General features: G+C 39.6%; 11 protein-coding genes and 1 long non-coding RNA gene across 14 annotated transcripts; 6 read left to right on the forward strand and 6 right to left on the reverse strand.

Moving 5' to 3' along the window:
* The first annotated feature begins 17,885 nt into the window (after positions 1-17,885).
* On the forward strand, positions 17,886-22,000 carry cdk5r2b (cyclin dependent kinase 5, regulatory subunit 2b (p39)). The gene has a single exon (XM_058082554.1). The coding sequence runs from the start codon at positions 18,120-18,122 to the stop codon at positions 18,990-18,992; it is 873 nt and encodes a 290-aa protein (XP_057938537.1). The 5' UTR covers positions 17,886-18,119; the 3' UTR covers positions 18,993-22,000.
* Positions 22,001-25,864: 3,864 nt separating this feature from the next.
* fev (FEV transcription factor, ETS family member) lies at positions 25,865-29,640 on the reverse strand. Of its 2 annotated transcripts, XM_058082556.1 has the most exons (4): positions 29,554-29,604; positions 29,293-29,364; positions 28,733-28,804; positions 25,865-27,616 (listed from the first exon to the last, which is right to left on the reverse strand). In XM_058082556.1, the coding sequence occupies exons 2-4, from the start codon at positions 29,339-29,341 to the stop codon at positions 27,075-27,077; spliced, it is 663 nt and encodes a 220-aa protein (XP_057938539.1). In that variant the 5' UTR covers positions 29,342-29,364; positions 29,554-29,604; the 3' UTR covers positions 25,865-27,074. The 2 variants fall into 2 exon arrangements, with proteins under 2 accessions (XP_057938539.1, XP_057938538.1); XM_058082555.1 differs by having other exon boundaries at positions 29,293-29,640.
* Positions 29,641-34,553: 4,913 nt separating this feature from the next.
* Positions 34,554-38,300, reverse strand: cryba2b (crystallin, beta A2b). The gene is made up of 5 exons (XM_058082558.1): positions 38,163-38,300; positions 37,457-37,642; positions 36,016-36,157; positions 35,791-35,933; positions 34,554-34,893 (listed from the first exon to the last, which is right to left on the reverse strand). The coding sequence occupies exons 2-5, from the start codon at positions 37,612-37,614 to the stop codon at positions 34,746-34,748; spliced, it is 591 nt and encodes a 196-aa protein (XP_057938541.1). The 5' UTR covers positions 37,615-37,642; positions 38,163-38,300; the 3' UTR covers positions 34,554-34,745.
* A 5,191-nt stretch (positions 38,301-43,491) lies between these two features.
* On the forward strand, positions 43,492-52,868 carry LOC131135987 (uncharacterized). Its single transcript, XR_009131679.1, has 3 exons — positions 43,492-43,678; positions 51,744-51,828; positions 52,567-52,868. It is a non-coding gene; the product is annotated as an uncharacterized LOC131135987 (long non-coding RNA).
* A 1,269-nt stretch (positions 52,869-54,137) lies between these two features.
* umps (uridine monophosphate synthetase) lies at positions 54,138-61,452 on the reverse strand. Its single transcript, XM_058082133.1, has 10 exons — positions 61,221-61,452; positions 60,625-60,778; positions 60,304-60,428; positions 59,707-59,894; positions 59,522-59,619; positions 59,176-59,336; positions 58,968-59,085; positions 58,575-58,750; positions 58,281-58,395; positions 54,138-55,481 (listed from the first exon to the last, which is right to left on the reverse strand). Exons 1-10 carry the CDS (start codon positions 61,368-61,370, stop codon positions 55,303-55,305), a joined length of 1,464 nt encoding a protein of 487 aa, XP_057938116.1. The 5' UTR covers positions 61,371-61,452; the 3' UTR covers positions 54,138-55,302.
* A 1,848-nt stretch (positions 61,453-63,300) lies between these two features.
* LOC131136086 (fibronectin-like) lies at positions 63,301-96,151 on the reverse strand. Of its 2 annotated transcripts, none has more exons than XM_058082588.1 (49): positions 95,527-96,151; positions 94,710-94,835; positions 94,483-94,614; positions 94,172-94,303; positions 93,903-94,040; positions 92,862-93,020; positions 92,181-92,378; positions 91,911-92,093; positions 91,644-91,820; positions 88,178-88,333; positions 87,737-87,865; positions 87,000-87,143; positions 83,989-84,110; positions 83,734-83,902; positions 82,934-83,119; positions 82,671-82,799; positions 82,456-82,545; positions 82,182-82,376; positions 80,960-81,238; positions 80,302-80,565; positions 80,138-80,232; positions 79,301-79,469; positions 79,126-79,212; positions 78,811-79,002; positions 77,421-77,693; positions 76,678-76,792; positions 76,482-76,555; positions 76,304-76,393; positions 75,924-76,190; positions 75,732-75,848; positions 75,486-75,650; positions 75,210-75,365; positions 74,988-75,101; positions 74,613-74,882; positions 72,985-73,196; positions 72,713-72,800; positions 72,366-72,551; positions 72,055-72,144; positions 71,734-71,925; positions 71,565-71,654; positions 71,161-71,266; positions 70,817-71,036; positions 70,530-70,700; positions 70,310-70,448; positions 70,015-70,182; positions 69,219-69,344; positions 67,530-67,636; positions 67,014-67,133; positions 63,301-64,227 (listed from the first exon to the last, which is right to left on the reverse strand). In XM_058082588.1, exons 1-49 carry the CDS (start codon positions 95,654-95,656, stop codon positions 64,159-64,161), a joined length of 7,506 nt encoding a protein of 2,501 aa, XP_057938571.1. In that variant the 5' UTR covers positions 95,657-96,151; the 3' UTR covers positions 63,301-64,158. The 2 variants fall into 2 exon arrangements, with proteins under 2 accessions (XP_057938571.1, XP_057938570.1); XM_058082587.1 differs by having other exon boundaries at positions 94,483-94,617; positions 95,527-96,150.
* Positions 96,152-123,947: 27,796 nt separating this feature from the next.
* LOC131135963 (trace amine-associated receptor 13c-like) lies at positions 123,948-125,091 on the forward strand. The gene is made up of 2 exons (XM_058082399.1): positions 123,948-124,123; positions 124,275-125,091. Exons 1-2 carry the CDS (start codon positions 123,948-123,950, stop codon positions 125,089-125,091), a joined length of 993 nt encoding a protein of 330 aa, XP_057938382.1.
* A 2,756-nt stretch (positions 125,092-127,847) lies between these two features.
* LOC131135992 (trace amine-associated receptor 13c-like) lies at positions 127,848-129,008 on the forward strand. The gene is made up of 2 exons (XM_058082434.1): positions 127,848-128,020; positions 128,192-129,008. The coding sequence occupies exons 1-2, from the start codon at positions 127,848-127,850 to the stop codon at positions 129,006-129,008; spliced, it is 990 nt and encodes a 329-aa protein (XP_057938417.1).
* A 2,198-nt stretch (positions 129,009-131,206) lies between these two features.
* Positions 131,207-132,381, forward strand: LOC131135937 (trace amine-associated receptor 13c-like). The gene is made up of 2 exons (XM_058082360.1): positions 131,207-131,379; positions 131,571-132,381. The coding sequence occupies exons 1-2, from the start codon at positions 131,207-131,209 to the stop codon at positions 132,379-132,381; spliced, it is 984 nt and encodes a 327-aa protein (XP_057938343.1).
* Positions 132,382-134,522: 2,141 nt separating this feature from the next.
* On the reverse strand, positions 134,523-135,668 carry LOC131135998 (trace amine-associated receptor 13c-like). Its single transcript, XM_058082443.1, has 2 exons — positions 135,490-135,668; positions 134,523-135,339 (listed from the first exon to the last, which is right to left on the reverse strand). The coding sequence occupies exons 1-2, from the start codon at positions 135,666-135,668 to the stop codon at positions 134,523-134,525; spliced, it is 996 nt and encodes a 331-aa protein (XP_057938426.1).
* A 2,302-nt stretch (positions 135,669-137,970) lies between these two features.
* On the reverse strand, positions 137,971-139,059 carry LOC131135630 (trace amine-associated receptor 13c-like). The gene is made up of 2 exons (XM_058081752.1): positions 138,887-139,059; positions 137,971-138,787 (listed from the first exon to the last, which is right to left on the reverse strand). Exons 1-2 carry the CDS (start codon positions 139,057-139,059, stop codon positions 137,971-137,973), a joined length of 990 nt encoding a protein of 329 aa, XP_057937735.1.
* Positions 139,060-142,172: 3,113 nt separating this feature from the next.
* LOC131135631 (trace amine-associated receptor 13c-like) lies at positions 142,173-143,289 on the forward strand. Its single transcript, XM_058081753.1, has 2 exons — positions 142,173-142,345; positions 142,473-143,289. The coding sequence occupies exons 1-2, from the start codon at positions 142,173-142,175 to the stop codon at positions 143,287-143,289; spliced, it is 990 nt and encodes a 329-aa protein (XP_057937736.1).
* Positions 143,290-144,179: the final 890 nt, after the last annotated feature.

Raw genomic sequence — 144,179 nt, forward strand, 5'->3', positions numbered from 1 at the left:
ATATATAATACTTAATTATGGGCTAGTTAGTGCAGATTTTCAAGACAAAAACAAATTAGGAGTGAAGTTTAGCAGCAGCAACATCTTAAAAAAATAACAAGTCAATTGTAATTCTTTACCACCACATTTTTCATTTATTAGGAAGTCGGATTTCTTATTTATAAATTGAATATTTTTACAGTTAGAACATAGAAAACCTGTTCACGATTTTCTGAATATGGTTTTTAACATTAGACCCCTATAGTCACCTTTACACTCATATTACCAAATATATTCATTCATCCATTCATTCATTTTCTATCGCTTTTCCTCACGAGGGTCGCGGGGGTGCTGGAGCCTATCCCAGCTGTCTTGGGGTGAGAGGCGGGGTACACCCTGGACTGGTCGCCAGCCAATCACAGGGCACATATAGACAAACAACCATTCACACTCACATTCATACCTATGGACAATCTGGAGTCACCAATTAACCAATTTAATCAATTTTGTTTTTGGAATGTGGGAGGAAACCGGAGTACCTGGAAAAAACGCACACATGCACGGGGAGAACATGCAAACTCCACACAGAGATGGTCGAGGGTGGAATTGAACTCTGGTCTCCTAGCTGTGAGGTGTGCGCGCTAACCACTTAAACATTGTGCAGCCCATATATATTATAAGATTAAATAATTCTTCTAAGATTACATATGCAAATTCATACATAAATAAGACTCATACTCCTATATGTTGCTATAAATGTGTTCCACGGGAGAGGAGAGTCAGTGGTGGACAGGAAATGAGTTTTATCTTGCTGTGTGTTATGGCCACAACAGTATGGATTATTATTCCTTTTGCCTATTGTGGTTGCCTATAGCGTGGTGATTGTGTGTCTCACAGAAGATTACAGTAATATTACTAGAATTCATACATAATATATTTTTGAGAAAAACTGCGATAGAGTGAAGCCGTAAAATTAGAAGCTCAAAGTGGTGAGGGACAACCTCATTTTATAACTATTTTGTTGTTTTTGACACTGCATGCAAAGTCATCAGAGGTTCATTATGTATAGGTCACTGCTCCGCCTATGAAATTGATATCATTTGCTAGTTTGTTTGCCTCTTTTCTGCCATGTTTATATTTGTGGTAGGGCTTCTGGAATAACTACTCTGACAACTAAATAGCCTAATCTCTCTAATGAAAAGTGTCCTCCACATATTTTCAGCACCTGCTGAAGAGATGGGAGGTCACGGTGGGTGCAGCAAAGCCACTTTCCAGTAATAGAGCCTTTTGGTTACTTTGATTTGTTTTCCTTGGATGACTCCTCACCCCTGAGTGAGCACTCTGGCAGTGCACATGGGAGCAAGCAGGGCTTAATGTCACGTGTTCCAGCTTTAACAGAAAAAAGCACAGTGAGGAATATAGAGACATTTGGGAATACTGCCCTCTGTCGCAGGAAAAGTTCATTTTTGGCATATGGTTCACATTAGCTTGAATAGAGTCCGCTTGATTTGAAACAAACATTGATCTGAAGAGCTGTAAGCTAATTGAACCTGTTGGGCTACTTCTTAGTAGAGCAAGCCCACATTGTCTGTCATGCCCTTGTGGAAAAAAAATATATTGCAGTATATTGGCAAATATAATGCAATGTATTCGGAAATATATTTCCATATATGGGATCTTATGTTTATATTTTCCGATATATTGCAATATATGCATAGATCATCTATGTATATATATTGATACATATAAAAAATATCTTGCGATCAAGACCAAAAAAGGACTATATTTTTACATATATAAAATTGCATATAATTTGGGATATATAAACTCATATATTATATATTTGGATTTAATATATTTCAATATATTGAAAGCGGCAATCATTTGTATATTCTGCAATATATTGCCATATATTACATGAATATATAATATATTGTATAATATATGTACAAAAATATATTATTCCATGTATTTATAATATATAATGTATTGGAAAATAGAATGGAAAAATAATATATTATAATATAATACAATATATTTAAAATAATATATTGATAAATATATATTTTTTTCCATAAGGGTGTTTCAATAGCATATTTTTGCCAGATGCTTATTATAAACGTTATACCACTTGGCTTCATTGTAACCTGAAATGAACTGTTTAATTTGATCAATATAATAGACAGTGCCCTAAAATTGTTATTTAACGTCTTAGGTAATACCATGTTTCGCACATAAAGGACTAAAGGAGTCTCCTTTACATTGACCATCTAAATAACCTTTTTTTAAAATGTTTTCAGTATGTGTGTGAATTTGTTTACATTGTTACACAGAGGAAGAAGCGCATATGGAGGATGAAGAAGATTGTGGTTGGGGAACTCAAAATGTACTTGCCAGCTGGACCCCAGCTGCAGAAATGTGTAGCTCCCCCTAATCTCATGGGTCAGGGAAAATAAAGCACCCAGAAGCTAGACTGAAGTTGAAAGAGCCAATTTGCAATGCATGCAGTTACAAGTATTATTAGTAGTTTTTCCAACTACAGTGGAACCCTGCACATTTGCATTTCAGCATTCAACACAAATTCCCAGAATTTTGGTTACTTTTTATTTATTTATTTTTTTTATATAGGTTGATTTTTATGTAATCTCCAAACTTAGCCCTTGCTGTGGGCAAAGGCTGTGGCCGGGTCATTGTTTTGCTTTTGCCTTTACTCACCAACTTGAGGCATCAATTAAAACCAATGACAAAAAGCAAATGGAAAAGACCAAAACAAGAAAAGCGATGACAAAATGGAAAAGGAATATGACTACATTTGTACATTTTTTAAATTGAGTCTCTTTATAATTTCTATATACACTTCCTTTTAATTTCCGCTTTAAGCACGGTATCAAAACCAAGCATACCATTCATATCGATATAGACTGGATTTGATAAGGTTTCATATTTCAAGATGGCGCCGCCCAAGTGCAAGCTAGTTACGGCAGCTCAGTATCTTCTGTGGTATTTTTAGTGTTTAAATGGGACCTATTATGACCTTTTTCGACCTTTTGAATTGACCTTTTGTTGTGGTCTCCTATAGAGCAGCTACACACAATAACCCACACAGTAAACTTTTTAGATTTTGCAGAATCTGTACCTATTCCACATGTATTTCCTTTGATTCCTTTGGCATCGTTTAAGAATATATATATTAAGAATATAACATTCTAACTACAGAAATGTTGGAAAAGCATAATAAGTCCCTTAAATAGTGCTTCATTTATTACTTTATTTTTGTTTTTGCCATAAGCAAGTGTACAGCTAAGGATGTTCATCATTTGTACCTTATTGCTTGCTCCATTGTTTACACTCGGGAAAGCTTTGAGCACCCCTTCTCTACTCTGAGGTCCCCACGGAGATATAGAGGAGGAGAGGCTGCATAGTGGGAGTGAACAGAAAAAAAGACGGTATAAAGTTTGCTGCATAAAGACAGTATCAACCATGTTTACCATCTACCATCATGGGGAACGTGAGGTGGATGTGCTAACTTCATCAACAGGATGCCTAATCTTTTCAAGAGAAGGCTCGAGAGGGCAACAATAGCACAACTTTTCTGGTGAATTTAATCTTCATGTGTAATATCTTTCTGTGTACTAAAAATTATATGTCACAACGTGGAAACATGCAGCTTAGGGTCATGCCAATGGTTTAATTTTATTTGAACACACATCAAGTTACAAAGAAATACATCACATAATTAAGTACACAGTTCCACATGATCGACACATGACCAAAAGGAGTAGGAGGAAGCAAAACATATTTAATCTTACCCCCATCTGTTTCACATCTACTGCAGTACATTAATTCCTTCCTGTATTCCGTATGTTATTTCTGAGTTCATCAAGAAGTGATAAGAATATGTAACATATGGTGAGATAATTGGTACAATTTTTTCACAATCATAATAGATTATGATGATACACAGCAATCAATATAGTGATAAAAATTATAAATAGAGATAAACATAACATAAGTTCAACTCTTCTTCCCTGTATTTTGCAAACATCTATTGGTTGTAAGTCACTCATCTTAGTACATTGTTCAAGTTCCTCACTTAACCTGTTCCATAGTTTGATTCCACATACTGGAATACTCTTGGTTTTTAGCATTCTGTGGACAAAACTGTTTTTGTCTTTAAATTTAGTGGTGTGGCCTAAATACCAGGGTATTCGTAAATATTCTACTCATAATATTAATACTTTATTTACATAATATTTTGACTTTATTCAGATAATATTTTTCCCAACCAAATTTTCCAAAAATTACAACTTTATTTTGTTTTGTTTGTTTCTCATAATATTGTAGCTTTAAAATACATGTTTTTAATATTTCAAATCTATTCTACTTATGTTATTTTTTTTCATAACCTTCCTTGTTTATTCTTGTGATATTATTACTTTTTTCATGTTAGAATACAACTTGTTTTCTATAAATATTTACACTTTTTATTGTTATTTTTCTTTTCTTTCTTTTCTTCTTATAAAGAATGTTTTTGTAATGTTATGACTTTATTTCCATATTTTCATTGTTTTGTATTGTAGCGCTTTCCCCAAACTAATTTTGCAAAAAATTATAACTTAATATATATTTAATGTATACTTAAAATAACTTCATACTACTAAAAGGATTTTTGATATTTGATATATTTTGTCATAATATCACAACTTACTTTTATTGTGGAAATACCTGAACAGCAAAAGTTTTGTTATCTGCATGAAGTTGTCATTAAGACTGAGATTTCAAATGTGTATGCAACTCAAAATGTGATAAGCTAAAAAAGATCAGCTTCATTTAAAATATTTACAAAAAATGATACATCTGCTTTCCTGGCATGACTAGAGACCAAAACACAAAACATCTGTTGTGCATATATGGGGATCCTACTCAGAAGAGCAGGCGGTTACAATGAAACGGTCATCATCACTTCTCTCGCTCTGCCTCTTCTCTGTAAACCTTGATATAATACTTAAAATACAGTGGGTTTTCTTCATTAATCCGTTCCATAGGGTCTGACAAAAAACGAAGCAACTTTTTCCATAGGAAATAATGTAAGTCCAATTAATCCGTTCCACTCACCCAGAAATGTGAACATAAAACATTTTATTGCCTGGCCCGGATCACTTTCTGTAACGTGGCTCTTGAATTCAATCGTGTTTCTCGCATTCTTTTTCAAAGTTCTCGTGCTTGGACTATCTTTGCTGTGGTAATAAAAAATAACAGACCACTCAGAAATACGCAGTGCACTTGAACACCTCATTAGCACAGGGCACACAGTGCTTAATACAAGAAAAAAAGGCAACAGAACCAGCTGCTCATCGTGCCGTGTGTGTTCAATGAACACATAAACCACACATACACAACAAAGATGATTAAAGGATTCCCTGGTCGAAATATAGTGTCCCAACTCAAAAAAGAACCACTATCCATTCTTCACAGACAGTCAGTCGCCAACGCTTGGATGCTTTGTTTGGGTACTGTTTGGCCATGCTATAAGTCAGGCAGTGTACACAAGTAGACAACATTTTGTCCCACAAAAAACAAAGTTCAACTATATATTGTACAGTTGTCCATAATATCGTTAATTGATTATCTATTGGTCGATATAAGGTGTTTTTTCAGAAATTATGATTGCTGTTTCATGGTAGACTGTGGTCTATTATTAGTCAAAACATACTGAAATACAAGTGATATGCAGTATTCCGGCCACTTTGCATGATGTTAGATTACATCAACATAACACTGCATGTGGACTGACATTCTGTGCCTGAGGTGGACCAACCGTGGCTGAGTGAGAAAAAATGGTTCTCCTCTCATTCCGTGTGGAAGTGGTAAGTTTTTTGTTTCACACTTTTTCTTCTCCGCTCCATTTGAAATCCTTGTTAGGTCCCTAGCTTGTTAGCTCACGACTGGCCGCTTTGAGTACATGCAGCATCAGAGTTGTGCACTGTGGTGCAAACAATGAATAATAGGAGTGCAATAGTGACTATAGGGGTGTTTATCTGATCTAATAAAGTGTAAAAAAAATATATATGAAAATATTAAATTTATGTATTTATTTAAAACATTTATTTCATTCAAAAAATATTACAACAAACACAAACACTTTTCAATTCAGGATGAAAGGGAGCAGAAAGAAGACAAGGTTTATAGTCTTGCATTCTTCGGTTTCTTGTTTCATAAAATGACTCCTTTTACAACCTTTCGGAATAAATGCAAAATACTGAAATCTACTAATTTGTGAAATTTCAACAATTTAAACTGGAAAAATAATGGCTATTGGATCTCTATATTGTTTTCTACTGATTATTCTTATGGCTCCTTTTTGCAAAATAAAAATTGACTGAGTGTAACTAGACAACTTTTCTAACAGGAAATGTGGCTACTGACAGTGTTTGGTCCTTTGAAAATTGTGTACTTTTTGAATGGCCATCTCACCCCAAAGCCAGGATAAGAGTGCTCTCTTGTGGTCATAAAAGTTAATGCCAAAACAAAATATTGCAATAGAAGACGAAATGTTTGTCCATTCTGGTCAAATAAAATGTATAATTTTGTGGTATTTTGTTCAGTCTTAGTAAGCTCAAAAATTCTGAGTAAACACAATACTAATACTCCGTTTTGGACAGTACTATTTTTTAAAGGAGATTAATTATATAAATAATTATTTATTACATTTCTTGTTGTAGACAGCAAGATGGTGCATGTGTTCAGCCTGTCTGCCTCATGGGCCAGATGGTACTGGTTTCAAATCGCGGCTTGAACCTCTCTGTGTGAAGCTTGCATCTTCACCCCATGCTACCGTATACTCAGGGTACGCTGGTTCCCTGCAGTTTCAAAACAACAGCAGATTTCAACCCTGTTGAACATTTGCAGACTATGCTTCAAAGCTGCAAAACGTCTGGTCGAGGTGAAACTTACACAACCAAAATATTCAGTATATATTTGAGCCTGCCGACTCCAAATGGTGCATAGGTATGAATGTGAGTATGAATGGTTGTCTGTCTATATGTGCCCTGTGATTGGCTGGCGACCAGTCCAGGGTGTACCCCACCTCTTGCCCGAAGACAGCTGAGATAGGCTCCAGCACCCCCTGCGACCCTCTTGAAGATAAGTGGTAGAAAATGAATGAATGAAAGAATGACTTTGAGACTGCATGTATACATTTGTGTAATTAGCCTTGAATGCATATTTTGGGGGTGTTGAAGAAATGTACAGTAATCCCTCATTTATTGCAATTAATTGGTTTCAGACCCAACTGTGATCAGTGAATTTCTGTGAAGTACGAGTTATTAGATATTAGATTTGTACATCTAATATACTTTCTAAATACAGTTTTTAACATTATTAGAGTCCTCCAGAGATTTACTAACACCACTATAATCAACTTTAAGCTTGCATTACAAATATAGTCGACATAAAGTTCTCTGGTGCTGAGCACCCCCTATTTGAATGCTTATCACCACCTGTTCTAATTATACTGTAGCAATCCAATCCAATCCAATCCAATCCACTTTATTTATATAGCACATTTTATAAACAGAGTTTCCAAAGTGCTGCACAGACGAGTAAAAATAAAAAGTAATAATCCAAAACTAAAAGAGCATTTAAGAAATAAAATAATAAAATAGATATTAAAATATTAAAAACAAGAAACAAAGCAATAAAAGTATAAAAAATAGAACCAATTACAATAAAAACAAAGAACTAAAAGACACAGGACCATACGACTCACTCTGAGTTAAAAGCCAGAGAATAAAAGTGGGTTTTAAGACGAGATGAGCCCAACAGGACAGGACAGGACGGAAGGCTGTTACTACATTAGAGGGAGGACCTTCATCCACCCAGAACGCCATATTTATAAATGTGTGTGTGTGTGTGTGTGTGTGTGTGTAAGATAAAGAGATCACTCACTGCCTTCGACCACCTGACTGTCTTTGACTGAATTGGTTTTCAGTCCTCCCATTGTTACTACTGCCTTTTTCTCTTTGTGAAATTAAATTGAATTAAAAGCAGCAGGTGGGCCTGCTTAGCACCACATCCTGTTTTTATGCTGTTACCTAAGCAAGGTCACTGTGTTCTTTAAAGGGGACATGTCATGCTCATTTTGTGGCCCTCTGTGTTGAGTTGTAGACTCCTATAGAGCAGCTACACTTGATAACCAGCAAAGAAAGCTTTCTAGTTCTTCCAGAATCTGCACCTATTCCGCTGTATTTATTTGGATTTCGTGCTTCCTGTGAAAATTATCTGTTTTAATGTATTCTACCCACTATTCTTATACAGTGCTTAGGAGGACTTACCTGTGAACCCAACTTCATAGGAGTCGATAATAGATGGTGATGTATCTTTTTCAAATGTCCACTTTTAACATACAGCCACATGTATCTGAAATACAAAAATATGTACAACAACAATAAAGCCTCATTTTCATGAGAATCTCTACTCACTGTGACAGGTTTTCACCGCTGCGCCATGTTGGGATTCATTGGAACACCAATATAAATTAATCTTCAAGATGAAACACTCTTAATGCACAAAGTAATCATTCAAACTTACTTATTTGCTGATATGATGCACATAGAACTTGACGCCATGTCGCCTTCCTGCTCTGTTCAGGCATACTCGTATGAGTATTAGGAGCTAAATGATTTTTTCATTTTTATTCATGTACCCCCTCTGACAATTGATGTACACTTGGGAACCTCGAGCTGTAGGGCACATTAATTTGGCAAACTCAAATTATCACTATTATTACCATGTAATGAGATCCAATACATACACATATAGCTGACAAACCTATGTTTGGCTTTAATACTGTTAGCCTATTTGTGAATGGTGCTCATGCCTACATCTTGAATGAAATTAATGAAATGGTGTTGACGGGACATAAACGTGAACCCAAATATCGCATTTGGTCTTCATTGTGAATAATGTTTACTATGAAGACAGCTGACAGAGCTACTCCATATGCACCATATTCACTTCTTTCAGTGATGCATAAAAGGTCCTAGTCTTAGTTGTAAGAACCCTGCTCTATCATCAGCATCATGCAGCTGCAGTGTGTGTGTGTGTGTGTGTGTGTGTTTAAATGACCCCACCTGCATCTGCTGATTGTATTTTGTCTACACCTGCCACTCTAATTCCCCCCTCCCAAGCTTTGACAGACACATGATAAGACAGGACATATGATCCTTTTACTGATGTTTGATCTGACACACACATAAAGAGACAGATTCCACTCTTATTACTTTGTAGATGCTCACAATAGACACAATTTCAAGGTCAATAGAAAGTTGAGCTAATTTTTGTGACAAATTAGTAGCACATTAACCTGCTGTTACCAAAACTGTCAATACAATATGTATGCAATTTAACATGGTGAATATTACACCTGCAGTTCTTGCTGTCAAGAGCTTGGCTTGTTGACTGTGGACAAAGACCTATTGAAACATACATAATTACATTGGATTTCAAAATAATAAAATAAGTTTCAACAATATTTAAACAATGATTGCCATCTGAGAAGATCAAATACATTTTTTATGGTGCCTAATTGTTTCTCCGGTATGTTAGTGTATATGTCAATGAATAAACAAGAGGCATTTACTTAAATGTATTTAAAAGGCACTTAATGAAAGATGTATTGAACCCACATTAATTGACATTAAATCAGCTATCAGTTAATATAGATACTAATTAGTACAGTTACATGTTATGGTTTCAAAAATATCAAATTGCATCCTTTGCATGAGTGCTCTGATTTTGGAAACATTTTTTGTTTTTTTTCGGCTGCACGGTAGGGAAGTGGTTAGCATACAGGCCACACAGGAGATCAGGAGATTGAAAAAACCTGGGTTTGAATCTCCACTTGGGGAACCCTGTGTGGAGTTTGCATGTATCCACCTGCGTGCCCGTTTTCCTCCAAAACCATGCATGTAACGTGATGCATGTTAAGCCACATCTTGTCCAAAGACACCTGGGATAGGCTCCAGCGACCCTATTGAGGATAAGCGGCATACAAAATGGATGGATTGCAGTATGCAGTGCTACAGTGCTACAATAGCACTAAAACACCACTAAGAGGCAGACTTGCTGCAGGAATTGGCAAACAGCTGCCTCTACACCTCCAGGATGTCATACATGTGCACACTGCAGCTAAAATCATCTTTTCAATTTGCATTTCAGCCCAGTCAGCAATAAATGTGGATAATAGAACCATTAAAATGCAGAGAAGAAAGGCTTGCCAGTATGAGCTGAAATAACTGCTCATGGAAGTCAGCTCTGTAGACTTCAGTATGTATGTTGTGCACACTCCAGTGTTGTGTTTATTTTTTTCAAAGTCCTCAAATGCTATACTTGTTTGACCCCCATCTGCTTGAGTCCTTGACAATTGCAACTGAAAGTGACGTCATGTGCCACCCAGCAATGTCATGACAATATTGTGGTTACAGTAGAGGTAGGCCATACTGTTGTTGATTTGATGTAATGGATGCCAACTGGGTGCAGTTGTGCAGATGTATGTAGATACCTCACTCCCTAACAAAAGAGCGATGCTAGAAATTGAGTTGACAGTGTCTTAGCTCAATGGCGAGTGGCCTCGACTCTCATTCTGCAGATCGTAGTTCAAGTCCGAATACCCACCCGCATATTAGTTTAGTGTGCCCCAAGCTTTCAAATAATGCTCTTTAATTTCCAAGTGAACCATTAACAAACACATGTGAATGACATAGGACAAAATATTCAGCTTTCCATTCAACATATTTTACTTGTGGTGTTTGAATCATGGATAATGAAAGCGGTACACCTTGATGCTTCATTGAGAATATGTATTTGCTCCATCACATCCGTCTCCCATCCATCTTTTGTTGATTGGGATTAAAGAGTATCCTCTGATCCCAGTCTGGTGTCTGATGTGTGAATACATACTGGATGTGCTTAATCAAACACTGTTGTGTGAAACAACACATTGAACAGTAAACTCACTATTGTTTCTTCAGCATCACAACTGAGTTAATACGATGACTGTGGACAATAAACAACCATAAAGGATTCCCTATTTTAGTACACTTTAGTACACAATATTCTACGTACTAATGAGGCCTTTGGACTTATCCTGATCCAATATGCTTTTCTGTTTGGTACGTTGTTCTTCAGCCAGTGCAGTTCAGAATCATACATCTGATAGAAAGAATACAACAGGTTTGTATCATTGTAGTTTTTGGTCATTAGGAGGCAGTTCTCTAAAATTACTAAATATTTCTGGTAGAAAAGCTACATAAATTGTTTTAAGTTACCAAATACAGGAGATGTATAATGTTAAGCAGCAAGAATCCATCCATTGTGTAGAAATCTGTGATGTTGAACTGAAATAGTCCCTATAGTATAATAGTTGTCTAATCCAGTGTAAAACATACATAATCGAAGTGTAATGGTCACAATAGGGGTGTTATTTAATGTCTACAATGCTCTAATAATATTTAAAAAAACATATTTAGAAAGTCATGAACATGTTTTCTGTCACAATGTGGGAGTTAGCCTTTGTGACAGCTTGTTTAGTTTCATTCTATGCCTTAGTTCCTGTTTCCATGCCCTTATTTTGTAGCCACTTCCTTTGTTGTTCCTTTCTGTTGGTTCCCACCGTTACTTGTTTCACGCACCTGCCTCTAATTTTCTGTTCCCTATTTAATTCAGGTGTGGGCTTCTGTCATTGTTGTTGTTTGTTTGTTTGGTTTGGCCAGTTGCCGTTTTCCTCATCATTAAAGAAAGACTTATCTGCATTTGTGTCCTGCTCTCTGCATCCTGGGGTCGCCACGCAACGCCGACATGCCGCACCATGACATTTTTCTATGTTGTAACTACAAAGTATTCATTTTAATAACATTTAATCTTATATTGCTGAATTATAACCACTAAAAACTGCTAAAAAGGAGGGACGACTGTATTGCAATATCAAAAATGTAACAATATAAACAACACAACATAACAACACGCAAGTATCAGTCACATACTAATATTAGTCTTGGTATTGACAATCTCAATATTGGGATCGCCCACCACTATTTTCCAGAGTCATAGTTTTACTTTTCAAGATGCTAATGAGGTCACCAACTGATGTCACCAACGATGTGGTAATGATGTCACCAGTTACCTTAAACAAGTTGAGCTCTGAAAGAAAGGACCTAAAACTTTAAAGTGTTTGCTTTAAAGAGTCAATAAAATTAAGGGATTTGGCTTCAGTGTTGAAACGGCGGGTATTTGCACAAATATCCAACTGAGACCATTTCCTTAAAGATCAGAACCAAATAAGGTTGCTTCAATGTCCAACCTGTGGGAAGCAATACTCAAACCGACAGAGTTCATTTCAAATGTCAAGGAAAAAGTCAAGAATCTTGCAACAATGTCCAAAGTGAAGCAGACTGCATTCTTTTCTAACTCCAAGCAGTTTACTTCCAATGTGAAGGAAAAGGTGAAGAGAGTAACTCTATTTTCCAAACTGCATGAATACATACCAGTATCCAAATGGAGTGAGACAATTTCCGCTTCTCACGTACAACTGTGGAGCACACGTCAACCTCCAAAGAACCGAAGAATCAAACCTTAAACTCAACAGGCACTTGGAATCGTAGCCGAAATTCAGGGAGCTTCCATCAAAGTTGACTACCGAGGGTTTAAGTTGTCGGAGACTGCTTCTGTGGCCAAATAAACTTTCAACATTTGAACATAAGGAGATTGCTTCAATGGACAAACCAACGGGGCTTCCATCGTCATTTGCTTCAAAACTGTTGGAAGTTTCTAATATCATATTGTACAAGTGCTTGCTTTATTGCTATTCCCTGAGTTATTATGACCTTGTTTAGAAAAGAGTCCTATTCGTCACCTGATCATGTACTGACCTCACCTTTTGAGGATCAAAAATGCTGACTCCTGCTTATGAAATTAAATCCATCCATCCATTTTCTTTACCTGCCTATGCCGAACTTTTTCCACCGAGGGCCACATCCTAAAAAGTCAAAGAATGCAAAAGCCAACATGATATTTTAACCAATATTTATTGGTTTTGTTTGTTATTTATTTGTGTTGGTTTAAATATAAACCAACACATGCAGATATGCTAGACCTGCACCTCAGCTTTATGTTGTCCCTCGGTTATAGCGATGAACGGTTCCAGACCTGACCGTGATAAATTATGTGATATAGGATTCAATGTTAATAAATTGAATATTTTCATAGATACAGCAAATAATTTGTTTTACATTATTAGAGCCCTGTAGACATGAAACAACATGCCTACAGTGGTCTCTACACTCCCATTATTCATTGTTGACAACACATTGAACAAGTCTTAACCTGCCTAGAATCGAGATGGCTGGCTAACAAGCTAGTGAGGTGGCAAGTTTACCAGTTAGTCTCCAAATAATTTCCTCTAAACTTGAGATGCCAAAAACGTACCATTTCCACTCTGACTATAATAATGTAGGACATGCCATGGCTGACTATATGACTTTATGACATGCAGTGTTAAGGTAATGTTTTCTGTCATTACTGTTGTTTAGTGACCAGAATACTAAATATCACTTGTATTTCAATATGTTTTTACTAATAACAGACCATTGTCTACCATGAAACAGCAGTCATTAATGAACTAATTAATTTTCTGAAAAAACAAATATTCTTCTCTTAATATTATGACTTTATTCCCATAATATTTTGACTTCATTCCCATGCTATTATTACCTTCCCCCAACAAAATTTTCCAAAAATGTACAAATTAATTTTGTTTTGTTTGTCAAAGTTTTTCAACTTTTTTCTTTGTAGGGGGACCTATTATGCTAATTTTTTGACCCTTTGTATCAAGCTTTGGTCTCCTAGCAGCTACACGCAGTAACCCACACAGAAAACTTTTTTGCAGAATCTGCACCTATTCCAGCTGTATTTCCTTTCATTTGTGCTTCCTGCCAAAATGGTCATTTTTTATTTATTCCACCCATGGCCCACCTCCGGACACGCTCACTCCACTGTGATTGGTCACACGCCCAAAGTGTTTCCTAACTATGAACCATATAAGGAAGTCTGTCCCCTGTGACATCACAAAGAGGCAGTTTTACCACACCTTTTGAAATTGAGCATTTTGAGCCATCCCAAATTTCTTTCAAGGCTCACTTCTAAATGTGCAAACCTCATTATCTGAAACTTTAGCATTGTTTAACACGAGAATACAACATTCTAACTACTTCAGAAAAGTGGAAAAAGCATAATAGGTCCCCTTTAATATTCTGGTAAAAGTATGACTATTTCTTGTTAGATTACAAATATTTCTTCTGAATATTTTGACTTTATTCTTGTAAAATTACTGAAAATCTTTGCAAATTATATTTGGGCCAATCAAAAGACAGCCATAGACCCCAGGTCGCAGCACTCGCTTATGGCAAGGCAACATGAATTACAAGATGGTATGTTCAGTATAAAATGAAAACTAAAGTAACATTTGCTCCAGTAATGGATAGTTGGTTGACTACTGACCAGCCAAGCCTGTAATTAACATCTCAGATGTTTCACTCTCATTCACTCTCTTGTGTATTTTTAGAACCAAATAAATAATAGGTCATAAGAGTGGTAACAATGTTGGAAAATTGTGCATACCAAAGAGAATGGCAAAATATGTTATTCATAGGGTTTTGTAAGATTTCAAAATCCCATTTTTGGCATCATGGGAAAAATGTCAAAAGCGGATGTGATGGAAATCCTAGCCAAGTAGAATGGTCATTATTCAAAGCTAATTAGATCATCACTATTTAATTCATGTGAATGCCAAAGGCCAGTCGACTTTCCACACTTTCAAAGTCATTTAATTCAATTTCTATTTATAGTGAAATGGAATGGAAACCTCAAGTCTCTTGCTACGTAATGATGGAGGGAGTTGCCAGTTCTGGTCATGGTAATTGGATTGGCCATGGAATTCCGAGTGACATGCAAAGGATTAAATATAGCCTACTACACAGAATCTTACCTGGAGGAATCCACACAACCATGTCCATTCATGGACTATATGACCCTATAAGATATAAATATAAAAAATATATACTCTAACCAGAATATGTCATGAAGATTAAAAATTGGTGACTTAAGTAAATATCAGGAAGGCCCAAGATAGCAACGTAACATTGAAGCTATGTTGATTGTTCATCAAACTGATGAAACTCGGCATGTTGACAATAGTCACATTGAAACAACATTGATACATAAATGAGGGCAAAAATGATTGATGGATTTAGAGTTGAGCAGGAGACCATCTTGTGTTACACCCCAAAATGAAGGTGGGAAATTTAGCAGCAGCCATTGCTGTTGCATACTACAGACCAGAATACACCCTGTCAACTGCTGTTTCAAGAAGAAGGAGAAAATGAAGGGAAGATAGTGCAAACGGATACCTTTGGCTTTGTACATCTTTGCCTATATAGAACATTAATAAGGCACAAGTGTGTTTTTAAGTGATGGGCTAAACAATGTTTGTACAACTGAATTTAAGACATTTGTCTGAAATTATTAGTAACAGGCTATTAGCTCGAACATTGATGCCATATGTGCCTACCTATTTGAACAAGCGGCCATTGATAATGTTACAAGCTGTACCTTTTATATGTAGTAGGTTCCGTTTAAAAAACAAATTAGGGGGCTAAAACTGAAAACCCGATTTTGTAATTTTAGACTGAATGAAACTTCTAATGTGCTACTTGTGAATATTCTCATTCATCCAGGTTTTGTATTCTCAGGGCATTGAATTAATTGCAACTGGACTGTTTCGTTGTTTTAGAAGATGTTTGCTTCTCGCCCAATCAGGCTTCATCAGTTCATGCTCAAATACTAGGTGGGATACACACTAGTGAAATGAAATAATCTAATCTGAGACCTTGGTGCAAGATCCAAACTATACAATATCGTCCAAAGGAGGATGCATGTCCAGACAGCAATGATTTGACTTTTTCGTGGTGTCAAATGACAATCATTAGGATACAATGGAGTGGGGCCTCTGCCCGCCAACGATGGTCATTTGGGTAGTATCACCTTAGTTATCATCTCTTCACATGTAATGATGGTCATGGGCCCACCAAAAACTAAAGTGACTGTGTCTTGTTTATTTGTTATAGAGGCAAAATGATTGAATCTTTAAAGGGAGGGATGAAAGGACAGTATTGTATGTGGGGAAAAAGGTGGGAAAAAGTCATGGCTTCTGAGCATTAACATAGATTGCTTCCCACACTCATCTTTCAAACCATCTCTCTTCTTTGTCCAGAATGTGTAGTACACAGTCTTTTGTGAACAAAAATGTACACATTGTGTACATTTTTGTTCACAAAAGACTGCTCTTTGTATTTGACCTGAAGAGGCTGCTTGTTCTCCCCAAATTACAAATTAATTTGCCTAAAGGTGATTAATTTCATAACAAAAGCCCAACAAAACCAAGACAGACAAACAAGAAAGTTTCAGCAGTTCTGCATCTCAATTGCTCACTTGGCAGCAAAAAACTGAATCAACGACAATTCAATTCAATTCAGATTCCTGTAGTGGTGGTAAGACCTCTGCAGTCCAGACAATATTTTGTACACAATTGAATATTCATTTCCCAATCATTATGTGTTGTACGGTCTTTCTGTCTAAATTAATCCTAAAATAAAAAGTCAAAAAAGTTGTCCAGGACTGTGAAAAAACCTGCTGCATGTCATGGGACTGATCTGGTCAGCAGATTTGGATGTCTCCACCACTTTTATGTATTTTATTCAAATTGTCTAATGTAACAGCATAGGTTCAACCTTTGACAATACCATATTTAAGGTCAACCAGGATCGGAAAGGTTCCTGTATACATCTTCGGACCAATTTTAAGGTACATTTGCAGTTTAATGCAATTTCATTACAAGGAAGTTGAAAAGGAAATTTACATTATATCCCCAAATTGTTGTCAAGATAGAGAAAAGTACTTCACACGCACAAAAATTGCCCCTTATATTGCGCTATATGATATACTGCAGCGGCCATATTGATTGTGTCATTTGAGAAGAACAGCCTGTACAGTGACTACCATTCTATGTATCCATCCACCTATTCTCTATGCCGTTTATCTTCACTAGTGTCGTGGGTATGCTGGAGCCTATCCCTATCCCTGGACTGGTCGCCAGCCAATCACAGGGCACATATACACAAACAACCATTCACACTCACATTCATACCAATGGACAATTTGGAGTCGCCAATTAACCTAGCATGTTTTTGGAATGTGGGAGGAACATGCAAACTCCACACAGAGATGGCCGAGGGTGGAATTGAACACTGGTCTCCTAGCTGTGAGGTCTGCGCGCTAACCACTAGACCGCCGTGCCGCCCTGTATTGAACAATCATAGTCATTTTGTGTGTTGTGTGCAACATCCATTAGATCCAGTCCAAGAGATGGATTGTATTGTAATTTTGCAGTGATGTAGAATTGAACTGAAGAACTTCAAGAATCAACATTTTAATTGTTTGCGGCTCCCATTTGACTGTTTTTGGGGGTTAATTAATCTTATACTATATATGCTTATACGGTATTGAAATATTTTTTTGTCATTCATTTACTTTTTCACAAAGTAAAAAGAGGCATTTATTCTGCCCTTTATATGCAGTTATGAGGGAAATTGATACCTACAGTAAATAGCCCAGGATAGCCAGAGATCCAAAGATAAAAGTGTCTGTGAAAGCAGGATGGGGTAAAGATAGAAGAGGAGTTAAAAGGGATATGTAGGCTATCAATGGCACATACTGTCACTCCATAGGGCGATTGGATCAGTGAGCGGCTCTCTAATTGGCTGCCCGGGACGTCAACCAGAAGCTGCATGACCATGTTGGAGAGGGACTAAATCGTTGTGTGCGCAAGCATCAGTGTGTCTTTGTCGAGGTGCTAAAGTACAAGTGTTGTTTTGGAATAGAGCTACAAGGAACCGGGGTCCAAATCCACAAGTGAACGAGCGTGTTGATGGATTTGATCACTTTATCGTGACAGCTTCCAGGCATCTCTCCGCGCTTTCTTTTTGCAGCAGCAGAAGCATCACACCTCCGCGGCTCTCACCTCCGCAGACATGGGCACCGTCCTCTCAATATCCCCCGCCACTAAAAAGGCGGTGGACGCCGACATCGCGGGTGACAACGCCATAAACGACAAAAGCCTCAAACGGCCTTCCATGTTCGTGTCTCTTTCTTGGAAGAAGCTGGTGGCCAGCTCGGCGAAGAAGAGCGTCAAGAAGGTGACCCCGAACCCGCTGCCGAGCCGTGAGCTGCCGCCCAGTCAGGTGGCTCAGCTCAACAGCGAAAACACCCGAAAAACGCTTCAAACCGAGGAACGGAAACAACGAGCCCCAATCCCGGTTCCGGTACCCACCGTTCCAACGAACAAAGACACCCAAAACACAAACGCGTCCTCGGTGCAGAAGCAAGAGAGCAGCCCGCCTCTGGTGTCCCCCAGGCGGATAGTGATCCAGGCGTCCACCGGGGAGCTGCTCCGGTGTTTGGGAGACTTCGTGTGCCGCAGGTGTTACAAACTGAAGGAGTTAAACAGCGGGAATGTGATCCTATGGTTTCGGAACATTGATCGGACTCTTTTGCTGCAAGGCTGGCAGGACCAAGGCTTCATCACGCCGGCCAACGTGGTGTTCGTGTACCTGTTGTGCGAGGCCACCATCGAGGACGACGTCGACAACCCCGCCGAGCTGCAAGGAACCTTCCAGACCTGCTTGTACCTGGCCTACTCCTACATGGGCAACGAGATCTCCTACCCCCTCAAGCCCTTCATGATCGAGTCCAACCAGGATGTGTTCTGGGAGACCGCCCTGAGCATCATCAACAGGCTGAGTGGCAAAATGCTGCAGTTGAATGCAGACCCGCACTTTTTCACCGAGGTCTTCCAAGACCTTAAAAGCCAGCGGAATAGCAGCGAGGGTAGCCTGGACCGCTGACATTGACGCTAAACCACACATGGTTGACATGTCTGTCATGTGATCAGCAAAAAAAATCACTTAATGGCGGCTTTGAATGTAAAGGCCATTCATTCCGAAGGCAGAATATATCCGATGCTATCACACAGCGTTGTGTTTAGAATACAGGAGATTTGACTACTAATGCATGTCATTAATGGTGTATTGTCCTTTTTTGTGTGTTCCAGCTCTATTAATTCACGATTAGCCCAGCTACTGTATGGCTCAGAGTGCATGTGGACCAGAATAGTAGAATTATTTATGGAGCTGTCCAAGGTGCTGACCTGTGTCGTGTTGTAGCCACAACAGCAATTCATAGGTCCACCCCAACACACTCCTAGAACACTAGAACACAAGCCCACTCCTACTAAGTAGATCTAAACTCGATTGCCCGGTGTACTTACAAAATTATTTTCAGGTTGCTGTCCACTCATGCCCGATATTCATTAGAGGACAATACACCCGCTTTCGATATTACAATATAATCTTCAAACTATAAAATGGTTGAAAACAATGACAGTGATGCATGGCTATTCCCATAGAGACATTTTGAAAGATGCTAGGGAAAAAAAATACCCAGGGGTGTCCAACATGTGGCCTGGGGGATTATTTTTAAGATTCAAGAGGAAAGCAAAAATGGGAGCAAAACGCTGAACTTGTACAAAGTACTATATAACAAAGCTCAGATGCAGTACATATAGTATAAATATTAAATTGGTCCTTATATCCTTTGATTTTGCAGTATGTGTCCCTCAGTGGAAAACGTTTGGACACCACTGATGTAATCCAAACTAAATGGGTGGTGATGACAGGGTTATCACCAATGTCAAGGTCTGTTGTTTATATTGCGCTTCGATATACTGCAGCAGCCATATTGACTGTGTTGTTTGAGAGGAATGTTGGTTTTTTTTAAGGAATATGCTTGGACAATCTCATACGTGCCAACTGTACAATTGTCATTGCCTCATGAAGTGTGGTTTACATTTGGACTTGATTTGATATTACTTGGGCCAAGCATAACAAAAACACTAAAGAATGCTATGTTATGGGACAACGGAAGGTCACTTGACCTTCAAATACGTGTTCTATGACAAAATATGTAAATAGTGAATGTCAGGCTTGAGAATTGGTCATTGAACAAATCACTTGAACATGTGTTTCCGTTATGGAGCTTATACACACTAGCTGGGCATCAGTATTATCATGTCATCATCACTTGTATGATGTTGTGCTGTGAAGCCATTTCTTGGAGTAGAATGTAATGCTGCTATTTTGCACACCTGAACAAACCTTGGACGTTTTGCACAGTGTGACATGATTCATGTTCATGTACAGATGATTCCTTCCAGACGCTGGATTATTTGCCATGACGTTTGCAGCTATTGAGGATGATCATCTATAAATTCCATCTTTTGTACAGCTCATATTTCCTATGTGGCATGACTGGAAAGTGTTATTTAATATGTATAGTTGACTTATTGATGATTAATGATACACACTCTGGTATTGCACCACAATTCAGTTCATTCTTGCTTAATGTTTATACAGTAAATGGTCAGTGCAATTATTGTTTATGGTGACCAGGGTGAAATAAATCATATGAAATATATATTCTATGTTATACTTGTCTTTTACTCATGCAAACCACTAATAGTTGTACTCTTTGAGGTTTTGAAAATGTCTTATAATAATGAATTGACTTTATTATTACAATATGCCAGTAAAATCAAGCAGTACTTTCATACCCAAGAACCTGATTATGAATACAAATATCGTTACATAATGGTACATAGTTTCATTATTGAAATAATTATTGGTGAAATGTGAGGAATAAAAACTATATTAAATCAATCAATAATAGTATGTAAATGCATGTAAAAAAGAAGATTCACCTCAGAAACCAAACCATAATCAAATCAAACCTTGGTTTTCGTACCCCTCAGTCTTCATGTGATTTGCCTTGGTTTCCACACACTCTCTTGGTTTTCGTACAGTATTGCATGTAACTAACTGTACTGTATCGTTCCATGAAATCGAAAAAATCATGAAATCGAGAGGCACACCTGCCCTGCGTCATGCGTGCACCATGCCGCACCAACGGGATGTGGCCAGCTCACTTTGAAATTTTTGCGAGCTTTGCAGTCCAGTGCAGCTTGTCACAGCCCAGTCTACCAAATTACCAAATTGGCTGCGCACAGTGGTGTGCTGGATGAAATTACCACTGCGTGCGGTGCGCCACGCTGCGCCACCTTGCACTGCGCCACAAAATTAGCGCCCATTGTGTGCTAAATAACCCACCATGGGGCGAGTGACAGCAACTTCATAACAAAGGTGAGATATGCTATTGTTTGTGATCTCACCAGGATGTAGTGGGAAGACTGCATTAACAATAAGTTTCATCCATTTGTCATTTACAATTATTCATGATTGTTTTGTTTTCTGCATGTAGAGTTATAATTATTCTATGCAACAAATATTTTTTGTTCACACATAGTGACGCAAAGCGAGGTTCCACTGTTAAGTTTCATGAAGATAGCTAGAATAAATGAAGCGTATGAGCCACAATGTATATTAATAACATATCTGCTATAATTTACTTGCATATTGTCTTCAAATATAATCAACAAGCTATGCCTGGAGATGGTCGCAATTATGATTCACTGTGAGAGTGGAGCAAAACTGATTGAGGTTTTCTCCTTTTTTGTGTGTGTGTGTGAATGAGGAGGAATGAGCCATGTGGGCTGGAGGGTTCCTTCATTTGATTGGTTCGATTCTGCTGCAGTCTCAAAACTGTCACTGACTCGCTCTCTGTCTTTTCTCTCTCTTTTCACAGGGCTCTGGTATCTATTTACAGAGCAAAATGAAAAAAGGGACATATGAAGAAATAGCAAGAGAAAATAGAACAGGGAGACGACAAGAGCAAAAAACAGGGAAAACATAAGCAAGTTTTCCATTCAAGGTCATTTCAGTTACTGTATGTTCTGTCATTGAGACGAGTGTAATTGAAGCCACTTTACATAATAATGCTGCATTGACTTAGCTGTTTTTAAGTAATTTGTGTGCTTTAATGGGTGTCAGAGTACATGTAAAGATGTTCTCCTTTTTAGGAGACTGTACACTTCTGAAATCTTGGCTTACTTCATGGCAGATTCCTGCAGCAGGGTTATGTAAGAGCTCAGCCAAGCAGCCTTTGCTTCACTATTAGCATTCAACCCTGGTCTCCTGTCTGCCAGCCTGCTTGCTGCATTCTTCTATGCTGCGTCTCTATAGTAACAGATAGCCAAGTGAATGAGAGGAGGACAAAGTGTAATGCCGAGTGAGCTGGGAGCAGGTTGGTCCGCTGCACATGTGCACATTAGCACAATGTTTCTGAATGCAGCTCGCTACCTCCCCCCCAACACCTCCAAAAAAGGCAGCAAAGCCAACATATATGGGATGTATATATACATATTATTCAGCAAAACAGACCAACATAAGTCAAGGTTGCTATTATCCTCTGGTCAAGTAACAGCAATGCTTTAAGAAAGGCGCGTACTAATGCATTCAATAAATAGTGTCTTCTGTAATTATAGTATTTAAATGTCCCATTACGTGTCTCACTGTCCTTTCTTGTAAGGCTCAATGTCCATCAGCTTAAGAGGAGTGGAAAAAAGACCAAATGTGAACAAACTAAGAGGACACCTCATTGGGATTAGTTCTATTTTGCTGTCCTCTTGCTCCGCAGCCTGTCAGCTAATCTCTTTAACTAGATTACTGGAGTGTTGAGCTGTTGGTTGTGAAGAGTAAGGTCAAGTCAGTGTTAGGCAACAATAAATTTTAACATTTGAATTAATTGTGCTCATCTAATGCTACATTCTGCATATATTATGTAACTTCTTTAAATTTAGATATAGCTGTTACGCAACAGGCACTAAATTTTCATTAATCACACGCCTACAACGTGTCCATTGTTGCCGTTTTCTAATTTGCAGATGAATCATTTCGCACTGCATCCCTTTTCATTCATGTTGCCTTATGTAACAGCTTAAATCCAGTCCTGGATTTTGTTAAGCGGAGGGGTATGTGCTGTCCTCTAGCTCCCATATTCATCACATTTGGGACACTTGTTACATTTGCTCTCATATTACACCAAAGTGTGTCCTTCATAGCCAAGAGCCTGACCCAGATGTGCAAACATACTCTGTGCTTGCTCACATTTGTTTCTTTTAAACTCTCTGGACTGCGTTCCTCCCATTCACAAGTCTATTTCAGTGGCATGTATGTGTGGTGTTCTAATTAGTTCGCGCTCTCTCCAGATGGGAGGAGAATGACTCACCGACTGACTGCAGTGTTGACACAAAGCCACACAAAGCCCACAGACTGTCTTAGCCTGTGTCCTACTATAGTGCACACAGACAGACCTAGTTTTCCTTTCACATCATATGAAAGTCATTACCAAGAGGACCGTCTTATCATAAAAATATGGTGTTTCTTACATCAGGATGATTTTTGATTTCAAAGTACAATCCACAATGTTCCGTTCATTGTTCCATTGAAAGAAAAAGCACCCCGAGTCATGGTGGCACTCCCTCCACTGTGCCACATTTCAGTGTCCTATGTTTGGTGCTCACGCTGATGCTGTCTGAAAGTTATTGGACAGCATTCAGAACCAGTAACAACCTTTATTTGGACGGTCCTGAGTCTTGGTGGACAGCCAAACGGATCCTCCATCTCGGGGCCGGTCACATTTTTTGAGTCTACCGCTTAACTTTTTGGTTCCATAACCCTCAGGGTCTTTGAAGAAGTCTCAAACGCGTCCAAAGTTGCTGCAATTGACAACAAGGAAAATGTACGATACAACCCACAAACAAAGAACAATGCACTTTGGAAGGGTTACATTGATCAACATTTGACATTTGAAATCACTGTCACATTGCAAGGGCCTGCTCAACAAGAAATACTGAATTAGGAAACCATGTATCTCCATTCACTGACATTCACAAAACAATAGGGAAGACAACAGGATAGGAAGACTTGGAGGAGGAAATATTTTGTTATCTTTTGCGATCCAGACCACAAACAGATTATTTCTTCATTTATGGACCTATGGATCAGTGGGGCTAACTATTATGTGCCGTGTAGGTCTTGACCCAAGATGCAGAGTCGTGAGGCTGAAATAGTCTCTTATGAGAGTCACAAAAAGTAAAACAAAGCCAACAAAGGAGCAGAACAGTGCAGAACAGCAGGGGCAAATGTGGGACATAACACTAATAGATTTGGAGCATTGATGCGGTATTATAGATGCAGTTAGAGTAACAGTTGCACAACTAGTGACATACGTAGGTAGTGAACGAGTAGTGAACGAGTTAACAGAAAGAGAGTGCCTGTGAGTCCCGGTTCAATAAAACAACTTGTGAGTTTTGAACGGCTCATGACTGCAATGAACGGTGATCTTGGAGTGTCATCACTAAATTGGGTCAGAGACAAATAGAGACTGGAAGAGTTCCAGAAAGGCGTATTGTATAGCTTTCAGTGATTTTTATTTTTTAATTGCCTGCCTGTCATGAATTTTTGTTGTTCAGCTACTTGCCAGAGAACAGGAAGTAGTACTGAAATGTTTTTTTAAAAAATTTAAATTAAGTTCACCTGAGAAGATTATAGTCCATTTCATATGTTTCACTTATATATCGCTTTTGCACCTCCAATTGTTTGCACATTTACCTACTGACGATGCAGCATCAGGAGCAACTAGGGGTTCAGTATCTTGCTCGAGGACACTTTAACATGATCATAGGAGGATGAAGGATCAAACTTGCGACCACTCCACCACCTGATCCATGCCATCCCTTTATTCTGACAGAAAAATATCCCTAACTATTTGAGATTATAGTATATATTTTGAAGGTACTATTATACTGTTAATCATTGTACATTGTATAAATTGACTCAGAAAACATTTTAATTAACCAATGTTAATTAAAATTGGTACAATTGCAATGTCTTTAATGTGGATTAACATCATGCCGAGATGTAGCATGCTATTTTTATTTCAAGTAATCTGGCTGAGCACAACATAGGTTGTTGTTATATGCAATATTACATGACAACTAGAGTAAGTCCAAGTGTGTTTAGGTACTGTACTTGTCTATCAGTTTTCACCAGTATCAGTAATGAATACGCCTCTTCAGTGCAGTAGAGTGAGAACTTAGAGTACAAAAACTGTGCATCCGTTTATTGATATAAATAGATGCTATTCTCGGTTATGATGATTCAGTGTTTTTTCCTCAGAAATCAGAGTGATGTGTTATTCCACAGGAACGTGTTTTGTTTGTTCCACCTCCTCCTCCTTAAGGTGTCTTCTCTGTCTTGCAAACTCGCACAGTTCTTCCTGTGGCTTGCGACGATAACACCCACCAAGTGTTATGCAAGACGAAGAGTGCTGATGGGGAGAGTTGCTTAGCAGCAACAAAAGGTGCAGTAGATTAGTGGCAGAGCAGAATTGCCGATTGCAGTGTTGTGGAAGTGACCCCATCCACATTGTTAAGAAATGTATGTGTGTAGGTGTGTGAATTATAATAAGAATGAGCTTTTAACTAAACCTTGTGAAATTTTTCTACTTTAGCAATTAGCTTTACTTTAGTTTAATATGAATACAATCAACCCCACCACTTTGTGGTTCATATTTTGCGGCGTCACGTCAATGGCGAAATTAACCAAAATAAGAAATTGAAATACCTTGATGTAGTATTCCACACTAGTCATGAGGTGTCAGTCATGTTTCTGTAATGTTTGGTGGGAGACACCATCACCAGGCTTGATCACAACAGGCATGGGTGGGTGTATGTTAATGATGGATAATACAATGAAAGTGCACATTTCAGAGTGGCCTTTTATTGTGGCCAACCAAGCATCCTTGTAATCATCATTTTTTCATAGGAAAATCTTTCAGTGCAGTTCGTGAAAAATGGGAGCAAAAAAAAGATGTTGCATTCATATTTTTTGTTAATTCTAGTATAGAAGGATAATAGGATGATGATCATAAAAAGCACATATTAAACAACAAAATAGCATCCTGGTTGTAAATCAAGTGTAAAAAGTAAAATGAAACAGAATAAAAGTGAATGTGAATCACTCGTCGGTTCACCTTAAATCTCTGTGGACAAGCTTTGAGGTTAATCTGTTATTTACAAATAAGTCTACACTGTATGTGTCCTGTTAACTTGTCCGTGTTACGTAAGAGGTGTTCCTCCTCGTGCGTGGTTACAGCGCCCTTAAGTGGTTTAAAGTAGTCATTGCACCTCTATTAAATTGATGTCAATGTGAGCGGTCATTTCCAGACATTTTTCGACACAGTTTTCTTTTAATTGTGTTGTTCTTTTAATCCATTCAATAAATCTAAATCACAAAAAAAACACCTGAGCTTCTCTCAAATTTAGCATAATCACCTACCGGGTACAATATTAAATCATATATGTTCACTAGTCACAACATTAGGTACACCTGAACCTGCGGATATCAGACATTTCGGGTATCATCTTATTTCCAACTCTATGTGAGTAATGCGCTCACATTGGTCACCCCAATTAAAAATGTCTGGTTCCGCCATTGTACCGGCTCAATCTAATACGATCCAATTGGAGAAATTCCGCTTTGACTTCAGTTTTCCATTCATGTTACATTTAATGAAATGCATTGTATGACAGTGTCACTTTAATTATGTAACTCAAGGACTGGCTTTCATTAGAATTTATAAGTGTGCCTAATGCCGTGGCCAATATAAGGCCTTTATTAAGGCAGAATGACCACAAGAGGGCGCCATCACTCCACTAAAAAACAAATATGAAAACCTAACAGATGCCGGTATGAAATACAAATGTTATTGCCCTTTTAGATTTTATGGTATATCTTTAAACAAACGACTCAAATTAAAATAGGGCGTTTATCATAAATACCTAATGACTGTGTCTAATTATGCATATGCTTTGGACTAGTGTGATGCCACTTTTAAAAATAAAATGCTTATTTTTACCTGCGATACTTTAACATCTCCCCACCTTGACGCTGTATGGTGCTTATGGATGAGAGTCAGTTGTAATGATTATTGATGTTGCTCAAAGTGTTGATGTTGTTGACGCAGCTAATGTGGCTCGGAGACACGGTGCCGAAAGGCCCGGCAGCCTGGAGGTTGTGGCTGTGGTACAGAGCTGCCGACGGCGACCCGGGCCAGTAGGAGAACCCCGATGGCCCGACCCCGGGAGCGACCAGGTTCAGTTTGGAAATCCCGGAGAAAGGAAGAGGGGAGAAGTTCCCCTGGAACTTGTAGATGGTCTGCTCTGTGCTGGACGGCTGGCACACTTGAGCCAAGCCGTGGAAATCGAACTTGTAGGCGTATCGTTTCCCGTGGACCTTCGTCATGATGTTCTTGTCGTAATAGTAACGCAAAGCTCGGCTCAGTTTGTCGTAGTTCATGTTGGGTTTGCTCTTGCGTTCCCCCCACCGCCGGGCCACCTCGTCCGGGTCGATGAGCTTGAATTCCCCGTTGGTTCCCTCCCAGGCGATGCACGACATGTTGCTGCTGTCCGACAGCAGCTCCAGCAGGAACTGCCACAACTGGATCTGGCCGCTGCCTACAACACACACACACACACACGATTAATATGGCAGAATAATGGGAAACAATTGCTGGATTTGGTCTTGCTCCTGATCCAATTTTAATTCTGTACTTAATATCTGTTTAAATACACCATTTTACAGTACATGTAATAATAAATAGCTTTTCACTCATTATTAATATACTATATATTATTCTATTAGGCCTATTACTAATATTACTATTGTTGTCACGTGTATTTTTTCCAAAAGCAAAACATAACCTAAACCTGTTTTTGTAACCCTTTTGAAATTGTTCTGAGCATAAACTCACCATATGATCATATAAGACACACCTTTCATTGTTTTAGTCATTTTTGATTCAAACTGTTCTTGTGTTATTCACACTTTTTAATAACTTTATTTTCCTTCATCACTACGCAAAGACACATTACGTCGGCTTGATTTTTCTTTTAATTATTTACAGCAATACCCTTTCCTTCTTTCCCCTTATTTCTTTTTAATGATATATTGCTACACAATCTATATTCTTTGTTTACCCGTGACAGCAGGTCAACACAAACTTCAATGACAAAATATAAACACAGGAATTATTGTAAACATTCATTACTGCCAACAAGTTCAACACATATGCTGTAAAGACATGCAAAAGGGCATATAGGATTTAATTAAGCTCTGCTTCTTCCAACTCCTTTTCGGTTCCTCGGCATGACATGTTTAGCATGTTCAAAACAAATAAAGCATACTACTATAAATACACCTTAAAGCCTGTATTTTATTTGAAATGATAATACTGTATAATAATCGATGACTGTACAGACAATAATCTTTTCTATTTTTATTATTAGTATTATTAGTATTCAATTGCTAAATTCACCCAAAATATATAATTATTGTAATTTAAAATGTTCCTTATTAATTTATTTGCCATAGGACAAAACCGGTTTAAAACATTTATGGTGGTGCGTTTTGGGGAGGTAAATAACACTCCACATTAAACCACAGAATTAAAACGCACCAAACAAGCGTTATTTCATACTGTTTAAACAATTAGACGTGTGGTATAAATATAAAATATGACGTATTCACAAATACGTATGTATTATTATACATATTATACATTATTTTCTTACCTTTCTGCGCCCCGGTGTTTAATGGACCCCAAGATGTCCCTTTGTTGTCTTTCAACAGATTTTCTGTTGGATCTGGAATGTTTCAAAAAAAAAAGATGCTAATTCCATGAAAACAATCATCAGTCATATGAATAAGTCGTACGATCAAATTGAGCAATATGTTAATTTTAGAAAAGGGAAGCGGCGAAATAAATAAAAATACAAATTGAAAATTGCCTTAGTATTAAATTTGCTGTATGTTAAAAAGAAATATCGGTTTTATAATGTCAATAACAAATGGGATTAAAGTCCAAATGTTGTTGATCGGCTGCAGGAGCGTTCAGGCGTCTGGTCCGGGCGGGTCCGGCTTCGGGGATCCAGGAAACGCGTCCAGGAAAAAGGATTTCCGATTTCCGACAAAGAGCAGACGGGCTTCCAGACTGAAAAGAACAGAACAACCACCGACCTGGAAACGGAACACCAGCCTCACAACAGAATGTGTTGTTGTTGTTGTTGATGTTTTTTTTTTTAAAGAGCCCAACTTGTTTGTAATATATTTTTTCTAGGCCAAAAAGACCAACCTGAGAGATACATGTTGAACATCAGCTTCCCACCGCAGTCCCTTCTCATTGTGTTCACTTCTTCACAAAAGGCTTGGATTTCATTTGGTTGGTGGAGGAGGAAAAGATTTTTATTAAACTTTATCTCATAACTGGGATCTGGAATAAATGCGAGTGGACAGATTGAAGTTTCCAGGCAACTGTCACTGGCCCCCATCTCTGAGACAATATTCAGACAGCAATTTCCTCTGCTGCATTGCTTTAATTAAAAGAGCAATTTACCTCTGTCAGCCCGCCTGCTGCCCACAATAAAAAGCGGCCGATAGAAATTGGGCCTTTATCAATCCACCATCACAGTTTAATAAAGTTGCCGCGTTAAGATCTGAGTTTCTATGGTGAATTGAAGTGTTTGACATGGAAACCAGTTCACATCTTCCTCGCTTTTCCGCCTCTTTAGCTCTCTGCAAACACCTCACACACAGTGCAGGTTGGCAAAGAGCATTTACCTTCAAAAACACGCTTCAGTGGAGCCGAGAAAACAAGAACATTACAGCCCTTCACCTTCTGCTATGTGGCTTTTATAAGTCAAATGTGAGTTTAAAATGTCCACTATCAACGATGCAACACATCGGCATTAAAAAGAGACTCCAGGACAAATAAGTCATCTGACAACACTTTTTAAATTCATGTTTTTAATTATTATCTTGAGTTGGGGTACATCAGAAAGAGCACATAAATACGTTAGAATTCATCATTCAATCCAATTCAATAAAAATATGTTGACAATAATATTAATGTAAAAAAATCATGCAGGCCTACTCACAAGGTAAATGTGAATCCTGAAGATATATCAGTGAAGCACATAACATCATGGTTGACTGGATATTTTTTAGCAAAACATAGAAGTCTGTTTCCAAAGAAATATTTGCAATATTGAAATTAACAAATGTTTTGCTGTTGTTTTGAATGTGTATGTAATGAAAACAAATGTTTTCAAATGTCATTAAAAATACAAAAAAAAGAACAACTATAGTGTAGACCGTGGTCTTCAATAGGTGACCCGCGGGCCACATCCGGATTTTGAAAAACGCTTGTTCATGCAGTACTTCCTGTTCCTACTCTACAGGGGGCAACAGTGAGGCATGCATTACGATGAAGCAGCATGCAGGAGAAGAAAGCGGCTTGCATTTACACAAAATAAAATACAGTATATATTTTATGCAAAACTCGGGGAAGTCCATGTATTTGCTTTGTTGCAGAGTAAATGCTGTTTTTAAAGAAATATAACCTGCGGAGGCACTTTCAATCACAACTTTGAAGTCCTTCCGCCCATCACCCTGATTGACGGGTGGGATGGTTAGCAGTTTAGTAGTACACCGGTATAGTATTTGTACAATAGTATATATTTAAAAAAAAAAAAACATCTGGTGTCCTTTTTGGGGGCTTCACACCAACCGAGTGGTTAGCGTGCAGGCCACACAGCTAGGAGACCCGAGTTTGACTCCACCCTCGGCCATCTCTGAGTTTGCATGTTCTTCCCTGTGGGTTTCCTCCCACATTCCAAAAACATGCTAGGTTAATTGGTGACTCCAAATTGTCCATAGGTATGAATGTGAGTGTGAATGGTTGTTTGTCTATATGTGCCCTGTGATTGGCTGGCGACCAGTCCAGGGTGTACCCCACCTCTCGCCCAAAGACAATTGGGATAGGCTCCAGCACTCCCCGCAACCCTCGTGAGGATAAGCCGTAAAAAATGAATGAGTGATGTCCTTTTTGTTATATTTTTTCCGGTATTACATACACTGCAGCAAGCCAGTAAAGTGTTTTTTCATTGATTCTTCACAGTAATTCCGTAATTCTGGGACAAATTAATAATCGAGGACTCAGGCTTTATACCTGAAGCTAAACAATGTTTGAAGTACAAAACAATTACAGAAACTGGAAATCATGATATGACAAACACCATTTTAAGAACAAAAAGAGAGCATAAAGGAAATGTTCAGCCTAGTGAATGTTTTAGTAGTACTGACCTGAGCCAACATATCCATGCTTGTGGTTTTTCTTGTTTTTGCCGCCATGTAGTTTAAATAGCTAGTGAATGTTCTGGTAATATAGTGACTAAGCAAACACATCCATCTTGCATGAATACTATATTAACATGCATTTTGGTTTTTCTAGTTTTCATGTAATATTATTGCCTGATTGGCCTGCAGCGTGTATGATGAATTTGAAATGGGGCATTCATGGAGGTTGAAGGGCGTCTAGCGTCCCAGACTTGCTTTAGCTGCCTGTGTACAAATACAAGTCGCAGGCAACTTAAAACAAGCCTCGAAAGCTGGACTGTATCCACTTGTGATGAGGTCCCATACGAGTCAACATGAAGAAAGTAATCCACTGTTGCATAGAGGGCACACACAATGCATAATTGCACTCCTCTAGATGGAGGCATGTTAGTTCTTGCAATGCTATTCATATTAGTGTCGCATCCCTTCCAAATTGCAAACTTACCTTTCACTCTCTACACTTGTGGGTCCAATTTGCACCTGACTGCAACTCACCAGCGTCCCTCTTCACTGAGCCACAGTGGATCTGCTTTACACCGACTGTAGAGGAATGTATATTTGAGAAAGGTGTGTGCACACAGTTACACATTTATTAAAATATCCTGTTTTTTTGGGTGTGGGACTGTGAGTTGGTGCAGGCCTGTGGGTGTGTAACACGGACTCCCATGTCCTGGACAGCAGGAGGTGTGTGTGTGTGTCTGTGTCTGTTTGTGTGCATGTGGAGGCAAACACACTCCAGGATCCAAGCGTATGACTGTAAAATAAATATGATTGTGTCAGATTAGCATAACCAAACACATGTTGAACAGTTCCACTTTCTAATATTAAGTGAGGTGGTGCTGAAATGATCGGTTGAAGAATTACATGAAGCAACACAGGCCACAGCAAAAGATCCATGTATGAATTTTGGCTGATATTAGAGAAGAAACAAGTTCTTTATTTTAGTAGTTTGCTGTGGTGTAGAACTGTACTGAACATTCAGTGTTGTTGTTTTTTTTTTTTTACTTACATGAAAGAAGCTCTCACGCACCTACAGTGGTTTCTTATTTTTTTGCATGCTTGCTTTGACAAAATGTATTGTTTGAATTATAGCATTGTAATTCAAATTAAAGGTAATACACTAATATAGACATGGCAGTGTGCAAGGCATTATTGAAACTGTGGTAAAAACTGTGGTAATTCTGCAGTCGATCAAAGTTACTTCAGATTTGTTCGATCGAAACATGAAGATGTTTGCACATTGTCTGTACTCTTAATCACTGAGCGGTTCTTTTTATGCATGGCTTTGGCATAGCACCAACTTCACAACACACTTCATACGTAGGAGAGATATGTTGATAATTTACATTTAATGAATAGGGGTCTGCATTATAATTGAAAGGCAGGAAGTGATTTTTTGTGTCATGCATCTATTTAGTAATTAAATACAAGTAGTCTAAAAAGATAGAGTAACTGCTGCACAGGTGCAATGTGGGTCTGAAAGCTCCATAGCAAAAGAACCAAGAAAGCAGAGCTTAGAATCAAAGGACAGCTAGACAAATAGACAAATATAGTCGATGAAGAACAAGCAGCTGGCATTGTTCAACTGCAAGCTGGAACCATTAATGCTGACCCCCCCCCCCCACTGAAAAGCCACCATTTGGCAGACAGTACAAATTGCCTGTGAGAACATACTATATGTATGTCACAAACGACAATTCTGCAACCTTACTGAGTGAAAGATTACATACTAAAGGAAATGCTGCATAATTATGATGAACCATCATTATTATTATTCATTCATTCATTTTCTACCGCTTATCCTCACAAGGGTCGTGGGCATGCTGGAGCCTATCCCAGCTGTCTATGTGTGAGAGGCGGGGTACACCCTGGACTAGTCGCCAGCCAATCACATATAGATATATAGACAAACAACCATTCACACTCACATTCATACCAATGGACAATTTGGAATCACCAATTAACCTAGCATGTTTTTGGAATGTGGGAGGAAACCGGAGTACCCGGAGAAAACCCACGCATGCACGGGGAGAACATGCAAACTCCACACAGAGATGGCCAAGGGTGGAATTGAACTCAGATTTTTTCTAGATGTGTGTCACGCGCGCTAACCACATGACCTTCGTGCAACCGCCATTATTTATTAGTCTTGTTATTATATATTATAATAACAGCGGTATATTTATTGTGAAAGCAGTTTGTCAATTTGTGGGACATTTCAAAAAGACCCTGCATTGTTTTGTGACATAGTTAAATAAAAAAAACTTTGCTTGATCTGTGATATTCTTTATTGTACTTTTTCTCATCTCCTGTCGTTCTTGTGGACCCAATCTCGTTAATTGTCTGGTCTTGTGAGTAGGGCGTCTAATGACACCCCTAACACCAACGTTTGTTTTGTAGAGGACTGTATCGAAGGCTGTGTCCACACGAACATGGATAGTTTCAACAACGCATCTATCTCTCCAGTGTTAAAAGAAAACTTTGTAAAACATATTTTTGTGTAGGCTGTCTTGCACATGTAAAACGTAATACAGCAAAGGCAATTTCAGAAGAATCAATTAAATCATTACCAATAACAATAACATGGTGATTCACGGGAGAAGATAGTGTAAACTGTGAAGTAGAGTTACTTTTCAGTAGTTTATTTCACATTGTCTGCAAAATGTATTGAATACAAAGCTCTGAAAATGCAACATATGTACTTTATTAAAATGTAGCAATGTTGATTATCACAATCATGCTGTGAAGTTCATTTTTCAGTTCAACTCAAATGTACATCGGAACCGTTTTCATCGGGTTGCTGAAATAATTCTGTTTGTCCTCGTTGAATTGCTTCCATGACAGTAGTTACGACATGTAGCATCAAACAAGCATACATTACTTCAGCTTTCAATGTAGCAGCTTTGTCAAACACAGTCATGATGGCCATGCCCATGCAAAAGTTCTTTTGAGAAAATTATTCTGGGCTGCCATTTGGTGCTTATGCACAAATGACAGTCAGGGGGTCTTTCCCCAGCCTGAATTCAGATAGGGAAATAACTTCAACATGTACACACCAAGCCAGGGGGCTATTAGTAAGACCACAGCAGCTAGTCACCTCTCCCTTGCCGAAACTACGTAGAGTAGATCAAGTAGTACATATAAGTCATTCACAATATTCAAACTGAGTGATATCAACTTGTTTAAACTTGAAATGTAAAAAGAAAATGCAGTCTGCTATAGTTTTGAAGAAAAGCCTTTATTTCCTATTTCCATAAACAGGCTTGAGCATGGTAAAAGAAGTATACTCAGATATCCATACGTGTAGAGCCACAGTGCGATAGAAAGACTGAGTCCATCTACTGTTTTGTGTCAATGGTCAGTCCAGGTTGGAGATGAGGAAAGGAGTCAGTTTTTCAGGTTGAGTCAGGCTTAGTGCTGGATCCTACGAATGGACTGCACCTGGTTGGTGTGAGCCTGGGTGCTGTACTCGTTGTAGTTTCTGTACTCGCCTTGGTGTCTGTCTCTCTCAAGGATGTACTGATAGCCTCTGTAACCGGGGAACTGGTAGGCAACCCAACTGTGTTGGATAGGGAACCAGAGAAAAGTCCCATTAAAAAAAACTTATATTATTATAAACGTTACATTACAAATAATCAAAATCTGTAGATTACTGTTGCAAGACAACCCGGAAGTAAAAACAGCTAGACTGTGCAAGCCTACCTAAGCAGTTGATGCCCCACCATTGTTTTTATATTAAAATGCAGTGAAGTGCGGTTCATGGCTGACTTTCACTGACTCTTAAAGGTTTTTTTTTGTTTGTTTTTTGCTTGCCCTCGCTCAGGATAATGACTGCAGTGCCTCTGCATAGGACATTTCTCTGTATTTTAATGTCCAATTATGTCACACTTAAATTAAATACAAGTCATGATGAATAATAAATGATTACGCAATATTATATTATTGGTGACATGCTGACAGAAACCGGCACACCCCATGATCCAACTCAGTGCATTAGGCTGGGCTTGCACACTAGGTTGACATGTGACGCTCGCGGCAGGCTTGTCTTAAGTTTCAGCTCTGTATAAATTTTGCATTTTTTACTTAAGAAAATGGCGGCATCATACAAAAAACACATTCATAATACATTTCAATAAGGCTTTGCCACACTTGCCTCCCTTAACTGCACATCACTATTGAAGTGTTACTGACGGTCAAATACATGTGGCCAATTTCTGATTTAAAGTAGAATTTAGTATTTGGTTAAATTTTATGTTTTAGTTGTAAATGACACAAGGAAGTTTCCTATGCCTGCCTATGGATGAATTGCATAAAATAGGAAGAGCTCCCACAAGGAAACCATGATTTGTATTAAGGTACGGTAAGTCAAAATGGCAACCAAATTTAAATCAGTAAAGAAGAACAAAGGAGAAAGAGACGTCGCAGTCATGAAGACAGAATATATTGGACAACTTACGCTCCGGAGTTGACTTTAATAGAAGGCACCTCCTTGGTGCACCAGCCCATGGCCTGTAGGGAGGGGTAGTCATCACACATCTCAAACTTACGGCCCTGGAAGTCCTCACACTCATACAGAGTCACCTTGCTGTCACTGTGGTTCTGTGGGGCAGAGACAAAGAGGTAACATAATGTATGACATAATACCTATTTTATTTACTTGTCGAAGTCCACATAAACTTACAGCACACTTGATGGGTCTGAAGGACAGAATGTGCTCGGTCCTGTAGCTGCTGTTTCCACTCCAGGCCTCATAGCGTGGGTAGTCTCCCTTCTCCAGAATAAACTGCTGCCCCTGGAATTCTGGGTACTCATAACCCACCCAGCTAGAATAACAAAATATGTATATCACTTATATTGTGTAAGAGTAACAAATCTTTGCATTTACGTCAACAATACAACACAGCCATATGCTCACAGAATACGTTCTAATGAACATGCAGCTGCTTTTGTGAAAGGAAGCACAAAGCAAACATTGAATAGTGCGGCTGCTGCTGCAGCTGAACCTAGTAGGGCTTGTTATCTGATCACCAGTCAGTCAGCCATTATGGCTCGGAGCCATCAGATGCACCCTGCCAGCTCATATCACAATAAGGTCACACTGGGACGAGTGCATAATAATATGTTTGGCTGTAATAATGTATGTAAAAATTGGTGTTAATTTTTTTATTACATATGTATATAAAATATTTCATGAGCGGCACTACAACTGTGAATATGAAATTACTTTCAAAACGACTGCTAATTAGGCTCCAGCACACCACTGCGACACTAATGAGGATAAGCGGCATAGAAAAAAGGTGGATGAATGGCTGGCGGCTAATTTACAGCCATAGTCCCTGAACAGGCCACAGATAAAAAACATACTAATGAGGTTAAGGTTCATTTGGTCAATATAAAAAGTATCAAAACTGATTTGTTTGGCATTAATGTAGAAATATACTGCACAGCACAACAACATGCAATAAAACACACACATTATGTGCTAAATGACAATAATGATGTAGTTGTGACGGGAAATCTATTTAATTTTAGTCAAGTTTTGAAAGTAATGTATTTGGTTCCACACAGTCAAACCTGGGTTTTCATAAAAAAAAGTTGCCGCAGTTTTTTTTTACACTGTTTTTGTACAAACTAGTCTGTACACCCTGTACTGTATCGTTTCGCAAATTGAAGTGCCCAAACAAAGCCCCCTATTCTCTGCTGATTCACTGTCCATGTATTTTTTATTGAGTGCGACTGCTAAATAACCTGCCATGAGGCCAAAAAATGTTGCTCATGCTAACAACTTGACAATGAGAAAGACTATTGAATTTTAATCTCACCAGGAAGTCAGCATCAACAATAAGTTCCATCCATTCATCATTCATGATTATTATTCTATATAGAATGGGTTTTTTTTAGTATTTGTGTCTGTCTGGTGCACAGTAATTGGATTTGCATGATTTCTGATGGGAAATATTGCCTTGTTTTTTGGACGTTTTCCATTTTCTGCAAAGTTTTTGGAACGAACGAATGAGAAGGCGAAACATGAGGTGCATATGAAAAAAGAATCAAAAAGATGAAGGTAAACCTTATCTAAATCAAAGAGAAGATTATTAGAATCGGCGGTGGGGTCTACTTACGGTCCATTCTCAACCTTAATGGAGCGAATCTTGTTGAAGCCCCTCTCCATGATGTTCTGACACTCCAGCATAAACTCACAGCGTTTTCCCTGGAAGTTCTCCTCCTCCCATACAGTGATCTTGAACTGACCCATCTGATCCATCTGTTGAGTGTTCATGGCTGCTGCTGCCCTTCAAGGTTACTCTCTGGTGAAAGGGTCACAGAGTATTTAATGGCTGAATTAGCTCAATTATTAAGAAACAACTTGTCAAACGCAATTAAAACATTTTGTAAAGAGGAAAATTTAAGTGGTAATTCTGTGAAAAATAGATTTTGTAAATATTTTGTATTCATATTTGTCACTTGTGGGCAAATAGCATTTGTATCCGCTTGCTAATGATGATGCAAATCCAGCTGCAAAAAAGACTAGTTTTGCATTATAATTCTGTATTACCAAATTTAACAACTATTTACCCATTTTCTATTATAATGAACTGACTAACTACCATCTCGCTGATTCTTAGCATAGTTGGGCAACAGTGAGTCAACATCTTCTTTGCACGCAGTGTCAAAAATGTGGATAAGATCACAGAAGTTATCCAAACAAATGATTTGCTTTTTGTCTAGAAAATATACAAAGATTTTTACAGCATGTCAAGCACGTCCTCACATCTCACATCTCATGATCCTGTAACTTAGCTTAGTCTGATATGTTGATATACTCACAGACGGTACTGATGTGGGACAGATCCAGTAAAATCAATGACGGAGTAGAGACCGTCGCTTGTGTTTTTATAAGGCTGGGCCCCCTGGACCCGGGCCACTTCATTTACCCATCAGCCTTGCACACTCAGCAGCTAAGCGGGCCAACTGAAAGGGCAGCATTAGCCTGGTCCTTTGTGGAGGCTTCGGGGCATCATTGTCCTTGGAGCTGCAAACGGACTTAGTCATCACTATGGCAGCCATGGCCAGTATCAACCTGACCCAGGACTATACAACACTAACGCACTGACACAACAGTTTGATTGGTGTGAAAAGATAATAGACACATTCTGGGAGCTGATCCCTTCTGTCTCTCTGCCACACACACACACACACACACACACATTTGCAGACACAAAGTGGATGCAGCCTACACCAGTGGTTCCCAAACTTTTTTTGAAATTGTATTTTCAGAAAAGAAACTTCTTACAGAAAAGTGTATTCTCCTTAATGGTCCCTTCTTGAATGTACGCACATACCAGAATACATGCCAGGCCGGGTACCTATATCTGTTGATTCATCATTCATCTATCTGTAGTGTGTAAAATTGTCAAAATTCACAATTTGCTGTTCACACGGCACAACACTGATTGTTAGGCTTTCAGACACCAATGTAGTCACAGTGTTTTTAATTTTTATTCACGATCCCGTGATGTGACCCCCTCAAAAACTACATTATTTATATATTTATTTCTTCAATTACACATCAGCATGAATGTTAGGTATATGGTAGGATCGGGTACATTAAATTGAAGGCTTGTATACAAGAAATTATGTTTTAACAAACATACAGTGGTACTAATTTGTAATATATTTACTATAATGTTTCCACATTGCAGTGGTGTATGACTGCTGACATCTCACCTTCACCCACAGATATTATTTGAAAGAAAGAAAACTAAATTATTTGAATGTCGTATTATATACTTGCTAACCCTATTATTGAAATATTGAGGATTGTATTGACAGAATAAAACTTTTATACAACTTTATTTGACACAATTACTTTAAAATTATGCTATTACAATAATGTAGGACCAACCAAATGATAGTAGACCTATATTATTTTGTGCTCTCATAAAAAGGAATGGAAATACACACACACACACACACATCTCTGTGGTTGATTTTTTAAAAACGCTCTAATAATATATTATAAAATGTTCTCAGGTTTTGCAAGTTCAACATCCTGTTCAGTGGGTCATGGAAGAAGCCATGCAGCTTTTCTCCCTTCACCAGTGTGACATCTAGTGGAAAGATTAGGTATTGCATCGGAAGGACGGAGGAAGTAAAAGTCAACGTTAATCTTATTGTTACAGTCGGATCATTAAATTGCAAACTGCGTGTGCATGTGTGTGTGTGTGTGTGTGTGTGAGAGAGAGAGAGAGAGAGAGAGAGAGAGAGAGAGGGAGGGAGAGACAGCTTCCTAAGCCATTGATTCTTCTTAGACATGTGTGTGCCTGCATGTGTGTGTTCCTGCTGCCCACAGAGCAGGTGAGGGGCAGGTGATGCTTATGTAGACACAGATGTCACATGCTGGTGTTCTAAAGGTGTTCTATAGGTTCCCTGTGTGTGTAGTGGGGTACGCATACCCCTAAGGGTATTGCCATAGATTGCCATAGTGGGTAAAGGAATAAAAATTAAAAATGTGAACAGGTAAATAGTACAGTGCAGAAGAAAGGTGACGGCACAAAGTTGTCCATTGTTCTGTCTGCGTTAGATGAACAATGAATTGAATGCATTGAAAGTGTTTCATCTTGATTTTTCAAGATCATTTATATTGTGTGCTAAATAAGACCTGCATTTCTTACACGTGCTGTGATGACTAATTGATGTGTATTTTTTTATTTTACATCTATTCTAACTTTTGTATAGTTATAAAATGTATATTTTAACAGTTCTCCCAAGATGCATATACACCACAAGAATAAGTTAAATGTTTTTAATACAAAAGAAAGAATCATGAGTCAATCAAAACTGCAATAATTAGATACTTCAAAGGTCAGCTTCCGGTATAATGTCTGATTTGTTGACACTATATATACGTGCATTTTATCAATCGTGATTCAATGTTAGAGGAGACAGATCCATCCTGTAAATGCACACACTCATTTTCCTGTAAAATGTCTTGTGGTATGTATTTGCATGTAAAAAGCTGTCATAGTCCCATTCTGCACTGCATGCTATGAAACACATCTTTCTCTTTAACACTTCTCAGACAGTCTGATGACATACTGTATATTATGTTTGCTTTTATCTGAATAATAAATTGTGACTTAAAGTGTTTTTTTTAATGATGAAGTCAAATGTTTTGTTCTTTAAATAATAATAAACATGTGTACTTTCCGCCATCTAAACATGCACAGCTTGTCAGATTGAGTTGAATTAAACACATTTAAGGCAGTCGGGGAGTTTGCTGTGTTCACTGACCCCACTGATAATTCAACTCACACATTAGCAACATAAAATGTTAAGTTAAAAACAGAACGATGGAATTAAAGAATGTACAGTGAAGAAAATAAGTATTTGAACACCCTGCTATTTTGCTATTTCTCCCACTTAGAAATCATGGAGGGGTCTGAAATTTTCATCGTAGGTGCATGTCCACTGTGAGAGAGATAAACTAAAAAGAAAAATCCAGAAATCACAATGCATGATTTTTTAACAATTTATTTGTGTGATACAGCTGCAAATAAGTATTTGAACACCTGAGAAAATGAATGTTAATATTTGGTACAGTAGCCTTTGTTTGCTATTACAGAGGTCAAACGTTTCCTGTAGTTTTTCACCAGGTTTGCACACACTGCAGGAGGGATCTTGGCCCACTCCTCCACACAGATCTTCTCTAGATCAGTCAGGTTTCTGGGCTGTCGCTGAGAAACACGGAGTTTGAGCTCCCTCCAAAGATTTTCGATTGGGTTCAGGTCTGGAGACTGGCTGGGCCATGCTAGAACCTTGATATGCTTCTTACGGAGCCACTCCTTGGTTTTCCTGGCTGTGTGCTTCGGGTCGTTGTCGTGTTGGAAGACCCAGCCACGACCCATCTTCAATGCTCTGACAGAGGGAAGGAGGTTGTTCCCCAAAATCTCACAATACACGGCCCCAGTCATCCTCTCTTTAATGCAGTGCACTCGTCCTGTCCCATGTGCAGAAAAACACCCCCAAAGCATGATGCTACCACCCCCATGCTTCACAGTAGGGATGGTGTTCTTCGGATTGTACTCTTCATTCTTCTTCCTCCAAACACGCTTATTGGAATTATGACCAAAAAGTTCTATTTTGGTCTCATCTGACCATAAAACTTTCTCCCATGACTCCTCTGTATCATCCAAATGGTCATATGCAAACTTAAGACGGGCCTTGACATGTGCTGGTTTAAGCAGGGGAACCTTTCGTGCCATGCATGATTTCACATCATGACGTCTTAGTGTATTACCTACAGTAACCTTGGAAACGGTGGTCCCAGCTCTTTTCAGGTCATTGACCAAGTCCTGTCGTGTAGTTCTGGGCTGATTCCTCACCTTTCTTAGAATCATTGAGACCCCACGAGGTGATATCTTGCATGGGGCTCCACTCCGATTGAGATTGACCGTCATGTTTAGCTTCTTCCATTTTCTAATGATAGCTCCAACAGTGGACCTTTTTTCACCAAGCTGCTTGGTAATTGCTCCGTAGCCCTTTCCAGCCTTGTGGAGGTGTACAATTTTGTCTCTGGTGTCTTTGGACAGCTCTTTGGTCTTCGCCATGTTACAAGTTAAAGTCTTACTGATTGTATGGGGTGGACAGGCGTCTTTATGCAGCTAACGACCTCAAACAGGTGCATCTGATTCAGGATGATACATGGAGTGCAGGTGGACTTCTAATGGGCAGACTAACAGGTCTTTCAGGGTCAGAATTCTAGATGATACACAGGTGTTCAAATACTTATTTGCAGCTGTATCACACAAATAAATTGTTAAAAAATCATGCATTGTGATTTCTGGATTTTTCTTTTTAGTTTATCTCTCTCACAGTGGACATGCACCTACGATGAAAATTTCAGACCCCTCCATGATTTCTAAGTGGGAGAAATAGCAAAATAGCAGGGTGTTCAAATACTTATTTTCTTCACTGTATATTACTTGATATTCAGGCAAAAAATTGTTTTTGTAATTGTGTTGCCTACGTACTAATGCTGCAGAGTGGGCTCTTGTTACCAAATCACTATGAACAGAGCTATTTGAATAGTCAGTGAATACACCTGCACACATATACGACAGTGTTTGCATAAACACACACACACACACTCACACACACGTGACTTTGCGTCTGCACTGCATTGAAAGCCCTTCTTCAGGTGGGACATCGCCATGGATACTAATCCAGGTAAGGATGATGTGAGTAGGACATCTGCTCCTACTGCCTCCATTATTTCCTCTGATACCAAAGCATGGAGTCCCAGCAAAGCAGCTGGAAACACAAAGAAATGAGAGAAACGTTAACATGCTTTTTGTGCTATAGGGCAGCCCTATTCAACAGGCCAACTACAGCCCACAGATGACATCACACGGCCTGCAAATCTATTCGGTTTATACTTACAAACTAATTTACATAAATATTTGGGAAAAGATCACAGCATTTGCAGCAGTCCTTAAATCATCAGCAGAAACACTTCTCTTACAATATAGACAATTTCTTTCAATGAAGCTGGGGAAAATTACTGTATGTTCATGCTAAAGGACAATCACGGTTTTAGCAATTTTGATCACAAAAGAAACTTCTCCAAAAAAGTCTTTGTCGCTAGCTCTACCCAAAGCGGCGCCCAAAGTGAGATTTTATGTGCTGCCCACCTCCACTTCCTGTGCATGCATGGGTTTACTCCGGTTTCCTCCCACATTCTAAAAACATGTGTGAATGGTTGTTTGATTGGCTGGTGCACCAGTCCAGAGCGCACCCCGAAGACTGCTGGGATAGGCTCCAGCATGTCCACGACCCTCATGAGGATAAGTGGTATAGAAAATGGATGGATGCTTTACATTTGTGTCAATGTGAGCTTTTCCATTTTAGGACTTTATAGTAGGGGTGCCCACATCCAACATTAATATCAGACTGATATCAGTAAAAAAAAACATTGATATTGATATCAGACGACATTCAAGGCTGCAATGTTGATATCATATCGGAAGTGACAAAAAATTATGTAAAATCTAGTTTTAATTAGGGCTGTCAAAGTTTCCCTTAACTTTACACGATTAACGCGCGCTTCTCCTTTTTGACCCTTGGCCTACATCGTAGTTTGATTGAAGCACGGTAACTCTGTAGCCACAAGCTGGAACAGAAATTGAGAAAGAAAAGAGTATTTATATTGGTAAAGTTAGCTTCAAAGCCCTGGCAAGTGGGTCTTGTAGCAAGACCACCAAAGTTACTTGGATCTACTGTCGCTGGGTTTGACTTGACTTGATCACGGATTACATCGCCTGCCAGTGACTGGAGCAGTGCAGGTATTGTTTTTATTATCATATACGGTGGTACCTTGGCTTAAGAGTACCCCAAATAACCAGTGTTTTTCACATTTGTACATCTCTCTGCTGATTTTTGCATGAACTGCCAGCTAAAATTGGAGTTGCAGTTGCTATTGACAGGCTGTCAATGTGATGACCGTTGCTGAAGTCCAGTGTTATGCTAGCATTAGCGATTTAGCATCAAATTACCACAATTATGCACATTAGCACTCAAAGTCATCAAATCTTACCTTTATGCATCGCTACATAGTCTCAGTATTTGGGAGCAAATATGAGGTGAAAGAAAAAGTGGGAAAAATACATCCGCATACATCCCTCTGTGCATCCGGGAACGGTGCATTGGTGCGTTCAATGACCGTCAAAAACTACGACAAATTGCAGCTCACATTAAACATTCAAAAACTGGGGGATTTCTAAGTAATAGTTACAGTATTGTAATAAAATATTTTTTACTGTAACACTGAACCTCAGTGCATGAATGGAAGCTAACAGAGTTAACTTAGTTTAGCATGCCAGTGTTGTTGCACGCGCGACTCGAGCTGGATGAGCATCTTCACCGCTTTAAAGGGGACCTATTATGCTTTTCCACTTTTCTGACCTATAAATGTAGCTAGAATATACTATTCTCATGTTGAACGATGCCAAAGTTTCAGATAAAGAGGTTTGTGCATTTGGAAGTGAGCCCTAACAGACGTTTGGGATGGCTCAAAACGCTCGGTTTGAAATAGTGTGGTAAAACTGCTCCTTTGTGACGTCACAGAGGGGCGGATATCCTCATATATAAACTCTCAGTCCTCCCTCAAGCTCTGCTTCCCCTGCCCTCCTCCAAGCATTGCTCCACTGTTTACTTGCCAGCAATGCCTCAAAAGGGAAATACACATTTGTATACAATTTGTTTACAATTCCACTATGCAGCTGGACTAGCCGACAAACTTGCTGAAGCCCTTCGCATTTCCAACCTTACTTGGTTGTGTGGAGGAGTCAGAAGGGCAAGTAATAAGTAACAATTTATCAGTGTCCGAACTGTGTTTATTTTGTGTAAATTATGGAGAAAATGCGCTTTTCTCTGTAGCATTATAGCATAGAGCAGGGGTGTGAAACTCGATTGCACAGGGGGTCAAAACTCAAAGCCTACTTGAGGTTGCGGGCCGAACTAGACTTTACATGGACATTTTTTGAGTGGGGGAAATGTAAATTTTTCGTGTCCATTCATTCCTACTTGAAATTTCTACTTTCTACAATTTGTGCCATCTGTGGCTATAGAATTATGGTTGTTTTGGAAAACAGGGATGTGGAAAAGTCATACACGTGGCCGAGCAGAACGGAGGGCGTGCAGCATGGCGTGTAGCTTGAGGGGCAATCTGGCGAAGACAAAGTCTGACTGCCACGCTAATAAAGCCCTGACGCTAATTGTCAGTAGGTGTGCGCAGGTAGCCCGCGTATTGCCAGTCAAAGATGTACTGCAAGGAAAGGACAGAAGGCGGCAGCAAGGCAACAACACAGATCATTTTCAATGTCTTGTGCCTTTTTAAGGTGTTATTTTGTAGAGACAGGATGTAATAATTTAACATTTGTTTTGAATCTGGCCCCCTCTTTAAGAATGGTTGTGAAGTTAATTCTATATACAATATTGTTTCCTTTTTGTCTGATCAGGTACATGAGGCGGGCCAACTCAATGCTATTTTCCAAATAGTTTCCCGGCCAGATGAAATTGCAATGCAGGCCGGATTTGGGCCGCCGGGCCTGAGTTTGACACATGTGGCATAGAGAAAGCGGGGTTGCTAATAGCTCTACCCAAGTTTTTTACAATGCCTGATGATGACGTGCAAGTTATGAGTGAAGACGGGAAGCACATTTATTCTTGTACCCAACTGCAGGTACAGACATTCTCAACACACAGAGGACAACCTAGCAGCCTTCAAAATAAAAGCACTCTTTGCCGTCTATCTTTGTAAATAATGGTGTCATCAAACATATAAAATGTCATCAAACATATGCAGTTGGAATTGCATGGGTGACAACATCTTCCAATGACAAGCACAGGCATTACAGTTTGTTGACAATTTAGTAGCAATGTGTGCAGAGGCTGACATCCCGTAAGAAAAGTTAGCCAGTTTGTTACCAATAAATAAATGTGCTTTATTTGAGATTTCATTATATGGCTTGAAGTGATAGTTCAGATTTTTTTACATGAATTTATATGACACCCTCATAAGCAGTGAAGTCTGTCAACAGCAACTCACTCCCCACTTTATGTCCTGAGCTGAGTTCTGGTCGGATTTTGGTACTACTACTCACTACTTTTGATGCTAAAACTATCCCTTTAAGGTTTATATCTTTTTATACAAGACTCTGAATTAAGATTTTACTCTCCATATATAGATAACTTAATTGGCTGGCCCTTTTGCTTTATGAAAATGTGGGTGGGGCGGTGTGTGAAATATTTCTGACCTGATGTTAGACTAATAATTGCACTGAATAGTGTTGACAGGTATACACACATAGGTTGCACATGACGCTATCTGCACACACAGAACACACACACACAATGACATGGTGGCATTCACATTGGTTACTAAATGTCAAAAGCATCCTGAACATTCTGTTTTCAACCCTTCATGGAACATTCATTCATTCATTATTTTTCAACTGCTTTTCCTGACGAGGAACGAGGGGGTGCTGGAGCCTATCCCAGCTGTCTTCGGGCAAGAGGCGGGGTACACCCTGGATTGGTCACCAGCCAATCATAGGGCACATATAGACAAACAACCATTCACACTCACATTCATACCTATGGACAATTTGGAGCCACCAATTAACCTAGCATGTTTTTGGAATGTGGGAGGAAACCCACACATGCATGGGGAGAACATGCAAACTCCACACGGAGATGGCTGAGGGTGGAATTGAACCACTCTTCCACCGTGCAGCCCCTTCATGAAACAAATAATCATATTTGATATGTTTAGCATGGTATTTCATGGTAAATCGGTGGGAATTTATGAAATGAATCGTCCCGATCTCCTGTGTGGCCAACATGCCACACAATCATGAACAGTTTCATGAGCAGTGACACAACTCTGAACTCTGAACTCTGAAGACATAAAAGACTTGTGCTTGTGTGTGTTGCTATAAATGTGTTCCCTAGGAGAACTGAGTGGCGGGATGGACAGGAAGTGATGTTTGGGGTTCAGTTTTGAGTTTTAGCTTTGCCTGTGTTACAGATATAACAGTAATTTATTAGGGATTAGTTTTCTGAAGTATTTTTACTGAGGATTATTGTGCCCATTGTGAAATAATTCAAAACTGAAATAAAGGCCTATTGTTCCGGCAATCTGGCACTGTGTCCAACCAAACAAATTACATTAACATTATGTTACTGTAATGTTTGATGACCAGTGTAAAATACTAATTATAATCACATCTGATTGTGTTTTCTGAATTACTTATAGTTGTATTTTGGTTCATTTAGCCATTTTAATGCTTGAAATGTTTAATTTGAGCAAAATATATGTATTATTTGCTTAAAACTACATTTTTCTGGACTAATGATTGACCAAATTTAACCTTGAGCTTGATCTATTAATATATATTTTTTTTAAATTATGGTGAATCCGTGAAAGTCGAACTGTGATGTAGCAAGGGACTACTGTATTTCAATGGTTCCAGTCAAAAGGCATTAGTTTAAAGTATATTCTCTAAATTTACCACAGTTCAGTTAAATTAAAGCTGCACTCCTCACAACAGCTGCTTCTTATGAAACAAATAGGTCCAAGCTAGCCAACCCTGAGAGGGAACAAGCCTCGGGCATTTGCATGACTCTTGATTATCAGTAACTGTCAGAGGAAACAACACGCACACAGTAGTATATTGCCTCTGGGACCTACTCAGCCAACCATTTAGAGATAGTAGAACACGGCAGTTTGACAGGCCCCACAAATGCAATCATGTTCCTGGTGTACGTATACAGACAGTCGTCTTAATGGTGTAGAGACAAAGAGAACTCAAGCACGGCCCTACAGAAAAAAATGTGCGGGCTCCTCTGAATGCAGGTCAAGGCAATTGGGTTGATTGAATGTATGAATAATTACTCTACATTTGGATGGACCTCAGATAAGGGCATAGGGTTTTATATCATTACCATGCATTGAATAGAAAGTGAATAGAAAGAAGTGTTTTAGCAAAGCCTCAATGCAGTAGAACATCTAAAGTTGAATACCACTGAGGTTGAACAAATTTAGGGCAATTTCAAAGTGCTTTATTTTTGAGAAACTACACATAAGTTCAAACTTTTGTCATGAATATTGACAATATAGCGATTCCAGTATATTGTGTCAAGCAAGAAGTCCCTGTTCCAAAGTTAATACCTTCAAGTTGAAATAAAATTTGCAACTTTCCACATGGAAAAGCCAAATGCCTTCTGGACAAACGTTTAATGGCTAGACAAGACAAAGATTGAGCATTTTGGCCAGAATGACAATAAGAATATTTGGAGGAGTCAAGGTGCACTGGGGCTCTTTGGCTGCACAAAATGGATGAAATCATGAAGAGGGTGGAATACAGTAATCCTTCACCACTTTGCGCTTCAAATTTTGCGGCTTTATTCTCTCACAGTTTTTCCTGTATTCCTGTAACTATATTAATTACTAAATCGTGTCCTGTTTTGTGGTTGTATACGGCCTATTATTCATCAAACTATATTCATAATGGCCTTTACGCATCACTTATACAGATATATGACCCTTCCGTACATATACAACATACCACACAATTTGACAGAAGTGTAGACAGGACAGGATGATGATAAAAGGGGAGAGCATTGGAAGAACAAGAGAAGAGGGGAGGAGAAAAAAATATGCTCCTAAGGGGGAGTACAGATATGGAAAAAAAGCTTTGGTAACATAGGCACAAATAAACACACTTTACAACATAATAACTCAAAGACCTGCATCAGGGGAGGGAAAAAGAGAGGTTGAGGTGTTCTAGGGCAGGCCAGCAGCCGGGCACAGCAATTGCAGCCATATTTTCGTTTGTGCCATGGAACCCTCCTGTCTGTACTGGGGCGATGAAGCGGTGAAGTCATGGGATGAGGAAGGGAGTGTGTGCAGCATATGTGCATATGCCTGAGTTTCCTTAGATGCGCACAACCTTTGTGTCTCAGTCTTCAGGATGTCATTGTGAGAATTGATCATCATGAGGTATCATCAAGTGCCCTTCCCAACCAGCAACATACCTCTTATTATGGTTCTAAATATATACAGTGGTATGAAAAATTTGGAGCACCCCTGGTAATTTTCAGGATTTTCCTTTATAAATCACTGGTTGTTTGGATCAGCAATTTCAGTTAAATATATCATATAGTAGCAGACAAACACACTGATATACAAGAAGTCAAATTAAGTTTACAGAAAGTCTGCAATAATGATTTAAACAAAAGTAGGTAGGTGCATACATTTGGGCACCCTTGTTGTTTTATTGATTTGAATACTTTAACACTAATTATTGGAGCACAAAATCAGTTTGGTAAGCTCATTGATCCTTGGCCTGCATACACAAGTGAAGACAGTCATGAGAAAGGGTATTTGAGGTGGCCAATTGTAAGTTGTTCACCTCTTTGCATCTTCTCTGAACAGTAGCAACATGGTAGCCTAAAAAAAACTGTCAAATGACCTGAAAGCAAAGATGGTTCAACATCATGGTCAAGGGGAAGGATACAAAAATCTAGCTCAGAGATTTCAGCTGTCACTTTCTATTGTGAGGAACATAGTGAAGAAAAAGAAGACCACAGGCACAGTTCTAGTTAAGGCCCAGAGTGACAGGCCAACAGTCAAAGTCAAGCCATAGACCAACTCCAAAGACCTACAACATGATCTTGGTGCAGATTATGTCACTGTGCATCGTTCAGCTATTCAATGCACTTTGCACAAGGGGATGCTGTACGGAAAAGTCATGCGGAAGCAGCCTTTATTGCACACATGCCACAAAAAGAGTCGCTTAAGGTATGCTCAATCAAAAATCAGACAAGCCGGCTTCATGTTATGCATGGCAGATGAAGAACATAGCATTCCAAGACAAACATTTGGATATTGTGGGTATTGCTACCCACAGTAACATTTGGTGGTGGTTCCAGCATGCTGTGGGGCTGTGTGGTCAGTGCAGGTACTGGAAATCTTGTTAAAGTTTGGATCACATGGATTCCAGTCAATATCAGCAGATTCCTGCCAACAATTCTTCCAACAACACAATGGTCCGAAACACTGCTAAAATTACAAACGACAACATTCTGGAATGGCCATCTTATTCCCCAGATTGGAGATTTATTGAAAATGTGTGGTGGGATTTAAAGCGGGCTGTCCATCCTTGGATTTACTGCACTTTGTCCATAGTTAACTTGCAATTAATCACATTTTGCAGATAGAAATAAGTTTTTATCTATAATAAGTGGGGGAAATCTCTTTGTGGTAAACAATTTAATGTGCAACTACAATGACAATTACATCAAATTTTATGTAAAAGAATATCAATTTGGGATCCATGGGCCATTTTTTAAAACAATACAATCAGCAAGCATATTCTTGTATTACTATTTTTCTTTATTATTAGCATATTAGCTCTTAAATTTGCCCACAAACATTCAGCATATGCAATATGTGAGCAAGTGAGGCACTGACACATACACATGTTTTTGTTTATTTCTGTCAGTTCAAAAATTTAAATCTGTTATTTATGATACTGGTTTTTCATTCTAAATGTTTGTAAGTAAAAAGCCTATTTAGGAACATTCAGAAAGGATTATTATTAAGGATTTCCAACAGTGCACTTTTCCGTCATGAAATGCACGAATTAAATTACTTAAAACACTTGGCAATAGTCATAAAACATTTAATAAAAATTGCAAACTCAATGTAATTTCATTAACACACATTAAAATACATAGAATACATAGAAATACATCGAAATGGATAATTATATTACAGTAAATATGATTGTATTACAATACTGTAACTATTACTTCGAAATCTTGCAGTTTTTGAATGTTTAATGTGAGCTGCGATTTGTCCTACTCTTTTGATGGTCATTGAACACACCGATGCACCATTCTCCGATGCACAGAGAGATGTATGGATGTATTTGAATGTATTTTCCCCTTTTTTCTTTCACCTCATATTTGCTCCCAAGTGCTGATACCATGTGGGAATGCATGAAAGTAAGTTTTGATGACTTTGAGTGTGCACTGGTCCCCAGACCAGTATACCAGCACGAAAACACAAACTATGCACAAAACTTATGCTGATCTCTGATGTTTTTTTTTGTCACAAATTTTCGTTTTTGAAATACCAAAACAACACTTTTCTGGTTCAGGAGGTGGACAAAACCCACCACAAATTCAGGACTTAGTAGATGCTTACTAAAGTGCAAAATCTCAATGTGATATGCCATCCATTTTCTATGCTGCTTATTCTCACGAGGGTCGTTGATAGGCTGGAGTCTATCCCAGCTGTCTTTGGGTGAGACGCAAAGTACACCCCGGACTGGTCACCAGCCAATCGCAGGGCAATTTGATATCCAAAATGTGAAAATGTTAACACACAACTAGCACCTTGCAAAATAGGTACCATGTACAGTTAAATCCAGTCCAAAGCGGAACAAAATGTCAGTGCTCCATGGTAACAGTTAGCATGCTAATAGCTAATATATGTACGTAAAGTTCTGACTGTCACTTTTTTGTCTGCTATTGCTGAGCAAGCAGGCCCATAATAACTCATAAGTCAAGTGTAATATCAAATATCTCCAGTAGCAATTGCTACATTCTCGAAACCTTCACCTGACGTTTTTATTTCAAATCCCCTGTTGTGATGTTTCGAGGCAAAATTCTCAATGCGTAAAACAAATGTATTTGACGATATTTGGTGACTAATGATGAATATCTCGGTTAAAACACTTAAAACACCTATTTGACTTACTTTTATAATGATGATTGTGTAGTTGCTATATGCCCAACCTGTACAGAATGAGGATCACTGATCACTGCTTATCCCTTCAGTTGACAGGGAGAAGGGAGTGGCCAAGACTGGAAAGGGTGTAGCAGCAGCAGGACCAGTTAGGACTGTCGGTTGAAAATATCCAAGGTAACCCGACGAGGTATCCAGGATACTGAGATGTGTGAGCTTTTCCTTCCTCGCAGTTTAAACAAATATTGACTTGCAGAGGCAAATAATGACATGGGAGACGGGCTTTCTAATGATGCCTCACTTTAGGTGACTATACCTACAGAAGTTGTCTTTTTGTTGACAAAATTATTTTCACAAAATGTTTTGGAGAGGAAAGTGATGTACAATGAACGCATCATTGCAGGCGGTTTTTGTGATGTATGAGAAATATACAAAGCAACACTCAAATTGTCTCTTACCAGAAGTGCGGGCATGTGTTAAACTTGTTATAAGATACTATACAATGTTTATTTAAAAATAATTAGGTATTATTTAAAATGTGGGAGGTTGTCCTTTACACACATTTCTGTATGCATCATTTTTATATTCAAAAGTTATGCTTTAAAGTAAAATGCTTGTCAGTTTGTGTGATAACAACCTTTGAGTTTCAGTTTTAAATGTGATGCATTCACTGCACTGTGTGCCGAGACAGCTATATGAAGGTATATAAATGGGGTTAAAGGTATGAATGCATCTACTGTGCAAAAGAACGAAATAGAAAACAGCAAAAGTACATGTTTCCATGCTAATAATGGCTGCATACTGCATCTCTCAAAATGACAGATGGCCCTGGCAGGTGTGTGTGTGTGAGTGGTTAATGTTTAGTTAACGATTAACATAACCTGCCATTAAGTCCATCTTTCTGCTTGCCTGCAGCCTGAGGTGATGGCGTAACAAGCGGATGGCGATGAAAAGGCCACCAGTGGAAAATGCAGGCTGCCACTGTGACTGGCTTGGAAAATGATTATCCAAAAAGCATAAAAGGGGTTACAGAGATTAGCATCCCTGCTGTTGTAAATGTCAACTTTTGACAAGTATATATAAAGGTATATATAGCAAGGCTAAAAGGGATAAAATAGGGAAGCAACTTATTTAACAGTTGCTATCAGTAACTATCTATAAAGGGAAACCATATGGTGGGTTTAAAATGTAAATGTCTTCATGAAAGTCATAACTTTCTATCAAATATAATATTTGTGCCACATTTTTGAAAGCCACACAAGTGTTCCCCACACTTTTTGTTAAAAAAAATTCAATAAAATACATGTCTAGTTTTGTCATTCTTTATTTTGATTATATCGATTTACAAGTCAGGTCTTTCCAGCTGTATGCAAACAAGGCACCTCTCATGCAAGACATTTAAAACATATTCCAATTCTGACAGGATGCATTTGAGTTTGACTTGTTCTCATCCTCATTCCACACCTCCTAGATGAAAAAAAATGTTTATTCGGGTTTTTTTTAATTGAAAAAATAATAATTTAACGTCATTAGACTCCTCCGCACACACTGAAAAGACTGATCTCCAGTTGTCAATCCGTACCTGCGTAACGCGAGCCGAACGAACAAAACGTCATCTTCAGGTATTGTACGTGAGGCTCAACGTGAAGCAAATACGGAACAAAAAAAGTCACGCGTGGGAGTCCAACCTTGCCAATGTATTGTGCCCCTTCACAGCTGGTGTCCCCTAACTCACAGGGCGGACCTTTTGGGAGCAAATTTAGGCACGTTAGATGAGAAAACGTTGATAAATACAAAACACCTGCAAAGAGTTACTGAGCGTACCTTTAAGAAGAAGTCAGGCCCATGATGGTCGATGAGCCCGGTCTTGTTTCTTTGGCTTTTGGCAGACTTTTTGCGCGCACTCAACACTTGTTGATGACAGGTATAGGCTTTTATACTTCTACATGCTGTCGCTCTCTCTCTCTCTCCCTCTCCTTTTCTCCTCCCCTCATGGATGAAAAGCAGAGAAGCTCCTCGGGGCGCACACAGACACCTGTCGTACGGTGCGTTGCTCTGATCCAATATTGACATAAAAGGGGGAAGGTGAAGACACACACACACAAGTTGTCCTCCATCACAAGCGCTCTCACTTTCCCATGTGCCTGGTAGTCTGTCTTGATCGTTAACTCCAATTGGATTGAAACAGTTACTGAGACTAATATCGAATCACTCATGCCACAAATGTTTTTCAAAAAACACTTTTTTTAATTTTTAAAGTCAGTAAAGCAGTTTTTTTTCGTTTAGACTTATGACAAATTATATTCCTTGTTCCAAGTACTGTCCACATATTTTTAAATTAGACAATCATGTCTATATTTGAAACATTTATCCACAAAGAACTTTAACACAGCTCAGGTTGTCAGTCAGAAGTATTCCTATAACCCACTATGCATCAATTGTGTTTTCCCTTAAAAAAATGAGACGCATGAATAATAAGACAAGAACAGGTTTTATTATTTTTATTTTATTTTGGCAATGCAAAGAGTCGGCCAGATGAGACAGTATCTGCATTTCCTCTTTTATAATTCACAGTAATCATGATGATAATTGGCTCAAAACATACATCACTGAATATATGCAGCTGACATTATTTAAAGTTGTAAAAAGACATGAAAGTGTGCGTATACAAAAAGTGTTCCCTCATAAGGCAGTCAAGTCGGTGCGTATACTGTTTGGAACTGGAACCTGCAAAGCAGACTGGCTGTGCTGGAGGATGCTTTGTGTTTGACTTACTACTTTAAGATGAAGTAATAACTATAGTTACTACTAGTAACCATATACTAATATTCATATATATTACTAATAACTACTAATTACTTCATCAATGAAAACTACTCAAATCAACTCAAAATATGACTGAGGTTATCACTAATGACTACAAGGTGATTTTAAAGTAACTTTGGAGGTCCATTGTTCAAGTACAAAGATGGTGGAAGACCACTAAAGGACGACATGCTCAAGTTGACACTAAGACGATCAAGAATTGTAATGCAAAACTCATTGCTACAGGATCTGTGGCTGATGCAGTATCAGTATGACCATTGTGGATCATTTTTGTAGGGCTTTCAAATTTCAAAAAAAATAATCGATCTGACAAGAATACAAGAACCTATAATTCCCAAAGATTTGGAACATACACAAAAAATGAGAACAATATTACAACATATGAATAAATGTCAAAATCGAGTTACTTTTCAATCACCGTGTAGCACACAAACTAATACAATACTAATTACTAATGAGTTAGTAAGTAGTGTAGTTATTACTTCATCTATAAATACTTCTCTATTGACTCAAAAAAATGACTGCATCAAAGATCCAAAAGATCTTTTTTTTGCATGGCAAGTCTGCTTCTCACAATTCTATAAAGTTAAATGGTGACGTGAAAGGGAGTGGAAAAAATGTAAAGTACAAAGAAATACTGCAAAGGCAGTGAAATATCCCACAAGTCCGAGAGAAGTAGAGAACTGGAGCGAGCAGCGATTTTCTTCAACAGTCCAGTGTGCAACCACCAGCTATGTTGAACTGCTGCCCATCAGAAGTGGACAATATGGTCAGTCTTCCCCCAAACCTAATTATTATTGTGTTATGAAGGCTATTGCTGCACTCTTATTGAGAACTCTGATCCATCCTCCTTGTGTAGGCCTCCCAGCCCAACTTCCTGTAGGCCTCAGCAGCTTCTAGCCTATCAGGGGCCTCAAGGATACCTCTGCCAACAATGATGACATCAGAGCCCTTGTTGTAGATAACTTCCTCTGGAGTGTTGTACTGCTGTCCAAGAGCATCTCCTGTGGGAGAAAAAGGGGGAGGAGATGAGAGCAGGATCAGCCATTTTGTTTTAGACTACAGCACCCTCTTGTGTTTAACAGGAATCACAACATCCAACCTGAATACAAACATTTTTTTGCAGATCAGTTCTACGTGACTTATTCCTTTACTAATTTTCAGTCGTTACAGTAAACTCTGATGAAGTTTTAAAAAATAAAATAAATAATTGGCTCTGTCAGTAAGTAAAGTAAGAATGGAACATTTACTGTCTCAACTGCATGTAGAAGGACGTTTATTTGGTCTATGCACAAGTTCTGTTCTGATGACAGTGTAAATTTTAAGTTGGCGCATATATCTAAATTAAACACCGAAATGACTCACACTGCCCACGTGAAGGACATAAAATACAGTAATAAAAAGATTAAATAAAAAATTAAACGAGTAATAAAAAAAAGAGAGTATTCCTTTTAAGGGGCGTTGCAAGGGAGGTAGAGACAAGACATTGTCAGGAGGAAGTCTCAATAATGACACCACGAGGCTGCTTAGTTATCACTGTTCATTTCATAGAAGCAGATGCTTCCACATGTTAAAAGATACTATTTGATGCTGTAAATGTAAACACTACACGACTGCACTATTTGTCAACAAAGCAAAACATCAAATAACCCTGATACGTCTGCAAGTATTCACATTCATTCAGGTCAGTGGCTTAGACCAAGAATTCGGCCAATCATGATCGCCATTGATCTACTGTCAGCATTTACAATGTTGAATTTCACATTCCTTTTCTTTGACAAATCCAAAGATTGTGCTTCTAGCAGGGGTTAGCTTGCACGATTGTGTGTGTGCGTGACTCGGGCTCGATTAGTATATTTTCACTACGTTGTATTTCACCGCTTTAATGTAAGGAATGTTTTTTAGTGCCTGGTGACAACCTGGAAGTTCTGAGTGGAAGAAAATACGAGAACCACGTTTATTTTTATTTTTTACTTAACTCGTTGGACTGGACCTTCCTAATTTTATGGTATGTGTTGTAACCACAAAATTTGGTAAAACAAGGAATGCCTGTAGTGTGTAACAGTACATATTGACAAACAATATTGACAGTACATACAGTGCATCCGGAAAGTATTCACAGCGCTTCACTTTTTCTACATTTTGTCATGTTACAGCCTCATTCCAAACTGTATTAAATTAATCTCTTACCTCAAAATTCTACACAAAATACTCCATTAAGACAATGTGAAAAAAGGTTTTTTTTGACATGTTTTGAATTTATTAAAAATAGAAAACAAAAAAATCACATTTACATAAGTATTCACAGCCTTTGCTTAATACTTGGTTGATCCACCTTTGGCAGCAATTACAGCCTCAAGTCTTTTTGAATATGATCCCACAAGTTTAGCACACCTATCTTTAGGCAGTTTTGCCCATTCTTCTTTGCAATAAGTCTCAAGCGCCATCAGGTTGGATGGGAGACGTCTGTGCACAGCCATTTTCAGATCTCTCCAGAGATGTTCGATCGGATTCAAGTCTGGACTCTGGCTGGGCCACTCCAGGACATTCACGGAGTGGTTCTGAAGCCAATCTTTTTGAGATCTTGGCTGTGTGCTTCGGGTCGTTGACCTCAGGCTGAGGTGAAGGTTCATTTTTCAGCAGGACAAGAGCGCTCTGGAGCAGGTTTTCATCCAGGATATCTCTATATATTGCTGCATTCATTTTTCCTTCTATCCTGACTAGTCTGCCAGTTCCTGCTGCTGAAAAACATCCCCACAGCATGATGCTGCTGAAAAACATCCCCACAGCATGATGCTGCCACCACCATGCTTCACTGTAGGGATGGTATTGGCCTGGTGATGAGCAGTGCCTGGTTTCCTCCAAACATGGCGCCTGGCATTCACACCAAAGAGTTCAATCTTTGTCTCATCAGACCAGAGAATTTTGTTTCTCATGGTCTGAGAGTCATTCAGGTGCTTTTTGGCAAATTCCAGACGGGCTGCCATGTTCCTTTTACTAAGGAGTGGCTTTCGTCTGGCCACTCTACCATGCAGGCCTGATTGATGGATTGCTGCAGAGATGGTTGTCCTTCTGGAAGGCTCTCCTCTCTCCACAGAGGAACGCTGGAGCTCTGACAGAGTGACCATCGGGGCCTTGGTCACCTCCCTGACTAAGGCCCTTCTTCCCCGATCGCTCAGTTTAGAAGGCCGGCCAGCTCTAGGAAGAGTCCTGGTGGTTCCAAACGTCTTCCATTTACGAATAATGGAGGCCACTGTGCTCATTGGGACCTTCAAAGCAGCAGATTTTTTTCTGTATCCTTCCCCAGATTTGTGCCTCAAGACAATCCTGTCTCGCAGGTCTACAGACAGTTCTTTTGACTTCATGCTTGGTGTTTGTGCTCTGACATGCACAGTCAACTGTGGGACCTTATATAGACAGGTGTGTGCCTTTCCAAATCATGTCCAATCAACTGAATTTACTGTAGGTGGACTCCAATTAAGCTGTAGAAAGATCTCAAGGATGATCAGTGGAAAAAAGATGCACCTGAGCTCAATTTTGAGCTTCATGGCAAAGGCTGTGAATACTTATGTAAATGTGATTTCTTAGTTTTCTATTTTTAATAAATTCAAAAAAAGTAAAAAAAAAAAAAAAAACTTTTTCACATTGTCATAATGGAGTATTTTGTGTCGAATTTTGAGGTAAGAGATTAAATTAATACAATTTGGAATGAGGCTGTAACATGACAAAATGTGGAAAAAGTGAAGCGCTGTGAATACTTTCCGGATGCACTGTATTTGGGCAAACAAAGTAAATTCAGTCACCTCCAGCTTTCATTTGCACCCCAGGGGTCATGTGGATGAACTCTGGCCTCTTTGTGATCTTCGAACCACAGATAAAGCCCATGACAAAGTCTGAATTCTCCTCAGCCATTTTTACCTGTAAAGACATACATTAAATTAGAGATTCAGTGAAGTAAGACTGGAGTAATGTGGTCAATGGTTGGCACATAACAGGCAAAGTGTTTAGATTTCCTCCTCTGTCCACTGACATGGAAAGACGCCGTCCCTTTGTAGTTGGTGGCTACTGCTAACTATGAACTAAGTTGAAATGCTTACCACAGCCTTTGTGTACTCTTCATTCACCAGTGAGCCCTGTGAGCTCATCTGTGCAATCAGCAGACAGCCTCGGCCGAGAGGCCTGCCTACAGAAGCCAGGCCGCTCACCACGCCAGGTCCTGGCACTGCATGGGCATTCACTATGTGAGACCATGAGGAGATCTGGTACACACCACCTAGAGAACGAACAGAAAGAGGACATCAAAAGTCTACACAGCTGTGTTAACTGTTAGAGGTAAAATCAGGGTGTGCAGTGTTCTTTTTTTTTTCTCCCCGTATCGCCAGAGTGTCCATAACTTTTAAATATAAAACAATCATAAAGGTAATTTGTGTTGTTATGCATGCAACATAAACCAAAGCCTTTTATTTGACCATCAAGTTTTAACTTCTCACCTTCATATTGATGCTTGACTGTATTGCCGATATCAGCAAACTTGCGATCTTCGAAAATGAGGAAGTTATGCTTCTCGGCAACAGCCTGGAGTTTCTGGCTGAAGGCCACAGTGAAGTCCTGATAGCAGGAAGCAGAAGTTCATAATTGGTTGATTCATTTTTTTTTAAACAAAATCCTCCACGATTGGTGGACAAGTTTGGCTACTACCTTTAGAATGTCTACATGGGTCTTCAGTAGGCAAATCTTCGGACCCAGAGTATCTGCCATGTGGAGCAGCTCCTCGCTGCTTGAAACATCAGCAGACAGGCAAAGGTTGGACTGCTTGTCTACCATGATTGTCAATAGCTTTGACCCTAAACGCTGAACATCTACAGACAAGACAAAAACATTTCACTGATGCAGTTCAAAATATGACCCAGGCCCCCCTCAATTCACCCCATGTACCAATGTTCTGCCAGATACATCTGCAGCATGTCAAATGCATGCAGACACAAGAAAACTAATGGTGGCCTAAGAATTTTGCACGATGCTGTAGGCATACTATATGTCATACTTGGAAGTTTGGCTCTGGCTTCATAGCTCAGATGCAGGTTTTGTTCCACATGTTGCTTCTTTGAACCAGGGACATCAATCCCATTCTGCTCCTCAGATCTGAAAAAAGCCATATTGAAAATTGTCAAAGCATTTTAAAGCGACTGATATGGATGGTGAAAAAGTTTTTGTAGTTTCATACAACACCTAAAAGTGTTATTGTCCAAGATGAACTTGCGCACGTTCTGGGCTTTTTCTGTGTCAATACGTTGGGAGGCCTGCAGCACATTGAGCAGCTTGAACATGGAGATGATAGGATGGAGCCTGATCCCCTTTGACGCCAACATGTCCACAGCACCTTGCTCTCTGTCCATCAGCACAATGGCATCTGTCACCTTTCGCACAGGAACATCTTATTATGTTACATAATCTTGAGGGATACGTAACAGTAAAGCCAGCATCTATCTAACAGGCACTGTACATATGGCAAGATGGCACCCTACAATTAGCGCCAGCACAAGAAAGTATGAAAGGGGATTCTGTTTGGAGCAAATACAAATAAAAATTGTAGAGCCCCATTCATCTTGCATCTTTTTTGAGGAACTACAAAGTACCTTGCTTACTTAAATACAAGCAGCATGTGTCCGTCTTCATCACGACTTGTGTTGTGTTTTAACTATAATATTTTGTCTTACACCAGGAGTTAACTAATTCCTAACTGCAGAAACTGCTGCTTAACACAATGGGGTCAGACATCAATTTACTTTCGGTATAAATTATGGTACTGATGTTGTCCTACTGCACCTTCAGTCCTTCTTTGTACAGCACTTCAGCCGTTTCTAGGATGCTGCTGCCACTGGTCACAGTGTCTTCAATGATAAGACATGTATCTCCTGCTTTAAATGAGCCCTCCACGAGACGCTTGGTTCCTAATACAATTAGAAAGGAGACTTGGCGGTAATGTTAGAATATCTTAGTCAATGTACTTTATTTGTTAGTCCACATACGGTATAATACCAGTCAACCACAACATTAAGCACACTTGCACACAAAATACAATACATGAGCTATATAATTGAACAATCATATTATATGTCAAGCGTGTCTATGCTTCTAGTCTCCTACCATAGTCCTTGGCCTCTTTGCGCCTGATTAGCATGGGCAGTTCATGTGTGGAGCAGATAATAGTGGCCATTGGCAAGGCTGTGTATGGAACACCACACACTGTGTCAAACTCAAGTCTTTCATCTTGAGCTCTTTGGTACATGAGTTTTGCCACCTGCAAATATAATAAATAAGGTAAGATGGCTGTAACATTGTACTCAATGACTTACATAGTTCTTAATGGTTGGATCTTGAAACAATCATGATAAAGGTGATGATAATTCAATAGCACAGATTTACAGTGTCCAAACAAAAATAGTCTTATCGGTGCCTATGACGCCATTTCATTGATGGAATGCACACGACAAGAGTAAGTAACAACGATGTTAATCTTTTGCCTGAAAACCTTACAGGCTAACAGAGCTAGGTTCGCAATGCATTGGAAAAAGTGAGGTAACTTGTTTGTTGTTTACGTGGACACAAGCACGGCAGAGATAATAAGCTTGGGTGAGTGTCCCATTTGCTCTGGTTTCGAATGAAAATGTTAACGTGAAAAAACACAAAGTGTAAATATATACAAACACAAAACGTCAAGACTTCTCGTGGCACGTGTGTACCTGATTCATAAGGCGTGGATGGGACACGAGTACTCTCAAGTCGATGTAAATGGGCGTCATCATGCCGCTCTTCAGTTTATATTCTCCGAACTTCACCGCGTTCACATCATGAAGCTTCAGAATAAAACTGTCAATGCAGAGGTTGTCCATGTTTATTCCTGAGCTGACTAAAGAGCTACCGTGAAAACTACAGCAGAGCAGCACTCTAATATACTTCCTCAAAGCGGGGTCAAGGAACCGTCTACTTCCGCTGCCGCTCCTTCAAAATACTCACGGGTACAGTACGTTACAGTACATTTACAAAATAAAACTCAGGAAATCCAACTGAAAATTAGGTCGAAGTAACAATAATACGAGGTGTTTTTATATTGATTATGTGTTGAATGGTGATGCACTGAACTCAGAGGTGGTAAATAAATACGAATAAGAAATACGAGCCTTTTATAGCATTATGCCGGTTTGAACAGCAGCCTGACAATGTTCAAGCAATGACAATGTTTAAGCAAAAAACAAACCAACAAAAAACTACACTACACTGCACAACAATATTAATACACACAAAACAAAAAACGTGTGAATAAGCCTATAAATAGTAATATCTATCCATCCATTTTCTATGCCAATTATCCCCACTAGGGTCGCGGGTATGCTGGAGCCTATCCCAGATGTCTCCGGGCGAGAGACGAGGTAATGGTAATGGTTTTATTTCATTTGAACATGCATCAGATTACAATTGAGTGCATCCCATAATCAGTTCACAGTTCCACAAGTCCAAAAGGAGTAGGAGTAGGAGTACATTTACAATCAGTAACTGTTACATTTGTTCACTTCCTGCTTTCCATGATACAGTTTAAGGTTTTTTTTATTTTTAAATTTTTTGTCCCGTACCGAAGTACGAGGTGATATGACCATACAATGACATAATGTGTACCATAGTAACTGTCAATATAGTGAATATAGTGATATAGTGATATATATATAGCACATCATGACTGGTTCAAGACTCTTCATCCTTGTATTTAGCAAACATCAACTGCTTGTATTGTTTCTTGAATTCGCTCATCGTTGTGCATTGTTGAGTTCCTTACTCAATCCATTCCATAGTTTGATTCCACATACTGAAATGCTATGGCTTTTTAACGTAGTCCTAGCATATAAGTGTTTCAACTGTAGTTCTTCCCTGAGATCATTTTTCTCCTCTCTTGTAGAGAAGTATTGGATGACATTTTTAGGTAATTGGTTATTTTTAGCCTTATGCATTATTTTAGCTGTTTGAAGATTAACTATATCAGCAAGTTTAAGTATTTGTGATTTTAGAAATAAGGAGCTAGTATGTTCTCTGTAGGCGGCATTATGAATTATCCTTACTGACCTTTTTTGCAGTACATTTAGCGAGTGAAGATTGCTATTGTTATTACCCCATATTTCCACATAATAAGTAAGATATGGTAGAAGCAGAGAGCAATAAAGAGTGTGGAGTGATTTCTGATTGAGAACAAATTTTGCCTTGTTCAATACTGAAATATTTCTGGCTACCTTATGTTGTATATCTGTAATACGAGGTTTCTAGCTCATATTTTCATCTATTGATTTCTGATCCCCAGAAATGTATTTTCGTTCACCCTTTCAATGTCCACACCGTCTATTTGTATTTGCTGGTGCGTGTCCTTTCTGCTTTGGTGATAACATTGATGTACAAGTTGAACAGTTTTGGCCCCAGTATTGACCCCTGGGGAACTCTGCACGTAATATATGAACTTGCAGATGTGTATTCTCCTAGTTGTACGTATTGCTTCCTGTCAGCTAAGTAGCTTTTGACCCAGTTCAGAACTAATCCTCTTATTCCGTACCTTTCTAATGTAGTTATTAGGATGTCATGATTGATTGTATCAAAGGCTTTTGTCAGATCCATGAATACTGTGGCTGCACACTTCCTCTGAGTTATAAGTTATAAAAAATAACTACAACTATGTGCAAAACTATGTCTGAATGTTTCATACGGCATAGCAATCAACACAGACTGCATCACATTTGCTGTCACAAATAATAAAAAGAGATCGAGACTTGGATTTATCTGTTTATTAAAAAGATCCACAGTAGTTCAGTTTGGCACCAACCAATAAAAAAAAAGTATACAACCCTGAAATAGCATTGAACAGAATTGGATAAATAAAACAAAATGGCAACATTTCAGTAATTAAAATACATCTCACCTCAAAATAAGGGTGACCTCTCAAATAAATTTTCAAACAACAGGTTAACATTTACCTTTTGGTCAGTCAACTTTGGCTTTTTTACGCAGTTGAAAGAATACATTTGGCATGAGAAGGGGAGCCTGTGCTGCATAATGGCAGCAAGGTAGTGGGGTTTAATAGCATCTCAAAAGTAACAGTGCTTATCTTTTAAAGGCCATTTTTATTACCAGTATTTTTTATTACCAGTTCTTGAATATTTACCACAGTAAGACACACAGGACACTATCTTTTATGATTCCTATCAATGATGAATGCACTGAATTGCAATATTTGAAAGCCTTTCATTATACAGCGACAAAGTAAATACAATGGGAACGGTGCTTCATAACCTTATCATAACCTTTTGGAAAGTCATGGAGAATTGTGTGAGTTTAACAGGATATACACTAGTATATGTATAACATACTTGCTGCAATAGTACTCTATCAAATGTGTGTGTCTCTCTTTGGATGCTCAGGCTGTTTTATGTCAAAAAGTATTCATGTTCTCATGGCAGAAAATCATGAATTGTCTGGATCTTTGAGAGGAGTTTGGTGTTACATTGGCTCAAGGCACTAACGTGGTAACCTTTAAGGCACGGGCGTGATAGAAATGTCCTCTTTTTTTGACTGCAAGAGGAGGCATCCTTCTTGAAGTGGTAGTGATGCTGTGAGGTGTCTCACATCCCCATCCTCCTTTCACTTCTACTTTGAGGGGCTTTGAGCATCTGCAAGCAACTCAGGACTCAGACATTCAATTGGACACTGGATGTTCTGTAGCAAAGGGATGGATGAGAAGAAAAGCGAAAACCGTTTATTTGGTTGTCATGCAAGATAATAGATTTTCCAAACATGTATGTATGTAACTACTGTATGTAGCTCCACTTAAGTTGTATCTCAACACAGCCTTTGTTAAATCTACACAACCCATTTTCAAGATACCATTCAAACAGTGGACAGAGAGCCAATTAAATATTCATATAAATGCAGCGAGTGAAATGTATTTTCTCTTTTCTGTCTGAATCAAAATGATTTGTTCCTCATTGTTCCCCTTAATGCAGGGGTGGGCAAACTTTTTGACTCGCGGGCCGCATTGATATGACAAAATTTACGGGGGGGGGGGGGGGGGCAGACTATATATTTTACACGTAACAGTCCACCTGGTATTATTGTATCTGTAAAATTGTCACGCAATCTGCTATTATTATTTATTATTTTATATTTATATTTAAATATTTTAAAAATAATAAAATATTATAATAATTACAATAAAATTAAAATAATAATTATTATATTATTATTATGTAAAATGTGCAAATATAACAATAATATGATATATAATTAATATAATAATTAGCATTAATATAATACTTATAATAATCATAATAGTTCTAATAATTATTATAATTATCTAATAATAATAATAATAATTATTATTATTATTATGTGCTTGTGTCCCTTTTTTCAGGAGCACTTTGTAAACAACAGACCATGTCAAAAAACGAAATTGATAAAACCATCAAAAGGTTGGCTCAGGCCATGATGCCAGGTTGTATGTTGAGTTTAAATGAAATACTTTGGAAAGATTGGGCGGGCCGTATTCAAACACTTGGCGGGCCGGATGTGGCCCCCGGGCCGTAGTTTGCCCACCCCTGCCTTAATGCAAATGCTGAAATCACATTCTTCTATTCTTAAAGTCAATCTCCATGAACAAAAAAGCCTGTTCGCTAACAAAATCAGACCAGAAAACCAGAATCAGTAAGTGGTCTGCCAATATGGAACTCCACCATTTTTATATAGTCAGTCAGTAGCAGTTGGGGACATCTGGGGGATGTAAGCAGGATTCGGCTAGTTAACGACTGATGATGTAACTGTTTGGGGGCCCCTTGGTGGCCTTGAGCACTGCTTAGGATGTGTCAGTCATCCCCACTCTTGGCAATGGTCTTCAATGCTGAACATCATTTCGGTTTCTTTTAAATACACAGTGACTAAACAGGCAGAAGTAAAATAATTACTGGAGGAATTAACTAAAAGTTTCAGTTATGCAGAATTTTCTGGCACAATCTATGGTTTTACAGATAATTACTGGAGCTGCTCGATATTCTTCATTACTAATACCGATATGAACTGATATATCAGCAGAGGCTCATCCATCAAATTAATATTGTGTTATGAATACATTATACAGTACTTTTACGATAATGTTCACTGGATGTAAATCACAAATGAACTTTGTGTATGCAAAAAAAGACAATATGAAATACACGTTAGAGAAAGAGTGCCAAAACGCTGAGACTACAGTGATTCTGAGGTGTGATATTAGATTGGTATTAGTATTGAATTATTATTATCTGTTGTAGATATAGTATTATTAGTAGTATTGAAGAATGATGCATAACTTTCATAACACTTTATATATATGTTTCGCATGACAGGTTGGACCTTAGTTTTGGTTTTTACATTGCTTTCTGTTTTGTGCTCTTATTATGGTTTTCGGTGTCTTATTTGGCGCAATGTGCAGCTGCTTTGCGGCCACTGTAAAACGCATGCAGTGGTACCTTTTTCTCTTTAGTAATCAGTTTAGGTACAATTTAGGTGGAGCCCCATTTTGTGCAAAAAGCAAAACATTACACTTTGAATTCATTGTAAATTGCAACCTAAAGACAAATCTGGAAAACAATTCTAGATTGCGGACATACAGTACTGATACAGTGTTGTTTCCCTGTGCAGAAAAAAATGTCGCTATCATCTGTTATCTCAACTTTACAGTGAACCATTGGTAAATTTGCCTTGGTAAATGTTGAAAATGTACACCAAAAGTTTGCCTTAGTTTGTGTACATTTTCTGATTAGCGTTGAATACGGTAGGTGTCTTGTTGTTAATGTACACTGTTTTTATAGTTGTACATTAAACTATTCTAAATGCATATAAATGTCAAATGAAAGGGATAAACAAGCATTGATGGTAACTTATCTTTACCTTCATTGAAAACATCAGTGTTCCCAAAGACACAAAGTGACAGCGAGACAACAATCAGACACCATCTTCCTGTTTTGTCATGAGTTATTTCTTAAATTCAGTGTTTCTCGCCTTCTTCTTTTCTTTCCAAATGCTGGCACCTGCAACTTTCTTTAACTCCATATCGGGTTATTGAGATGTGAAACACTCTTGAATTCAAGAAATAACCCAGGAACGTAGTGTCCGTATGGTGTCTCGCTGCCACATTGTGTCTTTGGGAACAATCATGTCTTCAATGAAGGTAAAAGTAACTTTAAATGTTTATTTATCCCTTTCATTCCTCAATGATATGTATTTATATATGTATTTATAATTATTTTCTGCATGTATAGCTAGAATTGTAAAACTATAAAAATGTTTTTTGTATTAACATTTTGGCTGTCTGGATTTGCAGTATTTGTTATGGAAAAAATTGATCCGGTTAGTCAGAGTCTAACAACAAACAACAAACAAATTAATGACCAAGTTAACCAAGATTACACTGTGTGCCGCAAAATAATGGCTGATAACATTGTTAGTCTAATATTATGTATAACACTGACCAGTTTGCGTAGAGCATTTTCTCTGTACCGGTCGAAGACATCAGAGTGAACAGGGTGAAGCACGTCAGCTTCTACGTCACTGGGCCCGCCTGGCCTTCTGCAGTTTTCACAACGCCAGCCCTGAGGTGAAGACATATAACGTTATCGTTATATAACGTTGGAACACTAAGCTAATGCAGCACTAGCTGCATGTTTGAATGTTTCTACCAGCATATACACATTTAGGGAGGCATCGATCCACATTTTTTCACTTCCGGTTCAATCCTGATACCTTTGGATATCTGTGACAGATACAATTATACCTAGCTCTATTTGCTTTAATATGCAACTATGCAACAACAAATATAGTTAGAAGAATATCAGCAAACATAGCTGTCATGGATTGGAAATCTCTGCATGTCGTATCAGCAATTTCCAATACGTGAATTAAGCTGATATCAAAACACTATACCAATACTGAAAGGAATCAGCCTGATCCTTATATCCATTTAAGATTAATAAGCACTGAAAACCCACTTGTTGTCCGCCATAGCAAGTGCAGGTGCAAATCGCTCCCAGGTATTCTTTCTGCCACTGGTTTCCTACTTGGTACATTTTCCCATCATCATAACATGTTGACTCATCTGTAAAAAAAAAAAAAAGTTTAAAACACTGGGTTTTACTTTGTTATCGTGCTGTTTATTGCATCATTTGCATGTTTATTGCATAGTTATTCTACATTCATTCATTGATTCATTTTCTACCGCTGATCCTCACAAGGGTCGCGGGCGTGCTGGAGCCTATCCCAGCTGTCTTCGGGTGAGAGACGGGGTACACCCTGGACTGGTCGACAGCCAGCCAATCACAGGGCACATATGAAGAGCTTGCAACCAAAAGGCGCTAAATCCAATTTTCACTAAGTTGCATGTTTTTCATGAGTTTAATAGACCTCTGTCATGTGTATCCAAATCACATATTTTGGTCTTGAAATCATTTTTAAAAATCTGAAAAAAAAGTGATATGAAATTTATGCTTTCAACCAAAAGGCGCTATTTCCATTTCAGATTTCAACCAAAAGGAGCTAAATCCCTTTCTTTATTCTTTATTCTGATTGGCCCAAGTTTCCCATCTATTGATAATCTGACCAATCAGAGAGAAGAATACAATTGGCACTGCACATACAAAAAGCCAATCAGTGCGCATCCTGTTTTGCTTGTGTACATTTTGATCGAATACGAAGTCGCAAAAATACTGCAATTTATACAATCCTAGTGCAGTTTTACCATGAATGAGCTAGCTGATATAACAAATAACCCAAGGAAAAGACAGAAGAATGAAGGAGAATGGAAGAAAAATAAGGCTAAAAGGAGATCAAATAGCGGTGAAGCTGAGTTGAAATTTTGTGTTTGATTCAGTCCCATATGTGCCATTTGGTGTTAGGGAATTGATGTGCGTGTGGCTGTATGTTGATGTGAACATGAAAATAAGAGATATTCTTGGATGTTTAATTTTCTATTGTTGAAATTAATGAAGTTAAAAATTTTATCAGTAACAGTGTACTAGTGGTAGGTTATAACATTTTGTTTCTGTAATGTGTGAAGGTGAACGAGTGCATGTGTGTGTGTGGGTGGGGGGGTGTATTGTATGTTGAAAATGGCTTCTGTGTTGTAATTATTTTATTAGCATAGCACATTAAAGCACCTTACATTCTTTTACAATAATGCCATTGAAGAAGTTAAAGTTAAACTTCAAATTTATTTCAGCCAAAAGGCGCTAGATCCATCATTTCAGCCAAAAAAATTAATTTAAAAAAATATATAAAATACATGGTGTGTGCAGGATTTTTATAGCATGCATTTGTATGACCTATATCGATAGCTCTTTCATTTGCAATATAGACTTGATGACCAAATAGATTGATATGTGCGTAATTAAAAATCATTGATTTTCTCGAAATCAGTCAAAATGGATTTAGTGCCTTTTGGTTGCAAGCTCTTCATATAGACAAACAACCATTCACACTCACATTCATACCTATGGACAATTTGGAGTCGCCAATTAACCTAGCATGTTTTTGGAATGTGGGAGGAAACTGGAGTACCCGGAGAAAACTCATGTACGCTCGGGGAGAACATGCAAACTCCACACAGAGATGGCAGAGGGTGGAATTGAACTCGGGTCTCCTAGTTGTGTGGCCTGTATTGTGTATTTTGTGTCACCACTCACGGGGTTCACATTTAAATTCTCCTTTGCCATTGCCCAGGCAAGTGCAGCTCATCATGTGACCATTCTCAGCATGGCGATCCCACTTCTCGCCAATGCGATAGTTGTTACCGTTGTCATGGCACCACTCTGGAAGAGAGAGGTTATCAGAAAGATGGGGTGATATAAAGAGATTCATTTATATTGTGATACAGAGTATAATCACACTTTTGTATTGTTTTGACTAATTTGCAGGTGAGTGATGATTTCAGTTTTTTGATATTGTCTGGTTAGCATTACAAAAAACTGAAGTGAGGATGGGTTAGCCTAGCTTTGCCTTATGCTCCTTCATAAAAATGTGATGACACATAATGCAGAGGCATCAACATGGGCAGACAGAGAGAACGGTGAGGAAAATGTTAAAATTGTAAAAGTTTACAAATGTATCCAATGTATCATGACATTGTAGTGAAATGTGACAATATTTATGGATTCATTGTCAAGGCTGTCCTTGCTGAGATCTCAAAATTTTACATTTTTATGGCTTAATTTCAACATAGCATTCTAGGAATTTATAATCCAGGTGAGGAACAATGTCTCCCTGTTTTCTCAACACATTCGTATTTTAAGATGATGTGCACCAGTGAATCTTACGTATCAAAAGCATCAGAATCTAGCAAAAAAATATTTTATCATCTCCCGATTTACTGTTATAAATTCCTTCCTGGTTAGATCACATAGAATTATTTTTATTTTTAATTCCATGGAGTGTGATGCCTGTTAGCAAAGCATGTTGGAATGGGGTTAGTAAGCCACTCACTGGATGAATCACACCTAAAATGGCCGCTGCCTAGACCCAGGCAGCGGCACCACAGCTTGAATCCCGTCTCAGACATGCGCTCCCACTCTGAGCCCACCTCATGGTATGTGTGCGTGAACGTGTCATAACACACATCCCGGTTGGGGGAAATGGGGATGTCGCCTGGAACTGAGAAAAATAAACAAAGGATTTTATTTGCAATATGATTTCATGTATGTACAGTACTAATAAATTTAATATAACTTCTATGGGACTATTCAAATACGTAAGCTGTTTCGAGATTTCTTTATAGTACCAGCATTGCCAACGGTTACAACTTCTTCCAGAACCTTCTCTTTAGCCCCGCCCCTCATGGCCTCCACTACCACATTGTAGGAGGCTCCGGATGTCAGTCCAATCAGAGTGGCGCTGTTAGAGGTGCCAGGCAGACGCATCTGTCCAGAAGAAGCAATGATGACTGATGATTGGTTTGACTATCCCATTAGGTAATACTTTGTGTGACAGTGTGTGCATACCTGAAAACCTCTTTCCTCCAGGTGTGTGAGAGGATTACAGGACACCTCATACTCTGAGGTGTGGGGGATGGGTTGCCAAGAGATGGTTGTGATTGTTTGTGCTTCTTGGGGCAACTCTGTCTCGTTGTCAGGGAAACCAAATGCAAGACCCGGAAGGGGTGTTTCACTCACCTACACAATGAAAGACACATTGAACAAAACTTTTGGGGTTCTAGCAAATTAAGTGAATAATAGCTAAACAGGAAAAAGAATGGAAATTTATTTTTTTTGTGAAAAATGACACCCACCTTGACCAAAGGCACCCTGTTTCCATCAGGACCAGGCACAGGAATATAGACCAAAGGTTCCCTGAGTATTGGTCTCTGTCCTTCTTTGGGTCCACCATGGGGGCCGTGAAGTCCGTTATTAGGACCTAGGCTCTGATATTCTGTGTAGATGTGCTGCCCCTGCTGCCCCAATCGGTTCTGGCCACTGGTACCAGCCAAATGAACCTGGTTGGAGTCAAAGCTAAATGGAGAGTAGAGATCATGGAGGGGATGATATCCAAAAATGTCTTATTTTTATTCATGAATACTTGGAGGATTTACATTTACATGTCTCATATACATTATTTGGTTAATCAGATTCTTACATCTTGTCATTGAAGGACTCTGGAACATCCAAAATGTCAGTGGTGGGTCGATGGGGAACAGGAAGCTGAGGCAACTCAGGGACCAATAGAGAAGGAGTAGCTGGCTCTGATTGGAAAAGTCAGTTGTTAGAATCATACAGAGCAGAGCACAATGACTCCAACAAATTTTTACTATAGAAAATGTTAGACATGAGACATTGTGCTTCATTTCAAAGTAAAAAAAAAGCTGCTCAAGACATGACCAGAATGGGAATGCAAAGGTACTGCAAAAGCATCCTCTTCCCAAGGCTTCTCCCTTATTTTGTCTATAAAATGTTGTTAACAATTATTTAATTTCTAATAACATATTTCAGTATGAAACATATAGGAACAATGTAAACACAGATGACGTTAGCAGTACTTACGGGTTCTGGCTTTGCCCATGAGAGGTATGCTTCTCAAAGCATTTTGCAGGGCAACAATTTTAATGACATATTCTGTTCCAGGTTTCAGACCTGTGAGCAAACATAATATGTAAGGTTAGTTATCCAGTTAATGATTCTTCCATCTATGATTATGTTACTCGCCACTTACCGTTGATCATGGCGTAGCTCTGGCCTGCATGGGGCCGAGGGATGACTTCTTGAGGCACACCCCCTGCCAACTCATAGGTCACGTAATAGCCAGTTACCCCCGGACTGCGGGAACGCTCCCATGTAAAAGAAATGCTGGTGGGGTTCAATGAAGTGAACTGGATATTGGCGGGAGGGCTGACCACTGGTTTTGCTGAAATAGACAGCACACCAAAAACTCAAGAAAGTAGACTAACGTTGTTTATGTCTTCCATCTGTCATCATCTGGTTCACATAAAACATTATTCTTGACTCAGGTTTTAAAATAATGACCTACACTTACCTGTGGAGGCTGTGAGTGCAATTGGTGCACTGCGGCCATTTCCTTTCAGTGTATAGATGTTGATCTTATAAGTGGTGCCAGGTTCTAGCCCTGAAGTATATAGACAAATGCATGTGAGGTGATGATTACATTACATTCAAAGGACATACCATTAGTTACACTTGTTACACTAATGACATGCAGTGAGAGTAAATAAAAAAATAAATAAAAATCTACCTTTGCAAGGATAATGATGCAAAATTTTCATTAACATCATGACATAGGTATTAATTGTGCTATATACTAGTGTCGGCATTCAAACATTTGCATACCTGAGAGAGTATATGCACGCAAGTCAGAGGCAATTGTCCTTTGAATGGGTGTGTAGCTTGTGGAGGAAGTGGGTGTGGCTTCAACCAGGAATCCTGAGATAATCTCCCCTGTTTTGGAGCGCCATGTCAGAGTAATGGAGGAATCGTTGACATCGGAGATGCGGACTCTACGAGGGGGGCTGATATCTTGAATACAACAAAAGAGGTCATAAAATTTTTAGGCATGGAGAAACATAATTTCAAAAATCATTTACTGTATATAAAAAGGTATGGCGCCCTCGACATAGATGTCATCAAAAGTCTGTATCAAAATTCGTCTGCATTAAACTATTTTGGGAAAAACTCACTCTCCAGTGTGGTAACCTCTCCTTGGACGGGCCTGCTGGTCAGAGAGTTCTTCAGTGCATAAACATGTACGTCATAAGTCGTTGCAACCTAGGTAAAAAGACGTCATAATAAGCTCAAGTTTGACACTGTCATGAATGGTCAGTGCACTTCCACATAACATAACCTAACAACAATTTGAGTATGTAAAATTAAATTAGGATAAAAACACTAATTGTGTGTATTTACTGTACAAAGGACATATTTATGCTGCAATTACTATCCAATCACTCACCATGAGGCCAGAGATGTGCGCTTGTGTTGCATCCGGTGTCAGATTCATCTCTTTGGTGGGTCCACTCTTGCTTTTAGGGTTCACCACGACACGGTAGCCTGTGAGGCCTGTTTGACCAGGTAGTCGGTTTTCTTGGCCCTGCATGGCCCAGTGCATGGTGAAGGAGGTGGGGCCCACCTGGGAGAACTGTAGGTTGGTGGGGGGTGAGATTCCTGTGTTGAAAGAGTGGGAAAAGTGTCACGAAAGAGGGCGATCTCGGCTGTTTTTTTAAATAATTGGCTAATTGTATCTTCAATGGCTGCAAAATCTTCAACTGAACTAATGAACAAAACCAACGAGACTAATGGAACTCTCAACCTTCATCAAAGTATAACTTTGTTTCCTTTTTTCCAAAAAAACCCAGCAAAACCAAAAAAACAATTCAAATTAATTAATTAATTTAGATTTTACGATTGTTACATTGATAAAACGGCATTTTGTTTGGTAGACATTAAACAGTCCTTGGGACCTGTAAGAACTACAGGTGACTATGACTTTGGACTTAACCTGTCTTGTCTTGACCTGAGACATGACTTAGAATTTCACGCATGTCTTTACTTGATACTTGATTGGAGACTTGTGATGAAAGATGTCAGACTTATTTGAGACTGACCAGCTTCTACCAGTGGCTGTAACACACCATGGTACACATACAGTACAGTTCTACATGCATAAAACAATTCTAAATACATACAAGTTATGAATGAAAGGGATGAATGAACATTTAAAGTTTTAGTGCCAGTGAAGACGAGATTCTTGTTGTGGTGTTTGATATCGTTGATATCATTGCCATATCATGTCTTTGGGAAAACTCAGCCAAAAGTAACCTTTAATGTTTATTTTACCCTTTCATTGGTCATTTGTATGAATTCAGGGTTATTTTTTACATGTAAAACTAACTGTAAAACTATTTTAAAAAATTGTTGTGTGTTATCATTTTTGTGACTCAATCGCTGATGACATAATAGACGGATGACATAACGTAGCTGACTTCGGGTTCCTATTTTGCTTAGCAAGCTAATAAAATGCTAACATAAGAACACAGTTGGACTGCAGCAGTGTATTAACAATACAATACAAGATGCGCACCATATTGTACGCTAATTGGAAAATGGAAGCAAACTGAGGAAAATTTTTGGGGGAACATTTTCAACCGGAGAACACACTAATAGGGACGGATGCTAAGGAAGGTTCAACTGTAATTGCAACTGGTTTTTAGAGAGTTGCTAGTCTTCTTTCTGGCTACCATCAAGATACACATGAGCAAGTGAAGGGCTCAAATGCAGCGACAATGTTTACATGCCGTCTCATTCTGACATCTGTCCTTACATGCCATATATGTGTGGTCTGATTCTGTGTGGCATGGAATAAATATATATATATATATATAACTATAGTCTATATATAGCAGTGTGTGAACTGAATTTCTCCATGATGGATTATAATTAGTATAATTAAAAAAAAGAATCCAAAGAAGGGCAGGGCTTGGCCTTTTAACAAAAAAACTAAGCTTAACATACAGTAGACTTATACATTTAATCTGAAAAGAGACACTGACTGTCGCAATACAAATAATAAAAGACTCAAACCTGTAGCTTGTGTGCCAACCAGTGGTGTGCTGAGTGTGTCGTCATGCAGGGCAATGACTTTTACAGTGTATTCGGTGCCTGGCTGCAGGCCATAGATAACGGCGGATTCGGCATCTCCTCGAGGAGCAGGGCGTAGTTCTCTTTCACCCTCTTCAGAGCTGGAATACAAGACCCGGTAAGAAGTAACAATTCCATCAGGACTGTCCCAGGCGATCCGTAGCGAGGTGGAGTCGATGTCCGAGAAGGTCAGATCCTTGGGACGGTCTACATCTAAAAATAGGGAAAATTATATAAGATATATCCTACTGCTAAATCATTGCATAGTAACATGACGGAAAAATGGAAATATGTTAGTTTGTGTTTAACAAGCCTTACTTGTTACAGCATTCAACACAAGCGGAGAACTCTCTCCATCTTGTCCAACAGCATAAACACTAAAAGTGTATTCAACTGTGGGCATCAGGCCTGAGAAAGTCATTTCTGTTTGGTCTGGTAAAACAAAAACAGAAAAATTAATTCATAACAAATGTTTGTCAACTGAGGTCAAGGAAGAAGAATAATTGTTTAGCTCTAGTCAAGCTCTCCAAAACAAGTTACCTGGAGCCACCACCTCAGTGAAAGATGAACCCTGTCCATTTCTGGGGACCCCGGTCACTCTGTATCCCTTGATTGGTCCCTGAGCTGGGCTCCACCTCACGGTGACACTGTTGTCATTAACATCCATCACCTCCATGTCAGAAGGAGCGTCTATGCCTGAAACAAAAGTATGATGGAGTTAACACGGACAATGTGAAATCAAAGAGATCTGCATGGGGATAAAAACAATATGGTTATGTTGGTTCTTACAGTATTTACACGTGTTTACTAGTGTACCTGTCTTGTGTGTGACGTAGATGGGAGTGCTTGATGCAGGGCTATCTCCTCTGCCGGTTACAGCATAGACAGTGATTGTATAGTCGGTACCAGGCTGCAGGTTAGTGATTGTTGCGGTGGATTGAGAACCAGGCACAGTGAACTCCTTAGGATTACTGTGGCCTCCTGAATAATGCGATATTGATAAAGTGAATCAATGTCTCATACAATGGACAATCACATATGATGCACAAAAATGTGAGCTACCAGTCTCGCCGTGAGTGATCCTGTAGTAGCGCACAGTGACAGGAGGGGCATCCCAGCGGATGGTGATGCTGGTGGGGGAAGAGTCTAGCACTTCCAAATCTGTAGGCGCATCAGAAACTACAGCAGAAGAACAAAAACAGGTCATTAACTAACATAGTCTTGGTGTGATACATGAACATGATGAGAACATACTTGTCTTTTGATTCCCATGGAGTGGCAAGCTTTCTTGTGCCGCACTAACTGCATAGATATTCACTAGGTAATCAGTGTCTGGAGCGAGTCCTGTCAGGGTGAAGTGGTTCCTTGAAGGGGGTAACCTTTCATCCTTGGTTCTTCCACCGCTGGCCATCTGGTAACGGATACGATAACCAGTGATTTTACTTTGAGGGGCCAGCCAGTGGATGGTGAAGGAGGTGGTGAAGATCTCAGAGAAACGCAGACCAACAGGTGAATCCAGGGCTGAGGAAACACAAAACTTCACATTAAAATCTTCAAACAACAACAAATAGCAATATAAATTATGTTAATCAATGCCAAATTAAATTGTGCTTGCATAATCAGGTAAGAATCACCTGTTTTCTGGGTGCCAACAAGAGGTGAGCTCTCTCTCTGGTCATAAACACACACCACACTCACCAGATACTCTGTGTTTGGCAGCAAATCTGTGCAGAGGGAAAAATGTGTTCATAAAATATATCCCATTGTGTAGTTGTACGTTGGTATAGAGTTACTGCTTTTGTTCAATCTTACTTCTCAGCACGACATTGTTCATTGTGCCATCTAGAATGGTTTCTGTGTAGTCATCATCATCAATTGGTCGGTACCTGAAGAACCATTAAATACATGTATTAGTTATTTAATAACAACAAAAACAATTATTCGGGATATGTATCACACTTTGGTGAAACAAGTGATGTTGAGCTTTGAGAGCATTTTATGTACAAACCTAATGAGAAAACTGTTGATGTCAGCCATGTTGGGAACATGTGGTGGGAGCCAACTGACTTCCATATGGTCTGGCCCTACCTGGCCAAAGGCCAGATCTGTGGGTGCTGGCACAGCTGTGAAAAACAGAATCATTGATCAATATACATTCTTGGTGTAGATTTAAAAAATCCTACAAAAGTAATCAAATGAACAACTTGATCATGGGTGTCCAAAGTGCAGCATGGGGTTCATTTACAGCCTGTGACTGTTTTTTATTGGTCTTCAGCATATTCTAAAATACGGTGAAATTTAACAAAAATATTTAAAAACGAAAAAAGGTCTAATTTCCATAACAATAAGGCCAAAATATTAGGACAATAAAGTCATAATTTTAAAATAAAAAAATACCATAAAGTTGAAATATTAAAGAATACATATGTAATTTTGCTTAATATTTTATGCTAAACAAAAAAAGACCAAGTTGCAATTTTAGGAGAATTAGAATTATTATAAGACTAAAGACATGATATTACAGGATAAAAAGTATGAGAAAAAGTCTGAAATATTATATGTAATATTATGTAAATATAATGTAAAATAATAATACACTTTATCACAAAGCAGAGATACAGGTTTTTCTTATCTTATCTAGGTTATTTCTTATATTTATCTAAATGGGTTGGTTTAAAAAATCTAAAAGTGGCCCAAGATTTTTCATAAAAGACAATTATTTTTCCTCGTAAATAATGTGCTTTTACTTACAAGTCTGTTGTGTGAATGTAGTGGGTTCACTCTCTCCATTCTCCGTCACGGTGATCACACTAATGTCGTAGTCGATACCGGGTTCCAGCCCATATACTGTGTAATGTCCAGTTGTTGGCATAACCGTGTCTTCAAAGATGGGCATGCTCTCCCCAGATGCCATTACTGTGATCCTGTAACCAGTGATGGCTGTGCTGTTGATCGGTGACCAACGTAGACTGATAGTGGTGTCGCTAACATCCTCGAAGCTGAGGTCAGTCAACTGTGGTACCTCTGTGGTGGGACGGTTTGGGAGAAGCGGGGCCAGACAAAGACACCACAGCAAAAACACCAAGCAAACAACATAGAGTCAAGCAAAAAGGAAGTGGTTGATGATGAGGGACAGAAAGGAGTAAATAGACAGAGACAGACAAAAAGAAGCAATGGTTAAGGTGAGGGCCAAAAACAGTCAACTTCCAATACAGTGTGATACGTATATATTCAACATATCACACCGATGGAAGAGATATATATTAAATCTAATATATCTCTTAATATACTGTACAACAGGCATGTCCAAGGTCCGACGCAGGGCCCATTTGGACCCTGCCTCAAATCAGAACCATTTGCTTTGACACGTGTAACGCAAAGCAGATATGTTGGCTGTCATGTCTTTCAAAATTTTGACCTGCGTTGAATAGATGTGGCATACCCTCCGTATCCTTTATTTTGTTTGTGTGGCTCTCGGTGGAAAATGTTTGGACACCCCAGCTCTACAATATATATCTAGAAACTGTAGCATTGCAGTCAAAGAAAAAAAATAAGGACACAGTGTTCCATTTATATGCCCATGGGAGGCATCTCAAAGTCATAGCATCACTCTTCCAAAACTGGGAGTGCTTCCTGCTTCCCAGCATACTTTGTGCCATTTATTTGTAAAATGTTGCTAAGCTTATGGATTCAGAGTTAACATATTTGTTATTTATTATCATCCATTACTAATAGCAGTTACCCTTTGTGTTATTTACCTGTTTCATGTTAAGTTGCAGTGTGGTGGTTATATGTATATATACGGGATGTTTCTTTGAGTTTGATTTAGGTTTGAGTTAAGTTGAATTTGAGACTCCTGCCCAATGGTGTGTCCTCATTTTGACTGTAGTGTAACAAAACAGTTTTGATACTGTTTGGTACTGTTATTATAGCTACTGCTCTAAGATTAGTTTAGTTCAGTTTAATTGCACTTAATCATCATATTCAATTTCACCAAAAAAGAAAAAAATTGCAGACACAACTCCAAACTCATTGCAATTAACAGTTCAAATGGTTGTACGAAAGTTATGCTTCACTTGACTCATATTAAAAAAGATATTTCTATATTACTAATACAGCAACAACTAATACTAACACCCACCTGGAGTGATGGTCGTTGATATTGGAACACTCTCCATGTCATCCTTAACTGTAAAAACACTAATGTTGTACTCCACTCCTGGACTGAGGTTCTCAAGGGTGCAGGAGTTCTGCCCAGACTGCACAAATTCCTCCACACTGTTTCCTTGCTGCCCATTGGTGGGAGTGCATGCTACTCTATAGCCAGTGATGTCTTTGGGTAGAGATAGTTGAGTATAGTTGAGTATAGAGATTCTTGAGATTTATCAGTGTAAATTAATCATTTGTAAGTCATTGTTATTTGTTATCGGTCTACATTCTGCAGGTTGGTGTGTACCTGGCACACTGGCTCCATTCCACTGCACAGTAATTCCTCCAGTGTCCGAGTTAGAGTCCAGGTTGAGATCAGTGGGAGGAGACAGAGCTGTCAAAAATAAGGGAAGATCAAAAATGAATGATACAAAATAAGAGATGTAAAAGAGAGAAAACGTGATCTAGTGCTTTCAACTTACGCGTGACGACACGTCGCGTGATTGGTGCTCCTTGCTCTTCGCCGTTAATGACTGGTTGCACACTGTAGGTATATTCCACTCCTGGAGTCAGGCCGGAAATGTAAATACTTCCTGAGTCAGAGGTCACGTCTCGTGGGGCTTCTCCGCCCTGACTGGGGCGTACTGTCAACTAAGATGAATGAAGATATGGTCAGTGAGGCACAGAAGAGCCAAAGACATGCATTAGTATATAGGAGCCAAAGGTCAGAAGTCAGTGTTTTCCCAAGAACATGGACATAGTGCAGAGCATTCTCATCACTCCTGTGACATATTTTCACCAATTAGATCATTCCCATGTTACCAAGGGAGCACTGGTCTTTTTAACTGTCTGCAATTTTACAAGTGAGCTCAAACTTAATCAAAGACCAAAATATGCTGCTCATTCAAAAGGGATGAGGTTTTACACTAGCAATTTAAAATACTGTTCTGAAATAGAGCTCATCAACAAAGGTGGTTGTCTTGGCTTTTCCAGTCAGGGGTCGCTGCAGTGAGTCAACCACATGATTTGTTTGGCTTAGTTTCTTTAACCCTCCCATTTATCCAGGCATTGGACACGAAGTTGCACAATAGGCAGCAGTGTCTACCATTATACCACTAGGGCAGATCGTGGTAAAAACAAACAAAAAAATCAATAAGTAAAATACATTTCTCCTAATGGAGCCCTTGTACTACTTATAGCCCCTAAGGGGAATATTGGCTTGTCATCTGTGGATTGCTAAATAAATATGTGTCATATATCAACTAATGTTCTGGTCTTTTGTTTCTTGTCACACATACAAGTATACGTCCTAATGGTACCTTGTATCCGACACGTGGCACTGGAGTCCAGGAGATTATAATGGAGGAGTCAGTAACATCAGTGCTGAAATGGGGTGCATTACCCATTGGCGGGTCTACAAAGGAAGAAATGGTTTGGATGAGTTTTATCTTATTGATAACTTTCAAGTGACCGTAGTACTCACTAGTGGTAAACACTGATGTCTCTCCTTCACTCAGTGTGTTGTCTTGCTCGGAGTGTAGTGTAGCAGTGTACATGGTATCTGGCTTCAGGTTTAGAAGGGTATACTGGGAGAGCCGGGCTGGCAGGCGCAGCTGCTTTGGGTTTGAGCCTTCAAAGGTGAGGAAGAGCCGGTAGCCGGTGATTTTTGCTCGTGGGGCGAACCACAAAATCACAGCACTGTCCTCCGTCACATTGGTGAAGTGGATATCTGTTGGTGCATCAGGCTCTACAAGGAAAGTTGTCAAAGACATTGTTATATAAACAAAAATTATCAATGCTGTTTCATAAAACTATTAAGCATATGATTGTTAATGAATGCAGCATCACAAATTTGAGTGTGACAAATGTCTCTGAACACACATATATGTACATCTGTCAATCAATTAGGGCTTGGAGATGCATTAATTCACAGTGGACCTTATTATGATCATACTGGGACATTTTTGGCAATTCTATGTTTCAAACTTTATGGGTTCCATTAAGTCAGGGGTGTCCAACATGCAGCCTGGGGGTGGGTTTGTTTTTCACTGTAATGATCAACTCGCCTAATACTGAGGCATTCTCTCAGCCCAGCAAGCTTTAAATGTGTACAATTTTGGTACTAAATTTGTCATACTCACTCGTGGTTTGCTCCCCGATAAGCGGAAGACTTTCCTCTCCATCGTGAATGGTATAGACATTGAAGCGGTACAGTGTTCCAGGCTGGAGGTGAGTCACCTCCACATATGAGTTTTGGCTGACGGGTAGAGTCATCTCTCTCTGAGGAGAACCAGATTCATCCACTGGGACCACAGTCACCCGGTACCCGGAGACATCACTGGCTGGCCCGGACCAAGTCAGAACTATTTTCTTATCAGACACCTCATAAAACTGCAGATCTGTGGGGGAGGTTATTTCCTCTGGAAACAGGGAAAAAGGGTATTAGTTTATTTATTTAGTTCATCTGAACAATATTTGCTTGAAGTAATTCAAAAGATGTGTTCCGAATTAAAGAGAATTCTGATTTATTTGTTGTGGAGCGGGTCATACTAATCTAAATCCATAAATTTTCTAAACTGTTTGTCTCATTAGTTGACCTGGAGCCTATCCCAGCTGACTTCGGGTGAGACGTGGGGTACATAATTGACTGCTACATACCACTCATATAAGTCAACCCACCCATGCCATGCCATGCTATGTAATTTCTGTCTTAAAAAATCAAAAATACAGGGACAAGTCATGATCAAGTGAATTAACTGAATACGTGGATGCACTCTCAACTATGTCTCACATCTTTAGTCCATCAAAAGGTTTTACACATTGAAGTATACACATTATACACAGTATACACATTTCAAGTGTCTGCTCAAATGCGCCAACCACATGTTAGACTTGGCAGAGTAAAAACTTTAACCGAGTTCTGCACACCAGCTGTAAACTCAGTCAAATAGTTTTCGATTGAAAAGGTCTTTTCCGTAGTTTAGGTATATTATAGTTTTAGGTATAGGTTAATTCAACATAAATTATTGTGTAGCCTTTGAGAAATAAGAAATAATATTCAATGGAGTCATATTCAAATAGTTTTGAGGGATACCCTGGCTTGAATTAAAGAGGCAGAATATCATGCTAGGGTACTAGTCAAACCCGAATTGCCTGTAGTGGTGGACTAGCCTTGACGCATGTTGCATGATGTTAACACAAGACCCTAAATTATGCTGTAGCTCAGAGGAGTGTGCAGCACTCTTCCACACACCACAATAAATTATTTTTGTAATCATGATGAGGTTGAAGCACAGCGATGGACCCATATTCTCGAGTGTGGTTTTAAATGGGCACACTTGTTGCACACATGCATCTAATTACCTGGTAGTGGATCCCCTGCAGTGTTGACTTGAACAAAGACAGGCTCGCTCTCCAAGCTGTCCTCCACTGCATATATACTAATGTTGTACAATTTCCCAGGTCGGAGGTCACTCAGAGTCACAGATGTTGCTGTATCGGGGAGAGTCAGCTCAGTGCTTTCACCTTCTATGGATGGGGTATACACGACACGATAGCCTGTGCAAAGGGAAAAAAAAGCAGGCTGTGTGTAGTTGACTGAGTGGCCATTATGTCAATTACTCTTGGAGTGACATACCAGTTATTGGAGCCACTGGTTTTTCCCAGCTAATCACAATAGAAGTTTCTCCGATATCCTCCACTTCATGGTCAGCGGGAGCATCAGGTGCTGAGCCATGGAAAAATGGTAGTATGAGCAAGTGTTCTCTACTTTTCTTGTAGGAAAATGAATTACCACCTTAAATGATAACGATGACAAAAGAAGATACCAGGAACAAGTGACTATGGACTCACCAGTGGTTTGTGAAGTAGTAAGAATGAGGTTGTCTTCTCCCTCATCTGTCACCTCATAGACATTAATTGTGTACTTCCTCCCAGGTAGCAGCTCATTAATATTCACTGATGTAGCTGTACGGGGCAGGTCTGGCCAGAAAACACACAAATACATTAAAAGTTACAAATAAAAAATGACTCAAGACATACTATTGTACGAGAATGCAGATAAACTGACAAGGAAAGTGTTATGCATGTTTCATGATTTGTGCAGCTGCACTTACCTAAAACCACAGGCTGTCCAGTGCTTTGACCCTGCTCAGTGAGTTCATACTCAACTCTAAACCCAGAGACCGTGTCAGAGGCGGAGACCCAAGAGATGACAAAGCTGCTGGATGTAATTTCTGTCACAGACTCTGAGGTGTCCACCACAGGGGGAGGCTGTGTAGTCTCGCCTTGTGATGTAGCCACTAAATGAGAGACAAAAAAGTGAAAGAATATATGGGGTCATCAGATCAGACCTGAGTACAATGGCCAAGACACACAATGGAAATGATCATAATCATAGGCAGCTGCAATGTTTCCATAAACAGAATATTTAACTATTATTAAATTTTTTAAAGATGTTTTAAAAATTGTAAAAAGAGAACTTTATGTTATATATATGTTTTATCACATATTTATGACGATATATGACATACTGTAGTTTAATGTGAGTGTGGTGTGAATGGTTGTTTGTCTATATGTGCCCTGTGATTGGCTGGCGACCAGTCCAGGGTGTACCCTGCCTCTCGCATGAAGACAGCTGGGATAGGCTCCAGCACGCCCGCGCCCCTTGTGAGGATAAGCGATATAAAATGAATGAGTGAATACTGTAGTTTAATAGTATAATCTCAGTTAATTATGTATTACTTCACTTGTGGTCATACCCATATAGTATCAGTCTTTAGCCCCGCCGCACCATGTATATGTGCTAATAAAAAATGTCATAGTCCATATATGGTAGGGAGAGGTCCACTATTAACCAAACAATATAATGGCATTTAAGCAGAAACTGCAGGAGACTTTGACTTTCTCAACTCACATGATCCATAATGAGTTGTGAAGTCAAAGTGTGTGACCTCTTGCCGCCCAAATCGCAACACACTGATCAGCTGACCCTCATAGGTAATGCCTGGCTTCAGCCCAGAGATAGTGTAGGAGTTGAGATGCCCAGGGATCACTACCTCCCTCCATCCTGTATGGGTATTTTTCTGCCAAAAGAATAAACAGAAAAGGTTATAAATATTTGCATAAGAGAACAGAGATCCTATGTTTCAGTGTCAATGTTGAAACTTACCACTCTCCATTTGAGGATATATTGGGTGATGTGAGCAGAGGGCGGAGCATTCCATTGAATAGGGTGGGAGTTGGGTTGGTTTCCAGATTCTGTTATGATCACTTGAACAGGACGGTGACCACCTGGGAGACATGACAGAGACATAATGCAATTAGACAGGTCAGAACTTTCAGTTTCGGACAAAAACAAACAAAATTTAACAACACAACATGCATTTCACAATCATTCACTTTCAATATTATACAATAAAGCAGTGTGTAAACAAGTGTCTACACAGGAACACACAAATCCCCTGAAAAAGGTATGCAGTAGTATTTTCTTCCAGGAAAAACTAGCATATCACTGTCAGATTCCAGCCTGGACTACGGCAGCCAGATGGGAGAAGACTTTTCCTCTATTACTTGCTATGCCTTTTACTTGTCTCTAATGTTCACTACAGTGAACACATGATTATTTCAGAATCAGAATCAGAAATTGTTTTATTGCCAGGTATGATCAAACACATACCAGGAATTTATTTAGGTGAAAATACAAAATATACAGTATATATTTTGTATATATATTTGATCCCTTGCCAATATTTCAAGTGCACTCCTATACAACGACAGTCAATTTTGGTTGTTTTGGAGGGTGACAGGGTATCAAACTTGAGTAAAAGTTATGAATTCATTTGGATTTCAGTGAAAACATAGTGGGGAAACCCTTGCTGATAAGCACTAAGCACACAGACCAGATGTTTTTTGAAGTTGGTCACAAAGGGCACTGGAGAGATTTTGGCCCACTCCATCTTTTTGGCTTTCATGCTAACATGACACCATGTGTCTTATGCTTAGTATATCAAGGCTGTCACCTCTTTCCAGTTGGTCAAATACTTATTTCACAGAAAGTGCACTTTTCATACAAATCCATTTCTAACCTATATTTCATGTTTTACTAGATCTTGTGTTAATATTCAGTCTGTTAATATTCAGCCTCAGCAAATTCTAAACTGGTCATGTCTTCATAAGGGGGTAAACTTTGAAAATAGAAGACATAAATAAGAGGGTTAGGGGGTAAACTTGCGAAAATGAAGACATACCCCGTCCCTAGTGAGGATAAGCGGCACAGAAAAAAGACAGGATGAATGGATATTATAATGGACGTATCAGTGGATATGTGATTGAAAGTGGGAGAAATAGCGACTAAAGTACATTAATAAATAATCATACAAACAGAAGAAGCCTAATGTGTTTCCCGTTTGAAAAACTAAAGGAAAAGAAGGTATCAAGTCATCTTCAAACCCGACATAAGTCATGTGGATAGCAGACTCCTGACCATAAGCTGTGTTGATAGAATCTGGTAGCTTCTATAAAGAACTTGAGGTTTCTAGCCACTTTTCCAAATAGCAGATCTGTAGTTAAAGTGGCTTGGTTAACCAGAGGTCCTAGCATATACATAAACCTCCAAAACAATCTGCGACCAATTACAGACCATTACAGAGCCACAGGCCACTGACGAAGGGAGGGCAGATACCACAGAATCACATGTGGGACACACATCAGATAAATAGAAAAAAAAGGATGTCCACTTGCATTGAGTGTGTTACATCTAATCTATACCGACACACGCTTTCTTACTATACCAGCTATTAATAATTTTACTGTAATGTATTACTGTACATTAAAGGTAAATACATTTATGCAAAATACATTGTATGTCTCTAAAGAGAAATGCTGCAAAAGAGCAAGTCCTGATGCAGTTAAAGCACAATTAAACCCTTTTAAGAGGGTCTGAACAATAAAGGGCTTCCTTGTAAGCTTTCCCTTGGGTTTTCCATTTCTACCTTTTATGGCTGTACCCTGAAAGTTCCCTTACTTGGAGCCTGGACTTCACTCTCACTTTTAAAATGCATGCTGTATGACAACACACACACACAGTTCACAGCTGGTTGTGATTATGGCCAGCTCTCGCTAGAAGGTGCCCTACATTTGCATTGCTCATCAACCTGCTTAACATAGTAAGCAACACAATTAAAGCAAAGGTTAATTGCCTGACTTTGGGTAATGTTAACACCTATCAGTATGTTAAAAGTTTACCATCATGGACACATGATGCAAGGTCAGTTGAATTTCTGCTTTAGTACACTGTGTTTTCACAATTTCACAAAAAAGGTAAATGGCAATTTTGGTCATTTAAGCTTAGCTGTGTGAGCTGTTTGATGCGTTTCTACCCAATGGGGATGTGCTCAGGTGTCATGTCATGTATTAAAACACATACTGTATACTACAATGTTCTGCCTCTTGTTAAAACGGGTAGGTTTATCTTCTTCTCTTGTGAATTTAATGCTAACTGCTCCAGGGAGACTGGTGCATACATAAAAAGCCCAATGGAGTGTATACAAGCAAAATGGTTGTTTTCCAATCAGACATACTTGTGAAAGTTGTTTAAATTTTTACATGTATTATAAAAAGCTGATTTCCACCCAATACATGCAGTTATTAGTTTTGTGAGAACCACTGCAGGACTAGCTCTAAAACTCAACACATTTTTGTTAAATGTGAAGTCATCAAGAAAATCTATAAAAATGAAATATTTCCTTTTAGAAGCGTTAAAGATTTGACCGGTATGTGTGTGAACAGGGTTATATCCTCTCGTACAGCTGTGGGGAACAAAGGCTACAAATGGGGGGTGTATTTGCAGGGGAGGAAATCACACCCCACCCAAGTCATTCTGTCACACATCAAAGTCAAGGGCCTCATTTTAGAGGTCATTTATGAAGCAAACTGTTTCCCTTCAACTATTAGTATTCAGTTATGCATATGTAAACCTTTACAAAGATAATAATGCTTGGTTTTGACTGGCACACTCAGAGGCATTGGTTTAACAATTATTATTAGCAGTGATGTAAAAAAGGTGTGGTTGTGGCATCTCAGTATGATGCAGTGCAGTTCTATGCTACTGCAAGCTAGTTGAAATCATCCATCAAAACTCTACATTGATCATGGATATCAATCACTCATAATGTGTCTTACCAGGATAAGACTGCTGGGGCTCACAGCTGAGCTCTCCGATGCCGTTACCATAGCAATAGCACTTGTACATGAATCCATGGATAACTTTATCCCAGGACTCTCCAATCTGGTAGAAGGCTCGTGTCTCTGGTTCCTGGCACTGGTCTAAGGGCAGAGTAGTCAAAAAAGGGTTGTAACATCGCTCCCAAGTCGCAACTTCCTGTAAATACTATAATAATTTGTCTAATTTGTTTTTTTATTTAAAGGTGCTGTACCAAACTACCCTTTTTCCAACCAAAAAAAATAAAATAGAATAGATATTTATTGCCATTGTACCATTTGACACAACAAAATTGTGAGGGTGTACTTTAGAAAAATACATACAGTTCACATACAGTATGTATAAAATACATGCAAATCTATATTAAAAAAAAAATAAAAAATAAACATCTTAAAGGAAACCACAATATTAATAATAATGATAGCATATGTTACAAAGAATGGTTCATAAAAACAGAACACACATAAATAGCTTTTAGTCAGAATTCCAAGGTAAACTTTGTCACACAATTTGGAGTCATTGTGTGGTTATTGGCTATACATTCAATGATAGCTAACACTACAAGCTAAACTTTCCCAAAACACTATAATTAGTAATAATTTAAAAACTAATGTGTGTGCATATGTGTGTGTTTAAAAATAAGTTAACCCAAGGTGTTTGTTTGTCTTGTTCATTGACTATTTCTATTTCATCCTACCAATAGCGTCACACTTCCAGCGTCCACGTCCCTGTCCAAAGCAGGTGCAGTTCATCATATATCCTTCCTCATGTTGTTTGGTGAAGGTCTGGTTCACCTCGTAGGTCAGACTATCTACAATACACTGATCTGAAAGACATAAAGACATGAGCAAAGGCCAAATGAGACTCTTACATAGCTTGTGAACATCTGCTCTGCTGAATACAACCAGTGTGTTTTCACAAATGCATGTGTGTGTGTGTTTGCGTGTGTGGTGCAGGTGCAACTGGAAACCTGTAATCCACAGGTGTGCATACTCACCTTTAACCTTTTGACAATTAGGTCATTCTATATCACCCATGACCTTTCAACTTGTCACTCAGATTATATCAATATTGCTCCCCTGGCACATAATCACCTACAGTACACACGCACACACACACACACACACACATTGCATACCTTTAAGCTGGGAGTAGGCAACACAGCTCCATTCTCCTCGACCATTGCCAACACAGGTACACCGCATCATGTGACCCAAAACATCATGGCGTTTGTCCCACTGGTCCCCCACACGGTACATAACCCCTTCACTGGTCGTGCACACTTCTTCATGGGCTGGAATAAAAGGTCGTAAAGAGATGCTTTATTGGTCACGTTATTGGTTTATCATGTTGCAAAAGTGCAGATTTCCCTTTTGCTAAATGTGTGTAAATACTCACTCCTAACTCACTCCTAACTCACTCCCCGGATGAACACACAACTGTTAATTATCCATTATTATCTTAGATTTAAACATCAATGAACATCTGTGTTCTAATGGCAAAAAAATGTGATAATCACAAGCCTGAAACAGATGTCCTGTGCTCCTTTTTGTAATGACTGTGTGTGTTCAACATGTGTTCTCCATTAAAAAGAAAGTTAAAGAGTACAACATTGAGTGCCGTGAATTTAGCAGGAAATCAAATGAGAAGTCAAACCCTGTATTATCTTCATGACTGGATAATTTTCCGGTGCAAGCTCCATATGTATGCACAAACCCCTACTGTGGTGCTCCAAAACAATTGCGAGTCATTCTGCACTGTACGGCGCTAACATGGTGGCCATGGAGCAGACATGCACTGTCCAAGATTTTATCTATTGCCATGAAAATATTTTGCTATGGTTTCAAAGTAGTTGCAGGTAGCGTTAAAGGTAGGGATCTTGGCCGATATCGGCATTACAAGTAAATATCGGTGTGGAAAGCAGCCATGAAGCTCGGGAGGCACCCAGCTTTGGCACATGGCTTTGTCTCACTGTCACACCACACAGCCATCAAAAATACAAAACAGCAAAATCCTGGGTTTTACAACAGAAACGATGCGTATTACATCCTGTCAGACTGACTTTTGTTGGACAAAATGTTTAAATACCGCCATCCAGTGCTACAACGTGGTTCAAACATTGCACCCTTACTTATCATGTTTAAAAAAAAAATAGTTATCGCTGTTTCACTGATTAATGCATATTTTAGCAAATTGTAAGTCTTCTTGGTTTAAACTGAGAATTTTCAAGCATAAAAATAAACAAAAGTAGCAACAAAAATACTAATTCAGAATACGTGATATGAAGTGTAATACAGTATCTGGGACTTGCGTTACATCTTTACAATTGGGGCCTGGAAAGTGACGTGTGTGACCCTCAAAATAAATGGCTTGCCCACCCCACCTCCAAATCAATATTTTAGAATTGAAAACTCGGACAGACCCACTCATCGCTCATCTCCGTGCCTGTGCTGGATGCTTTTTCATAACCCAGATCACCCCTCCCGCCCCTCCCCTCAGTAGCCATCCAATTACTGTTAGTATGCAAATTAGCTAACATGCAGCACATACTTTGTGGAAACAGAAAAAGTGACCCATTAGACAACCATTAATATAAAGTTGGTTCTTAAGTTGGTTCTTAGTTGGTTCTGTAGGATATATGTTTTTACTGTTCATTTTATCTCAAGGAGGATGAGATACCGAGAATGTACCATCAAAGGTTCTCCTATTTGGCAATGTAGATACTGGTGGAAAACAAGCAAGATGCCTGGATTAGCCTGATGTTGTGTTTAATGTAACTGTCAGGAACAGACGACGTGTCCACAAGGTGGTGTACGTGGAGCATGACGCGCATTGTGGTGTGCCTCTGATGCACAGTCCAGTCCTGTGCATTTAAAGGCAATGAATGAATTGGTTAAGATTACACTCGGCCATGTTAAACCCTCTCATGTCTTCTCTCCTTGCCACTTGCGCCAGTGGGAGGGACATAGGCATGGGTGCGCGCCGTCAGATAACATTAAAAAAATATTGAGCATTTGTAGTTACAGGGCTATTGATATTTTAAAAAGTTATTTTCTTTCAAGTAATGAGAAAATGCTTATCTTCTCATCACAATGCTAAGGCGACCATTAAGAAAAGTGGGAGAATGGCACAATACACATTATTTTGGGACAGGATGCTGGCATGATATCTAAAAATCACACGGATTGTTTGGTTCAGTCTCAACAAACAGCATTCCTGCAAAGTCAAAAAGATGAGATAGGACATCTGCTGTACAGTCAAGAAATAGAGCTGAACAACGTACAGACCACCTGGCTTCTTTTCGGAGAGCACTGACATGACCACTGTCATGGTGTCATGGTGTGTAACGAGTTTGAACAGTTTTTCATGGCTACAAGACCACATGGCTGACACCATGTTAACCTTTTCAACAACTACCACAGCAAAGTGGGGTGGGGGCCGAGATGCCTTTGAGCATCACCATTAACATCTCAACTACGATGTTTATTTTGACAGTCTTTGGAAAGTCATTAAAGTAAAATCAAAGGCTTCCTGGTGTGTACAGGCAACCAACTCTGACAAAGGTATGAGTGCTTTGTTACCCCCTCTTTAAATCTTGACAGGCAGTTGTCTTAACAACAAGGTGTTGTGCTAAGGTGGGCCCCAAGATGCATAAAGACGATAAAAAAGGGGACTCAAAGGAACATAAAACAGCCAACAGAGTTATTACATGTTGACATGGGCATCCATAAATTGGCTCTTTGTTGCGTCACTAATACACACCGATACAGAGATTACGTTATTGCAAACTAAAACAGATGCTGTAGTCCAGTTCCTCAATGTGAGAACCTTTTGATGTAGGATAGTTCTACAAAGTTGTGTTTGTGACTTACAACCCTTGCTATCAGAGGATGTAGTTTAATTCTTGTGATAACTTGTTTATGTAAGCTATTTTTCCAAATGTCTATGTAAACGACATTAACAAATAATAATCTACTGACCTGGTTTCTAATTTTTATTTTACACCCATTTGTCGTCATCATTACCAATTCATTAGTCCTTCACAGACATCAGTCAACAATCCCCCAGTGTTTTCACTGCCTTCAGCGCCTTTTGTTGCCCATGGAGATCTAATTGGCACCAATTCAACAAAATTACGCACTCTGACAGGTGACTTCAATTTGCCCAAGCTATAAATAAAGGTGTCAGACCTATAAATGAGATTTAGCTTCAGACTCAGTGCCTTTTAACTCCAACCTGATAAGGGCTTACATGCTAATTGAGTTACCCCGCAGACAGGGAGGAGAAACATTTGAATTAGGTCTGGTGGTGTGATTGTAATTAGAGGTGCTAATTGCATTCATTGAAATGCAACTCTTTAAAAGATCCACATTTGGCCAGTTTGCTGTCACTTTGGTTTGTCTATGATCTCAGCCATCCCATTGTCTGGTTTTAAGCAAACCTATCTGGCTTGTACACATTGCTAACATTTGCAAAATTATGGGTGTTCATTGTCTCTTAGACATATTCAAATATGTTTTTAATTCTGTTTCATGCCACAACTATGAAACAATTCAAGCTCAAACATCTGGAATATCTCTGTTCCAGCTTACACTCCCACTTACCAGCCATTGGGCAGAATCCAAAACGGTGCTCTGCATCGTAATCAGTTGTAGTGCCGCACCACTTCATGCCATCTCTGCGTCCATCAGCAGTGCAGTCAGTGTAGTTTCGGCCATTATACAGATACGGGAATTGGCACAAAGCACCATTCGAATTACCACCCCTTGTTGCCACAAGTGCTATCAAGAAAAGAAACAAAGTTTCCAGTATCCAGCAGCCCATTAAATCTCTCGTCCGTATTGGATGTTTTCTCTCTCAGTTTGGCTCACCATTCTTTTCTGTGCAGAAGGAATATTTCTGGTCCGTCTCAAAGTCAGATGAGGTGGAACACCACAGCTGTCCATCACTACGCCCATTCGAGGTACAAGAGTGATAAGTCTTCCCCTTGTAAACAAAGGGGAACACACAAGGCTGACCTCCAGAGTTGCCCCCGTATACTGGAGCTGGTCCATCTGGAGGAAAACACAACCATATGTGTTCTTAATAGAAGGCTCACTTTTAGAGTAGTTGAAGAGCTACAAAACATAGTACCATCTTACCCCATTGTTCACAGCTGACCCCGCTGCCCAAACAGGTACAGATCAACTGTTTAGTTCCCTGGCTTTTAAGCCACCGCTGGCCAACAAAGTATGACGGTCCAGAGTCTGTCTGACACGGTCCTTCTTGGGGAAGCTCAGGCACGGAGGGAGGCTGGTAGATGGCTGGCTGGATGTTAGTGATCACACGAGAACCGGTGCCTGAAATGAAATGAAGAAAAACAATGTTAAAAACACATCCTAATTATTGACTTAATTAATGAACTAATTAACAAATTAATTTCTTTAGATAACACAGTAACAAACAGTAGATGACACACAAAAATTAATGTCAAGCAAGAGGCCAGTGCTGGATTTTAACACATTTCCAGAAGGATAAACACTTTCTTTTTTATTAACTGTCTCCGAGGTACTATGAATATTCTGACTCATACCCAAAAGTCACTTCAAGCACATTTTTTCCTGCTAACGCTCTCCTGTCCTTTCTTTTCTTCATCTTCTGTTCCATGTCTGCGTTCCTCATGAGGTCATGATCATGAGTTACAAGACAAGTCTTTCTCACGGCAACACTTGGCGCTTCAGACTTCACCCCCCTCAGTGCGTTTGCCTCTGGCATACGTTATTCTCTCATGGGGAGCAGGACAGGGGTGCAAACACACACACAAGGATATCATCAGTTCTCACCCAGGCCAGTAGTGTGAAGTGAGGCATGTCTCTCACACTTCCACTCCCCTCGACCATTCCCTGTGCACAGACACTGGAGCAGGTTGCCTCTGGCATCTGTCTTGGTCCATGTATCTCCAATACGGTAGGAGGTCAGAGTATCCTGGTCGTTACAACGATCTAAAAGAAGGAGAAATGGGAATTGTTGATTATGATCATAAAGAGTCATGTGAGATAATGTTAGAATAATGATATTACTTTTAAAATCATGGCAAAATATGGTATATGCATAGCAGTGATTTGCAATTGCCTTAGCTGTGGGACCCACACTCACCCCCAGAAAATTCACAAATATCTTGTATTTAATGAAAAGATTTGAAATTAAAACACAGTGTGGCAGCACAAAACAAGTTTCAGGAGCAATACTGAAAACATATCATCTCAATAAAGACTCGAGTTGAGTTCTATTAAATTGAAGCACTGTAAAACGAAACATACAAAAATATTACATCAGATACAAAGTAATTTCTCTGTGACATTCAACATAAACGAAATACATTTAAACATTCCACTTAAACAGCTAATATATGGTAAGCATAAATCCTAAGACTCAACAACAGACAGGATCGGCAAGTTTCAAATAGTAATACAGAGTGTTGTCGCCATCTATAGGAGCATTACGACAAATATCTTCAGAATAAAAGATTAACACTTTTGGGTCACGACCCACCAGTTGAAATTCCTTGGTATTATAATGTGTTACTACAAAGGTTTGAAGATAAACACACAAATGTTTTGTGTTGATTGTGCTGATTTGTTGAGATGCATGTGACTGGTTCAAACATAACCAGCAGCAATTACATTTTATTCCTTGTGGGAGACATACTGAGACATGTTCTGAGTTTAAGAAAAAAAGTACAGAAACATAACATGTCATAAAAAGGGCTTTTTTATAAACAATTACAAAACTGAAGTTTCCAATAAAACTTCATTAATTAATTATTAATTAATTTATCCCAGAAGGGTGAGACAATTCCGAGATAAACGTGAAAGAGCTCTTACTTCTGGATGTGCATGTTATACGGCCACTTCCTTCTCCCAGACAGGTGCAATCCACAACCATCCATCCTTGGTAGGGTTTCTCCCATGTCTCCCCAACAACGTATGATGTCCCAGCTGTGTTGTCATAGCAACGCTCAGCTGCAAAACACACACATTTTGTTTACTGTTAAAAACTCACATATACACACTCTAACTTGTATCAATTGAGCAATACTTAATGATTCCCAAAGTCGCATTACAGTTAGTCACTGGCTGTGCAAATGACTCACCAACAGGCTTGCAGGTCCATTCTCCCTTGCCATTACCCAGACAGACGCACTCCAGCATGTAGCCCCCTGTCTCATGGGGTCGCCTCCAGGTGTCTCCTATCTTATATGAGGCCCCATCTTCATGACAGCGATCTAGATAAAGAGGGGAATAATGATGATAAGGACCTTGCCACAAAAACAAAGACTCGTGTTTCCATTATTTAACCACCCAGCTAAATGCAAACAGATGCACACTACCATCAGTCTGCCTTATCAGGATATATTTAGAAACAGGAGCTGTTGAAGGCGTTGTCTGAAGTGTCCCAACATACTTGCAATAGTACAGCTGATCTTTCCCCTGCCAGATCCGATACAGGTACAATCCCAAATCATGCCTTCCTTGGGTCGCTCATATGTTTCTCCCACACTGTAGGACTGCTGGTTGATCTTATCATAGCACCTTTCTTCTGTTGCAGGGAGGAGAGTGACACAAGAGAAAAAAGTGTTTTGTCTGAGACATACTGATAAAACAACATTCATCACACACATGTGAACTCACCTTCTAGTTTGCTTTTACACTTAATGCCGGCGACGCCATTGCAAGTACACACCAGAGTGCTTCCCAAGTATGGTCGTTCCCACTGGTCATTAATGCTGTAGAAATTACCATTCTCTATACAGCCATCTGGCAGGAAATACGCAGAGCACAGGTAAAACAGTGCCATGATTCTGTAATATTACATTACATATGGAAAAAAACACTCCACCCCCAAAGGCATCCTGAATTTGGATCAAAAACTAACTCCATGTACACTTTCATTTAGATCAACAATTTTATTGCAGGACCAAACTTTCCCCTTGTCTGTGAAATTGACCGTAAATGTGTTAACTTGACTTCAAAGGACCCCCAGGCACAGTAATAAATCATTTGCAAAGGAGACAATATTATTCACTTTTATCCCCCCCCCCCAACCTGCCATGCGCGTGCACACGCACGCACGCACGCACACATTCACACACGGAATGGTTCTTTGTTCACGTCTGCTACGAAGTCCCCATTCTCTCATCTTTGTCTCTCATCTTTCGGGTTACAACTAAATATTAATGTGAAGTCGTCATATTTAGAAAAACACGAGACAATAGCAAGGATACTCCCTCCAAAAAAACTTCATGGCATTCTGATAATGGAGTCAAGCGGTCTGTCATGTTAACAAGATGTATTTCTTGGCAAAATTATATATTTTACTTTATATGCCAACTATGCTCGATGGAAATTAATTCAATTCAATAAGACATTGGCTTTAAATAACTAAATTACTTAACTGGGACCGTTCACAAAAACTTTAGTGAGCAGGTTGGAAGAAATGCAAGCTTACCCTGAGACACCGAGGGGACGTGATGCTGCTGCGCCTGTCGTCGGTTCTTATGGGTCCCCTTGGGCATGCAGTGCACTACGCTCCCAATGCACAGCGCAAACAGCAACCCGGTTATGGTGCTGTGGGACATTGTTTCTAAATGTTGCACTTGGGCCAACTTAATGTCACCAGAGACGAAGAGAAGTCGGCTCCAGTGCAACAGAATTCGGTCTGCTCCTCCGCTGCTCCAGTGTGCAGGTCAAACAGAGTGGGAGTGATTTATCTAACTGGGCATGGCTGACTTGCAGCGAGAGGAGGGAGGTTCAAGGAAGAGCCCGTGTTTAAGTGCGTGGGATTGTATTTCTTACTTGTTTTACTGACTAAGCTAACGTAACTTAACAAAACGTTACTATGTAGAATTAAACAATCAATGGGGTATCCACCACTTAGCTAAATCTCTTACTAAGTCAAATTGTCTCTTCCAAAGTCACACAGACAACACAAATCATTTGTGATTTATCACAAAACAATAAATACTTAGAATGTAACTATGAACAAACGTCAACAGAATCGCGACGTCTCACGTTACGGCACTTCTCGTTGCTAGGCAGAAACCATCAGCAAACTCGGAGTTGATTTTTTTCCCCCAATTCCAGTGAGAATAGGAAGTAACTGGCATGCGCCAGCCACGCCCACTACTGTTTGAACAGCAAACCTACAGTCAGAACGCTGAAAATTGTTCAATAACGGTATTGCATGGATGATTTATTATGTCTTCATTTCTACACTACAGTCAGGAGATCCAGGGCTCAAATCTCTGTTGTAGGGTTTGCCTGTTCTCCCTGTGTGGATTTTCTCCAGGTACAGGTGGGCCTCGGGTTACGTTCAAGTTCCGCTCCTAGACTCATGATGAAAGTCGAGTATTGATGTAAACAAGATCTAACACCTAAATAATATCTACAGTAAATTAACCACTTAGTTGCTCACATTAAACAGAATACGCAATTATGTGCAATTATTTTTTGCAGCGTTAAATCATCAACATATCACAAAAAAACATGTCAAAAGATAACTGTATAATGACATTTAGTGGAAAATAAAAACTTGCACTCATAAAGCTGCCATCTATATTTGTGAAAGTGCGAACAATACATACCGGTTTTGAATTGTAGTCTACCCAATATTTGATAAAAGCAATGCATGTCAAGCTCAGATGAGCTTAACATGTGCCATTGCTCTTTTTTATCAATATTTTTTTTTCATTTGCTGTTGATAGGTTCTTGTCATCTTCAAACAATTGCCTATGGTTACAACCATCAAACCGCTTCAGCTCTGCAGTGTGCTGAGTAATGATGATGCTGGAAATCCCGGTTTAAAGCAATTTGTGTGGTTTATTGGACTGCTGTGGTTTGACATTTTTATTTTGAAATAGGCCTGTTCTATCAGCAACTTCCCACTGAAATGACTAACACAAGATGTTGCCGTCTGCCACAAGAGAGTATAAACAATGTCAAGAGCTTGGTCCTATTTTTATGTCTTTTGTCCTCAGAAAACCACGCAATTTGGATTTGAGTGTCCAAACAATGGCATATGCGGAAAACATAACTTGTTTCATGTTTTTGTTGACTAGAGAAAAAAATACAAAATTTGGAAACAGTTGTTACATCACCGAGGATGGTAGGCCAAAGAGTGGCAAACTGTTGCTAGACCTAGAAGCAGTGTGTCCTCGCTGGGAAAGGTGAATTAATTTTGGACACGCAGTGCCCTCACGTTAGGCTTCTGAGCTCCACCGCACCAACGGCGCCTCTGACAAAGTGTGTCTGACAATGAGCACTATCCCTCAGGCAGGCGGCGTTACCACTATGAGTCCTAAGTCAGAGGTCTCCAGCCAGTAGATCATGAGCTGCTATAGCTCCTACACACTTTTCAATTAGCTCTCCAAAGACTTTACTCATTTATTATCAACTCCTATACCCCTATATTCTTATACCTTCTGATATTCGAGCTGCTTCCTCCGTAGAAAGGTTGAATCCAACACCCCCCCAGTAGGGCAGTAGAGGTTGCCCTGACAGAATTGGACAACATCTGAGGTGGTCCACCTCTTGGAGGCACTGCAACGGAGGGCCCCGCTTTGGCTGATGGTCATCCCAAGACCCACGGCTGAAGAACTGGGCTAGTAGGCTATTTGAACTTTCTTTGTATGTACTTAATTGTGTCAATTGTTGCCAACTTGACATCCATTGCAGCCTGGTCATCCTGGAATTCCCCCCATCTGCAGTCCCTTCTCAAGGTTTTTTTTTTCCCTAATGGGTTTTGAGTTTTTCCTTGCTCGGATGGGAGTTCAGATCAGGGGATGTGGTCTATCATCAATCCTCTATTGTTCTCTATTGTTGCCTGCTTGTTAAGCCTGTTAAGGCTATTTTGGGATTAAGAGGCTATATAAGTAAACTTGACTTAACCTGACTATTGAGAAACTGATAATATCTATTTATTTATTTGTACTGCACAGACTGAACTCGAAAATTGAAACCAGGAAAATGCAACAAAATGGAGAGTTGTGAAGCATACAAGCGTATTCAAGAGTCAAACTGCATGCTGACTAAATTGGTATATGTTGGCAGGTCTGCAATAACATTAACTTTCACGCCCCCTTCCCGACAGTTCACTGCAGCCCACTAATTGAGAAGCACTGCTGTAAACTTCTAAAATAGTCAGTGAAAACTGAAGATATGAAGACATAAGTTGAGAAATTTGGGCAGAGCCAGTTACGTGTCATGCTGACATGGTGAAATCATAAAATGTGTGTATTACACAACACTTACCGAAAGGTCACTCAGTGAAAGACGATACGGGGGCACAAAGGAGGTCACAGCTGCAAAATCTCAGTTTTCTCAGTTGAATCATTTTTTTTCTCTCCCAACTCCACTGCAAATCTTTCTTCTCACCCCCGTTCGCTGGTTCGTCCCCTCTTTCTCAGTGAGATGCAGCATCATGAAATACTTGGTCTTTCACCAATGATTCCTCACATTATATTGCAGCTTCCCAGGAGGGCTTTACTGGCCTGCTGTTTGACTTCTCAATGTAACTTTGCATTCTTGTGTTATAGACAAAAAGCAAGAATAGGGGATGTAATGTATGTTGCAACATTACACATTCTGACTGGGAACAATGAAAATTAACAAAAGTTTGAGTTTCTCATGTTCAAAATGTGTGCATATTTAGCCAGTAACTGCTACTAATTCAGGGATGTACAACATTATCATCATTTGGAGGAAGTTGAATAGGAGGAAAGGAGGAGAAGGTGCATAAACTATATTTGCTGGTTTATGGATGACATACTATGACTAAAAATCCTCCTCATCCATGAAAATAACAAGCAGTGAACCAGTTACTTTCTGATTTGAGTACCCACTTCTGAGCACCCCCTGCCCCTCCAGGGAGATGAGGTCATGAGTTGAGGAAAGATGAAGGGATTAAAAGATCAGACCGTACACTTTTCTGGCCTGCATTAGTTCTGTATATCTGCAAATGTATCCCATGGCTGACACTAGTGTTTATAGGCACTCAGACCTGGTTTATAATGTAGAGTAAATCACTGTGGTTCTACGAAGTAATAACAGTTATTCTTTATTGCTACAGTAGCAACAATGATATGGACATTTTTTTATAGTTTTACTCAAGGTTGATAAACTAATCTTTGTGTGTGTGTCAGTATTACTGAAGCTATGGCCATACTTTTGAGAAACATGGAAACGGAAGGAGAAGCCAGAGCTTTAAAAATCTCTTTCATTATCAAAGCCATTGGTCTACAACATTGACCATTAGGGGGTACGTCATTAAAAAAGTAAAAGAATTAATGTCTATCACTCACAAATACGAGTGTGCCTGAATGCCTCACAAGGCCTGCTCACACAGACAGCAGGAAGGAGACAGAGCGTGAAGTTGTGCATTGCTCTGTGTGCATCATATGAACAAATATGTTGTACATTATGAGTGTGAAATCTTCAAGATTTCATTTTTATTGATGTTCCCATCTCAAGCGGTGTCACAGTGCTTTATGACTGGTTGTATGTCTTTTCATACTTTGGATGCAATGACAAGCGCCTTCCATTTGTCGCATGTCTGGTAGCTTAATGTGAAGATTCATTCATTTTCTACCGCTTATCCTCACAAGGGTCGTGGGCCTATCCTATCCCCACCTACCTACCCAGGACTGGTCGCCAGCCAATCATAGGGCACATATAGACAAACAACCATTCACACTCACATTCATACCGATGGACAATTTGGAGTCACTAATTAACCTAGCATGTTTTTGGAATGTGGGAGGAAACTGGAGTACCCGGAGAAAACCCACGCATGCACGGGGAGAACATGCAAACTCCACACATAGATGGCCGAGGGTGGAATTGAACTCCGGTCTACTAGTTGTGAGGCCTGCGCGCTAACTACTCGTCTGTCGTGCAGCCTTAATGTGAACATACTGTGCAATTATTAAACATAAACATCATCACAGTTGTTGATGCTGTTCAAATTGATGCTGCACATTGACTCTGCAAACATGCAACGCCCCTCATTTCCCAGTAACGCATTTGTGTGGATCCTCACACAACAGCACCACTCCATTTAACGTCCACCTTTCCCAAGCAAATTGTAATACAAAAATACATATTGTCAATGTCTAATTTCTGGTAGCTCAGTTAGGAACAGGGATTCATATCCTATATATTTAATATATATCATAAAATACTATATTATCTTTTTACCACCAATGGCAGAATGTAAAAAAGCAAACCATATGTGATATTTAGCTGACAAAACAAACTAAACCAAGGTCTGTGTACATCTGTTGCTTCAAAGAACAATATACAGATTTAAGCTGCTTTTAATTGAAAAAGTGCTTGTGTAGACTGAGCACTGGCGTTCTGAAAGCAAACAGTCACTATGTCATATTCTGACTGACACAATGAGTTCAGTTCGGTCATTCAAATCAATCCCAGTTCCCCCCCGAAGTTCACCCTCCAGTTCATTCCATTCATTAGCCGTCTTTTCCAATTACTCATTCCGTCACTATCATAATCAGACAATGATGTAATCACTGCAACATTTGGTTTATCTCCTGGTAACAGTCCATAATGTACTCGGTTGTTAAGCACAACAAGGAGGGGATGTTGCAAATTGTTATTGTTGTGTACCGGCAACAATACTAAAAAGTAAAAGTCTGTGAACGCACCAACATAATGTATAAATATCAGATTCAAACAAATACATGGTCTTTGGTCTTATGCTCCTGCATGTTAATACATTAGAAAATCAGCATTGGCAGGGCAACATATTTTTCTTTAGTCATAGTAACAACTACTCACACACTCATAATAAAGATGATTAAAGGGTTTCCTGGTCTGAATCTGTCTGTAGTGTCCCAACTCTAAAAGTACCACTATTCATTCCTTACAGAGAATCATCAACGTGTAGATGTTTTGTTTGGTGCGCTATTTGGGTGTTCGATAACATTTAGATGTTTCCATCCATCCATTTTCTATAATACTGCTTATCCTCACAAGGGGCGCAGGCATGCTGGAGCCTATCCCAGCTGTCTTTGGGCGAGAGGCGGGGTACACACTGGACTGGTGGCCAGCCAATCACAGGGCACATATAGACAAGCAACCATTCACACTCACATTCATACATATGGACAATTTGGAGTCACCAATTAACCTAGCATGTTTTTGGAATGTGCGAGGAAACCGGAGTATCCGGAGAAAACCCACGCACACGCGGTGAGAACATGCAAACTCCACACAGAGATGCCCGAGCGGGGAATCGAACCCCATTTAGATGCTTCACATATATAAATCTAAATGTGTGTTTTCCTGTGGAGATGAATGAAAAACAGTGAATAGGAATGAGGCTACAATAGTTAAAGTGGTCTTTTTCTTTCAAAGAGATGTATGAGCCGGACAATGACCCTGTTGTCCACTGTCTGGCTGAAACATCCAACATCCTCATTTGCACTTGTATTCATGCACAAAGCTTTTGCTAGAAAAAAGTAAATAACAAATACCTTATGTTGTTTTTTTCTTTGTCTTGGAAATTTGAACTAAAATTTCACCCTTTTCACAGTTGTCAGTTTTTACATTGGTAAAAGATACAGTTCTTAATGAATATAATTTTGAGATATAAGTTTCTTATTCAAATGTATTATATTTTATCTATTTTAGTCAATGTGATCTCTATTTTCCCATGACTCCACAAAGTTATAAAAGTTATGGGAATCACAGAGGTTTGTTTAGAGCCAGATCAAGGTTTCCATGGTTACCTTGTGACACATGTAAGGAACTCCAGAGTCATGATTTAAAGAATAGAGGAACATTCAGCAGAGAGAAAGGAGGCAGAGGAGGGAGACTGCAGGGTGACATGCTTATTTCCACATCATGCACAGACGGATTTAGCTCTGTCATTTAAACATCTTTTGACATTTTTTTTAAATAGAGGTATGAAAAAAAGCGAGCACAAGATTTTCCTCTGAGGCAAATGTTGCCAAAGTGTTGGGTTTTTTTTTGGAGGAATTGACAAGAGAACACATTTAAAATTTTTAGACAAGTTAATGATATGAATCTAAACTGTGGTACAGCTCAGGAAAGCACACTTTTAACTTTTCAGCCAAAATGGGAAAGAGCTTTTTTGAAAACATGAACATAATGTTGTCCCTTGTTGTGTTGAATTTTTAAAGTAACTGAACCTATTGAATATATATGAGATGGACTGTGTGTAATAGCTGTTTTTGAGGTAACCCGACAGCTTTGCAACACAATTTTTAAAGATTTGTTGGTTAGATTTTGGCTGGTACCTTTATCATTTATTGGAAAAGAAGCACAATAACTCCCGAGATCCAATAAAAATGCATAAGAACTTCTGTGGGTTACATCATAACCTGAATGAGTCAGTTTGGTCTGAGTGGAAACTGGGATACACACACAGTCAGGATATAAAGAAGACCTGGTCTTTGCTTGGGCATCTCTGAGTGGAATTTGCATGTCCTCCTCACACAAGCATGAGTTTTTTATCCGGGGACTACAATTTCTTCCCACATTCCAAAAACATGCATTTTAATTGGTGACTGTGAATGGTTGTTTATCTATATGAAGAGCTTGCAACCAAAAGGCGCTAAATCCAATTTTCACTAAGTTGCATGTTTTTTTTTTTGAGTTTAATAGACCTCTGTCATGTGTATCCAAATCACATATTTTGGTCTTGAAATCATTTTAAAAAATATGAAAAAAAGTGATATGAAATTTATGCTTTCAACCAAAAGGCGCTATTTCCATTTCAGATTTCAACCAAAAGGAGCTAAATCCCTTTCTTTATTCTTTATTCTGATTGGCCCAAGTTTCCCATCTATTGATAATCTGACCAATCAGAGAGAAGAATACAATTGGCACTGCACATACAGAAAACCAGTATCAGTGCGCATTCCTGTTTTGTTTGTGTACATTAAGTACCCGTATGATAGTTCTGTAACATGTTTTTTTTACGCCAAAAAAGGCATGTCTCTACCTTGACACCTCCAACTTTCATGAGAAACATTATTTTACTTGTACTAAAAAACATACAATGTAAAGAGTTTGTAATGAGATGATTTTTGTCACTGTCACCTTCATGGTGCAGTCAAATATGAGCACTGCTTTTAATAACATTTTTATTTTTGTCTGCAAATTGTTATTTTTCATGTGTCGCTCTACTGCAGCCTACAGGTTGAATGCACCTGCAATGTATGACATGTCTTGTACCATTGTCTTGTATAATTGGGTATGTTGACTTGTGTTAAAGCTGATCATCATGGAATGTGGATGATGTTAATGTGTGCTATAATATCTTAACAAAATTTTATTAGTAACAGTGCACTAGTGGTAGGTTATAACATTTCGTTTCTGTAATGTGTGAAGGTGAACGAGTGCATGTGTGTGTGTGTGTGTGTGGGTGGGGGGGGGTGTATTGAATGTTGAGAATGGCTTCTGTGTTGTAATTATTTTATTAGCATAGCACATTAAAGCACCTTACATTCTTTTACAACAATGCCATTGAAGAAGTTAAAGGTGACTTCAAATTTATTTCAGCCAAAAGGCGCTAAATCCATCATTTCAGCCAAAAGGCGCTAAATCCGAAGAAAAAATTAATTTTAAAAAATATATAAAATACATGGTGTGTGCAGGATTTTTATAGCATGCATTTTTATGACCTATATTGATAGCTCTTTCATTTGCAATATAGACTTGATGACCAAGTAGATTGATATGTGCGTAATTAAAAATCATTGATTTTCTCGAAATCAGTCAAAATGGATTTAGCGCCTTTTGGTTGCAAGCTCTTCATATGTGCCCTGCGATTGGCTGGCAACCAGTCCAGGGAGTACCCCGCCTCTCGCCCAATAGAAAATGGATGGATGGAAATTGTTGACATTTTACGAATTAGTAGATTATAGTATTTTGCAGATTATACTGAAGGTTTATAAAAACATGTGCCAATAACATTAAAAAAAAAGGAGAAAGCAAGTTAAAACAAAAAACGTTTGCACATAATGTCATGCATGCGATTTGAACTATTGTAACCATAAGGGCATCTGAATTTCCGACTAAATCCTCAGTGATGTAAGGAATTGAAAAGTAGAAGAATTAATTAATTGTCCTTGAACATTGCTAAGCAGTTTAAATTTCTACAGTATTTATTGAGGGTGTGGATTTTTATATCCAACATGACAGTCATGACACTTGTGTGTGTGTGTGTGTTCACTAAAAAGAGGTCAAAAGAGGGTTTGAGTGCCTTTCATATATTTGGGGAGGGGTACCACAAGATTAGAAGCTACCTGGCCAGTGACCCATAGGACTGATAAATCAGGTCAGTCCTTTTGATGTTGTGCATTGACCTATTCCAACAGTTCCACTTAAAGCATCCAGCCTGTTCTCCAACAGCTCTTTATTAATCTACTATCATATATATATATAATATATGGACATGAACATGAGTGAATAAATGCCACATTTTAATGAGTCATAGTCAATTAACCATCTTTAACATTAGGCCCAGGCAACAGTGTTGTTTGATCTGGAATGTATTAAGCTGTAATTTTAGTACACTGTTGTTAACTATACATATAATTTAGATGTGTAAATAACGTTATAAGTGTGTGTTCATCATTGTAGGTGAAAAATACAAGACACAAAAACCAAGGGATTATGTGTCAGATTAATCGACCAATGAATAAAACAATGATTCACCACTGAGTAACCCATTCCCTAACACTGCTCCACTTTTCCCACCATAGATGGATATTCTGGTTGGGATCCGGAGGGTTGTTTTGTGAAGCAACACATCTCAACTGTAAAATGACCCATATTCCAAACAACCCCTCTCACTTAGCCTACCAGCTGTGGCTTATCTAAATGATACAGTACACTATGAGGCCTCACATTGGGAGTTGGAGAAACACAAAAATATGTTCTTTATGCAAGAATAAATCATTGAAACCAGAAGGCTAATCAAAACAATTTCACCTCAATAATACTTGCATGTGCTTTAAATAGATATCAATTCAAGCAGCCTTGCAAACGCTCTTGATATACACATGCAGCATTTTTTTTCCAACGTAGTAGTGGAAAAATACTTTGAAACATTCTAGCAAAGTCAAATGAATGTCATTGTAGGCATCTATTCAGGCTAATTTGTTAGCCTGATATATATATATATATATACATTGCAGCAACAAAGGAAAACGTGCCATTTTAACTGGATGATAATTTTGTCAAAACAAGGCTTATCAATCCACTGTTACAAGGCACATGCGCAGAAACTCGCACAAAGGTAACATTTCACTACACCAATTGGGTACTCGATTCCATCAAATCCCTTGTCACAAAACGCACGTGCAGAAGCTTGCATATGTGCAACAAGTTGCCTTTGTGTGTCAGTGAGACTCAAGTCTTCATGAAACACCTGTGAGTAAATGACACTCGAGTCTTCGTCAACCTGTGAGTCACTGAATTCAAGCTTTTGTTGAGTACTTGTAAGTTAAACTCACGAGCTGAGCGAGTGAGTCGTTCGTTTTGTCGAGTTCATGATGCATCTCCGACAGGAAGGGCTAATATATTTATATGTTGTTCATATGCTCATTCTTCCCTTTCCTTCTTTATTACACCCATGGCCTGCCTATTTGTAACATTTTTGGAACATTATCTTACCATTGTACTTTTTCAGTGTATTAAGAACTTTGCAAGAACATTTTTATGGATATGGAGTATCACATGGACGGCCACTCTGCTGTGATCCCACTCAGCTTGTACAGCGAACAGCTTGTACACGGGCATGCCCATATTGTAAATGGTATTTCACTTGTACGTATAGCACTTTTCCACCTCCACTTTTGACATGCATATTTACCGGGAGCGACTGGGGGTTGAGTATCTTGCCCAAGGCAGAAGGGTGGACTTCTGAACCCACAACCTTCAGGTTGGGAGACGACCACGCTACCAACTGAGCCACCAGCTCAGGAAGTCACCAGTCAGAAGATGACTTCTGTGATGTCACAGTGAGCCGGTGTTGGAAAAAACTCTAGGAAATCAAGCCTTCAGAGCATCCCAAACTCCTTTCAGGGCTCACGTCCAAATGTGCAAACCTTTTTATGGGAAACTTTGGCATCCTTTAACACAGTAATAAAACATTCTAACAACATTCATAGGTCAGAAAAGTGGAGAAAGCATAATAGGTCCTCTTTAACTTCAAATATAGTGTGGGCCAACAAAAACAATTGGAGCCTGACACTCCAGTGGTTGCCATTTTAAAATTATATTTCTCACAAACAGAACATAGACGCGAGATGATTCCAACTGCTTCTCTGAAACACAAAATACTGATATTATAATATGAGAAAGAATGTCGGTTTTGGGAACATTGGTGTCGAAGAAAAGATTATTCAGCATTGACTACACTTGGTCACACTTAACAAGATTTGGTCGGGAACCATGAGAGGCAGTACATATGGCAAAGACATTACTGTATGAGACTCCATAGTACAATGCTAGAACCGGAACAAAGAGTAAAGCATGCAAGGCAGGAGGTGCATACTCACACAAAGGCATATTGCATAACATTGATTATATTGTGACCACTTTTTTTTTTTTTTACAGTATTTTCCCACAAATGCACAAACTAGCTAAAGCAAAATGTCTTTGGTTCACTATCCTGCTTGCAGGGAGGAAACTCACTGATGTGTCCTCACAAGGTTGAGAAAATGTGATCAGATCCAGCTGATCTCGAGCCAGCTGAGATGCACATCTGGCATCATAACTCTTGTGAAATGCGTCAACTCAACCACGTTTGTTTTGCCTTCTACCACTTGAATTTGTTGGAAACTGTCATGTGAGCCAAGAACAACACCGCACATTTACATGTCAATAAATACAGACAAAGTACTTTCACATAAAGCCCTAGTTGTGTGGAGTGTAGTACTTAGTAGTAGTCACATTTCCCTTTAATGTTCCTTTTTAGGTTACCACCCATTTTTACCCAACTCTGCTCTTTCATCCGTTGTCTCCTCCTCTTTGTAATTATTCTCATCCTCCTCATTTGCTGGTTGACCTAGGTCAACGTGACAAGCAGCATTTTCTATTGTATTCTATCCTCTAATAAAGATAAATACTTAATTGGCTAATAAACTTACCACTGTGGTTTCAAGGAGTGTTTTACTCTTTCGTGTTGAGCTACTCAAATCAAATAAAAGTAGATACAGCACTAATTTGTCATGTTTTATCTGGCTTTTAATCGAGCCCATCCTCCGGTCTTCCTTTTGCCCTCGCTCTCGCTCTCTATCACTCAAATAAACAAACAAAATTATACATTTCCTCAGCCCAGACAGGATGGCCAATGAATGGAATTTTCATGTACCAGGATAACAAAGCTTTACTTTAAATGCACCTATGTATTTACATTTAATAATTATATGTAACAAACATTTTAATAAATGTTTGTTTTTACGTGTATATCTATTTACACATTATCATTTTCACATTTTCAGAAGAACACAACATGACATCACCAAAGTTCTCGGAAGATAATAAAATGATGTCATTTGCTATATGCTGTACTGGATATACTGAATACTGTAAGATGATGACACTGATGATATTGATGAGTTTTACATTTCAGTTGGTATTGCAGGTCATCATCAGTGATGTATCCAGCATTCATTGGGTGTTTTGGGTCAGTATCAGAACCCCCCCCAGCCCCATGTGACCCAACCAGGGTTGATCAGATCCCATCCTGTGCCTCAGCAGCAGAAACCCACAGATCTTCCTATTGATCCATAGCCGCCATGCTTTTTCCACTTTTCTGATCTATAAATGTTGTTAGAATGTTATATTCTGGTGTTTGGAGCCTCAAAGGAGCTTTGCAATGTCAATGTCATCCGGACTTCCTTATATGGGCATGCCCAGATACACTGTAGGCCTGCCCTTTCCCAAGCTCTGTTAGCAATGGTTCCCAGAAAATGTTTCATTAGAGGCAAACATCAGGCAAAAGTGGTTAGAGTTGCTTGGTCAAGTCGAAGAGTCAGAGGAAAAACTTAACAATTAATCAGCAACTTAGCAATTAATCAGTGTCCTAACTGTGTTTATTTTGCTTAAGTAATTGAACAAAAGCAGTTGTCTGTGTAGCATTATAGAGTGTGCGTACAGGGAGCGGAATGAGTATTACCTGCATGCATGCGAATTACAATCTTACCGATGCCTGACTTGTTAAAAACTAACTATAAAACTAACTACTAACTAACTAACATGACACCTTGCTGACTGCTTGCCTCAGCTAGTTTGTCGTCAGCATTTTTACCTTTTTTTAAAAGGAAAATAGGTGTGTCCCAATGACAGCATTGTAAGCTAGCTCATATTAACTTTTTTGTGTGTTATAATGCACAGAAAAGGGTCGGAAATATGTGTTCATGTTTCACATAAGGATTGTGAATGGTGGGAAATTCCAAAAAAGTGCAGTTCCTCTTTAAATCAAACTCTCCAAAGGTTTTGTTAATTTATTATCAACTCCTACACCGACAAAATTAAAAAGTGGGGTTCAGCAGCTGTCCAGACATTGTTCTTAGGAGTGTGACCAACCACAGCAGACTGGGCGTGCCTGGAGGCGGGCAGTGGGTGGAATAAATTAAAACAGGCAGAAAGCAACAAATCCAAGGAAACACAGCTGGAATACAGTAGGTGCAGATTGTGGAAGACCTAGAAAGCTTTCTGTGTGGGTTATTGGTTGTAGCTGCTGTATTGGATTCCACAACTCAATACAAAGGGACAAAAATGAGCATAATAAGTCCTCTTTAAGGCTTTCTCTGCATCTACAGTTGCGGATCTGGTTGTCTTTCTCTGCCCGTGTGCCTTTGCCTCTTTGTCATAGTAACTGCTCTGCGAATCCTTGGCAACCCACCCGCAGAAGTTCACATCAAGCTCTCCAAACTTGCCTCAGGTACTTTTCCACCAGCTCCTGTTACCTTCCTTCCTTTCTAGAACTGCTTAGTGAAATGACTTCAAGTTTGCATCTGATTGAAGCTGTATTGGGAGCCCAAGTGGTTAGCATGTAGGCCACACAGTCAGGAGATCGGGAACATGTGCTGTTGAATTTTCGCTTGTTCTTTCTGCACATGAGACCAAACCAGAGAAACCCACGTTTCTCTGGTTTCCTCCCACATTCCAAAAACATGTTAAGTCAATTGGCGACTCCAAATTGTCCATAGGTATGAATGTGAGTGTGAATGGTTGTTTGTCTATATGTGCCCTGTGATTGGCTGGCGACCAGTCCAGGGTGTACCCCGCCTCTCATCCAAAGTCAGCTGGGATAGGGTCCAGCATACCCGTGACCCGAGTGAGGTTAAGCGGCATAAAAAATGGATGGGCTGTTTGACCCGATACAATTCCAGTTGTCAGTGAGTGGTAGAGCTTTGCATTGGTTGGGTGACACGATGATAACATGATGGTCTTTGGCATGTGACCTTGATGGTGTCATTTGCAGTGGCTATGCTGTCAGAAACCGTTCTAAGCACCTGGTTGTGGCACCAGCGATAGTGCCATTATCCATGGGCTTTCGGGCCACTGCTGAAGAAGTGTTCCAGGGATCTCCTCCATCCTGGACATCGGTGACAGGAAGACATATCGGTTTTGCCCTCGATGTAGATGTTTGCTGAACTTGGTAGGACCTTGTAAACAGCCTGGACTAAAAAAACTGATGTATATGGAAGTTTGCTTTCCAGATGTTGGACCAGGTGACATTCTTTCATTTAGCCCATACTCCTTGTTGCCTCCATACCCGCTATCCTGATGGCTCGTACTTCCTCTGAGATTCCTCTGAGGTACTTCCTCAGAAGATATGTAGAGTTAGCCGATGCAGCAAGTGGTGTAATTTCTGCTAATGAGTGTAATTGCGTTGACCCCAAATCCTCATGGGACTTCATCTTCAGATAGAGGCAGATGCAAGAAAAATGGAGCGAAATGAGACAATTACCAGCCAAGCAAGCACAGAAAAGAAGATGAAAGGTACATATGACAATGGAAAATAAAGTTTTTATTTTTCCTTGACCTGAAAAACCACTGTCATAGATGGGTGCCAGAGCTGGGGATAATGACTTCTGGTTCCGGTTTCTCATTGACATCATTCTACAAAGCTGCCAACAGGCACATTTTGTAATAAAGATATGTTACAAACACAGTTGGACTGTTTCACAAGATGTACACCATTTGACCCAAACCGCGTACACAAACCGAGGTAAAATGTTTGCATACATTTTTGATTTTCATTCTGTATGCTAACCAAAGTTCCACTGTGCTGTACTGTTTTACTGGAGGCACATTGTAAAGCACTGTTGTTGTTTTCATTGTGAAAACCACATTTTCCAATTTCTCAGACTATGATTTACTGTGTTTACATTAAAAAAAAACTTGATACATTTTTTTCCAGCCGTAGTATATCGACCAAAGTAGAAAAAGATAAGAAGCGGCTCTCTCATCTTGTCAGAACAGGAAGTCGACCAGACTTCTATTCACAATCTGTATCACACAAACACACACACCCCTTGCCGCCTCCTCTGCCTTATCCATCTCATCCTGTTCCACATTCTTTGCTCTCACCTCCAACATCTTGTATCTAATTTCATCTTTTCCTTGCCCCTATGTGTCTCCCCACATCCACCTCTTCCTCCAAAACGGTAAGATGTGGAATCAGTTAAGTTTGAGCTGAGGATCAAAATGAGCTGACAAGGTGTTTCATTGTCTTCTTAGAACGTTTTTGTCGAATAATTTAATGAATTGTTTTATTCATTGTGAGTAAGGCACTACTAACTACTATTTCTAACCGTCAAGCTGCCAGAAGTGTTCTGGACCCTTTGAGCTATGCAATAAAGCTAATGTGTGTAATAACGTCATTACTGGTTACACATGCAAGCTTTAACTCCCCACTCAATGTTCAAGTCCAACATAAAGTTGGTGAGAATGTGGGATCGAGCTTGAGCCAGTCACGGTTCATTTGTGACGTGAAAGGTTTTATGAAACACGGCCAGCAATAACAAACCAAAGACTCTTACTGTGTTACCTTAAACACTCCGATACCAGTGTGTGATTAACACTTGGGTTAGCATAGCATAGAGGGAAGAAGTCAGGAATGCAAAAAAAGAGTCCAGTATTAGGATTTTAAATGACAAAAATTAGACCACTTTGTGTATAAAGGTACTTCCTGTTTTGGATGAAAACATCTTGTTTTTAGTTTATATGTATATGGTATACAGTATATTTTTTATATACTATAACATTATATGATAGTATTTATGTTTTAAAACAAAAATAAACTGACCCTGTTACCATGGTTATGATACATACAGTACTGCTGGTTGTAAAGGGGAACACTAAAAATACTAAATTGAAAGGATGGGGAGAATTAGAACTCAAAGCACCAAAATTAGTAGCATTGGGCTTACTCTCTGTCATTTGTCTATACCGCGCCTTCTTTGAGCGAGCCTGTGTTTAATGCAGGAGAGGAAGAGTCAGATGCTTAGATATGTGAAAACCATGCACAACACAGATATTCCGCTGTAGCAAGGTTAAAAGTTTGGCTTTCTACAGTTGACCTGAGATAGATTTTCCTATTGAAAGCGACTTTGGATTTGTTGTTTGGAAAGATTCCCAAGTTGCCTGTTGTTATGGGATTATTTTTAGAGCGCTCATCGCTTGTTTCTCTTGCAAGACCCCATAGAAGGTGTGGTGGACAGATAAGCTGCCATTAAAGGGATAGTTTGGATTTTTTGACATTAAGTTGTAGTGAAGTGTTCCGAGTTGTGGTCGGATTTCAGTGCTGAGGAAAGTAGTTCTATCTCGGTGCTGGTGACAGTTCAGTAAAGAGTTTGAGTTCAAAAGCATAATTTGTATCACAAAAATGCCTACTCAAAAAAATCAGACGTCTCTGACGCTCAAATAATAGTCTTATTGTACACTCATTACTCCTCTGATGTGAGTAATTAACAGCATGGTACGAGGTTTTACGTTCTCATAATTTCTCACATTGAATAACCTTCCTTCCAAAGTACATCAATAGACTTACATGTCTCTAAAGACCCTTTTTCTTTATGGCCATTTGGTGACTCTCGGGTAACGGCAACAATCTAACAACAACAATCTAGTCTAACCAGTCCCGCTTTCTGCTCAAATCAGGATCTGCAGAATAAGTCAGAATAATAAGAGTCTTGAGTGCTAGGCATCAATGTCTCAAAAAGACGGGGTACACTTTGGGTCTAGAGATTTATCCATGCAAACAAGTGGCACCAAATGACTTTTACCCAAACTTGGTCTGGTGAATTGTAGGGTCAATATATCTACAAATATGACTCCCAAATCACTCTGACGAGAGTTTAACAGACAACGGGAGCTCGATTCATGAAGATGGATAATGAGAGTCACATCAGGATACATACAGGAAGTTGTACAAAGAAATCATCCCCCTCATTTGACCTTTTGAGGGTCTGGCAGCTGTTTAACAATGACCTCATAATTGTGGAAACCCACTATTTGTCATGTCTGCATGTGTTCCTGTGTGTTTGCAAGTGTGCATAGACCAACCAGAGTGGATTTCTGGCTGGTGAGTCACTTCAAATTCAGGCAGATACATGTCCCCATGTCCCTAAGGCAAAAATACACCCCCTACCGAGACATACTCATTCAGTCAGACACAGACATACAGAAGGTAAGACATTAATTAACGTATGATGGTTGTAACAGTCATGCATCCAAATGGGTGTCTGTCAGTGGGCCATTTCATAGCCTCTGGCACATAAACAGCAAATATTTAAATGTTGAATTTTATAAAATTGTTACAGATTGAGTTGTCTACTCCCGAAAGAATACCGGTTCTGAAATCTTATTACTGTGAAGGTCTTATTGTGTTGTTTTTTATTTATCCAACAAACAGTGTTATTATATATTTCCACAGTATTTTACCATGGATTTGGGGATGCTTTGATTGGCCACAGATCAATATCGGCCGATATCAGTTTAAAAGGACGGTATATATCGGCTGATAATTGCTTTAAAACACTGATCCCCTCCACCGATCAGCTCCGTCTCCGCTCCAGCATTCAGAACAAGCATGTCTTCTGTGTGTGGGACTTCTTGTTTTTGTGAGAGTGATATAAGTTTTGCACCATGCAAAATTAGCCTCGAAAATGTCTCACCATAACTCTTGGCCATTTTTATCATTTAGTAGTATCATAACAGTAGTTCTCACAAGAAAAGACCTTGGTGACCCCTAACATAGTCAGTAGTACATTTAAACATTTACACTGCATGTAGTATGTATGTAATCAGTATCGGTATTGGCCGATTTCACGTATATATCCTAATCGGAACATCCCTACATGGAATAACACATTTTCATTTATTATATTTATTATTGAGCATTTTTAAGTTATGCGTTTTTATGCGTTACATATTTGCAGGGTTTTCGGACTGTTTACACAACATAGTTTAAACTAAAAATTAATTTAAAAACCTTGTTTCACATAAACATTTAAATTATACTTACACTTACACTTATAGCACACACACACACACACACACCTGAATCATTTTTACTGAATGTGGATTGGCTATGATGGTGTTTCATGGGTGTGTAATCATGTTGAAAAAAGCAGAATCCTTACAAGGGAGGCTGACTCACTGTCTGGCGTGGAACCCAGGGATGTGGAAGGAAATAAAAATTATATATTCTCTATGAATATTCAATATTTATTTCTTTACGTTTTTCTTTGTTTTATATAGCACATTTTAATCCAGGACATTATTCTGAGAAAGTTCAAGAATGACAACCGGACACTAATTTATTATTAGGAACAACTGCTTTTACTAAAAAAGGCACAATATAATAAACGTGTAATACAATAACACAATAAATGATCAATTGTTATGTCAATTATCATAATTGTGCAGTTAACTATTATGGAACAGACTGAGAAAATAACGCAAACAATGTACCAATATGAAACAGTTTAAGAAACAGTCCAAGCATCAGATTTTGACAAGGTATAATGAAGAAGAAGGTTGAAAGCCATACTGTCTGATATCATCCATGCTGAATTTCAATCGTCTCTCATTATTTCAAGTTCAGTCCGGGGCTTCAAAGATCTGTGAGATCACTGAAATCATCCACAACCACATCAGTGCACCATGACATTCATACTGCTCACATGTGCCAATATGACACACTCACACGGCCACATCCGCTGCTATCTACATGATGTATCCGAGAGCCTTTAGGCTCCCACAGTGGTGTACACTTACCATCAAGTGTACTCAAACTGTTGAGCAGGTTTGTGAATAAAAATAAAAAAATAATGTGACTACATTGTTTCCTGAAAGTGTAATACTCAGAGTTACGCAGTGGGCTTCAATGCCTCATCATGTGGACAGTGCCTGTACAATACAGGGAGTACAATGCAAGAAAGGAGGCAGACACATATTTGTTCATCGTTCCAAGTTGGTTAATTACGTTGAGCATGAAGAGTGTTTAATATGGAGGATTTCCATTTATATTGTGTGATGCTGTGACTAATTACAGTCGTTCCTCGTTTATCAGAGTTAATTGGTTCCAGACCTGGCGGCAATAAGTGTAATAGGATTCAATATTAATGCATTGACTATTTTATGTAGTTAGAACATAGAAAACCTGTTTATGACCTTATAAATACGACCTTTAACATTACAAGAGCCCTCTTGGCATGAAATTACACCCCATAGTCACATTTACACTTATATTACACTTACTATATTACCCAATATAGTAGACATAATAATAGAAAATAACCCCTGTAGACCAGTGTAGAATACTACTCGACTGCCGCTATTTGTGGTTAAGAAGTGACACGATGCATTTCAATGCAACTTCAACCAAGCAGAGAACATACATACACTTCCTGCAGTGAACATACACAGGAGCTGCTGTCAGACACGCTCTTCGCTGCTAACCTGCTGCTAGCACTCAGCTAACAGTCAACCCTACTCACTTGACATTAAACATGTCATTTCTGATGCCCAGCTTCTTAAAGGTGCAGACAGGTCCCAGAAAATCTATTACACTTCATATCACATCTGTTGAATGCCTGATGTTAGTATTTTCATTCAATTTTATGAATGAAAATGCTTAATTTAGGTCATTAATACAGTTTGCATTTTTAAACTAATAATAGACTGTTTTCAACACTGAAACTGCAATCATTTATGCATTCATTAATTAGTGAAAAACCCAAGTTCTGACATTTTTTAAAAATTTAAATATATATGTATTAAGTTATACACTGCCAAAAAAGCTTACTTAAAACATAAATGCAAAAATAGTAAACACAACAATAGAAGGGACAAATGTGATTTTGCAGTGCATAAATCCTTCAAGTACAACATAGTATATGTATATTTTTCCCTTTCCCCTCTCCATTGCACCCCATGGAGAATGCCGCCCTGGGCAGTAGCCCATATGGCCCATAGCTAGAATCGCCACTGATAAAGAGACAAACGAGAAACGATTTCCCAGGCCAATGAGAAGAATGGGGAGACAATAATGCAAAAGCAAAAACCATGACAGTTTGAAAACTTAAAATATGTTTTCACTGTGCTCGTTGTGTGCAGGGGGTAGTCAGTTGTTCTGCCATTGTGGATTAAAGTTAAAAGTATAATACATCATATAATATATAGAACTTAGGCTGCTGCACGGCGGCCATCTCTGTGTGGAGTTTGCATGTTCTCCCCGTGCATGCGTGGGTTTTCTCTGGGTACTCCGGTTTCCTCCCACATTCCAAAAAGGTTAATTGGCATTTTGAAATTGTCCATAGGTATGAATGTGAGTGTGAATGGTTTTGTCTATATGTGCCCTGTGATTGGCTGGTGGGGTGTACATGTACACCTAACATGTACATGTTAGGTTAATTGGCGACTCCAAATTGTCCATAGGTATGAATGTGAGTGTGAATGGTTGTTTGTCTATATGTGCCCTGTGATTGGCTAGCCACCAGTCCAGGGTGTACCCCATCTCTTGCCCAAGACAGCTGGGATAGGCTCCAGCACCCTCACAACCCTTGTGAGGATAAGCGGTAGAAAATGAATGAATGAACTTAGGCTGCGGGGTGGACGAGTGGTTGGTGCGCACGCCACACATAGCACTGGATTCATACATACGTATACATGTCTACTTGTATGACAGCTGGAAAGCTACTTAAATCATGGTTTGTACATGTAATAAAGGTTTTATAAGGATAAGATTATTTCTATTTCTAGAATTAGTTGAGATTTTTGGTAGTTACACACAGATTAAACACACACACAAACAAATGGCCTGACAGTTCATGCCCGATGCACAGCTGTATCACTTTAACAGGCCTGTCTTTCCTCTGTCCAATGAAGACACTCATCACCGTCTCACACTGTAGGAGGGTTGGAGGTTACGATTTCACTTAAAGAATGATGTCAGCATTGAATCTGAAGTGCACACACAAACACACACATAGCGGTGTAATGAGAAAAAGGTGCAGGCAGCATATTGTCTTTCAATGCTGCCAGACTATAGTCCAGCCTTCCGACTGCTCCCTCCCCCCACTGCAGTTCCACATCTGCTTCTCCAACTTGGGATCTTGGAGAAGGGTCAATATACACGTGTGTATGGTGAAAAAAATATCCTTACCACATACAAGAGAAGACAGAAGGAACAGACACGCATCAGGAAGGCTCTTTCTAAGTACCTTAACTGAGTCTCCGAAAAGGGCCACTACACCCAAGCCTAAGGACTGAAACACGAAGAAAAATGTGGTGGTCTTTTATGTGACTGGTTTGTAGTGATAAGTGCAATGACCCCTATATTGGCGAGACCAAGCAAAGCTTATGGCACAATATAGGACAGCAGTTTCTCTGGGCCCAGGCAGGAGAATTCCTTTGTGCCATCACCCCCAAAGATTGTCTCATTCTGCATGAGGAGTAGCCACGAAAGAACTGTTTTGCCACCAGACAGACGAACGACCTATTGTTATGCGGGATGGACCACTCCCAGGGGACACTAGAGACATAGACAGGGCAACTCCACACTTAAAATGTAAAACTAAACTTTTGGTTTAAGGTCTTCAACAACAGTCTGACACATACGTAACCCCCTTGAGCAGTGTCTGTGTCCCGCGACCCTCTTGAGGAAAAAATGAAAATGTAAAAAATGAATGAATGAATATTGCAATGGGTTGCATTGCACAAGTGATGTGAGGTTTTCTGCAACAGTGACGTCTTAGGGGTCCCATTAAGTAATGCTGCCACCTTCTGGATTAATCATGTAACACAGTTTGTAAATGAGGATGATTATGTGCTTGCAATTGACAATACAGTGTAACCAACTCCTAGCCCATTTTGTAACATCCCTAATTTGTCTACAAGTGTGAATGTTTGTTTTCTATACAATATGTGCCATGTGACTTCACTGGTGACCATTTCATGGTGCACCCTGTTTTAAGTCAGCTGGAATAGGTTCCAGTATCAGTACAGTGCTTCGGCCATACTCTCACCGTATAGTAGCATGTAGGCATCACAATCATCAGATTGAGGATTCAAATCTGTATTCGTATCTCTGTGTGGTGTTCTCCCTCTGTCTGTGGGTTTTGTCCAAAAAAAATGGAGACTAAATTGTCCATGGATGTGCCCTGTGATTGACTAAAGTTGGCTAGGATAGGTTCCAGTTCACCTGTGACCCAAGTAGGGACAAGCGGTATAAAAACAATGAATAAATGTATTGATCATATTTTATTGAGCAGGCAGCACTTCCACACCCAGCCCGCCAGTTGCTTCCAAAGTATTTAATTTAAACTTTTAACATGCTGTACAAGCTGGCAACATGACTTGCAAATAGTCAGAGTCAGTCAAGCCGAGACAAACTTTTGATATTGTAAGTAGCTTTTCACACGCAGCGATCCAGACAACCTCACCGGTGCCTAACAAACACAAGTCAACAACTATGTGACACACAACTTAACCTACACACTGTACTGTCTGGGAAGTAATAGGACGTTCACATACTCATCAATGTTGTATTGTTTATAGTTCATATTGTATGTCACATATCCTTTCATTCACATTCACGTACATTCAGGGTCTCTTTTTCAGTAAAAAAATAATGATTTAAATGTTGATATTTGATTCAGGCTGCACGGTGATTGAGTGGTTAGCGCGCAGGCCACACAGCTAGGAGACCAGGGTTCAATTCCACCCTCGGCCATCTCTGTGTGGAGTTTGCATGTTCTCCCCGTGCATGTGTGGGTTTTCTCCGGGTACTCCGGTTTCCTCCCACATTCCAAAAACATGCTACGTTAATTGGTGACTCCAAATTGTCCATAGGTATGAATGTGAGTGTGAATGGTTGTTTGTCTATATGTGCCCTATGATTGGCTGGCAACCAGTCCAGGGTGTTCCTCCACCTCTAGCCCGAAGACAGCAGGGAGGATAAGCGGTAGAAAATGAATGAATATTTGATTCAGAAAAACGAGTCACAAGCACATATAGCATATTGTATTGTATATGGAAAATAAGACAAATAATTCCAGGTGGACTGGTGGAATTGTAATGCGTGTATCAACTAGACGAGCCCTCCCCATCCAACTTTTTAAACTCAATGAATGGGTTTTGTTGGGCTGTGCAGGTACACCTAATTTTATGGCTCATTTTTCTCATCTTTGGACAACTTCAGTGGCGGGTTTATGGGGGCATACGACAAAGCTTACTGCCTGATGTTACACCATACAGGGCAACGCATGCTGCCGTGAGTGCTGCCATGCTGCACATCACCAATGCAAGTCAATTAGTTGTCTTGTTGCAGCTGCTCACTTGATGCTGAAACAATATGACACCAACACGTTCTGAGCGGTTGCCACCTACTGCTTGGGTTGAATGTTTATTTGTTTTAGACAGTTGTCCCTCAAATTTTGTGGCTTCACTCTCCTCCTCCAGCTCCACCGGAAAGACACAGAGGCGTTCTCAGGCCAGCTGTGAGACATAGTCCCTCCAGCGTGTCTTAGGGGAAGCATCCGGGAGGCATCCAGAAAAGATGCCTGAACCAACGCAACTGGCTCCGTCAACATTTCATACTTGAATTCCTTCACCTGGGGCAGGACCTCATTCCTAACCCGGAGGGAGCACTCCACCCTTTTCCGACTGAGAACCATGGCCTCTGATTTGGAGGTTCTCTGTCTCAACACAGAAGCTTCACACTCAGATGCAAACCATCCCAGTAAACGCAGAAGGTCACAGCCCAAGGAGGCCATCGGGATCACATCGTCCGCAAATAGAGATGAGATCCTATGGCCTCTGAACTGGACTCCCTTGACACCTTGATTGCGCCGAGAAAATCTGTTCAGTAAAATTATGAACACAATTGGTGACAAAGGGCAGCCTTGGCAGAGGCCAACGTTCACCGGAAACAGGTTTGACTTACTGCTAGCAATGCAAACCAAGCTCCTTCTCCGTTTGTACAAGGACCAAATGGCATGTAGCGCACCACCAATGGCGTACTCATCGAGGATCCCCAAAAGGACGCCAGCAGGGACACAGTGGAATGCCTTTTCTGCCATTTTCTGCCATTCCAAAGGTACTGGTCCTGATTTCCACGCAATGTTGAAGAGACATGATATCCAGAGCGTGGAGGTAGTCCACTCTCTCACAGTTTCCAAAATATAGTAATTAATAAGTTGTGCTGTTTTGTGGTTGAATATGGCCTATTAGTTAAAAAAGTACATGTTTACCCAGATGTCTGAAACACATTTATTCCAACACACATAAGCACAAGTTTTATTTATGTCTTAAATAACTTATTTTCTCTGATTATCTACTATATCATCTGCTATATTGAGCAATGAGACTATAAAGATGACTATATAGGTGTTATTTAATGTCTGGAGGGCGTACGTACGAACACCGTATTTCTAAGATCAAAGGTAAAAAAAATATTAAATTTATAAAAAATAATCCTACTTTGTGGTTGAATCTGATCCAATTAACAGCAATAAACAAGGTGTTGCTTTATTTCTCTATTCTGAGATGTCATGAAAAGCTTCTAAAACACATGTTAAAAACCGTGCACATCACATACAGGTGGAAACAATGCTTGTGATCTTTGTGTTAATTTCACTGTTTCAGTTATTTTGAATATGTATATATATATATATATATATATATATATATATATATATATATATATATATATATATATATATATATATATATATATATATATATATATATATATATATATATATTTTTCAAGTTTAAAAGTATTAGCTGGCCCCGGCAGTGGCTCCTCTCACAGCAGGCGACTTCTAGTTGTACACTATGGCTTTCCCCAAGGCATATATGCAAGGCAGCATAACATTCATTTATTCATTCATTTTCTATCGCTTACCTGAGGATCGCGGGCATTCTGGAGCCTATCCCAGCTGTCTTCGGACGAGAGGCGGGATACACCCTGGACTGGTCACCAGCAAATCACAGGCCACATATAGACAAACAACCATTCACACTCACATTCATACCTATGGACAATTTGGAGTCACCAATTAACCTAGCATGATTTTGGAATGTGGGAGGAAACCGGAGTACCCGGAGAAAACCCACGCATGCACGGGGAGAACATGCAAACTACACACAGAGATGGCCGAGGGTGGAATTGAACTTGGGTCTCCTAGCTGTGTTTCCTGCGCGCTAAGCACTCGTTCGCCTTGCAGCGGGGGACATAACATATCAGACATTAAGGCCCCTTGCCCGGCGCTGGTGGGCGGCTTCTCCTGCTGTACACTCTGGTTCTCATGGCCGTGATAGCCAATAGCTGTAGGAAGCCAGTTTCAGCATGCCAACCACAGTGATGAGCAGCTGCTGCAGCAAGAGACAACCGGAAGTGCGCTGCTGTGTAACCATCAAACAAATCTAAATATTAGTCAATGATGACACAATTGCACACAAAATGCAGTTTTTAAATGAAACTTTTTATTATTAAAAAAAAAGATCCAATCCTTCGTGGCCCTGTGTGAAAAAGTGATATCACCCCTGTTAAAACGTAACTTAACTGAGATTAATTGGGATCTGATTTATCTGAAAAAGATAAATTGCTCCATTTAGACATTGGACAAACATTGTGCTAACAAGTGTGATGGGAGATTGCCTCATTTGTTGTCTTCACACCTCTGATTGCAGATTGATGTCATCATTGTACACTAATGCAGGCAGGTGTGAACAAGAGTCCACAGAGAGAGTCAGCACGCACCATTGCACTGACTGACATGCTCTGGAAAACACCTCGCAGAACAACCTCGAGGGGACACAGCACAGTTAACTCACACACACATAAACCACATCCAGTACATATTATACAAAGGAATGGATTAACTGATGAACTTTAATGTATTGTGTGTCTGAATGGATGGAAATATTGTTACATCTGCAAAAAGTCTCCAATATTTAAGTATACCCTTAGAGCTGTTCTCCACATATCATTGTCATCTCACTCTGTCAACACTTTAGAGGTATAATTGTCTTGTACTTCAACATTTTATTCTTTTGCACCCTTGACTCTTGACCTTTACAGTCTGGTAACATACCTGTCCCTTTTAAAGCTACTAACAGTTAGCTTGGATTTCATGCATTGTCAATATGGAGTACATCATAGCTGTAGGGAGGTGTCCAGGAGGCATCCAGACTAGATGCCCGAGCCACCTCAACTGACTCCTCTCGATGTGAAGGAGAAGCGGCTCCACTCTGAGACTCTCCCGGATGACCGAGCTCTTCACCCTATTTCTTAGGCTGAGTCCAGCTACCCTACGGATGAAACTAATTTCAGCTGCTTGTATTCGCAATCTCATTCTTTCGGTCACAACCCAGCGCTCATGACCATAGGTGAGTGTGGGAATAAAGATCGAACAGTAAATTGAGAACGTTGCCGAATTGAAATCCTCCACCTCGGGCAAGACCTAATTCCCAACCTGGAGGGAGCACGCCACCCTTTTCTGACTGAGAACTATGGCCTCTGATTTGGAGGTGCTGAGTCTCATCCCAGAAGCTTCACCCTCTGATGCAAACCGTGTCAGTAAACGCTGAAGGTCACAGCCCGAAGAAGCCATCAGGACCACACCGTCCGCAAAGAGCAGAGAACAGAATGAGTGCCCAATTTGTGTGAATGGCACATAGTAACGCACCATCAATCCTATACTCCTGGAAAAAAGGTGCCTCGAGGGACACGGTTAAATGCCTTTTTCATGTCCGAAAAGCACATAAAGACAGGATTGGCAAACTCCCATGCACCCTCCAGCACCCTTGCAAGGTTATAGAGCTGGTCCAGCGTTTCGCGACCGCATTGAACCTCTTGTGGCAGAGGTTTAACCAATGGACGTTGGTACCAAGCACCATGGAACAGACTTTCCCAGGGAGGGTGAGGAGTGTGATCACCCTTCTAAAAGAGGGGGACCACCACCTCGGTCTGCCAATCCAAAGGTACTGTTCCTGACTTCCGTGCAATGTTGAAGAGATGTGTCAACCAAGACAGTCCCTCAACATGCAAAGCCTTGAGGAATTCCGGCCAATACTCATCAATCCACTGGAACCAGCCCCGGAGTAGGGGCTCACAGGCGAGCTTCTGGTGGTGAGGCCTTCACCTGTGGCCACACGAGTCACACGGGATCTCCCCCTTGTAGATCCAGTGCATTGTGTTTTGGGTGGTCGAGGACGGGTGGCCTGGTCTTCGGTAGCCAAATTTGGTTCTTCGGACATGGAATGTCACTTCTTTGGTGGGGAAAGAGCCTGAACGTGTGCGAGAGGTTGACACACAGTTTGGGTTCTGGAATCAAACTCCTCCGGAGGGGCTGGACCTTGTTCTACTCTGGAGTTGCTCCAGGGGAGAGGCAGCAAGCTAGTGTGGGCTTATTACTAGCCCCCTGGCTTGGTGCCATCCACGGTGAACGGGAGGGTTATTTGCCTATGCCTTCGAGTTGGGGAAAGGGTCATGTCATTTGTACGTACGCGCCAACGTACGTGGCCTTCTTGGAGTCCATCACAGCTCATCACAGCTGGTGACTTCGTCATTCTACCAGGAGACTTCAACGCCCATGACAGTGTGACCTGGAGGGGCATGACTGGGAGGAACGACCTCCCCGATCTGAACCTGTGCGTTGATGTTTAGATATTTAGAACTACAAATAAATTGAACTACATGTTTAATTGATCACACACTGCTCTCCCATCACACGATCTGACACACTGACAGATAAGTGACAGAGTCCGAATGAGGCTTGAGTGCTATGAGTGGTAATTTAATGACGCTTGAGAAATATGTACGTTTTATATCCCGTTCTGTAAAACAAGGCGAGATCCACTCCGGTTGCATCGCGCCTTGCCGATGTGTGATTCATGGATGCTAAGTGCTACACTAAAGTGCACCGGAGGTTGGCAGTACACTCATAGCTTATGGATTGCTTTGGCACTGGGCTGACCTCATAGCAACACCTGCTGCTGCTCAGTGAGAACAGAAACTGTGGAAGAATAAGTGCTTTCCCTTATAATACCCCAAATACCAGAAAACTGTACGCCAGAAGATATTGTCACTAGTCACTTTTGAGAAAATATGTCACCAAGAGGGTTTGTAATCACGCCAGTTTTAGCAGCAAAGTCGCCAATGGGCATCACTGCTATGAGGAAGTTTTAGTCTTGCCAGAGAGCTGGGATGCAAACATAAGGAAAAAAAGAAAAGAGATGAGGAAGTGAGACACTGACAAAAAAGGGAGGGATGAAGTCATTAGTGCAGATAAATAGAGGACATTCAAGAAGAAAGCTGTCAGAGCTCCAGCTTCTCATCTCTCCTTCCTGATGATGGAGACGGAGGACCAATCAGAGCTCTGCTTTCCACAACTCAGCAACACCTCCTGCAGGAAGCCCACGTCTCATTGGTCTGAAGGTGTTCTTTTGACTGTTCTGCTGTACATCATCTGCATCTTCACCGTGGTTCTCAACCTGCTGGTCATCATCTCAGTCTCCCATTTCAGGCACATATTCATTATTTTTAATGCTCCGCGGATATACTATGTTATTATGTAATATTTGTACAGTATGTTTATGTCTTTTGTATTGACCTTTAGGTTTAACTGTCTTATCGAGATCTTGTCGAGCTTGTCTTTACCTATTCTTTATCTCTAGGAGGCTTCACACTCCCACCAACCTCCTCCTCCTCTCTCTTGCTGTCTCTGACTTTCTGGTGGGCTTCTTTTTGTGGCCTGGTGAGATCTACTTGAGAACATCCTGCTGGACTCTTGGTGATGGTCTTTGTTCTCTGTATAATTTCTCATCCTTCATAGTGACCTCTGTGTCAGTAGGAAACATGGTGCTGATATCAGCTGACCGTTATGTTGCTATTTGTGATCCTCTGCATTATAAAACCAAAGTCACTGTGAAAAAAGTTCAACTTTGTGTTTGTCTCTGTTGGTTCTTTGCTATCCTTTACAGCAGTGCAATTTTAAAAGATGATTTGACTCATCCTGGAAAGTATAAATCATGTCATGGAGAGTGTGTCATTATTATTGACTATTATGCAGGAGTTGTTGACCTTGTTTTGAGCTTCATCCTTCCTCTCAGCATCATCATCACGCTGTACTTGAGAGTGTTTGTGGTTGCTGTGTCTCAGGCCCGAGCCATGCGTTCTCATGTTGCGTCAATCAAACTACAACATTCAGTCGCTGGAAGAGCAAAGAAATCAGAGTTGAAGGCAGCCAAGACTCTTGGTGTTCTTGTTCTTGTCTTCCTTATGTGTTTCTGTCCATATTACATTGTCACTCTTACAGGTGATAGCGTGTTAAGTGCCTTATTGGCAACATATGTGCTTAATGTGTACTATCTTAACTCTTGTTTGAACCCGTTGATATATGCCCTGTTTTATCCCTGGTTTAGAAGAGCTGTTAGATACATACTCACTCTGCACATACTGCAGCCTGGCTCCTCTGGGAACAACATACTGTAGGTGACTTAAATGTCTTTCTATTTGCCTTTCTTGTTTTAACTTGATCTAAAATTGTGATCATCTGAGCATAAAAGCCAGTTGTGCTATTGTGCTGGACTATTATTTAATGTATTAACATTTATATGAACATTCAGCTCATCAACGTTGTTTATATTTTTTCCTTTTGTCAGTAATAGATCTGACTGGACGTGTGTTTCATTTGTATGTCAATAAAGTCTGGAAGCGTTCAGATGGAGGATTTGTAACTCTGGTTTGTCATTTATCACTACACTATGGTGTTAGACTCAGAATAGACATTATCATCATTATTGCAGAACAATGAAAAAACAGCATATAAAGCAACCAAACAGCAAATAGTCACATAATGTTGCACAGCGATGAATAGTGCAGTGTGATGTTTGGTGATTCATATAGTCCACACATGAATAAATCAAATAATTAATCATAGTATTGTTTTCAGACGTAATTGTACAGGCTGTGCCATGTAACCATTAAATTGGTTTATGGCAGAGGCGTCAAACTCAATGTCACAGGGGGCTTTAAGGTGTGTGCTGATCTGAACATCACCCCCGACCCACGTGGACATTTTTTTTTTTACATCTGAGTGAGAGATACGTGTATTTTTTGTATCCATTCTTTCCTGCTTGAAATTTATATTTTTTGAAAGTCAGCGGATATACTGTACGACTATTGTGGTTTTGGTGTGGTTGTTTATTTTGATGAAACGACTGTTGATCAACCACCTGACCACATTCTCTCAATGTCCAGGCAAAAGCTTGAGTACTTTATGTCAACACAAAAATATCACAATTCGTGAGAAGTGCAACGCAGAATAATTTTCAGCTGTGGAATGGGCAGATTCAGCACTTTCCAGCATGCTTTGCTGTCACTAAAATGATCACATTTGACTGCACTGTACTGTACTGCCTCTTTAAAGGGGAAGTTTACTTTTTGGGGGAATTATGCCCATCATTCACAATCCTTATGTGAAACATGAACACATTTTTTATTTTTATTTTCTTTGCATACTAAAAAATGAATAGTTCATATGAGCTAGGTTACTAGGTTAAGTTAAATGGAAAGATCTGCTAGCATTATTAAAATCAAAAGTGTGGACTTTATAGGGTGGATGAGACAAAGCTATTGCAGTATTGAAGAAGGATGGCATGACAAATATGCACAGCCACCTTATTCGTCACAACGCTCTAGCAGAAAACCAATAAGAGAAATGCCAATGTTTCTATTCAAATGCTAAATGCTGTGTTGTTCAATGAAGAGACGTGCGTTTATATACATTAGTGTTTAGTGTACACATCGTTGTGATGTTCAATCTAATCACTCTTTTTCCAGTGAAAAATCCCTATTACCGTACTACTCTAAATATTTATTGTTATGCTTTACTTTATAGATCTGTTCAACTTGAGAGACACGAGATGTTGCTTTTTCTGAATGAGAAAATAGCTTTACTGCTTCTCAGACGGCGACCAGTCCAGAGTGTACCCCGTCTCTCGCTCGAAGACAGCTGGGATAGGCTCCAGCATGGCCATGACCCTTGTTAGGAAAAGCGGTACAGAAAATGGATGGATGTTTGTCAGAGATCTAAACCGAAATCCTGTTGTCATTTATGTTGCGCTAAAACAATCTGATTCTTTTCGCAACGTTGCTACTTGTATTGTGGTTAAAGTACACTGCAAAAATTCCATACATTTTCTATACCGCTTGTCCTCATTAGGGTTATGGGTAAGCTGGAGTCTATCCCAGTTAAATGTAGAAAAATACAAACTATTCATTTTTTTGTTTGTTTGTTTCACCATATATTTTTGTCATACCATATATATTATACAGTATACCATATCATATATGTACCTCATTATTGTGAGGCATGTATCCCGAATGGTCAAGTACCCTTACCAGCCCTACTGCCAATACTTTATCAGCCCAGCCTTACTGAGACGTTATTTGTTGTGCTTTGAAATCACATACATTACTTCCTCATAAAATTATTAATATTTGTCTAAAAATGTACAAACATTCTCAGAAAAAAATGGAAATGTGTGCCTTGACACCCAGCCACAATTTTTTAGGTTCTACCATGATGCATCATCCCAATGCACTGACGCTGTTGACAGCGGACTAGCTCATCTTCGTCTTGTTATGCCACTGCTATGTCCTCCAAATATGAAGTTTTTATGGGCCTACAGCTCTCCAACTAAGGTTTCTACCACAGTTTCGGTGAAGGTTCACTTCTTCGTCTTCGCCTTCTCAGCAGCCATGATTCAGAAGAACCGACCGAAATGCAATCGCGGGTCATTAAATAGGGCCACAGCATTCATGATGTACTTAGCATTGACCATTCATGGTCAAATGTGGGTTGTTGTCGGGATGGCGGGATGAGAGGTGAATCTAGTTGCGCAAACTTGTAGGTGGAGTGTGATTTATTAAGGGAAAATTTCATGCAGGTCTGTGTATGCACAGTTTTATAAATCTGAATATTTGTTGGTGTACGCCATTTTCAGCTTTTGGGTGTATGCACACTTTTAGTATGATTTCTATGCAATGTTTTATTAATGAGGCCCCAGGGCCATAACTACAGTAGTTAGCACAACGTCACGCTTCATCTTTTTTCAACTTTCAACCAATAAGGTTTGCTTGGGGGAGGTACAAGAGGTTGGATGAAGGCTCCTGAAGATAAATCAGATGTATAAGAGAGAGGTTTAGATGGAAAGCTGTCGGAGCACCAGCTTCATATCCAGATAATGGAGACGGAGGACCAATCAGAGTTCTGCTTTCCACAACTCATTAACATCTCCTGCAGGAAGCCCACATCTCATTGGTCTGAAGATGTTTTTTTGACTGTTCTGCTGTCCGTCATCTGCATCTTCACTGTGGTTCTCAACCTGCTGGTCATCATCTCAATCTCCCATTTCAGGCATATATTGTTTTTCAGGGCTCACTGTGACATTTTCCTGATATTCATATGCTGCATGATGTTTATATTTCATACATGTCAATGTGTTAACAGTTTTTTTTACACGTGTTCTACACCTCTTGAGTCCACTGAGAGCATACATTGTCTTCTTTATTTCTTTTTTGTCTCCAGGCAGCTCCACACTCCCACCAACCACCTCCTCCTCTGTCTCGCTGTCTCTGACTTTCTGGTGGGCCTCCTGGTGATACCGGTTGAGATCTACATGAGAATATCCTGCTGGACTCTTGGTGATGTTATTTGTTGTCTGTGGGTCTGCGTGACTATCACACTGACGTCTGTCTCCGTAGGAAACATGGTGCTGATATCAGCTGACCGTTATGTTGCTATTTGTGATCCCCTGCATTATAAAACCAAAGTTACTGTGAAAAGAGTTCAACTTTGGGTTTGTCTTTGTTGGGTTTTTTCTCTCCTCCTCTGTAGCATCATTTTGAAGGATCAACTGGCTAATCCTGAAAAGTATAGTTTCTGCTACGGAGAGTGTGTCATTAAGCTTAACTTTGAAGGAGGGATTGTTGACCTTGTTATGGTTTTCATCCTTCCTCTTACCATCATCATTACTCTCTACATGAGAGTGTTTGTGGTTGCTGTGTCTCAGGCCAGAGCCATGCGCTCTCATGTTACGTCAATCAAACTACAACATTCAGTCGCTGGAAGAGCAAAGAAATCAGAGCTAAAAGCAGCCAGGAATCTCGGTATCCTTGTCCTTGTTTTCTTCATGTGTCTCTGTCCATTTTATATTGTTTCTCTTGCACATGACAACAAGATAATGTCTTCATTTTCAAAATATGTGCCTTATTTATATGAGTTAAACTCCTGTTTAAACCCGTTAATATATGCCATGTTTTATCCCTGGTTTAGAAGAGCTGTCCGACACATTGTCACTCTCAACATACTGCAGCCTGGCTCCTGTGGGGAGAGCATACTGTAGAATAAAAGGAATGCTTTTTTCTGTTATCTTCAATGGATGTTTTACTAAAATATATAAATGAAGTATGAAAACATCTCGACTGGACTCATATAACCTTTTATAATGTCACCAGTAACTGGACTCGGAAAGATCATCATGCGCTTGGAGCATTCTGTCACGTTGAGATGTGGTGATGATCCCAAGAGGCAAAGATGGATGTCAAGATGTCTTTTGCCCCGGACTTTTGTTTTGCTTTTTGACCGTATTACATGCATTCATCTCATCATTGTAAGGCTGTTTTCTATGTTCCCTGGTCATTCTCCTGCTCGGCCACATTCCTATTTTTACCTCCCGTGGTGAGTTTATACTAGCCCGAGTTGTGCCTCTTAGACTACTTTCTTACTTTTTCACTGTGTGTGAGCTGATCTTTTGTTAATAAAAGACTTTAGTGAATCTTCCTGCCACCATGTCTCTGAATTGTGGGGTAATGGGTAAAACATTCAATTATTTCTACATTGCTTATCCTGTAGCCTATCTCAGCTGCCTTCGGGCGAGAGGCAGGGTACACCCTGTACTGGTTGCCAGCCAATCACAGGGCACATATAGACAAACAACCATTCACACTCACATTCATACCTATGGACAATTTGCAGTCACCAATTAACCTAGCATGTTTTTGGAATGTGGGAGGAAACCGGAGTACCCGGAGAAAAGGCCAGCAGATAAGGCCTTGTTAGCCCTTGCTGCACACCACTGATGTATAACTAATTCATTGATTTTCTACCGCTTTTTCCTCATGAGGGTCGCGGGGGTGCTGGAGCCTATCCCAGCTGTCTTTGGGTGGGAGGCGGGGTACACCCTGGAATGGTCGCCCTGATGTATAATAAGGGTATATATTGTTTTGCACCATTCACTGTTATACTGCACCTATTCAGCTACTGTTGTTTTTTCCCAGCCAATGCAACAACATCTTGTTCTAATATGTATAGCCAATGCTAATCTGAACGAGAATGTTTATTTTGTTCTCAATATCTTATTAATTGGGATGTTAGAGGTGTGATTTAAAGTTTTGGTTTGTAGTACTTCAAGGTCACAAAACATGTCGACCACTGTTTTTGTGTTCATTTATTTACAATTTATTGTTTTCAAAAAACATTCATTCATTTTTTACCGCTTATCCTCACAAGGGTCACATGGGAAGAACATGCAAACTCCACACAGAGATGGCTGAGGGTGGAATTGAACTCAGATCGCCTAGCTGTGAGGCCTGCGTGCTAACCACTCTTCTACCGTGCAGCCCTTCTTCTTTTCAAATTTTCTAAAAAACAGTGTTTTTAAAATACGAGCATGAGGGAACAAACAAAATTCATTCATTCATTCATTTTCTACCGCTTTTTCCTCACGAGTGTTGCAGGGGTGCTGGAGCCTATCCCAGCTGTCTTCGGGTGAGAGGCGGGTAACACCCTGGACTGGTCGCCAGCCAATCACAGGGCACATATAGACAAACAACCATTCACACTCACACCTATGGACAATTTGGAGTCGCCAATTAACCTAGCATGTTTTTGGGATGTGGGAGGAAACCGGAGTACCCGGAGAAAACCCACGCATGCACGGGGAGAACATGCAAACTCCACACAGAGATGGCCGAGGGTGGAATTGAACCCTAGTCTCCTAGCTGTGAGGTCTGCGCGCTAACCACTAGACCGCCGTGCCGTTGTTCAGACTTATGTGTGACAAATCGACAAAGTGAGATTTCGATTTGTGGTCTAACTGTTCTGAAGGAGAAAAAAATTACAATTAAAAGAATTTAAAATCTATATGTACCCTGTGATTGGCTGGCGACCGGTCCAGGGTGTACCCCGCCTCTCGCCCCAAGACAGCTGGGATAGGCTCCAGCACCCCCGCGACCCTCGTGAGGAAAAAGCGGTAGAAAATGAACGAATGAACGAGAATTTGAAATAGGAGTTTGATTATTTTTTTCTGGATGGCGATTAACGTTCCATACTATGAATAGCAAAACTATTGCTAGGCTACGATGTTCATCATGACATCACATCCTCATCAATGTTGAAAAAGTTTGACCCAATAAGGTTTGCTTGGGGGAGGTACAAGGGGATGGATGAAGGCTCTTGAAGACATAAATGAGATGTGCAAGAGAGAAGTTTGGATGGAAAGCTGTCAGAGCTTCGGCTTCTCATCTTGTGTTCTACCACATCATGGAGACGGAGGACCAATCAGTGTTCTGCTTTCCACAACTCATCAACATCTCCTGCAGGAAGCCTACGTCTCATCAGCCTGAAGATGTTCTTTTGACTGTTCTGCTGTCCTTCATCTGCATCTTCACTGTGGTTCTCAACCTGCTGGTCATCATCTCAATCTCCCACTTCAGGCATATATTGTTTTTCAAGGTTCATAGCGACATTTTCCTGATGTAGCAAGTTGCACAATATTTATATTCTGGATTTGTGCAACATGTTTATCAATGTGTCCTCACCCTAATGTCTACATTGATTGTTTTTGGACACTTCTATAATCCACCGAGGACATATGTTGTCTTCTTTATTTCCTCTTTGTCTCCAGGCAGCTCCACACTCCCACCAACCTCCTCCTCCTCTCCCTCGCTGTGTCTGATTTTCTGGTGGGCCTCCTGGTGTGGCCTGGTGAGATCTACTTGAGAACATCCTGCTGGACTCTTGGTGACGTTCTGTGCTTGTCGTATAGCTACGTGTCCTTCATCGTGACATTTGTCTCAGTTATTAACATGGTGCTGATATCAGCTGACCGTTATGTTGCTATTTGTGATCCCCTGCATTATAACAACAAAGTTACTGTGAAAAGAGTTCAACTTTGGGTTTGTCTTTGTTGGGTTTTTTCTCTCCTCCTCTGTAGCATTATTTTGAAGGATCAACTGGCTCATCCAGAAAAGTGTAGTTCCTGCTATGGAGAGTGTGTCATTAATGTGGACTTTGAAGGAGGGATTGTTGACCTTATTGTGGTTTTCATCCTTCCTCTTACTATCATCATTACTCTCTACATGAGAGTGTTTGTGGTTGCTGTGTCTCAGGCCCGAGCCATGCGTTCTCATGTTACGTCAATCAAACTACAACATTCAGTCGCTGGAAGAGCAAAGAAATCAGAATTGAAGGCAGCCAGGACTCTTGGTGTTCTTGTTCTTGTTTTTCTCATGTGTTTCTGTCCATTTTACATTGTTTCTCTTGCAAGTTCAACCTTTACTTCATCTGCAAAGTACTTTCAATACTTGTTTGACTTCAACTCCTGTGTAAATCCTTTGCTCTATGCTCTGTTTTATCCCTGGTTTAGAAAAGCTGTTAGACATGTTGTCACTCTGCACATACTGCAGCCTGGCTCCAGTGGGGAAAATATACTGTAAACTAAAAAGTGGACAATGTGTTTTTTTTTCCTAAACTGACATGTTTCATACAGTTGACAGCAAACTGTGCAGAATGTTTTAACAATGATTACATCTACATGAACTTTAGGAGCATTGAGGTTGTGCATCTGTCCTCTTCTGTACATATTGTACACATGTTAATAAAAATTGACAATAAATAAATGTGGACTGAAGATATTTTACTGTGATCTGTCTTTTTTAACTCAACCCTTATACATAATGTAAGTTTTCTGCCATATCAGTCAAATTTGGTCCTTTAGTGGAAAAAAATATTGATATACTGTGCCATGGTAATTTTGAAGAAAATAAAACCAGCATTCATCATTGTTGAAATAGCCACCATTTTCACAGAGTGCAATATATTCATATTATTCCACAAAAAGAAACATAAAGCAAAATGGTAATACTGTGTGACACAAAATTACATAGATACATAGATTTGACTGCCAAAAAAACCCTGATCATATGACAGTAGGGAGTCACTCATCTCCTTAAACAGAAAAGACCATCGCATCACTTGATGCAGACATGCAGGGGACATCAAGGTCTGTTTATATGTATTCATACACAATCTAGCAAGAGTGAGATTGAGAGAGCAGCAATGATGAATTGTTGTTGTCACAACATGTCTTTTTCAACAATATTTTGGTTGTATCAAACATTCACTGGATTGAAAATTTTGCTATATTAGATTTGGGTGTTGTTTACACATGTGGTGTGCCGCCAGGGCCAGCAAGTGACAAATTATAAAATGTGTCTTCAGGTGCTTGCAATTAAATTTATGAAGCTGAGGCTTAATTGTTAGTGTGAATGATTGTCTGTCTATATGCAATTGGCAAATCACTGATTTGGTCAATTTTCAAACAGCTAAAATAATGCATAAAGCTAACAATAACAATTCATTCATTCATTTTCTACCGCTTATCCTCACTAGGGCCGCGACCCGAGTTCAATTCCACCCTGTCCATCCATCTCTGTGTGGAGTTTGCATGTCCTCCCTGAGCATGTGTGGGTACTCCGGTTTCCTCCCACATTCCAAAAACATGCTAGGTTAATTGGTGACTCCAAATTGTCCATCGGTATGAATGTGAGTGTGAATGGTTGTTTGTCGATATGTGCTTTGTGATTGGCTGGCGACCAGTCCAGCGTGTTACCCGCCTCTCACCCGAAGACAGCTGGGATAGGCTCCAGCACCCCTGCAACACTCATGAGGACAAGCGCTAGAAAATGAATGAATGAATGAGTTCCGCATGTCTAAACGGAGTAGGAAGAAGCAAAGCTTATTGAATCCTACCCCTCCATCTATTACTTTTACAGTCTGTAACTGTTATATTAGTTCACTTCCTGCCTTCCTGATATGTTTTTATTTTTAACACATATAGAAGTATAAGGTGATGTAAAACCATATAATGACATTTATGGTGTAAATAAAGTCTTCAATCATATTGTTCGTTTAAAAAGTAGTGTATATTTTCAGGATACATGAGGATTAAGTTCTAAAAGACAAACTCAGATCTTGATTTCATATGTTTACACATTTTATTGTCAGGTTTGAAAAAAAGGCATATGTTATCACTTGACATAACAGTCAGTACAACGACCTGTTACATATCTACATCCAGTTTCTTTCATTTAGAAGTTTCACACAGAAAAAAAAGCTTGTTTTAATGCTTCTACTCTAAACGTTTGTCTCTCGTATGAGCCAGGCTGCAGTATGAGTGACAATATGTCTAAAACCAAGGATAAAACAATGCATAAAACAACAGGTTTAAAAAGGAGTTCAAACCAAATAAATAAAAAAGAAAATCGAAGCGATAATTTTGTTGTCAGCAAGTCTGACAATGTAATATGGACAAAAATACATGAGGAAAACAAGTACAGGAACACTTCTCTGATTTCTTTTCTCTTCCAGTGACTGAATGTTGCAGTTTGAGTGATGTAACATGAGAGTGTATGGCTAGACAAACTCAAATATCACGATTTCATGGCATAACATGCACAATAACCTGCAATAGAAATGTCAGTAATTAAAAATAACAGTCAGTAAAACCTGCTGTTACATATCAACATCCTGTGACTTTCATTTCCAAGTTTCATATGGAAAAGCAAGTTTATTTATTCTAAATAATGTTGGTCTCACTGGAGCCAGGCTGCAGTATGTTCAGAGTGACAACCTGTCTAATAGCTTTTCTAAACCACGGATAAAACAAGGCATAGAGCAAAGGGTTTAAACAGGAGTTTAAACCAAATAAATAAAGAAAATATTTAGCAAATGAAGAGATTATATTGTGATCACCTGTCAGAATGACAATGTAATATGGACAGAAACACATGAGGAAGACAAGAACAAGAACACCAAGAGTCCTGGCTGCCTTCAACTCTGATTTCTTTGCTCTTCCAGTGACTGAATGTTGTAGTTTGATTGACGCAACATGAGAACGCATGGCTCGGGCCTGAGACACAGCAACCACAAACACTCTCATGTACAGAGTGATGATGATGATAAAAGGAAGGATGAAAACCACAACAAGGTCAACAATCCCTCCTTCAAAGTCCACACCAACGACACACTCTCCGTAGCAGAAACTATACTTTTCCGGATGAATCAGTTGATCCTTCAAAATGATGCTACACAGGAAGGGAGCCAAGAACCAACAAAGACAAACACAAAGTTGAACTTTTTTCACAGTAATTTTGGTGTTATAATGCAAGGGATCACAAATAGCAACATAACGGTCAGCTGATATCAGTATCATGTTTCCTACTGAGACAAATGTGATTAAAAAGGACACAAAGTTATGTAAGAAGCACAGCACATCACCAAGAGTCCAGCAGGATGTTTTCATGTACATCTCACCAGGCCACACCAGGAGGCCCACCAGAAAGTCAGTGACAGCCAGAGAGAAGAGGAGCAGGTTGGTGGGAGTGTGGAGCTGCCTGGAAACAAAGAAATAAAGAAGACAACAAATGTCCTTGGTGGATTAAAAAATGTGAACAACAACACAACAGTTGACAAACACTGTGAAGTACTTAGAGTAAGAACACATTGACAAATATGTTGGACAATTCCAGAATAGAAATATATGCCTGAAATGGGAGATTGAGATGATGACCAGCAGGTTGAGAACCACCGTGAAGATGCAGAGGATGGACAGCAGAACAGTCCAAAAAACATTTTCAGGCAGATGAGGCGTGGGCTTTATGCAGGAGATGTTGATGAGTTGTGGAAAGCAGAGCTCCGATTGGTCCTCTGTCTCCATCCTCATGAAGGAGAGATGAGAAGCTGGAGCTCTGGCAACTTTCGGTGTCAACTTTTCTCTTATACATCTTATATATGTCCTCAAGAGCCTTGTACCGCCTCCCAAAGTTTCTCAAAGATGAAAAAGCTATGATGTCATGATGAATATTGTAGCCTATCAACAGTTTTTATGAATATTAAACATCGCTATTAGTGATGTGGTGTGTTGATGGTTTCGAACCTCCTCCAATACAGTTAAACTACACATTTTGTGGTGGCCTTTCAGGTGGTTAGGTTATGAATCATGAATAATGACTCTAGCGCCAACCACTAGTGCTGTTTGTGCATGTCATGAAAGTAAAAACAAACAAACAAACGAAAAAAACACAGTTGTTTTGAACGGCTGTATAGCACCTTCCAGCTAACACACACCCCAAGCATTTGACTCATTTGCTGTGCTCAACTGTTTTAATGCAGCACCCCTTGTTCTAGGGTCTCGGAGTCTTGGAGTCTTGAGGCCGGTGCGTCTCCTTTCTGGTAAGTCGTCGTTATTGCCTCTCTCAAATTATAATTATTGACCCCTTAACTGAGTTATATTTCCACCAAGGACCAAGCTGTCTCGTCCAGCATTGCCTGGGCACCTCAATTCCAGACGGTTTCCAAACTGCTGGCTTGGATGCCTTTTTACTGTAAATTCATTCATTCATTCATTTTCTACCTCTTTTCCTCACGAGGGTCGCGGGGGTGCTGGAGCCTATCCCAGCTGTCTTCAGGCAAGAGGCGGGGTACACCCTGGACTGGTCGCCAGCCAATCACAGGGCACATATAGACAAACAACCATTCACACTCACATTCATACCTATGGACAATTTGGAGTCACCAATTAAACTAGCATGTTTTTGGAATGTGGGAGGAAAACCCACGCATGCATGGGGAGAACATGCAAACTCCACACAGAGATGGCCAAGGGTGGAATTGAACCCGAGTCTCCTAACTGTGAGGTCGGCGCTCTAACCACTCGACCGCCGTGCAGCCCTTTACTGTAAATTAACAGTATTAACTGTAAATATTGGTGTTTGATTTATTTAATTGTTTTTGAATTTTTTGAATGTTTGGCTGCACGACGGTTGAGTGGTTAGCGCGCAGACTTCACAGCTAGGAGACCAGGGTTATCCGGGTACTCCGGTTTCCTCCCACATTCCAAAAACATGCTAGGTTAATTGGCGACTCCAAATTGTCCATAGGTATGAATGTGAGTGTGAATGGTTGTTTGTCTATACATATGTGCCCTGTGATTGGCTGGCGACCAGTCCAGGGTGTACCCCATCTCTTGCCCAAAGACAGCTGGGATAGGCTCCAGCAACCCCAGCGACCCTTGTGAGGATAAGCAGTAGAAAATGAATGAATGAATGAATTTTGTTTGTTCCCTCATGCTCGTATTTTAAGAACATTGTTTTTAGAAAATTTGAAAAGAAGAAGGGCTGCACGGTAGAAGAGTGGTTAACATGCAGGCCTCACAGCTAGGCGAGTTCAATTCCACCCTCAGCCATCTCTGTGTGGAGTTTGCATGTTCTCCCCATGTGACCCTTGTGAAGATAAGCGGTAGAAAATGAATGAATGTTTTTTGAAAACAATAAATTGTACATTTTTATATTGTAACTTTTGCCTCTGCCCCATATATACGTATAAATGTGATTAAAAGAACTTGTGTCTGCCTTGTGTCTATCCTAGGTGGCGTTGTTAGCATCATTAGCTACATTATTCCCCGCAGCTCCCTCGTCATACCACAGAAGCATTCCATTCATGGCATCTGTGTTTTTGCCTTAGTTAACCAGTTGTAGCGGCAGTGCTTCAGGAGGTAGAGCAAGTCGTCCAGAAACTGGAAGGTTGGCGGTTCGATCCTGGCTTCCAAGACACTTCACTCAGTGCGTTGGAGAGACCGTAGGCAGCCAAGGTTCCATCAGACTAACACCTCTGACGGGGGACTCGGCACACCCGAACAACACGCTTGGGCCTGGCAGTTTCCCCATCATTGGACCCACATGGTGTTCGTTATGGACAATCTCTGATGCACAGAAGTCCAATAGCAGAAATATGTGTTCATGATTCATATAAGGATTGTTAATGATAGGCAAAAGTGCAGTTCCCCTTTAAAATCACAATCATAGCTTCATTCCACATCTTGGCACACTTTATTGTCAGGTTTTACTAACATACATGTCCAGTCTGGGTAACAGTTAACAAAGATGCGTAACCTCCACACTCATGTGAATAGAAATGTCAGTTTCAAGATCCATACAGAAGAAGAAGCTTGTTTTAAATCCTCTACTCTAAATAATGTTGGTCAGACAGGAGCCAGGCTGCAGTATGCTCAGAGTGACAATGTGTCTTATAGCTCTTCTAAACCACGGATAAAACAAGGCATAGATTAACGGGTTCAAACAGGAGTTTAAACCAAATAAATAAAGAACATATCTAGCAGTTGAAGAGATAATTTTGCCGTCACCTGTGAGATTGACTATATAAAATGGACAGAAACACACAAGGAAAACCAAAATAAGAACACCAAGAGTCCTGGCTGCCTTCAACTCTGATTTCTTTGCTCTTCCAGCGACTGAATGTTGTAGTTTGATTGACGTAACATGAGAACGCATGGCTCGGCCCTGAGACACAGCAACCACAAACACTCTCATGTAGAGAGTAATGATGATGCTGAGAGGAAGGAGGAAGGTCACAACGAGGTCAACAACTCTTGTGTAATAGTCAGTACCAATGACACATTCTCCATAGCAGGAAATATATCCTCCAGGATGGGCCAGGTCATCTTTCATTATTACGCTGCTGTAGAATGAAGCAAAGATCCAACAAAGACAAACCCAAAGTTGAACTTTTTTCACAGTAATTTTGGTGTTATAATGCAGAGGATCACAAATAGCAACATAACGGTCAGCTGATATCAGCGCCATGTTTTCTAATGAGACAAATGTGATTAAAAAAGACACATAGTTAAGTAAGAAGCACAGCACATCACCAAGCGCCCAGCAGGATGTTCTCAAGTAGATCTCACCAGGCCACACCAGGAGGCCCACCAGAAAATCAGAGACAGCAAGAGATAAGAGAAGGAGGTTTGTGGGAGTGTGGAGCTGCCTGGAGACAAAGAAGAAACAAAAGAGACAACTTATGCCCTCAGTTTGGTGAAAAGACACTGACGACTACGAAGGACAATGTCACAAAAAAGATATATGCCTGAAGTGGGAGATTGAGATGATGACCAGCAGGTTGAGAATCACAGTGAAGATGCAGATAATGGACAGCAGAACAGTCCAAAGAACATCTTCAGACCAATGAGTTATGGGCTTCTTGCAGGAGATGTTGATCAGTTGGGGAAAGCAGAACTCTGATTGGTCCTCTGTCTCCATCCTCAAGAAGAAGACGAGATGAGAAGATAGAGCTGTGACAGCTTCCCATCTAAACTTCTCTCTCATACATCTTATGTATATGTCTTGAAGAGTCTTCATCCATCCCCTCGTTCCTCCCCTAAGCAAACCTTATTGGGTCAAAGTTTTTCAAAGTTTAAAAATGATGTCATTAACATTGTAGCCTATCAACACTTATGAATATTAAATTGCTGTTGTTGGTGTGGTGTGTTGACCCTATCAAAAAAAATACAACTCTTTCTTCAAACACATCCAGTACAGCAACTGCATGACTACAGACACCACATCAATCAACCTGTCCATCTCACGCTCCGACCCTTCCTCACCCGTGAACAAGACCTCAAGATACTTAAACTCCTCCACCTGGGGTAAGACTCCCTTTTCCGAGTGACAACCATGGCCTCAGATTTGGAGGTCCTGAGTCTAATGCCAGACGTTTCACAAACTGGCCAGTAAACACTGAAAGACACAGCCTGAAGAGGACATCTGCACGACATCATCTGTGTCATCATCATGTGACCTTTTTGTGTGTCCATCAAATGATTAAAGAAATCTGCGACCACGGACTGGGCCTAACTTTTCTTCTTTGCTCTGATCAACCAATCAGAACAGCCACATTGCTAATAGTGTGTATGTGACAAACCCCACAGTCCAGAATTTGAAGGTCTTGGGCAGATTACATTGATATGGAAAATGGTTGGCCAAAAAAAAAAAATCCAACACTGGAGCCGAGAAACACGCTACGGAATAAAGATAATAGCCTGATGGGAATTAATGAACATCATTTAATGGAGGCTGTATGGCCGCCGAGTGGTTAGCAAGCAGGCCTCACAGCTAGGAGACCAGAGTTTAATTCCACCCTCAGCCATCTCTGTGTGGAGTTTACATGTTCTCTCCGTGCATGCGTGGGTTTTCTCCGGGTACTCCGGTTTCCTCCCACATTCCAAAAACATGCTAGGTTAATTGGCGACTCCAAATTGTCCATAGGTATGAATGTGAGTGTGAATGGTTGTTTGTCTATATGTGCCCTGTGATTGGCTGGCGACCGCCTCTTGCCCAAAGACAGCTGGGATAGGCTCCAGCACCCCCCGCAACCCTCGTGAGGATAAGCGGTAGAAAATAAATAAGCAAGCGGCTAAGCCATCATAATACTGTACTTTGTATTCATTCACATTTACTAAGTAATGCTTAGGCTTGTCTTTCTAAAAGCTTGATTTTATTAATTTTCATTTTTATTCATTAAAATGCTATGACACGTGGACTTATGTACTGCATGGGACGTAGTTCTTTTTCGTCTTTCCAATATTATCGTCCATTCAGTTGATAGATTTGTAACAAATAGCTGCCTTTCTATAAAATATACAGTATGTTGTTTATGTGTGCATGAGTTAATGTGTGCTACGCCCTCAAGGACATTTCCCCCAGTGTGTCAGTCATGTTTTGTAGCATAATGACAGCACACCGATGCTGTCTTTGGGCACTGCGTCACACCTGCATGTGATGGAGTAAGATAGTGACACCAGTCTGCAATCAGAGGTGTGAAGACAACAACACGGGAGATAATCAGCGTGTCTCCCAACAGACATGTTTCTCTTTGTTATTTGTTATTGTACGTTGTCTAAATGAGCTGCCCAGTGAAAAGCTGCCCATGTACATCTACCCATATGAAAGGTTAAATTAGAGGCAGTCTAGTTGTCTTAAAACATTTTTAAAATATATTTATTAGACCACGTGGTGTGAGTGGTTGTTTGTCTATATGTGCCCTGTCATTGGCTGGCGACCAGTCCAGGGTGTACCCCGCCTCTTGCCCAAAGACAGCTGGGATAGGCTCCAGCACCCCTGCAAGCCTCGTAAGTGGTAGAAAATGAATGAATGAATGAATATATTAGACCACCCTTGTTTTTTCAGTTTATTTGTTCACGTTAATGCCCGGTACAATACATGTATATTATACAATGTACATGTATATTTGTATGAACAAATATAATGATGTAATCTGTGCTATATGTGCTTGTGTTGTTTTTTTCAGATGCATGTAAAACATCATACCGCACATCAAATAACTGGATTGCTGCTTGTAAAAAGCTACTTAAACCATCAAAACTTTGTCTGAGATTGATTCTGACTACTTGCAAGTCATCTTGCCAACTTGTATGTTCATGTTAATATTAAATACTAGCAGGCCAGTATGCAAACACTTGGCGGGCCGGATGTGGCCCCCAGGTCAGAGTTTGCCCACCACTGCTTTAGAATGTCCATGTGTCCGCTTTTATTCACAAAAAAGTAGGCCAATGACCATTACCATTACCACCATTATTTTAATAGCCAGCAAAGTGGAAGAGTGGTTAGCACATAGGCCACACAGTCAGGAGAACCGGAAGTAGGTGTGGTTAACCGTAAATGGTACACTATATAAAATCTGAAATAAGCATGGAAGAAGTTGCTGTATTTATTGTTTATTATTCAGCTATATGTGTACTTTGTATAACGTATGTGGACGTGATCTGTCAGACTTATTTATTTTGAGTATCAACTCTTCTATAACTTTAATTTTTTTTTTAACTTTTTCTACAATGTTGTGTTCACAGGCTCATGAAAAATGCAGTCCATAATTGGCACGCAGGCCACACTTTGGACATCAATGGCTTGCAAGGCACAGACACACCGTGTTGAGGATTACACAGTGAGGATGACACAGTTTGCAAAATGAAAAAAATACTTTATCTCTTTTTCTTTTAATGCGTGCTATGCAGAAATTCGGAGCGGCGTTACGATGCTTTTTTAGCTGAAAGTAAAGGTGATTGACTTCAACCAAGGAGAGCAAGTTCTGTCAGGTCCACGATGTGAGAGTTGTCACTGACCACCCCCCCCTCCCAATCACCACCACCCCACCAAAACACACGGTGTGTCATGTATTACAATTAATTCGGTGGAGTTTGAGAAGTGACAGTTTTGTCCTCCAATGAGATCGCAATGACGTTGGCTCACTGAGGAAAGGAACAAACATCCATGTGACAGGAATCAGATGTATAAGAGAGAGGATGACACAAAAACATTTCAGAGCTCCAGCTTCTCATCTGGTCTTCTTCCTGATGATGGCAACAGAGGACCAATCAGTGTTCTGCTTTCCACAACTCATCAACATCTCCTGCAGGAAGCCCACATTTCATTGGTCTGAAGGTGTTCTTTTGACTGTTCTGCTGTCCTTCATCTGCATCTTCACCGTGGTTCTCAACCTGCTGGTCATCATCTCAATCTCCCACTTCAGGCATATATTTATATTATGGAATTGTCCAACATATTTGTCAATGTGTCTTTTTCAGTGTCTTTCCAGTTCAAACTCTTTCGTCCACCAAGGACATTTGTTGTCTTCTTGACCTCTTCTTTGTTTCCAGGCAGCTCCACACTCCCACCAACCTCCTCCTCCTCTCGCTCGCTGTAACTGACTTTCTGGTGGGCCTCCTGGTGTGGCCTGGTGAGATCTACTCGAGAGCATCCTGCTGGACTATTGGTGATTTCCTGTGCTTCTTTTATAAGTACATGTCCTTTTTAGTCACATTTGTCTCAGTTGTTAACATGGTGCTGATATCAGCTGACCGTTATGTTGCTATTTGTGATCCCCTGCATTATAAAACCAAAGTTACTGTGAAAAGAGTTCAACTTTGGGTTTGTCTCTGTTGGATCTTGGCTCTCTTCCTGTGTAGCATCATTTTGAAGGATCAGCTAGCTCATCCTGGCAAGTATACATCATGCCATGGAGAGTGTGTTGTTGGTATGGACTTTGAAGGAGGGATTCTTGACCTTGTTACGACCTTCCTCCTTCCTCTCAGCATCATCATCACTCTGTACATGAGAGTGTTTGTGGTTGCTGTGTCTCAGGCCCGAGCCATGCGCTCTCATGTTACGTCAATCAAACTACAACATTCAGTCGTTGGAAGAGCAAAGAAATCAGAGTTGAAGGCAGCCAGGACTCTTGGTGTTCTTGTTCTTGTCTTCCTTATGTGTTTCTGTCCATATTACATTGTCATTCTGGCAGGTGATAACAAAACAGTCTCTTCATTTGCTGATTATGTTGTTTATTTATTTTCCTTCAACTCCTGTTTAAACCCATTGCTATATGCCTTGTTTTATCCGTGGTTTAGAAGAGCTGTTAGACACATTGTCACATTGCATATACTGCAGCCTGGCTCCAGCACGCACAATGTGCTGTAGAATAAAAGGTGGGACGTTTCTTTTCAGGATCTTTGTTGTTTGGTGTCATTCAGCAGTCTGGTTATCATTTGTATTAGTTTTGACACTAATAAGTATTACTATGTCAATACAGTATTATCATTATTATTGTTGATATTGTTTTGTTATTGCTGGAACTAAATTATTTCATTAATTTAATATTTTAGTGTCATTAACGCATGTGCACCAAGGCAAGCACCACACAGGTCCGAGTCTTCATTCTGACCTGAACACACACAGCAGTACAATTCCAACACCGGCTGATGATGGCCATGTTTGCATGAGAGGTGAGGAAGGGTATGATAAGTGGATCAGATATTTTGATGAGCTTGTTGGTATCAGGGAGACAGGGATCTGACCATGTCTGACTCTGGTGATGTCATAATATGCAAATTAGACACGTGAATTTACTCCCATCACAAACTTTGAGTCATACTCATGATTTTTTTTTCTCATATATAGTATGCCTTTATCTCTATCCATTTTCAAGCTTCAACTTTTTGTTCAAAAGAGGGTTCCCGCACACTGTGTCGCTTTCATTCATCAGTTTATTCAGATAAGGTTTCGATCCGTTTGACCTTCATCAGACAACCTTTTGAAATACTAATGTCAAAAGTGAATATTCAGTTCATCCGAAGCTGTTCATACATACAAATATATATACAGTATCATCCTGTCCTGCCAATTATCTTTCTCCTCATTAAATTCAATAACAATGGCATATTTCAGACATAGTTACTAATGATGATTAATCATGATTAATTAGTTAAAACTGTGATCAATCTGATTAAACTTTTTAACCATTTGTGGACGCTATGTTTATTTTCTGATATAGTCCTGCTGCTGTTGTTGTCTCTCTCTGTCTTGTCGTC

The sequence above is a fragment of the Doryrhamphus excisus genome, chromosome 9 (assembly GCF_030265055.1).
Source record: "Doryrhamphus excisus isolate RoL2022-K1 chromosome 9, RoL_Dexc_1.0, whole genome shotgun sequence".
NCBI lineage: Eukaryota > Metazoa > Chordata > Actinopteri > Syngnathiformes > Syngnathidae > Doryrhamphus > Doryrhamphus excisus.

What these genes read in the sequence shown, in the direction of transcription:
- LOC131135992 (XM_058082434.1), top strand. Translation starts at nt 127,848, where the DNA reads ATGGAGACGGAGGACCAATCAGAGTTCTGCTTTCCACAACTCATTAAC. An exon ending in ATCTCAATCTCCCATTTCAG is followed by an intron (nt 128,021 to 128,191) that starts GCATATATTGTT and finishes TTTTGTCTCCAG; the next exon opens with GCAGCTCCACACTCCCACCA.
- LOC131135937 (XM_058082360.1), top strand. Translation starts at nt 131,207, where the DNA reads ATGGAGACGGAGGACCAATCAGTGTTCTGCTTTCCACAACTCATCAAC. An exon ending in ATCTCAATCTCCCACTTCAG is followed by an intron (nt 131,380 to 131,570) that starts GCATATATTGTT and finishes CTTTGTCTCCAG; the next exon opens with GCAGCTCCACACTCCCACCA.
- LOC131135963 (XM_058082399.1), top strand. Translation starts at nt 123,948, where the DNA reads ATGATGGAGACGGAGGACCAATCAGAGCTCTGCTTTCCACAACTCAGC. An exon ending in ATCTCAGTCTCCCATTTCAG is followed by an intron (nt 124,124 to 124,274) that starts GCACATATTCAT and finishes CTTTATCTCTAG; the next exon opens with GAGGCTTCACACTCCCACCA.
- LOC131135631 (XM_058081753.1), top strand. Translation starts at nt 142,173, where the DNA reads ATGGCAACAGAGGACCAATCAGTGTTCTGCTTTCCACAACTCATCAAC. An exon ending in ATCTCAATCTCCCACTTCAG is followed by an intron (nt 142,346 to 142,472) that starts GCATATATTTAT and finishes CTTTGTTTCCAG; the next exon opens with GCAGCTCCACACTCCCACCA.
- LOC131136086 (XM_058082587.1), bottom strand. Translation starts at nt 95,656, where the DNA reads ATGTCCCACAGCACCATAACCGGGTTGCTGTTTGCGCTGTGCATTGGG. An exon ending in GAGCTACGCCATGATCAACG is followed by an intron (nt 71,655 to 71,733) that starts GTAAGTGGCGAG and finishes GTTTGCTCACAG; the next exon opens with GTCTGAAACCTGGAACAGAA. An exon ending in TGTAACCGTTGGCAATGCTG is followed by an intron (nt 70,183 to 70,309) that starts GTACTATAAAGA and finishes TATTTTTCTCAG; the next exon opens with TTCCAGGCGACATCCCCATT.
- LOC131135630 (XM_058081752.1), bottom strand. Translation starts at nt 139,059, where the DNA reads ATGGAGACAGAGGACCAATCAGAGTTCTGCTTTCCCCAACTGATCAAC. An exon ending in ATCTCAATCTCCCACTTCAG is followed by an intron (nt 138,788 to 138,886) that starts GCATATATCTTT and finishes CTTTGTCTCCAG; the next exon opens with GCAGCTCCACACTCCCACAA.
- LOC131135998 (XM_058082443.1), bottom strand. Translation starts at nt 135,668, where the DNA reads ATGAGGATGGAGACAGAGGACCAATCGGAGCTCTGCTTTCCACAACTC. An exon ending in ATCTCAATCTCCCATTTCAG is followed by an intron (nt 135,340 to 135,489) that starts GCATATATTTCT and finishes CTTTGTTTCCAG; the next exon opens with GCAGCTCCACACTCCCACCA.
- cryba2b (XM_058082558.1), bottom strand. Translation starts at nt 37,614, where the DNA reads ATGAACACTCAACAGATGGATCAGATGGGTCAGTTCAAGATCACTGTA. An exon ending in ATTAAGGTTGAGAATGGACC is followed by an intron (nt 36,158 to 37,456) that starts GTAAGTAGACCC and finishes TTGTTATTCTAG; the next exon opens with CTGGGTGGGTTATGAGTACC. An exon ending in ATTAAAGTCAACTCCGGAGC is followed by an intron (nt 34,894 to 35,790) that starts GTAAGTTGTCCA and finishes TATCCAACACAG; the next exon opens with TTGGGTTGCCTACCAGTTCC.
- umps (XM_058082133.1), bottom strand. Translation starts at nt 61,370, where the DNA reads ATGGACAACCTCTGCATTGACAGTTTTATTCTGAAGCTTCATGATGTG. An exon ending in ATCCACGCCTTATGAATCAG is followed by an intron (nt 60,779 to 61,220) that starts GTACACACGTGC and finishes TTATATTTGCAG; the next exon opens with GTGGCAAAACTCATGTACCA. An exon ending in AGCCAGAGCCAAACTTCCAA is followed by an intron (nt 59,337 to 59,521) that starts GTATGACATATA and finishes TCTTGTCTGTAG; the next exon opens with ATGTTCAGCGTTTAGGGTCA.
- cdk5r2b (XM_058082554.1), top strand. Translation starts at nt 18,120, where the DNA reads ATGGGCACCGTCCTCTCAATATCCCCCGCCACTAAAAAGGCGGTGGAC.
- fev (XM_058082555.1), bottom strand. Translation starts at nt 29,488, where the DNA reads ATGGGGGCCAGTGACAGTTGCCTGGAAACTTCAATCTGTCCACTCGCA. An exon ending in GTTCAACATGTATCTCTCAG is followed by an intron (nt 28,805 to 29,292) that starts GTTGGTCTTTTT and finishes GAAACATTCCAG; the next exon opens with ATCCAACAGAAAATCTGTTG. An exon ending in AAACACCGGGGCGCAGAAAG is followed by an intron (nt 27,617 to 28,732) that starts GTAAGAAAATAA and finishes TGTGTGTTGTAG; the next exon opens with GCAGCGGCCAGATCCAGTTG.